The sequence below is a fragment of the Liolophura sinensis genome, chromosome 7, assembly GCF_032854445.1.
Source record: "Liolophura sinensis isolate JHLJ2023 chromosome 7, CUHK_Ljap_v2, whole genome shotgun sequence".
Lineage (NCBI taxonomy): Eukaryota > Metazoa > Mollusca > Polyplacophora > Chitonida > Chitonidae > Liolophura > Liolophura sinensis.
Window position 1 is genome coordinate 45375032 of NC_088301.1, and position 144179 is coordinate 45519210.

Genomic DNA, 144179 nt, shown 5'->3' on the forward strand with positions numbered 1-144179 from the left:
GTTGTTGTTGGCAGTGATGCTGGTCAGAAACCAGAAATAGTAATGGTGGCTTTTCAGTGAAAAGTATCACTGAAATTTATACCGAGACATAAACTTGCAAATGTAGAATAGATTGCAAAATAGAAAGAGCTCTTTGGTATCTGAGGATTATGTTAAATGAAGATGGCTCTACAGCACATGTGAAAAAAAAAATTAAAATATCCCAAGATGACCTGTGTTAGTACCCACATCACAAACATTTCAGTATTGACTCACCAGGATCCATGAAGGAATAGTTAACATGAGCAAACAGCCAAGTTTTCATAAAACAGGGTGTTGCACCATCACAGGGCTTGGAAAATGTGATTGATATATTCATGGATGGTGTTCTTTGTCGGAGGTACATTTTTGAAATGCGCAATCGTGGTAGCTGGTGACTTGTATATCGGTACATGCAAGAGAGCCCAACTTGCTACGAGGTTGCATTCTTTTATGTCATGCATATATTGATTAAAATAAACAATGAATTATTTCTGGGGTGTTTTTTTTTTGTAGTCAAGACAGAGATTGTTAGTGTGCCAAAGGAGTCGAGAGAAATTGATGCCGGGCATGTTTTTGTGATGAGATGCGACTCTAAAACTGATCCAAAGGAACAGGAAAATTTGGAGATTACATGGCTGCTTGATGACAAGCCTATCGATACAAGTGACCCGCATTATGTTGTCAGCCAGAGTAACTTTTCTCTGACAATCAAGAATATACTGACAAAGGATACGGGTCAGTACAGCTGCAATGTTAGTAATGGCTTGGACTATGACATTGCCACAAGTCGGATCATCGTTAGATGTAAGTACAACAAAGTGTGTTCATTGTTTTTCTCCTTGTTGCAGGAATTTCTGGAATCCTATTCCAAATAAACTAATCGTTTTAAGTATGTGGAAGAATACTAATGTAACATTATTATGGTTTTTATTGTCATGTAATTTGTACTATAACTAAATGGAAAAGATGGGTTGGCAGCCACTGATGAAAGTAATACAACATGAAAGTATTATTTTGAACAACTTTTGTCCATTAGATAGGTAATATTCACTGTGATTGTCATTCTTCAATTGCTGAAATATTTGAACCATTTTAAAAAAAATGCTAAATCAATTTCAGTGGGATTAAATTGATTCTTTAATGTATTTATAGCTGGCAGTTAGTTTTGTGGTGTTTAGACTGGTCAGTGCATTTATGTCATGTTCAGTGAGCTCTGTCGTTCAGCCATTCAGAGAACTGCCCCTTTAATAAGATGACTGCACCACGCAGCAGTACAAAGTTTGGTGTGTTCTGGTGCCTGGGGAAACCAGGCACACTTTACACAAATTGGTTATATAGAAGCCCGAAAAGTAACATGACATTGTGTGTCGTCCCTAGCCCAACCTGATCCACCAAGGGAAGTGACTGTGACAGTGTGTCGGCAGCGTAGTGCTCAGGTGCAGTGGAAGAATGCCAGTGACAACAACTCTCCCATTGAGAAGTACATTGTTGAGTACAACACTACCTTTGACCAAGATGATTGGCGCATTGGTTTTGAGGCTGGCCCCACAAAGAACAAGGCTAAAGTGATACTGTCACCATGGGCCAACTACACTTTCCGGGTTATTGCAAGAAATGAAAAGGGATACAGTAAACCTAGTGAACACTCTCAAGTGTAAGACATATTACCTGTTATTTATTTATTCATTTATTTATCAATTTTAACCTTGAAATATTCCAAAGGTTGTAAAGTGTTGTTTAATATGATTAATAAGGTACTTGCACATTACTGTCCTATCCTACCTGTGTTCAGTCCTAGAATAAACATGGTGTGAAACAAGTTGTCAGTACTTTCAGTAGCTCCAAACACGGATATACAAATGTAACTGTAGGTTTCTGTCCACTGTATACATGTACATGTAGGTTCCTGTCCAGTATATATCTGTCCAGTTATATGTACGTGTAACTCTAAGTCATTAGCGGCAATTGTATGAATCAGTGACCAGATATGTTGGTAACATTGTACGTTGCAAGCAACACTTACCTGGTTTGGGGATTGTCAAGGTAACCACATTGTCATTACCTCTTCGAACAGAAACTTCTTTTTAGACATATTTTGAGTTTACTTGTTTTTAATATCCTTAATGTATTCAATTTACACCTGTATTTTCTGTGTTCAGCTGTCGCACTGATGCAGATCTCCCTGACAAGAATCCGAGTAATGTCCACACCATAAGAGATGAGCCAAATAAGCTCAAAATTAGATGGGATGTAAGTGTATTCCTTTCTCACTGAAATTTTCATTTCGTCAAATGTTATTTTTCAGCAATGTGTATACAAATGCAAACTCGGAATGGCCCTGAAATTGTGCATGTTGTCTAACATGAAAGCCTCTTACTAAGTGAATAACCTGTGAGAAAAGCTGGAATGTAAAAAATCTGATCATCTGACAATTAGAGCGACTGTATGCTGTTTGTCGCTGCTAAAAATGTCTACTTTAAAAAACATGTTCCTGGTATACTTAAAGTTTGTTAACCTGTTGGTATGTTTCTGAAAGCAGTGGCTTATTTTCATCAACTATTTAATAGGAAATGCCTCAGATAGACCACAATGGCCCAGGCTTCGAGTATGTTGTGAAAGTGAAAAGGCTGAACAAGCCTGATGAAGAACCGAAAACCTACATCTTCAAGGATTACAAGAAAACATCCATGGACAACCATACAGAGTTCTTTTACGAACCTTTTGAGATTGAAGTTAGAGCAAGGAACAGTAAAGGAGAATCTTTGGCACCTGTGCAGAAGATAACTGGATATTCTGGAGAAGCAGGTAAAGCATTTTATTTTTTTTTATTTTTCCTAGAAAAGTAAACTAGTTTAACAAGGTAAAAAATGAATGCAAGTAGTTGTTTCATGTAGGTGTATTACTTAATAGTTAATTTTCTACTTTTCATTTTGTTTGTTTTTTTATTCCAGAGCCTAAACTGACATAGACTTGTGAGGTTAGCTCATTTCTTCAAGGTCATTGGGATTATATTTTTTGACAGACTCTTACAGCAATTTTTATCAGACTTGTACCATATGCACTTAGTCCTGTGAAAGAATTTTGTTTTTCATTGATCTGACCTGTTGTTTTTTTGTCAAGGTCATTTGGATGGTGCTTCCAATGCTCTTAAGACATGCTGTCTCTGGCAACTTTGCCAGTGGCCAAGGAGTTTAAAGCATTGCACGGTATTTTCTTTCTTTATTTTTTTAGCACCATTAGCAGAGATCACTGACTTTGGTCTAGAGCCGGGGAAAGCAATAACCCCAACCCAGGCCTCGTTTATGTGGACAGGTGTGCCTCGTGACCCTAGTGTCATTCGAGGAGAATTCAAAGGTTACAAGGTTTGTAGAACAGAGGAATTTATTTATTTAGACGTTACTTTTGCCAGAATACAGGATTAAAAACCAGTGCAGCAAGCTATGCTCAGGAAATCTGTGGATGTGTGAATGTGAAATTTTGAACTCATTGGGACATGTATAACGTCTCATTTCAGGTTTGTTGAAGTAATTTCAGTGCCTTCTAATGCAGTGTACACTCAGTGTAATATACTTTTGTGCAATGCAATTGTTTAACTTTAAAGTATAGCTTTTCCCTAGAGGAATTGGATCAAATTTATGTACCAAATCTTAAGTTTCTCGTCCATCAACACATTTTGAACCCTTGAACCCTTTTATTTGTAAACACTGTATCCCTTGAAGAGGTACACTTTTCTGTGGATTATGTATACTCTTCCAGACCAACACTTTGCTAAGAAATAAACCAAGATATTGTGACACACTAGAAAGTATTCTCATGTTTAATGTTTTCCAACTTCTCCTTAGATAAGATGTACACATATCTGTATTAAAACTTTGTCCTTTTTGCCAAGAAGCTTTGAATGCATTACACATTGTTTTTCTGTGTTTAGATTCAGTACTGGGCTACAGATGACCGAGAGGGGACACAGAAAGAGGTAGATGTCCCACGCGAGGAGACCACTAGGGGGCGTGCCAAGCGGCAGGACAATAAGGAGTACCACACAATCTCTGACCTTCCTCCATACACCAATCTGACAATGCAGGTTGTTGTCGCTAACACCTACTACGTCGGGCCACCCAGTAACCAAGTCTTCCTCGAAACACCCGAAGGAGGTGAGGGGTCACTAAACCAAATTGCCATCATTCTTGTAATCATTCAGACACTTGAATATCTCCCACCTCCAAATCAAAGTGAATTGAAAAAAGTAACAAGTGGAACAAAACAGTAAATTCCAAAACTGTATTATCTCAAAGCATGACCATGCCAAACAAGCAAGACGAAGCCTGCCTCTCAGATTGACTTCTAAATTTACAGGCTACTCTACAGGCCTCAACATGTTGTCCAATTATTGCATTATCAACGGAAAGGTGTTCACAACCTCCACAAATAAATGTAACAAATCTGCATGCAAATATACTTCAGACATTAAACATTTGATTACTGAGTATCTGAGAAATGCCAGGACAGTTTGTCATTCTCTGTGCATGCGTTTTATTACAATTGAACTGTCCTCCCATTGCTGGAGATCTCTATTTTCCCAGCTATCCAGTTGGGGACCTTCATTTATCACAACGTGTTCCAACCTTTTCTCCACATTGTCATGTCAGTCAATTGCCATGCCAGTCCATCGGCAAATTTGCAATGAAGATTAGTGTTAGTGAAACTGTATTACTGTACAACTTTATATTAGTGGTTTAGTAAAAACAGAGCTGAGAATTGACTTGTGTCGTTATTATGAGAAAGAAAGGTAAAGGAATCTCAGTTCAGAACTCATGGTTGCTACCCCTACATGTAATGTATGCTAAAACTGGATGAGAATAATGTTTATTGTGAATGGCATGTACCTTGTCCAAAACTTATGATCAATGTACAGTATTTTCATTAGAAGAAACTCATCTGTGAATGAAGTATTTCTGTTTATAAAATTATGGCAGAGTTTGATCTCAGAATTACTGAGAACATTATTTTAGATACGTGTACATGCATTATCATTGGGACTCAGAGCAAATGCCTAATTTACACATTCACTCAAGTTTGTACAGATTGGTGTATGCTCAGTTTCCTCTACCTTCACATCTTACTAGCTTTGTCAAACCATCATGTAAATTAAACACCTATCTGGCTTGGCTATGTTGATCAAGACAATTCTGCAAAATTCCAGGTGAATTGAGGAGGATGAGTATATCAGTGGGTTAAACCATGTAAATACTTTTTTTATTGTAACAGTTAATACGAGTCATACTGAATTTACATCAGTTCATACAGAAGATATGTGTGTTGTTGTGCATTGGACAAATGTTGCATAGCAATAATTGTACTAACTCTGTTTTAGTGCCAAGTGCTGTCTGTGACCTGAAGGCCAGTGTCAGAGGCTCCAATCATTTCTCTCTCACATGGAACCCTCCTAAGCACAGGAATGGAATTCTAATTGGATACAACATCACGTTTCAGCAAAGTAAGCATTTTTTTTTTTTTTTAAATATTTTACAGGTATGATCTTGTTATTGTTGCTTTTTTGTAGTAGATTAGATAAGTATCTTTTTGATTTAGGGGAAAATTGTTCCTTGTCACATGTGACCTTTATTTCTTCTTGTATTCAAGACAAAAAATCTGAATTCCAAGGTCGTGATAGGTAGGATAAGTCTCCCAGAATCGTAGTTTAGTATTCGTGCTTCAAGTTCTAATTTATTTTCATTTGCACCTGATGTAGTTGACGATGGAGAAGTTGGAACGAAGGTGAAGCTAGACGAGCAAATTAATGACCCAGAGCAGCGTTATTACGAGCTTACGACTCTGAAAGCAAATCAGAGTTACCGGGTGTACATTTCAGCCAGGACTCGAGCTGGACCAGGAAAGGAATATTACATTGACGTCCGGACAGCAGAAGCTGAAGGTATGCCAAAAAGTTTGATCACACCTGTAGCATATACTATATTGACTCTGCAAGTTTATGCTCTGCATTTTACCTGATTCTGAGAATTCCATTCATCTTGCAAAGGTGTTCTTAGGTTTACATGAAAGATAGGATAATATCCTACTGAAAGAGTTTCAGCACCAAGAGTAAATTTTATGACCGTGGGATTTTATGAGCTGAAGACTAGAAATTTTTTCTCACACTGCCAGGAAAGGAGAGAAAGGATTGTTTATGTAAGGTCAAGAAGAAAAAATCAGGATCAAAACAAAATTAATGTAAATGGAAACCGTAAAGTGATCACAGCAGTCTGTCATCTACAAGTCCCGGTTTGTTGGATTTAAAATGTCATTTACTCTGCCACTTTGTAGGCTGACACTCTTTGGGGATAATTTTACATGATGTTACATTGGCATGTTTTTGATTGGTTTATTTTTTCAGAGCCAGGTGTTCCAAGATTTGAGTTTGTTCAGATAACCAGTGATGGTTTCAATATCTCTTGGGGATTTCGACAAGAAAGTGACAAACCAGTTGGTTATCATCACTTTGTCAAGTATAAGAAAATGGGTAAGGAAAACACTTTACTGAAGAAAAATATTTTGACTTTCCCCATTGGAAGAACAGGAATTTGTAGTTTGTTTTCAAAGTTGACTTTAAATGCACAGACAAATGAATACAAATTTATTGATGTCCTGTGGCCGTTCATTAATAGAAACATAACCCTTAAATACTTGATGAGATGTTATGAATTTGGTGTTGATGAAAACAGCATATTATGTGTATGATATTGTAGTGATGTCTTAAGCTGATATCTGTGATGATCCAAAAGAAGAAAACAAAACCCACCAATGAAACTAAAAAGAAAAGGAAGATATTAGTGTAATAATTGATATATACTGATCAGGGATATGTATCGATTGTTGGACATCAATTTTCTTGCAGGTGATTCAGACTGGAAGGTAACCCCAAGACTGTCCGGAAGCCAAACCTGGCAGAATATCTCCGGCCTGGAACCTGGCACAATGTATGAGGTACAAGTTGTGGCGTCCAACAGCAAAGGGTTAACACCAAGCCCTATCCAGTACAAGTCAACTACATCAGAAGGACAAGCTTGTAAGTTTCCTATCCTGTAGCCTTTTCCCATATTAAAGAGCACCTTTCAGTGCAATGTATGCACACTTTTAATATAATTTTGGAGACAAAACTACATTGGTGGGATAGTCCAATTTCAGGTCTTTACAAAAAGTATAATTTTTAACAGTCTACACAGCATAATACTTTCAAAATATGCTTGAATAAACACCTAGTAAACATTTGAAAATGTTGAGGATTTCAGTACTCATTTTTCCACTGGGAGGAAAAACATGGTTATTCTTAGTCACACTCGGGGAAACAAAATTGATTTGCCTTTGATTTGATTTATGCATTTCAATTTCAGGGAGAATTTATCTCAATAAAGCAAAATATACCAACAATACATTTTGTGTTTGGCTCACAAGTGGCATGTGTGATAGTTATTTCTAATCTCTGTTTTATGTTCCATCTTCAGCTACAAGTGATGTGGCCCAAGCGGCATGGTTTATTGGCATGATGGTGACCCTAGCCATTCTGATCCTCATTCTGATCATTGTGTGCATCATCAAGAGAAACAGAGGGGACAAGTACCATGGTAAGCATATACCTTGTAGCAGACATTTATAAATTACACGTAGTATTTTAGGAGCAAAACGCTTGTAATATATTAAGGGTATCATTTTCAGAATGTTTAACATTTCAAGGTCTTTAGAATGTTGAACCTGTCATAAATTGAGATTCATCCTGTGTATGCAAGAAGTGTGAAATTTATTGCATTGCATAATGTCATTGTTAACAACCTGGAAGCCGGTAAGATAGAGCTGTACAATAAGTGTCTGAAATCGTGATTTATTTATTTATTTGATTGATGTTTGTTGCATACTCAAGAATATTTGAAATTATGAATATTTGCATGATATATGCTCAGTTGAGGTCATCTTTCTTAGTCTGAGCTCTTAAGATGAGTGAATGACCAAATACTTTGATCCCTGAAAACACTTACGTTTACTAATACTAAAAAGAACCAAATTATACAAAAAATAGATTATAGTATCAAAAGAGCATGGTACATATGACCTTACTTGCTTACACTTTATGTGTTTTTTAGTCCAGGAGAAGGAGCGACTTCGAGGTCGTGATCCAGAAAATGGGGACCAAGACCATTTCAATGAGTACAGCAGGACAGGGTTAGTATTTGCTCTGAATTCTGCTAAACTTGTTTGTATCACCTGAGCTTCAGGTAGCAGGGGAGAGGAAGTGCTTTCATCACGGATTGTGCTTTGTGTCATCTGCCAAGAAAGCCTACAAAGCTTGTATTAGTGTAGTATTATGGATTATGCCTTACGGGTTTATGAAATGTAATTTTTCTTGTAATCTTTAAATGGTTTATGGCGAGTCCTTACATGTAGGAGTACAAGTAAGCTTCTAAGTCTTGTTTTTAAGGTGCAAAAATGGTTTTAAAGGTAGGGCTTAGTCATTGTTTAGTGAGTGAGCTAGACCAGTGATATGTGCTGGGAACTATAAGCAGAGGGAGGGCTAAGCCTGTTCTTTTTGTATCGCATTGTTTCATGCTAAAAGTCGCTTTCAGGCAGTATGTTGAATAAGGTTGAATAAAATATGCCAGATGACAAGGTAGCAAATATGCCGATAAAAAGCAGGTGATCAAATTATTCATTTTTATCCCCCAGTTAAAATTGACTGATCTCTTGAATACTTACCAAACTTATATTTATACTTATATATTGCTATATATAACAGAGAACCCTACACTATGTTTTGGATGATCTTGGTGAATTTTTCAAGGTCATTGGGGTCACTTGAGTTATATTTTTGAGGCTTCATTGGGGGTCACATGAGTTATATTTTGTGAGGCTTGTAAACATCGTAAAGTCTTTAAAGTATTTGTTTCCAGATTTAGCTAAGGGTCCTAAAGATAAAGATTTCAGAAAATAGTATTGGAAGGGATCTGAGAAATGCAGCACACTATAAAAATACATTTGCTGCCATAAGCCGATCTCCAACTGGCTGCCTGATAATCAGTGGTGAGGGCTCACAGGTGACCATGGAACATGCCAGTCACCATTTAGCCGGGGAATTTGCATGAACGATCAATTTCAAGATGGATTTAGCTGTATGGAAGCAAATATACTGCAAGACTCATTTATACCAGAAGTCACTCTTATGATTGTTGATTGTTATTCTTATATAGGGGAGATGATAACAGCCTGGGTAAGAGTCATGGCTCACTGACAGGACCAGAGAAACCGCCCATGGAGAGTGACACAGACAGCATGGAAGAGTATGCTGGGGTGGACCCAAGTAAATTTAATGAAGATGGCTCCTTCATAGGGCAGTATGGAACAAAGTCAAAGTCACAGCCTGCTCAGTCCTCCATGTCAACATTTGTCTAGCAAGGAGGAAGTGGCCAGACTGGAATATAGAAATAACAGGGCAGGTTCAATGGTTTAGCAGCCCTAGGAAAGGCTTTCGGTATCCCAAACATGTGATAAGCAAGAAAGTATAGGAAACTTTAAAGTGATAACATCAATGTTTACAGGCTTTCAATAGAATTTAATTGAAGTGCACACTATTGACGACTCTGTTACATGATAGTGCTTTGTGTATTGTACCAACTTTGCAGTTATCAAACAACTTTACATAAGGTGTTAATTGGTAAAATTACACTTGCGGAATCTAGTCACCTTGGGACGGGTCCACATTGTTGTTCCAGTTACATGTATGTGATCTGGTGATAGGCCCACATTTCTTTTTCTTTTCTTTTTTTTGGAGTTTTCTTGTAGTGTAAGAACAAAACAAGAATTAGTTGTACATATGTTTTAATAGGCATTCATAGCACATAACTAACAGTTCAGAGTGTCATGCATGTAAAACTATTCTATACAGGAGATGTTGCTTAAGACATTGTAATTTGTTCCAAATACACATCCCATGTGTATATTGGCATCTGTGAAATTACAGATTGAAACTGGAGGAGATCCACACAGAAGCTGGTTATTTGTACATGTGATTAATCTACGAGTTTGTTCCATTCAGTTTAATGAATGGAGTTTTATTTAAACGTGTGCACGAAAGGCTGTTTAAACCATTTATATGTCATCACCATTCCATTACCCATTCACCAGTAGAGGATGCTGAGAGGCCTGTGTTTTACTTGTAGAATTCCAAAAGTAGATTGATCTACTTCCCACAGTACCTACAGTAGTAGTGTTTGTTTCCTCTCCTGCTTCCATGGGGTTGCCTTTATCTTGTGCTTATTTCATAAATAAGCCTATCAGTCCTAGATCTGTGTCATAAGAGGCCAGTTATATGCTAGTTTGTTGCTTTTTAATTTGTTACTCAAGGAGTATATGAACAATACCAAACCAGTTAAAATCTCATTGCTTATTCCATTATGTTCACTTGGTTCATTTTAATATACATGTAATTGTTTTTGTGACCTCATTGGATGTGGTAATATTTGGTTGAAAACAGCCTACATACTCGGCCTTTTGTGTTTCCATCAATGTCGATATTTTTTCATATTCATTTGTAAATGGGACTTCTTTTGTATTCATCATCACAAACATCACTATATTCTCAAATTGCCATGGCAACACTCATCTTTCATCACAACCATTGTGTACAATATGTAACCAGTCTCTTTAACTTGTAAGCATAATGCAATTATTTTCAATATAAGCATTTAGTTTTAAAGAAATAATATTGTTAGTGTGTGATGTTTTCTTTTATTATTTTTTTGAGACATTTATGTCAGATACTACTTTTTATAAAGCATAACTTTTCCTGCTAGTTCTAAATGTAACTGGTTAAATTTTGGTGTGTTTTTGCAATATCTTACATTTTTTGTTACCTATGTGCTACTTTGTTAGATCTGTATATTTCTGAGCTGTTTGGTTGTATGTGTGAGTTTATTTAAGAAAGAACTTTTAGAATAACCAGGTTGTGTCTATATGTTTCCTTACTGGGTACAAGACTACTTCTTTAGGACACTGTGCATACTTGGTGCGCAGTAGCTGAAAGATAAGTTGTTCTTGTTATTTTAAGTTTGTTTTCTGATATTGTTTGTGCAAAGGTATTCTCAGCAAAATTACATTACCGCAAGTGACATCTTTGGGAGCAAAGCTCATCACTGCCAGCTGAGACCTTTCAACCCCTCTCCTCCAAATGTGTCTGTATATCTCTTTTATACCCTGGGTAGAAATCGTGGTGCAACTTTCAACATTCTCCCTTGGGACAAATAGGTACATACATGTAGAACTTCTGTCATGTTGAGGTTGACATATTTGACTGAATAGTTCAATACCTTTGATGTGTATACACATGTAAATGATAAGAGCTGAAGTAGAGCGTGATCATCTGTCAAACTAACAAACTGTGAGAACTATAAAGCTACATAGTATCACTAGTCAAGGGGATACCTTGTCCCAAGAATGTAAGCACATGACTCTTTGAAAACCACTATACCGTCTTTTCATTTCATTTGAAGTTGATGAGAACCGCAATATATTGTCAGACTGGTTTTATTGATGCAATAGATCATGGATGTGCAGTTCTAGGGCATACGTTTTTATCTTTACATGGCATCGTGATATAGAATCATAGATGATGATGGCAAGTTCATCTCGGATCTATTCAGAAACAAGTGACTGGGTTATGTACAGGTAATTTGTTAGTACATTTCAGAGTTGATTTACTGTTATTTGGCAAGTGGCAAGGATATACTTTCCTGCCATAAGTACCTATTGGTGACTCACTGACACACTTGATGTGATTAATCTCAACAGACTGATGTGAGGATTGTTTGCCATCTGCTCTCTTTTACTGCACGGTGCACTATGACAACTTCACACTTTTGGTGCCAAATGCTTCGGGTAACCGCATTATTTATAATATATTTTTTCTTTTTGTACACCTTTCTAGTCATAATCTTGCTCCTATCCTGGCCTGTAAGGTTACTGGATCTACAAGAAGACAGATGAATACAGTTTCCAGAGCCTATTCAAATGATCAAAACAGATGTGCAAATAGATCATAATATATACTCTCCCTTATTTATAACTAGTGGTCCAAGTCCTTGGGGTTGGGAACCCTATTGTGATCATTCTGATTATTATTTTTTCTTATTATTATTATTATGCCTTACATTTAAATCACTATAAACTGAAAACCGTTTGATGTGTGTTTCAAAATCACACTGACTGGTAGTCTATGCTAACTTTTATATATATATATATATATATATATATAATTACCCCATATTGGATTTTGTGCAAAACCTTGCAGGACTCCACGGCTAGTCATGGTGACAAAAACAACTTATTATTTGCAGGTCGTTTTGCCACACATGCATGTATAATTAATGTTACAAGAACAAATGTCATTTTCTCATATAAATTTAGACTTGGTTTTTGGAGTTTTCCAAACATGCCATTTCACACTGTGAATCTCTTAGATAGTACACTCCCTTGCTAAACACAAAGAGTGCAGCCTAAAATGCAATAACAAACTAAACCTAAAATTTAAAGGTTCCCAAACCACTCTTTGTAATTCTTAACCTCAGTATGATAGATAAAGATAATGAAGAGAAGAATACAGTGAGAGAACTATAACAAAAAAAAAGGGGTGAAATTTGTCCCCTGACTAGCTGTTAAGTCTTTTAAATCTCTTAAAAGTCAGGAACATAACATAACTGCTTTAGTTGAAAGTTATTTTTCTCTGTGTTATGTGGGGAATAAAGGTTATAGAGTATATATCTTGTGTGAGGCCATTAACCTATAAATCATGCTTTTGTTGTCACTTCTTATCAATGATTATTATAAAATGGCGCTTTCACCCATACAATGACAGGACCAACACTTCAGAGGTGAAGGAGAGGTGGGTTTACACTGGGTAGTAGCGAGCCATATAGCATGTGGGTATTCTGGCCCGCACCATTCATGGTGTGTGGTGGAATGTTTTTTATGGTTGTTTGTCCTCCACCATGGTATGCCTTTCAAGATTTCATCAGCGTAAACTGATCACTACACATATTCCGACGGTCAAGTCAGGAATTCATGACGTGGTTCGTTTCATCTACATGTACATGTGCATTAGGAGACAAGTAGTAATGTTTCACCTTCGAGTGTGTCGTGAATTTTTGACTGGCCTGAGGATACCACGTCCGTGTAGAGCTGTAGAAGTAGGTAGAACCATTCGTGATATCAGTGTATGTGTCACAACCCATGGTTGGCTGGACAAGAGCGTTTTGTACAGTATAATATATGCGAAGATTGACAACATATTTGTATGTATATACAAGGAATTATTATTCATTTATATTAGACTTTGCAACTTCATTGTGGATATTGCTTTTGTGGTAAAAACAGTCAATATATATAAAGAGGTATGTGTAGTTCAAATGGTTTGTTTGCATTGTGTTATGAAAAATAATCTATGTCTGCAAAAGTCACTTCGGGTGAAGTATGGGTGAAAGACCCAGTGCCATATCCATATTGGCCATATTGTCCATTAAATGCAGTTTAACATGCAATGTCTTAAGACAAGACATTTTTTGTTTATATGACAAATGTCATCCTTGTACACAAGATTACCCTTGAACATCACCTTTTTTTTTCTCAATAATTATGACTAGTTCATGAACGTAGCAAGGGGCCTTTGTAGAACATGTCTGTATAGTGTATGTAGTTTAGCCTCACTAGAAAACGTTCATCTGTTTCGTATGATGTCAACCATATATGACTGACCTGAATGTAGTAAGTATATATACAGTTGTGTTAATTAGATGTGATTAGAAGTTAGTGTAGATAAAGTCTAAAAAGTCAATCAATATTGCAAAATGCTGTGAAAAATATAAGTAAAAACTGACCAAAAAAAAAATTACAAAAAAAAAAAGTGATTGCTTAATGATGACATGTTGAGTATTGCAAGGAATCTTAATTATTCCATATGTAACACTATTGAATCCGCCTATGAGTGTTGTGAATAAATGAAACCAGTATATGTATGAGTGGAGGATTTATATGTATCCTCTTCTCCCTGGAGTACAATGAAAATTTTAACCTGCAGTTGCCCTTTTGAACAAGTGTTTCATTGTCAGCTTTGAATAGATCAACTGTAACCATTCAAATCCATACAATGTAACAAAAAAAATATATGCTGATGGTCTTAGATAGTAAAGCTTCTTTTCAACGTACATGCATGTGATTGCTTCCTTTAATTACTGTGCAAGTTGCCAAAGTAAAAATTGATCAGACTGGTATAGATATTGTATTGGTAAATTTTACGTTGACTTTACTGTTGTTGTGCAGTAGAAATTTAATTTTGATTTCTCTGTTGGCAGTGTGATTGTAATTTGATTATTTCTTTTTTTTTTTTTTTCTTTTTTTTTCCATCATTTTGGTACCATGACTTCATTCTTCTTTTGACTGAATAAAGCGGTGTTTATCTTTTCATATATTTTTTTGTTGTTTATTCTACCATATTTATATTGTATGTATTAAAAATCAACATTGCATGTACTGAGTACTTTTGGAATTATTCACACGAATGTACACTTGCTAAATTGAGCAAATGTGCCTTGTGATAAGATGCTCCCAAATCCTGGGCCAGTGACATGTTATTTTCTAGATTCCCCCTCATTTCTTGTGGGGCTTTTATTTTAAGCAATCAGCAGCACTATTAATCCTGTTTGCCAAATTATGTCTGTATGTCACATGTATTATAGTTCAGCAGTAACTTACGCAAAGCTGGTTGGTGTACTCCAGTTTCCCATATCACAATGTGACTTCATCTGTATGTATAGTGATTTGCGTAATACTATGACAATTGACAGCAGCCAAACTGATAAACTTATTAAAATGGCTGGCCATGAAGCAAAATAATGTAATATGTATTTACAAAGTGACACAGATTTATGAACATTAAAACGAACTCTAGTTAACTGGTCTGACTATCCAGACGTTTTCAATGTGGAGTGGTTGTCAAAACAATGAATAAGTTCAAAGCTCTGCTTAAGACACCATTTGGTGCCTGTCAATAGTTCAAGCATTTTTTTTCCAATGTCCCCCATGTCCAGAAGTTTTCAAACTTAAACTGGATAAAGCTCTGCAAGATAGGTCCAATTATGAAGCACATCGTCGATTTTGGTTTTCTTAAACTTGTGCAACACAGAAGGGTTAAGAAAACATATCTGATACTAGTATGTTAAAACTTACAAACCATTTATGTATTCGACTGTTTGTGGTTGATGGGTGGTTATCAGGGGGCAGGGGGGGCTAAGTAAGTTTTAATACAATGTTTACAAAAGGGCAAATAAAGGTGTTTTGGTACATGATGATTGATTGATAGATTGGTGTTTAATGCTTCACCCAAGAAGTCTCCAGTGAAGAGAGAAATCATGAGACATGGGTGCAATTTCTTCCTTTAGACAATGTGTGCTCACAGCAGCCTTACCAAACCACTTTGCACACTGATCATGTGACCTAAATTGCTGCAAAAGAAGAGCATAAATTGACTTTTTGCCATTACATAATTGAGGAAAAAAAATGTCTGTACCTTACGACACAGTTATATGAATTCATTAATATACATGGCCATAGTTTGAAAAGAAAACAGGCCTATTTTGTTCTGTTACATGTAGTTGACTTGAAGCCTTAATTAGTACGTCTATACATGTTAATTCAGTCAGTGATGATTAAAATACTCTGTATAAATGTAAATGAAAAGAATGATGAGAATAAATTTAATATTCCTTTTATGCGAACATTTATAAACTATAAGTGAGAATAACAATCTTATTTTTACCTTAAAAACACTGGTATGTGGGAAGGTCTGTCAGCAACCTGCAGATGGTCGTGGGTTTCCCCCAGGCTCTGCCCGGTTTCCACCCACCATAATGCTGACCGCAGTCGTATTAGTGAAATATCATTGAGTACGGCGTAAAACACCAATCAAAAAAATAAATAAATAAATAAAAACACTATAGGAAAACGGGTCATTATTGTTAGTTCGACTCAAAGTAAAAACAGTAGACTACAAATGCAGATAATCATACTGTATATAAGCATAAGGCCTCCATAGCACGAGGCCTTCGTGTATTTCCGGTTCCACGGGCTATAAGATATAAACTTTAGTGGTTTCTATCTAGCCGTACATAAGTTACCCCTACCGATACATTATCTATACGTGATTTATATGCGTAAATCCGGGTCCGGTTTGTCAGTGATACTCGATTGGCACAAACTGTCAGCTGATGCAGAGACGCATTTACAGTGTGTTGCCTGTGCAAGCAGATTGTACAGGTGAGTTTTACCTGAAGAGGGCGCTGTCCCATGACCTGTTTTGAAAAGGCAAGTAGAGATTGTCGCCATTTTGTGTGCGGCGACTGAAAACAGGTGAGATTTTCTTCCTCCTAACAACATTTATGGTCGTCTGTTTTGCCGCCCACTGTTGTAGATTGTTCAGTTCTCTTTTCTTGAAATTATTGTTTCTTTCTGCTACTGCGAATGGCGCAATCTCACCTTGTCACTGACCTAGTCTACCTGCGCGGCGTCCTTTCATGACTCATGCTTGGTATTCAGGTTAAACATTTCGATTGAAAACTTTGGTTTCTCCAGGTGAGTTTATAACATTAGTTTGTGATGTTAAAAGTTATCTTGAGATGTGTATTGGATTAAGATATATCTGATAAATAGGAGATAATCGAGGTAGTCGCGAGCTATTCGGTGTAGTTCAAAATAGGGTATGCAGAACTAACACACAAGGTAAGCCTATGTACAGTGTATGCTGTAAAAACCTGAGCTTGTTCGTTCTGCCAGTGCAAACAATATGGAATTAACCTGAAATGTACACCATCTGTTATTGCCTCCTAACATTTTGTTTTACTTTAAAGTTTGATGCTAAGAGAGTTGATATACTCTTTTACCTTTTTGACATTTATCAAGATCATAGAAAATAGTGTGTTTGTGTATATATATATATATATATATATATATATTGTGTACTTTCTTATGCCAAATACTCGTAAACACTATCATCTCTTTGGCCAGGTGAAAGTATTCAAATATTACGTTGAACTTGTATCACTTGTATTCCGCCAGTGTGGTGGGCATATATGTATACATGTAAATTACATTTGGGAAAGTTTGTCTGTAACTTGCTAAGGTCAGTGGTTTAACCAGGATACTCTGGTGTCCTCCACCTATAAAACTCGCCTCCATTGTATCTATACTGGAAAACTTCCTAATTGTGGTGATAAACAGCAATCAGTTACATAAATAAACAAATGTCATTTCGCTAAGAAACCATCTCCCAAACCTTCCATCAAGTTTGGGTGCTGAAGTCAGGTGCAGCTTCGGCTTTAAGTTTGATTTAAATGTCAGACGCCTGGTGAAGGGTGGTGCTTTTCCAAGGTTATACATACAAATACATGTATTCATTGATACTCAATGAAAGGAATTTCCCCTGAGTTCTGCACGTAATGTTTGCAGCCGTTGCATTGGGAAATTCTTAGATGTTGAGTATGGTGTAACATTCCAATGAAATAAAACAAATGAATAAATGTATACCTACCAAGATAAAACAGATATTAGATTTAAAGCTTGAGATAGTATGATAATGCAATAGGATTTTAATGTGCAACCATTTTCACAAGTAACTTTATTTTTTACGTCAGAAGTGTTGATGGGTTTAAGTAAGTTAAAACTATCTTGTCTTAGCATTCAAGGTATTGATATACATTTTATTGATTTCAATTTTAGGAAAGGTATGTGACTGAAACAAAGACTTCATCATGCTGTTTGTGAATATTGTCACATGCCTCGTGGGCATTGCTCTACTAGCATGTCCTGCACATGCACAGTGTAAGTGTAAAATGTTTGTTGACTCTGTTATCATATCGGTCATGTGGACTGAAGCCTTTGACTTCAGTGGAATCTTCTGTGTACAATTTTTTGGATATTGACTTGTTCTCGTGAGCTAAAAATGTAGAATTGTTTATTCAAGAGAGTTTCCCTTTTTCACATATTTGTATATAATTTAATAGAGCACTACAGTTTTTGTTTCCTTTCTTTTTTTTACCACTAAATTTCTACTGAAAAGCTTGATAGATAATTATTTACAGTCATTCTTCAGATATTACTTGGAACTTGAGTTGTCACTTTGTTTATCCACAGTATCACGCCCTCCTAACATGGTCCTTATGCCAGATGAAACTATCTTTTTCAAGGACGGAGAGACTGTTGAGTTGCCCTGTAAAGCAGAAGCTGAGCCTGCACCTTTGTAAGATGAGATACTGTTTCATTGCATTTCTGGAAATTAGCAGCAGGGCAAGGAAAATGCCCCAAACCAAATAGTACTTTGTTAGGAATAACATTGCTATTTTTTTTTTTTTAATAACCATAAAAACTGGAAAATGCAATTACGTCTTGCACCAACTTAAATTTTATTTCCAGGCTTGTACTGCATGGAAATTTAATACATTTGGGATTTTCTTTAAGCTTTTCCATGAATGCAGCCATACTTCACAACTTTTGTCTTCATATAGTGTTATCATTAACACTATTCTTTATTTCATACCCTTTTAGATACACATGGAGAAGGGATGGCAGGCTTTTTGAACCATCTGGTAATGATGATCGATGGGTTCAGCTTCCTGGAGAAGGAACCCTGGTTTGTAATAGACCTGAAGCCAAGGATGTGGCCATGTACCAGTGTTTTGCCACTAACCAGCACGGAACGGCATTATCCTTGAATATCAACCTTCAGCAAGGTCGTCTTGAAACTTTCCCTGAAGCTGAAGCTCAAACCATTGAGAAATCCTTAGGGACACCAGTGACTCTGCGATGTGTTCCTCCTACCAGTCTCCCCACAGCAGATATCACCTGGATATTGCGTGACCAGAGTGGATCCTTCACTGTCATTGACTATGATAGTCATATTACCATGGATTATTTTGGTATGGCAACTTAACATTGATAATAGTCATTGTGACTCGCTTGAGACATTGATAAACCAATATGCTATTGAATGTGTGGCCAGCAGCTTTCTGTGAATTATATCAGATTGAATAGTTTGTTGTTTCTCCATGAATTGCCTTAGAACATTTATTATATTCAAGACACAGGTCTCAAGAAATGTGTGCAAAACTTGACTGGCTTTCATGAATTTTGGTGTTGTTCTCCTCTCAGGTAAGCTGCACATCACCAACCTGAAACCTGAAGATGTGAACACCAACAGAGCATATGTGTGTATGGCGATCAATGAGTTTATGAGGAAGAATGCCCTGGGATCACCCATATACCTTGTTTCCACAGGACGTGAGTGACTTGTTCGTTGCACCAGTCCCTGTTACAAATGCTTCAATTGGCAGTTAAGGCTCTAACAGAAAATGTTCTAGGCATCAGAGATTTGGTGTTGGTGATACTAGCAATACAGTTTTGGTGCCTAAAGAATAACATTTAAAGGCTGAATTCATTGAATAGGTATTCATTAAATGGTCTAAATGTATTGCTGGAACTTTGTTGAGGTTTTGGATGGTATATATTTTCTTTCAGATGATCATTTTATACTGGCAGTGGAATTGCAACATACATAACATTTACATTAATCCGTTGTGAATGAAGATAGATTGGCATACTATAATAAAAGACAGTACTGCCATGTCTGTGCTTGCATTGATAGATATGTTTTATTCAAACCTCCTTCACTTTTTAGTTAGTAAAGTGATATCTTTTTTAACATTATAGAGGAGACAACCAATACAGCTGTCGGGAATCTGTGGAGTTCACCTGTTGAAACAAAAGGTTTGCTGGGTGGGACAGCGAGAATGAAGTGTATTTTTGCTGGAAAGTAAGTTGATTGTTGATGTTTTACTATTAGCAAGCAGTTATAACTAGTATCACAGAAGCTTAAATGATATTTTGATGATCAAATTTCCATATTCATTCTAGTAACTTCAAGGTGACAAATGACTGACAGTTAAGAATTCAAACTGTTTGAGTAAATTCTTGGTTAGATGCCAGCTAGAATGTTTTTATTTGCCCTGTTGACGGACCACAGTCCTTTGTCATCATGTTAATAACATCATCTGGTCTTTTGCACAGTCCAACCCCACGTGTTGAGTGGCGAAGAGATTCTGGACCTATTCCACCTTTAAGATCTAATCTTGAGAGTTTTGGGATGGAACTGGCGATCAGTGACCTTGAATATGCAGATGAGGGAGAGTATGAGTGTCTGGCAAATAATGATTTTTCAACACGCCCTGTCAGTAAAACCTTCAGACTCACTGTTATGTGTGAGTATTTCAGCCTTCTGCTCATGAGCTGGTTTCGTCAGCTGATTTTGTACTCTTTTGACCTATTTTAATGTAAGTAAACGCCAAACAAACTCATGTGCGCTTCTTCAGTGTTGAATGTGTTTGCTATTTCAAAAAAGAGCAGCTGGATTAGTTTAGTTTTTGAGCCAAGCTGTCAACAGGTAAAATTTGTTCAGTCTTAAGCATTTTTTTTTTAGACTTAACTGGATATTATGAAACGTTACTCCTGCCTGCAATTGTTCTCCTACATTTTGCATTTGTTTCTTTTAGCCAAACCAGAGTGGCAGGTTAAACCGCAAGATGTGGAGACTAGTGTGAATGGCAGGGCGGTTTTCATGTGCAAGGGGAAAGGGAAACCGAGACCACAAGTTGATGTGACTATTGATGGAAAGCCACTAGCAAGTAAGGATCAGATTAATGCCTGCAGATTTGTCAGATACACCTAGAAGAGTTGTCCTTGAGAATTAGAGAAGGAGGTCCAGTAGGTGGTTGATTTGATAGCCATTAATTATGTCACAATTACTAAGCGGCTACAGGGACAGCAGGAGACAGTTATCTAGAGCTTGCTACTTGATCTTTTTGAACACTTTCTTTATTTTTTTTTTTTTTTTTTTTTTTTTTTGATTTCACATCTACATTGTTATGTTTGATCTCCATTGCAGGCATTCCAACAAACCCGCGAAGAATTGTGAACAGAGGTGCTGCTGATAATGAGGATAGTGTTTATATCAATGTAACCTATGTGAATCTAACAAAGAGTGACACACAAGTCATTCAGTGTAACATCTCAAATACCAATGGGTACATATTTACCAACGCTTATCTGAATATTCTGGGTAAGTAAGATGTCAGTTTACATATCAATTTATTATTTGTTCAAAGATCAAATATCAGGATTTCTTTAATTGATAAGACTGTTATTTCACCTAATTTGTTATCGGTATCACCTTTATGATTGCTATGTAACACTCAGATGTAATGTTGAAAAAAAAAATATTTAAATAATCGGGATAAAAATGTCATGATGTATGTAGAATGAACTTTTATGTAATTCCAACATATTTTTTTATTGTGGAGTTTAAATTGTCTGTTTTACTAGACCTTTAAAAAAGCCATTTAAAACACTGTTACTAAATTCCAATTTTGGTTTTGATTTTGACAGAGGATCCCCCTGAGTTTGTACGTCCACCTCGCCCACAAGTTATTGTGGCAGAGGGTCAGTCTGTGAATCTCTCCTGCCAAACTACTGGCAAGCCAGATCCAGTCATCACCTGGTTTAAGGAGGGAAGACCTATAACTGGAGGCCGCTATATAACCTTGCTCAATGGGGATTTGTTAATAATGGTATATATGCATACAGTTTCATCTTTGTTTTGTGAATGGCAAACCTTGTAAGCTGTACTTGTATCTGTTGTCATTATGGTGAAAAAGATTCTGCTTATCTTATGCAAGTAATGTAATGTACGCTAAATGACCTGAAATTTCGCCCACAAAAGAGCATTTAAATAGGCAAGTAAACTAAGGTCTCAAAATACTATTTTTGGTACTGAAACTTACTATTCTCCAGTAGAATATCATCTCATCTTCTAGGCAAACCTCAAAACACCTTTCTTAAAATCAATAGAACTTTCAGAATCATGAAAAATTGACAAGTAGTCATGAATGAAATGTCGGGTATTTTGTGAATTGTCTGTTTAAACCCATGTGTTATGCTTGTTTTCAGTCCGTTGTGTTGGCAGATGCAGGACATTTTGGATGTGAGGCTGCAAACAAGTTTGGGAGTATATCTGCCAATGGAACCTTAGCAGTGAGACGTAAGTTTACATCGTTAATTTATTCTTATTAGAATAAAAGTATTATACCTTAGTGATCTTCTGTCTTTGTGGCATGGAGAAGTTCCTTCAAAGCATTATTATTATATCTCAGCTGACTTGTATTCATTCCTTCTCAGGGCGAACAAGGATTGAACAGCGACCTCTAGACTTGGAGGTCATTGCTGGAAATGATGCCAAGTTCACATGTTCTGCAACGACGGACACAGATGAAGTAAAACAGCTGGAGATTTTGTGGGAGAAGGATGATAAACCAATCACACCGGATAATCAGAGAATGACCAGCAACTATCAGGATAATTCCTTAACCGTGACTGGAACAATAGCTAGGGATTCTGGTCGGTACACCTGTGTGGCGACCAATGGTTTGGACAATGCCACAGCTTCAGCTATGTTGACTGTCAAAGGTAGGCCTTCAACACTTAATATTTAGAATTCTTCTGTATAAAAGGGAAAATAAGATATGTGCATACCATTTTAGTGCACACTTGCTCACTGCCAAGTGGTGAAATTTTTGTTTGCTTCTTTTTCCAGGAAGGCCTGATCCACCCACAGGTGTGACAGTGATAGACTGCTTTCAGGACAAAGCAATTTTGGAGTGGAGCCCTGGAAGCAATAACAATGCTCCAATCCTGCACTTTATTGTTCAGTATAACACCACCTTTACACCAGATATCTGGACTTTTGCCCAACAAGTGAGGAAAACACAGAACAATGCTGAAATACCGCTGACACCTTGGGCAAATTACACCTTCAGAGTGCTGTCTTCAAATAAGATAGGTGACAGCGAACCCAGCGAGCCAACACTGAGAGTCTGCAACACCAAACCAGATGTTCCATACACTAATCCAGCCAATGTCCGCACCATTGGAGAAAAGCAGCGGTCGCTCATTGTAGAGTGGACAGTAAGTTCTTTTTGGAATGTCCTGCATTGAAAGTTCAACGCTATATGCAACCTTGAAAAAAATACATACTGGTACTGTAAATCCTCAACCTTTTAAACCATTAAAAGCATCAAATTATCTAATTTGACCCTTTTTTTTTTCACCATGTGATATTAATTGGTTTCTCCATAGTACAGTTCATATGTGCTCAGTATGGTTATTAGGTGATGAAAAATTCCATGAAATTGTAAAGGTGATTTTAGTATAGGTTAAATCGTTCTTTATGTTGGTCATGTGAATGTTCTGGTGGAATATTTCTTTTCAAAGTGCTCGTCTCTGATTTACAGGAAATGCCACAGATTCAGCATAATGGACAAGGATTCCAGTACCTGATGTCTTACAGACGTCTGGGAGATTCTTCCTCAAACTGGGAGAAGAGGACAGTATCAGATTATAAGGAAACTCGTGTTGTGATAGACAATGTAGTGACTGAGCCATACCAGCCTTTCGAGATTAAGGTTGTTGCCCATAACTCTGTGGGAGATGCACGAGCAGACGCACCGGTTATTATTGGCTACACTGGAGAAGATGGTAAGAAGACCAGTGATATGCATTTGCAGTTAAAATCCATCCATCTCTATTTTTTTGTAATCTTGTATAATATGAAGATGAAAAGTCTTCGCATTTCACAGTCAGGCAAATTGTGATGTCACAATGTTGATGTCCCTTTGTGACATGACGTCATCAGTTTACAGCAAGGTAGGTCATTTTGTAAATTATAACATGGAGTGGTAAACAGAATATAGAAAACTAATTAAACAAGATTATATTATCCTCTGAATTATGTCTTTGGTGGTTTGGGTTTCTTTATATTGCAGAAATATTGATATTCTGCCAGTAGTTTGATTCAAACATGAATACTGCCATGTTAAAACATATACATGTTGACTAGCAGCCCTATGGTGTTATAAAGTGCTATGACTTCGTTGTTGTAAAGATGTAACTTAAAAACTAGGTAACTCGAAAATCTGTACTTTTTGAAATAACGCTTTGGATATTTGAGCTTTAAATTTTGAGTGACCATCTTTGTAGCTACTGTGACTGACCTATAATGGTAATTCATCTTTCAGAGCCTGCGTTCATTCCTACTGGGTTGGAACTAAATGACAAAGATTATGATCTCACTGCCACCACAGCCACACTAGAGTGGGATCCTTTACCTGATTCAGAGAGCAGTCGACGTAACATGAAGGGCGAGTTTATGGGATACAGGGTTGGTATTTTGTATGCTAAAATAACCGGGTTTGGTTTGATATACCTCTTTTTTCCAACCACTCGTCTACAGTTTTAGTGTCAAGAAACATCAAAAAGACCATTGCCCCGCTTTAATGATGATAATCTGTGACTCTCTCATTTATAATGTCTTGTGTCATAGAGAGCAGAGAAAATGCATGCTCCATTTAATACCCTGACTAATATGCCCTAGGCTTATTTTTCTTAATAATTTTGACAGATTACAGCTGCAACATTCATAAAACCAACAACGAAGTCAGATGCCCTCCCACTTAAAAGAATGAAACAGTCAATGTAATCAGCCCACCCATTCCATTTATCCTAACCACATTCTATTTAGGTCAGTCACATTTCATTTAGCCCACCCACATGATATTTAACACATCTGCATTCCATTCAGCCCACCCATCCACATTCCATTTTGCCCACCCATCCACATTCCATTTTGCCTAACCATGTTCGATTTTGCTCAACCACATTATATTAAGCCGACCCACATCCCATTTAGCCCAACCACAGACCTGCCTATACCCTTGACCTCATGCCTGTCATTGGAATAACCATTGGTATTACTATTGAATGGTTCTTGTAGATTCAGTATTGGAAGCAGAATGAGAAGATGGTGACATTTCGTGAACAGCCAGTGCCACACAGCTCATGGAATAGCAGTAGGGATTTCTGTCGCCCAGGCAAAGCCTGTGTTGAGCTAACCAATCTTTTCCCATATTCCTTCATAGAGGCACAGGTTGTTGTCATGAACAACTTTTACATTGGTCCACCTTCACCTGCAATTGTATTTCAAACATCGGAAGGTGGTGAGTTGAAACATGCATTTAACTTTTTTTAAGTAACAAGAATTTTTTTATTCCAATCTTTAAGTCCATATACAGAATACATTTAAATTCATAATAATTCCACTCTTTTCAAAGTAACAGTTTCTTACTCTTACTATTGCATCTGTTGTGAGCACCGTTCAAGGATTAAGGATTGCACTTTGTGTTTTTCGCCATTGTGGTTATTATTCAGTTAGCATGATGATGCATGGGTTCAGCATAACCCCTTATGAAATATGGTAGAAATTGCGCAGAGAGTTCAATGTTACCTATGAAAATAATGCACATTTCTTGCTCAAAGAAAAGCACATAATTGCATAATAAAGTCTATTTCTCTTTGTGTTTTCAGTTCCTGGCCCAGTAAAAGAATTCCGTGCTATTGTAGCAGGACCAAATCATTTCCTGTTGAGCTGGGAAAAACCAGAGATAACTGATCAAAATGGTGTAATTCGTGGATATGATATTGGATTCCAAACAGGTGATCATCTAATGACACTTTAATCTTTAGACAAATTTTTCAGAATTCCATAAATATTAATGAAAACATTTCGCCAAAGAGTCAGAATTACATCGTATAGTGGCAGTGTAATTAAAAAGCTAGAAGTAGCTGTAAATCCACTCATCATTTTGGTGATTGTTAAATTAGTTGCATCATTATGCTTGGTAGTTAAATGATATGAAATGAAGACCTTTCATTTAACAGTTGGTAACAAATGTTTCAGTTGATGGCCTTGACCTTGGAAAGATGCAGGATCGTGAACCTCAGATTAATGATCTAAATGTTGTGCGGACAACTCTTAGTGGTTTACGCCCCATACAGAAGTACAGGGTTCACATCTGGGCACGTACAATCAAGGGACGTGGAGAGGACTACTTCATTGAAGTCACCACAACCAGACCTGGAGGTACATTTTCAAACAGTCAAAAGCTATGATGTTATGTTGTCCTGATTGTGGCAAATCTATTGGTATCAGTTGATTTCTATATAGTAAACAAATGTCAAGGTAAGACAGACATTTGGGGAAATTTTTTTTCTATGAAGAACAACTGTTAATTGCATCATTAAAGCAAAACATATTGTTCAGTCAGTATCTCAGATTTGTATGTTTCCATTTCAGCTCCTGATGCTCCTAAGTTTACTTTCTCCTTTATTGGTGAGCACATGCTTAATGTGACCTGGCAACGACCAATTGAGGCTGGAGAGAAAGCAGGCAGTATTTATTATGTGGAATACAAGAAACTTGGTAAGAACCAGGTTCATAATGTGTTAACTATCGGAAAAAAAAAAAACATGTTTTTTGTTTGCTTTTGTGTTGCCGTTTTGGGAAAGATATTTTGTTAAGTCTCTGCACTCATGATTTAGTTGTGTAGTACAGTTTGCAACATTTAGCCCAACCATTTGATACTTAACCCATTTGCATTCCATTTAGCCCACCCACCCACCTACATTCTGTTTAGCCCATCCACATTCCATTTAGCCCAACCACAGACCTGCCTATACCCTTGACTTTATGCTTGTCATTGGAATAACTATTGGGATAACTGTTGAATGGTTCTTGTAGATTCACTATTGAAAGCAGAATGATAAGCTGGTGACATTTCATGAACAAGCCAGTCCCACACAGTTCATGGATTAACAGCTTGGATTGGGGAAAGATATTTTGTTAAATTTCTGCAATCATAATTCAATTGTGTAGCATAGTTTGCAACACAAATGTCTATTGTTTATTCCACTTAATTCCATATATGATCTTGTTTGAATTTGTGTTTGTCTGTCAAATACTATACTAATGTAATCCCTCAAGTTAACATGTTTAGAGAGCTCCTTTCTTATTCCCTGCATGTTTGCGATGTTACTGATTTGCAGGTGCGTCAGAATGGATGCAGACACCTGAGGAATCGGTCAATCAGTGGTCAAATGTAACAGGCCTTGAGTCTGGCACTGTGTACCAAGTGAGAGTTGTGGCCACCACAGGTACCCTCCTCACTACCAGTGCCATACAACAGGTCACTACAGTAGGAGTGGGTAAGTGCATGGGTGTCACAAATATATGCAACAACTAATGCGAACTTATGGATGTACAGATCTCTCTCTCTCAGGCTAAGTGAAGTATAGGTTTCTGCAGGAATATGCAGTTGCTCTTGACCAATCTGGTTGCCAGATTTAGCTTGAAAGGTTTGCCTTGTGGTTGGTGAAGTTGTTTCGTGAACAGATAGACCTGGCAAAAATATAAGTATATACAGCATTTTGGGGCATGCAAAACATGTTAACGTTTTCTCGTTTTTTATGGAAATGATATGGATTTTCTTTTTCACTCTAGCCATATTTCTATGAAGATCAGACTCACAAGACTTCCAGGAAAATAAGCTTGCTGTCTGACATTTATTATCAGTTCAAACCACATGTACTTGGTCTGACTTGATTTAATTTAGATGAGCTTTGATATACACAATAAGGAAAATTTTGTTTTCTGTTACAGGAGCTATCCAGATTGCAGGAGCCGGATGGTTGGTGGGAATGATGCTGGCCATTGTCTTGGTTATCATCATCATAATCCTGATCTGTGTTGTTGTCGTCTTCCTCCGCAAAAACTGTGAAAACGTCATAGGTAAGTTATTTACCCAGGTCTTTCTTTTTCAGTTGTCCCTCATTGCATTACTACCTAAAATAGGGTTTCATTTACATGCTCTATATTGAGAGCATTCAGCTGTCTACACAGAACAATTTATGTCAAGTCATTACCCTTGTATAAATGAAAACACCTAGACGCAGGAGCCTGTCACCAATGTGGTTGCTGTAAGGTCAAGTTCAGCTCATACTAGCTTCCTGTACGGCAGTACATGGGAAGGTACCTGCAGATAGCTGTGGGTTTCTCCCGGGCTCTGTAGGGTTTCCTCCCACCATAACACTGGCCGCCGTCAATAAATGGTGTATATCACCAATCAGATAAATAAATGTAATTTACTTAGGATTAAGGCACTTAACTTTCAGTCACAATATCTTGACAAAGGCCTGTGATTTATCTCTGGCACTCTGGTTTCCTCCACCCCGAAAACGACAGCCATCCTAGAAAATTCTGAATTCTGGCATTCGGCAACAATTAGATAATATAAAAAAACAACTTCTGATTGTCAGGTAAAAACAGGCATGAAGAGGACTATGAAGAACCCAGGGGCGCTCCCCCCATGAGAGAGACGCATTCGCAGTACCCATCGAGATTGTACCCATCATCCTATCCCAGCGAATCCGACTACCCCAAGGGGCCTGCTAAGGGGTACTATGATAACCAGCAGTTCCAGTATGACGATCCTCCAGGGTTAATAGATACTTCTTCACCTACTGCATTGTCATTTTGGCTGTGGTGTTAGATTTCATCCTGCACTTGTGTTTATATATCCCTTGGTTACATCAAGTTGCATGTTTTTTTTTGTTTTGTTTTTTTTTCAAATTAGGAAAAATTACGTGTCTTAATTCTTGTAGTGTTGGTGTTACTAGTCAGTTTTAAGATTCAACACTGGTATACTATGTAATTCCTTCATGTGTAATACCATAATGTATGAATTAGATATCCTTACAGGCTGGGGATCATGAAGCAGTGTTACACCTGTTGGGAAAAATGGTTTTACCTCCATAGAGTTATACATTAACTAAATGCAATTAAATCCCAATAACATAAGAAGTGAAAATTTCGTTTTAATCTGTTTATTCCTAATTTTTTGACAAATACCCTTATTCTTCAATTCTTTCGCCCACCACAGCAACCAATATTTCGAAAAATTCTGGGAGAACTGTGGCATGTGGAGAAAAAATTCGCCCAGTTTTATGGAGCTTACATCTTCAGTGACACAAATTTTTAGGTGTCATTTTCATAATAATTGTATGCATAAATTTCACTGAAGAAAGTTTTAGAGGTCAAAAAGGTTGAAGACAATAAGATTGCAACTTAACACTGTATAGTAAATATGTGTCATCTAAAAGAATGAAACATCCAGCTGTGTGACTGGCTAATTACATGTATTTTATCGGGTAACATTTTAGATTGATTTCTGTAGATTGAGATTGGCATATTGGTATTCCTTCAACCTGTGGCGACTGCTCCTCACATCTTTCTTTGTAACCTATGTTGTGTCAAGCACAGGTACAGATCACAAAGCGATCTTAGACTTAAGTCAAAATTTCAAATCACCTTTAAATTGTTATTTCTGATGTAACATGATCTAAATATTGTTTGTAAATTTCGGGTAAGTTATTATACAACAAATTTCAGCTAAAATAACAGAAAGGAAAATACCAATTTAAGTGTTAAAAAATTGACTAGTCTAAGATTGCTTTGTTATCCCTGGGCCAAACGTATATAATCACTCTTTTCCTGTTAATACGAATTTAAAGTTTTATGTGTTATCAATCAGCTTTGCCGCTTGCTTTTTCTTTGTATTATGTGGAAGGAAGCATTCTTTTAGCAGAAATAATATATTTCAGTCATATTTTAAAAAATAAGTGAAAAGATATATAAAGGATAATATCTAATATAAATAACTTTTATTAATAGACTTTTAGAGGAATTCTGTAAATTTGAGTTACTGGTAACTTTTACCTATCAGTTGTGTCCTATAATATTTATTGAAGTTTAAATTACTGAGTGAACAGTTCTAAATGTTTTATTGTAATGAAGATGATACATGTCAAAATTCATGTTGTGGAGGTTTACTATGCTGGGCAGAGTGGAGTGGGGTGAGGAGGGGAGTCTTCATAATGAACATTGCCACGATATGGCTGAAATATTGCTGATGTGGCGTTAAGCCATAATCATTCATTCATAATGAACATGTTGTAGAGGTTTGCTAGGCTCGGCGGAACAGGGTTGGGAGGGGAGTCTTCATAATGAACATATTGTGGAGTTTTGCTAGGCTGGGCGGGATGGGGAGGGGAGCCTTCATAATGAACATGTTGAGATAACTTAAATTTGCTTAAATTGAAACAACTGGTTTACTCAAAGTAGCAGGCTATAAGTATCTGGTTTTCAGATGTATTCTGCAGTCTCTAGAGTAATAGGTGCCAGTTATTAACAGCTGTTAACAAATCTCACGAGCATTGCTTCAATTGTATAAATAACCCAAAAAAAAAAAAAAAAAAAAATATCACTAATGTCAATGTCTTGCTTACAGGCCATATTGACATTTTAATTTTCTAACATTTATTTGCTTTCATTTATCTTTAACACCTATTTTTGTTATATTCTAGACTGCATTATAATACTACATGTATATACATTATTATATAAAATGCAGGATGTTTCAGCATAAAGCTACCTTCACCATTCACTCAGCTTCTTTCTCTGTATATATCTTTTTCTAATTTAAGTCTGTGTGCCTGGCTTAGCTTTGCGGGATATGGAGTTTCAGTGGTTGTATAGGAACAACCTTGCTTAATGGACTGTAATTTCCAAAGTGTCCGTCCTGAAAGCTTGTCAAATTAACACATCTCTGAACCAAGAAATCAATATTTCTGATTCAGTGGGAACCCATGTCCACGTCATTCTGCTTTGGTGCTTCTGTCCCTAAAACAACAGTGCAGGATGATGACCTAATATTGCAGTATTTCATTTTCACATAAACAACAAAATAGCCCTCTATATTTTGGAGTATTCTCCAGAAAGAAAAAGTTCCCAAAGTATCTTAATTGTTACTTTGTTTGGCTCTTTTGGTCTAACAAATGCTGCATGAATGTATCAATTTGACCAAGGCTTAGCAATATATTTTCAGGTGGCATATAACATAGTTTGTCTTGATTACTTTGTTTCTCACATATGATAGTTGGATTTTTTCTTTGCATGACAAGTGTATTTTGTCACATGTTTTTAGATTTCCTGGCGTAGTTACAGTCAGATGTCTGGATGTATGCATGATATTTATGAAAGATTTAATGAACAGTTACAGAATATTCCCATCTTGAAGACAGTAAATATTAATTTCAGTAAAAAACATAGAAAAAAAGTGAAAATCATTCCTATTATTCTCATTTAGTTCTCTGTAAGTCATCCCTAAAAATGTTGTAAAAACTTTACTAGGAGGTACAAATTATGTTTTGTGAATTTTATTTTCTGATATGGCTCCTTGTAAGTCCTTGAAATTTCCTTGATGGTTTATAGTAGATCTTGTAAGTGTATGACAATATTAGTCCATCTTATGTAATAGTGTTGATACAAAAACATTATTATTTTATTAATTGGTTTCTTTTTGCAGGGAGCGTTCACCCAGCATGAGCAGGAGCCCTTATATGAGTGATGGTATGGACAAGGGGCCACCATCCTACAGCGATGTGGACAACTATGAAGAGTTTGAAGACCCAGAGGGTCAAGAGGCTGGAAAGTTTGACCAGGACGGCTTCATCCATTCCCCGGCCAGTAACCATGCCCCTTCACCCTCGTACGCCCCTTCATCCCAGGCTCAAGAACCAGCTACACCCTCAGCCATGTCAACCTTTGTATGATCCACTGTATGATGGTCTTAGTGGATGATTTCTTGTTTTGAGATCTGCTACAAAAGTTATGTTATATTTTATTCAAACCAGAGTGTCACTTTTTTTAACAAACGTGCTTGACTTTGTAAGATGCGTGGTTGTGTTGCATGAGAATTTGGCTTTCAAACTCATGCCAGATGTTAAATAGCATAATGACCAAATTCATCAGCTTCATCATACAGAGTGTCCTGAACTAGGGTTGGCAGCAAAACTTGTACATATATACATGTGAGACTGAATGCAATCTGCTACTACATTTTATAACACTGAGAATAGATGGTTTTTTATCCCTCAAATTGTCACTTGCCATTGTAGAATGCTCTTCTTTGACTTTTTTTGTTCATTCTGTTAATTTTAATTCAGCTTTTTAACATCTATCTAACCTATATCAATCCCCTGGGATATAGTGTGTTGTTGTGTATGTTTATAATTCCGTATCCCATATTAAAGGATTATCTTAAGTACGCAAATGTAACCAATACCTAAGGCTGATTCCATTTATCCATTATTGACTCATGTCAACATTTTATCCATTGTAACAATGCTTATTTTATGGTAGAGGAAGATGACATTTTGGCACATCTGTCTTTACATTTCTGAGGTGATAAATAAATTTAACTTATAGCACTAAGAAATAAGCTCTAAAATTGAATTACAGATTTTAGCAGGAGTCAAAAATAGCTTTGTGGAATTAGCCACTAAGATTTGCTATCAATGCTAAGTCTTTATACATTATTTTAATTCCCTATGGTTTTTTTTTTTTTCAATTTAAAGATATATTGTTGTGAATAATACACTGATTGTTACATTTCTGATGATTCATTCAATTTTGTAATAAATCACAACATTGTATACATAGGTTTCACTTTGTTACATTATGAGTATACATGTTGATTACATTATGTATATAAATAACAACATGCTTCCTCTTCATATTAAAGAAAGCATTTTTATCATCTAATTCAATTAACATTGTGAATAACTCCAGGTCTGCATATGGCAACATTAATTACTTTAAGGTTTTGCATAAAGTTGTAAATGTGCACTGTTCCAATAGATTTTTAGCTGTGGTATGGTATAGATAAAATTTCTAAATATCTGTACCAGGGCATGTTTATAGAAGAAGTAAAATATTGTTCAGAGAACTTTTAAATTGTAAATTAAATTGTATGGTTGCCATATTGAGAAAGACTGTCTTGTTACATTGTTTGTATAGATCAAATATAACCATGATGCATATATTGATTAGTAGCCTGTGCTATTTTTCGGATGATTTATTTTACTGTATATCTCATTTTAAGTGTAAAATGCATCAATTGCTATATCAATCACAACATAGTTTACCGAAATAGGATATTTAATCGATACATATACATGTAATATCACATTAAGAACTTTTGTACATAAACTGATTTTATACAATGTAATAAATAATTTTATACATAACTGTTGTCAAGATTGTTTTATTTTGATTCTGAAACATCGATCAAGGTCTCCCAAATACTAACCTATACAACAGTTAACCGGAGCAACCTTCCCCAGCAAATATAATTCGGGGCCATTATCAAGCTCTGTTAAGGGTGTTGTTCATCCCTGCCTTTGCGATGACCTGCCTTAGAAAAAATGATCTGTTGAATTTAACAAAGTCCGAGTGATGCTAGAATGTATTCTGTTATTATAACACAATATTGTCATATTTAACTTAATGGCTTGTTAATCTAATAGAATCGCAATGTTGAATAAGTAGAATGTTTGCTATATTAACCAATATTCTGTGGCAATAACTTAATACATTCTAGCTTCACGCGGACAAATACTGTCAGTTAAAGTTAGATTATTTTTTCGAGAGTGGGCTAATTGGTGATGTATTATTCCTTGTATGCAAGAGAACATTTATGAGTTTAGCTTGGATCCGATTATACCCTTGTGTTCAAAATGAATCACTGATGAAAAATTTACATTTTGACGTTGACGAGTAGTGCATTAGTTAACATATCTGTACGTCGGATAAAGGTTACATCTCATCTAAGTGGTTTCTGAGTTGGAAGGTACATGCAATTATAGCAATCCGTCAGTCTATACGTCATTTCAAGAAGGTTTTGCGCGGGTTATATAAATAGTGTCAACATTCCTTGTTTGACAAATCAGGGAACAGACTACATGTATATCATCAAATAACTTCCCATTTAATAAAACTGTCGGTGCCTGTCACCATACATCCATGTTGTTCACTGTATATTCAGTGGCCACTGTTGACCATTAATTGGAAATGCATCAGGATAACTTTAAAATTGGAGATCTCGATGAGGGGAGCACAATGTACAAAGTCCGGTTAACACAATGGTTCCGGTATATGATGGCACTGTGCACACAAAACTGATGTATGTACAAAAGTCTTGTGTCACATTTGAACAACTCTACCTTATGATGAATTAACACAACGCCTTGTGTTGAAAGAAATGAACACAAGATGTGTTGGATGTTAGATCCTATACAGAATACTTGTTGCAAAATAAACAAGTTTACGTAAATTACCTCTTTTTCGTTCAACACAATTAAGTTTGTGTGTTCTTATTTTGTAACACTAACTGGAAGTTCACATACATTTAACACATGTTTGTGGTGGGTTAACTCATGTCTGTGTTAAATGAAAACCACACACAAGTTGTGTTAGTCTTCGCCAGTGTTTGTGTGTGTGTGTGCGTGTGTGTGTGTGTGCCTTCAAATGGCTACAGTCCTGTCTCACTACTATACTATAATGCAGACCCTTGACTAATTAAATGAGGACGTATGTTCACGTCCATCTCTGTTCAGGTTGTTCCAGGTTTAGCCACGAACTTTTTTGTTCGTTGGACAGGGCTGTCCGAGTACTAAACTAGCAGAATGACTATAAAAGAATGACTGACAAAAACTACCACGCAAAGAAACGAAGAAAGTATATATAAAATAGAACGGAATCACGGAAAGAGAAGCAGTGAACATTTTCAGTGATGTTTTGAAAGACACAAGGTATGTTCTAGGAGAATACGTAAAATCAGTATTCAAACTGAGTACCATGCATACATGCTAGTGTGTAAGTTATCAATAATAAAATATGCATTTTAGTTGCAGGCATGGCAGGGATGACAAATTATCTTAGAAGATTCCCCGTGCACTGATTGTCGTTCCGGGATACGGACAAAAGTCCCGAAGGACAAAAACCCCGCAGTCAAAAGCCCGCCAACAAAAGACCCGCCAACGAAAATCCCGGCGGACATAAGCCCCTCGATCAGCATTAAGAGTATATGGTAAATGACATGCGTTGTTTCCTTGTTTCAGAAAACATTCTCCCTGAAGAAGTTTCAGATTTGAATACACCTTTGTAAGTCAGTAGAGCCCCGTCTAAATCGAAAATTCAAAAAGTCTATATACAAGTATGGTATACAATTGCTCTTTAGCAGCTTGTGTAAGACTTTCTTTATTTTCCCTATTCTAAGAACGAATCCAGGACAAAAGCCCAGGCGGAACAAAGCCCGTTATGTGCTCACTTGCAGCTTGTGTAAGATTTTTTTTCTATTCTAAAAACAAAAGTCTGATATATATGTCAATGTTTTCTATCCCGGAAATGTAATTTATCTTACTCTGTAAGATATGTCTCGATCTTACAGAGTGGAGATGTTAAAAAATATGTAGCCAATATTTATTTTTTCCGGATATCGGAGAAATTAATGATATATAATTTTTTATTTACGCAATTAATATATAAGGGTTCGGATTTAACGTTTAGATCACTGATTCGTTTTATTTATCATCCACGTAGGGCATATAAAATAGAAACAAATACAGAGTAACCTATATAGTAGCAAATTTGTTAGGCCTATATTTTATTCTTATTATTATTTTAAGGAGTATTCAAAAGATATTTTTCTTGTGAACTATAATATGATTTACCTTAAATTTCTAATCTAAATTTCTAAAGACATCTGTTAAAGGAAACAGGCTCAAAAAGGTTACGTCACGGCAGTCAGTAGCTTTATTTGTCAGGTACCTGGCCCAGGTTCGCTGGTAAACTCTATGATAGTCACTACATGCAGGTTCCTCCTCCCATAAATCCGAGCGTCGTCGAATAAGTGAGAAACAACACAAAATTGCAATGACATAAAAATGATACAAGTGAGCATGAACGCATGTGGTAGCAGTAATCAATGCGTGGCAATTTTTTTCTGCGTGCATCGTGTGTACAGATTTGCGTATTAGTGCGTGTCGACTATGGCTGGCTGTTCGTGCATTTATTCTCTAATCACACAAATTTTACGTAGGCCCTATGTCCATTTCTTTTGCAAATATCTGTTTTATATGTCTGAAAATTTTAGTTTATAGAAAGAAAGGTAAGGAATTTATGTACACATACTAGACTAGCTGAAGATAAATACATATATACAAAAGATTTCCCACAAGTATACAACAGATTTCCACACGTATGTAAACGAATTTTACTTAAATACAGAAAGAATATATTTTACGTACGTACAAAAGAATTTCATGTACAATTTTTTTAATTTTGTGTATACCCTGTATATATAGATAATTTAAGAACAAATACTACTTCGGCCTGCCATAAAAGCCCATAGACAGTACTGAAATAATTCATGTGCATCAATATTAAGTGGTGGTTATGAATAAGCCATAATCCTTCATTTTCATTAACATTAACATTATTATTAACAGTTTAATTATGTCAAAGCATTGTATAATGTTTGTAAATTAATGTATTTCATTATTTAAATGTTCGTATATCACTCTTTTGATAAATATATACAATTATACTTTCTTATATATTAACAGGATGGTTGAGATATTTCTTGGCTTATATGGGATAGATTGTGTGTGTTTGTGTGTGTGTGTGTGAAGGGTGGGGGGGGGGGGGGAATCGTGGCCGAAGTGGTTAACACGCCAGCGCGGCGGAATGACCCAGGAGCCTGTCACCAATGCGGTCGCTGTGAGTTCAAGTCCAGCTCATTGTGACTTCTTCTCCTGCCGTACGTGAGAAGGTCTGGCAGCAACCTGCGGATGGTGGTGGGTTCCCCCAAGCTCTCTCCGATTTCCTCCCACCATAATTTATTTTGTGAAGTATATACCAGCTGAATAACTGAGGTTTACATCCGATTCGTCATCTATAAAACTAATTACAGATGTATTAGTGAAACATTCCGAATTCATAATGACGATAAACGCCATGCATGCGATCAAATCACATGGATAAACCAATCAATCAATCAGTCGAAGATGTGGATGATAATACCTGTTATTTAGCGTACAAGAAAATGGTATAGGAGTCTGCATAAGTCCTTGTATATTATAACCTTGGCTCAAATCCAGGTAAATGAGGCACTTCACCCTTGTGTTGAAGGTATATCAGCAAGATTCGGATGGACGAGAGTTTTTACCCCACCATAATGCACACGTGTATTCAATATGAGGTGGTCAGACTGTCAGACTATAATAAATCTAACTTTACTACATTGATTGAATATACATTTTATCGACAGTTTAGGTGTAATACCATTACAACATGTGAAGTAAAAAAAAAAAAAATCCCTTACCCGCTTCCCTTCATCGTTATCACAGGTCTATACGTAAAGTTTTCGTTCGGGACATGGACAAACAAACTAAGACCGATAACTTACAATTGAATTTTATATTGGCCTACATAGTTTTATGTACATAGATGTTTATGTACATCTTACTGAGTTTTACATATATATTATAAAAATTATAATATTTAATGGCCTAACGGTTAGAGCGTGCGCCTCGAAGTCGGGACACCCGGTCGGACCAATCACAGGTACCGGTAATGTAATACCAAAGATCTTAAAAATGGCACTTGTTGCTACCTGGCACTCAGCACCCAGAGGTTAAAGCATGGAAAACAAGACTGGTTGACCCAGTGTCAGTAAATGTGGCTGAGGGAGGGTGTCATGCCTGATGCCTTCAGCATGACACTTCAGTGGCGGCAGCAATTTGGCGGCATGGACTCACCCTGCCACAAAAAGACACACTATAAGTGCATACAAGCATCTAATGACTTCTCGTCGTCATATGACTGGAAAATTGTTAAGTACGAAAACCCAAAGCATGCATGTACAATATTTAGTATAAAGGCTGACAAATGTTTTACATGTGCATGTTTTGTACGCTTTACTTTGCAGGAGTTCTGTCCCACTGACTAGCCTGCTGACATACATACGGCAGAGGTGACGCAAATTACCTGTCAGGAGTTTACTGTCACAGCGACAGGGGCGGTAATCAGTGACAGGAAGAAAGGCCATTGCGCATCACCTGAAAGGTATGCTGAAGCTAGCGTCCTCACCCGCCAGGTGTCGCATACCTGGGATGACCTCATTCGAATGTGTATTTAATTACAACAGGAAAGCACCGCCATTTTGCGAGTAGGGGAGGCAAGAGGAATTTTTCTCAGGTGCGTAGTAGCTTGTATGGACTCCTTTGGTGTCGATTAATATAGGCCTACACGTGGTGGTGAAAATAATATTATTTATTTAGTTTTCAGACAAGACGAGTTAATTGTTTACTCCTAAAGATCGTAAAGGTAGGCCTGTGTCCACCTGTATGTCAACTTGTGAGTGCTCAATCACTTGTCCGGTTGTTGTTGTTATAGCCGAAAGTTTTACACTCATGATGTTACGACAGTATGAGTTAGTTAGACAGTTTGACTTTCCCCGCATAGCGGATTCAGCTGTAGGTGTACGTCTGTAAGAAATCACATGTCACCTACTTTATTTGAACAAGCGTTTTGCTAATTAAGACACACATTAGGCCTATTGTCACAATTGTATTAAATTTCTTACGCCTAAGATATTAATTTTCCTCACCGTATATATCCCAGAACTCAGTGGGTCTACTTTGCTTGTAGCTTGTTCTAGAAAGATGCTCAATAATTACATGTAAAGCCTAATAAAGTGGTCAATGGATGTGATCTGCCATCGTCTAGCTGCTGAAAGGCCCAAGTCTGAAAGTCTGATCGTGAGAGCACAGTTGGGATGCTTGTATTTCAGTTGCTTAGACACATACAGTGTTGGATCGGGAATTGTAATTTCCGGAATTAGTAATATACACATATTTGACTGTCAGTTATCAGATTGTCAAATATCACCATCATTGATGTTCAGTTTAACTGACCCAATTTTAGTCCACCAGAACCTTCATTGTATTTGAAGGAAGTCACAAAGTAGAGGATTTGACAGCAGTTGAAGAATTTGCTTTTCACAGTAAACATCAAAGAAGCATGTCTACCATGCATGTGACTTAGGAACTGCAGTCTGTCATGTAGAAAATTCCCATACTGGACTGCTAAATTTTGGTGGTTTCATTTGGTTTTTTCTTTGCCTTGATAATGTATGATGGTGCAACTCTGCTGGGGTTAGAATGAGTCATTGTTTCTTTTGACCTTTGCAACATGCTTTTACCATAAGCCTAAAGGCCTGGGAATCCCTTTAGTTTCGATGTAGAGAGGTGGACAGTGCATGATTCTACCGGGACTTGTTGAGATTCAGGTGTCACTTGACTGTGTGTGTTGTTGAGCTGCTTAGTTCTCCATCAGATGTTCATTCTAAGAAGCAGACTCTTCATAATGAATCAGTGTCACTACTGCATGACAGCAACCAATTCTTTTTAACTAAATCTTCCCATCCCACATACATTCACCCTCTGCTAATTAAAGGCTGCACCTGCCGGAGTGACAGAATGTTGTAAACTTTGGGGCAGAGTGGGCGAGGGGATACAGCAGAAGTAGTATCCCAACCCATTAGGCAAGGGTCCAGGGGACACCTAGGGCCTGCAAGCTCTTGTCATTTATATCACAGGAGATACAATTTTAAAAACAATTGTGATAAATCCAGGATAAATTTTACATTGTCCTTTATTTATTAAGTATTTGTATTCAAACTGCTCACTTGATTTCATTTGGTCTATAGACAAAAAACATTATTCCTTGGGAAGGGGCGAGGGGTGTTTAGTTTCCCCACTTTAATTTCAGTAGGGGACTCCAGCATCCCAAGCAAACCCCAACCTCTACACCACACCACCACCACCCACATTCGTGTTCAGCCACATATGACTTAGCCAGTATTAATATCATGCGTGTGTCACCAAGTATGGCATGGGTGGCCTGGGGATTTAATGCTAGACCTAGTGGAAATTTACATAAATTTGTTTGGATGAAGATAGTATATTCTTCCCTTTTACAAACAACCACACATTTTCCATGATTCAGTTGCTTTCAAATGGGACTACTGTTCTCAGAGTCTAGAACTTAGTACTGTATTTAGTTTAAATGGATTAAATAAACAGGAATTTTATCAGATTTTAAAATACATTTTTCACCTGTTTTCAGGTGATGACATACTTAACCTGGCAAGGATGATTGCAGTTCGTTCGGTGGTTGTGTGCTTGGCATATTTGGCTGGGACCGTCTCCTCTCAATATGGTCAGATTTAAAAATTAATTTTCTTTATTTACCTTGTTCAGCAAAGACTGATCTGATATACAGTAACTATCTTGTAATTCTTGAAGCTCATTTTTTTTTTTTTTTGCAAGAATTTATGTTGATAGCATTATATTATATTGGAAGGCATAGTAGTCCTTTGAACGTCAGTGCTGTCATTCAACGGGCAATTGATGTTTCTGTATTGACTTTTTAGAGATAATGATTTGTTTTCTTTATGTGTAAATAAGGAAATGTCAAATTATCTTGCTAATCCTGAGTACTAATTAAGATTGGAATATTGCTTTCAAAGTCCTGTAACTATATTTTAGGAGAAGTGTATTACTTGTAAATATTCAAGGAAGACATCTAAATTTACATGTATAATTTCTCCATTATAGTTTGCCCAATGGAATGGGAGTCTTTTGAACAGAGTTGCTATAAGTTCGTTGTCTACCCTGAGCGAAATTTCAATGAAGCAACATCAGACTGTGTGGTAAGGTCTCAAGACACTAAAGTTATTTACATTTCTGACATCCGTGACTGAATTTCATGTGATTTGTTTGCAAAAGCTTCTCTGATTGTCAGTCTTAATGGGTAAATTGTGGTGAAGCAAAAAGAAAAGTTTAATTGTACCATAACCGTGTCCAGTATAATGAAAAAACAGACATGAAAGAACATCTTCTTTTTCTCAGAATCCAGAAGGAAATATCTTTCACAGTTGTTTAAATTGACATTGCAGCAAATAATAATTTTTGTTTATATGTTAAAAAAATATATACATATATCATTATAATAAAAAAGCAAATGAGCCTTTTCAGTTTTTCTTATGTCTTGACGACTGCAGTTACAACATCTTTAAGGATTGATAAGAACAGGAGATTCGAAACTGCACTCAAAATACAAAGATGTAGCAGGCTCATTTGTTTTTTATTCCATCATTCCTCCACGTGTGTGTGTGTGTGTGCGTGTGCACGCGCGCACACACACCGACACATAGGTTAAGAGTTAAATTTAGACTTGATTCCCTATATAGTGGTGATGTAATCCTCAGCCTGTGTTTTCCTTCCAGCGCTCTCACTCCGCTTTAGTTAGTGTGAATTCCTTCTCAGAACATAACTTTATTGAACAGAAGATTTCACAGATGAGCCTTCTCAGGTAAGCAGTTTCTTCCAGTCATCAGTACCAGAGTGTTATGATTTATTTCTTTGATTGGTGTTTTATGCCGTACTCTAGAATATTTCATTTATTTGACGGCGGCCAGCATTGTGGTGGGAGGAAAACAAGTAAAGCCCAGTAGAAACCCACGACCATCACACGTATGACTGGAGGCAAACCCAACATCAGCGCTCTAACCTTGCCTGTCTGAATATTGTATGGTGGAGGACAGAAGGAAGTTAGTTCTCAAAGCCTCACCCATTAATATTGTGTGGTATTGTGTACTGGTAGTATGCTGCCAGTACACATAATGATAAAACATAATGTTTCTTGTCATCTTTTCTTAGTGCATAAGATATATGTGCTAAAATGTGAGAGGGCAAACAAATTTAATTTGAAAAAAAAAAAAAGATGCTGACAAAAAATAATGCTGACTTATTTATTTGATTTGTGTTTGAGAATTTTTTACTCATACAACAGGGGCCTGCATTATGGTGCCAGGAAACTGGACAGGGACTACTGGGAACCCATGCATGACCAACAGAGAATGTGAACAAATGGGCATCTTAATGGCAAAGTAACAAATTCATCCTGAATTACTGAATCTTTCAATCTTTCACTGTTGCATTTTACAAATCCTTTCATTTGTTATTTGTTCCCAGGGCCAACTGGTATACCAGTGGTGTTTTGCAGCCAGGTGATAAGTTTCGCTGGGGTGGAGATGGTTCAGATGTTGACATGACACCTGGGAACAATTTCTGGATTGACGATGAAGCACCTCTAGATAAGCTTTCTGGCCGATACATTATCTATACGTATGAAAATGGACGTTATGGCTGGAAGCGGAGTGATCCAACACTGAAGATGGGATATATCTGTGAAACCCCATTGGCTGAGGTTTATAAAACGCTGCAAGATGAACGCGGCATAGGTGTGTTTCATACATATCCTCCCCAGATATTGCTTGCATAGTTTCACTCACCTTAACATTAAAAGTCTGTGACATGTAGTTTGCAGTTGAAAAGAAATCAAAACTGGGTGCAGTTTGTGAGTACTTCATATATTTGTCTTTCAATCTCTAGGACAGATGAAGAGGGGGTGCAATATTGGCTTTGTAAAGGGAATTTTTGGAAAGATTCCCTGTCTTTCACTGTTTACAAATGACAATAGGTATCGACGAAACTAGTGTGGTACAGTGTAATATTTATAGAAAAAAACTTGAATTCTGCCAATATATGGTATGCAGAGCTTGCCAGAGATCAGTTGTTTTTGCTGGCTTACCTCAGGCACCCCTTTTTCCATCCATAACACTGACTGCCTTAGAATAATGGAAAAATCCTTAATAATGGCATAAAACAACAATCTAACAAATAAATCAAAATGATCATGCAATTTAAATTTGGCTCTGATTGGATGGGTCATATTTTGGGCATGCTTAAATGGATTCTGGCTTGGTTAATCTTTCAGACTACGGTTTGGATTTTGTTCCACACTTGGCTGACATAGAAAGAGGTCCTTCTTTTCTCTTGGATGCCCAGGACACTGTTATTGTTGGTAGGCCAAAGAGAGCTTACATTGAATGTGTTGCTACTGGTAAACCTGCACCAACTTATACCTGGAGGAATGGAACTATTGGTAGCACTGTAATCAGTGGCAAAGGAATGGAGCTGACATCTGCTGTAAATCAACGCTACACACAGACAAATGGGAGGCTCACCTTTGAAAAGCCCTCTAGTCAGACAGAGGCAGCATACTACCAATGCCGAGCAAGCAACAAGTTTGGGACAATTATAAGTCCTCCTGTGCAAGTCTCCTTTGGAAGTAAGTGACTGTTGTTTAATGGAAGAGTTTTCATTGGTTTACTTGCACTCAGCAGGTTGAATTATTTCATTTTAGATAATTGTTTCATCTGCCATTGGATGTTCATCGTATACATGTAATTTGTTAAGAATGTCTGTAAAAAAAGTTATAGACAATGAATTTCTTTGTTTGGCGTGTAGTTGCCGCCTACCTTAATTGTGATATTCCTTGCCTGATATTTTGTCTAGTGTTCCAAACACATGACAAAAAATGATAAAACATTCTGACAGGCCAGTTCTCCTGCCGTATTACCTCTTATTTCTCAGCACGACCATAGATGGTTCATTTAGCCACAGGGTTTATTTCCCTGCAGCTTTCCTGATCTTGACCACTCAATATGAGTCAATATGAGTTCAAGTCCAGCTCATGCTGTCTTCCTCTCCAGTCGTACATGACAAGGTCTGCCAGCAACCTGTGGTGTAAACTCCAGGCAAATAAATAAATCTGCCAGTGAGGCTGCAGACGCTGGCAAATGCCAGTGGGTTAAACGCAATCCTCTAATTTCTGTAAGCCATAAAACTAACCATCATTCAGGTAATGAATATAGTTTTAGTCATCAATCATGTAAATAAATATTATTCAGCATGGTGATATTGTTTTGGAGGGTGTTTTTTGATTGGTTAAATATCTTGCATCCATTTGGACCTATGATATAAGGTATATTTATTGTTTTCCCCTCTAACAGAACTTGGAGAATTCCCAAACGTAGGTGTCTCTGCTGTATTAGCCTATGCTTACAATGGTGCACAGCTTGAATGTCCGAGCATCACGGCTGAACCAGGTATGTGGATTATTAGCTGGAATCCAGTAATCTCAGATAAAAGTTTCATCTACCATTATAGTGGTACAGATGTATTTCATGTTGCCTAATAAATTGGTCCATCAGGAGTGCAGAAGTACCAGAATGCTGGGTGTTTTCCTATTCTACCTGATATTTTCTGAATCAGCAAAGCTTAGCGCATGTTACCACACTTTTATTGGACCGCAATCCACTCTGGTTATGATCATATCAAGCATTTCTAGTCCACAACCCAGTAAAACCTGTGAAAGGCAACTGTGTTCGCATGAGCATGACTATGACTATTCTCCATGATGTGGATTATTCGTTTATCATCAGTCATCAGCAAGGCAAAAGTCTGTTGTGGAGAATACTTGGCAGAAACATTGAGAAGGCTGCCTGCTCAAAATCTGCCAGTTTTTGGTCTAAAAATATCTGATTTGAGAAGAACAGAAGCTGATTTTGGTCCAACAAAAGTGCGATTCCTTTGGCTAGGGATTGCTAATTCAGAAGATGTCGGGTAGAAAACACTTCAGAGGTTTAAAGTGCGGATAGGTAAATACACAGTGTTTTTGGAAAGAACCTCCGTCCATTAGACGTGTTGTTAACATGCAATGTCTAATTCATTAGGCTATATTCTTTGCAGGTATTTCTTGTGGTGACATGTGTACTCATTGTGCATGAAAATGTTGAAGTCCTTACTTTTGTTAGCCTTCACAATTTCCTTTTTAGCTACCAGAAATGGAAGGCCAATAAACCATACATTTGTCTTTTTTCTTTTTTTTTTCTCAGCAAAACGATACCAATGGGCAAAGGAAAGACCCACTGCATTCGTGCGGCCAGAGTATCTCCATTATATATTCATTTCCAGCAATGGCAAGCTGTATTTCTCAGAAGTAACAGAGCCAGATCATGGATATTACTACTGTGTGGTAACACTGACCAGACCAGCCTCTTCTGAAGCCTACATTGGTTCTTCTCAGACTCCTAGTGCGACTGCCATCAAAATCCAACTCAATGTCGCTGATCCAGGTATAACATGTCATTAGCTGATGGAATTGAGTCGGACTTGAAAATGTCTTTCTGATTACTTGATGGTTCATTAATTATCCAATTTGGTGTAGGAAAGAAGATTAATGCTGAAAATATAGCCATAATCATATAAAGGAAGTGCTCATATGTGCCTATATGTGTGTGTGTGCGTATATATACACATAAATGTTCAGGTCTAATTTCTCCACAAATGTTCATGAATGATTTTATTAAAATTGGGTGACAGTTTGGGTTGCTACAACATCCTGTGAGAAATAATTGATAACCATATTGATGCATTTTAACTGACATCGTATCCAGATGAAACGTTTGATTTGTTTACCTTGTTTGTAGTTGGTGGTCAAAATAAGCCTGAAATTTTGGATGAGTTCATCAGCGTCTTTCCAACAAACCCGAAGAGAGGGGACACCATTAGGCTAGAGTGCTTTGCGTATGGAACGTAAGTACAAGTGTGAACCATTATCCGTCATTGTTCAAAGATAATCAGAGAATAATTCAAACAAGCAGTTATTAGTTTTGCTGACTTAATCACCCTACATAACCTTAAATTTCGTCCATGATTAACTTGCTCATTTTTCCTGATTCTGAGATTCCTATTGAGTTTAGACAGGTGTTTTGAGCATGGGATGATATTCTACTGGAAAATTGTAAGTTTTAGCACCAAAAACAGCATTTTGTGACATTTATTTGCTCCTAAAAATGCACTTTTGTGGGCAAAATTTGAGGTCATTTAGGGTATGTGATTTAGGACCTCAGGCCCATTTCGTATCACCGCTCCAGTGGTATATTGGTTAGAGTGTCTAGAAACCTGGGATCAAACCGGGATCAGGTCCTACCAAAGACTTGGCATCAGTATAATATGACTGGATGAAGTGTCATGTCTGGTGTCTCCGACATGAGATTAGAATGGGGGCAGCACTTTGGTGGCAAGGACATATTCTGCCATGAAAAGACACAAAATATGTGTACACACCTAATGACTCATCGTAATCGTCCATATTTTCCACATGGTGGCTTTGAGTCGATCGAGTAACTTTCGTCATGTTTTAGTGATTCACCAAGTACACACAGCGTTTCAGGCGTGCTATAAATATGCTCCTGCATGCATGGCCAACATGTATAGTTAGGAGCACCTGGTAAAATTAATGCCATTGAATGAGGTATGAGTAGATGCCTGGGTCTATTTTTGATTGAAAAAATGTAGAGGAATCCATTCTTGGTTTACCTTATGTAGTGTGCCCACCTTACCCCGATATTTGATTATTAGGTTAAATGACACTTAAAGTTGCACCCTCAGTCCTACTAAGCATATCCCATGATTTATTGCCATGGTTGTGGATCTTACTCACTTGGTGCCACAGGAGAGCATCAGGGGTGGTCATGGGACTATATTGGTAATGCATGCAGAACATACACTTCATTTTGGAAGAGTTCAACATATTTGTATATCTGTTTTAGTTTGCCACTGCAGTACAGTTGGCTGCGTCTGGGTAGGAAGTCGATGCCAGTGAAGTCTCGATTACGGGACCACAACCGAGTGCTAGAGATTGAAGACGTTTCTGAAGACGATGCAGGGCAGTACCAATGCAATGTTTTCAGTTCAAAAACAAGGCAATCAGACAGCAAACAGTTTACTCTCAGCATCCAGTGTAAGTTGGCGGACTCATTCTGTATGTCTTGTTTCCAAAGGCCAAGGGTGGGGTTCCTCCTATAAGACTGTTTGACTTAATTGTTGTACTCCTGCACATGACAAGGACCTTTAAAGATACACACTCGACAAGGTCTTTATCAGAAGCTATCGGACTGAGCACATATCGCTGAATGTTTTTCATTTAAATTTGTGACACTATTGTTTCTTTTGCTTCAACTGTTTGTATATGAGGAGAATTAAATTTAAACTTTAAAATGGTAAATCATGAAACCAAATTATTTCTACATTTACTACTATTTAACAACCTCAGGTGTGTAGTAACCGGTTTTAGCTTGCCGTGGAAAGTGCAAATGTAGCTAATATCATACCTTGAGCATTGGCATTAGTGTCTAATAACAGGGAAAACAGTGATATAAAGGAAAATGTTAGCAGTGGTATCTTGAAATATATTGCATGTATTGAAATCTGGTTTTGCATACGTGGGATGTGGTAAGGGTGGTATCTGTAATTGTACTGCATGTATTGAGCTGAGGTGTGCATATTAATTACTGTGAAGTACAAAATTGGGAAAGAAGGGCATCTTCTGTTGTTGATGCCCTGAATGCGTGTTGATAATACAATGATTTTTTCTGTATTAGAATCTATGTTAAGATAAATTTTTCAGTATTTCAAGTATATAGCTCAAGTTTTGGATTTATTTGTCACCTGCAGATGGACAGACAGATATGAAACCTGCAAACAGAATAACTTGTTCATTTTGTGTGATTTTAAAAGTTCTAGTGATCTCAGAAAGGAGTTTTGAAGTTTGTTTGGGATGTACAAATGTTTCAGCAGCAAAAATGAGAATTAAATTTATTTATTTGTCTCTAAAAATGAACTGTTCAGGAGAATTTTTGAGGTAAATTATGTGTCTTGTGAGTGTTCTAGAGTAATTAACTGAATTTGATTACTCACTTGCTGTGTGTGAAATTATTTCATTCTCATCTTTAGCCAAACCGTATTTCCGTGAGCCACTTAAGGACCAGCTTGTTGACAAAGGATCACAGTTGACGTGGCGCTGCTATGCTGCAGCTACTCCCCCAGAAACCTATGTATGGTTCAAAAATGGACAGCCCCTCGCGGGAGTACCAGGAGAAATTGAAATCCAAAAAAACACTCTGGTGATCAGAAATCTGCAGAAAGAAAAGCATGATGGAATGTATCAGTGTGCAGCCAAGAATGAGTATGGAATCGCTTTCAGCAGTGCTCAGCTCCGAGTCTTAGGTAACTATAGAGTTCAGCAGTGGAATATTTTGATCCAAAGAAATGAAATTTTTTTTGACAATTGTCATACCATACTTCAAGTTGTGGCATGAAGCTTATACAAAGAAGATGCATTAAATACTTTTCCTGGCAAGCTGTATTTCACCTTTTCATGTCACATCCATGTGACACATCCATGTTAAAGGGCAACTTAACACTTTTTGGTGCAGTTTGATTCATTTCTTATCTGAAATACTTATATGTATGGATTGACATCAAATTTTATGGACTTATGGACATGAGCTTCAAAAAGTGCACTTTTGCTACATCATGTAGCGTATATACCAATATGCATATAGTGTAATTTGGGTTAGGCTAAAGTGTGACTAACACTCATGAAATATAATAACATTAATTATTATTTGCTCTGTTTTAGAATTTGCTCCAACTTTCCGTAAACAAGCAGATCCTGGGACAAATTACGCCACACTTGGTGGAAATGCAACATTGGAGTGCAATCCAGAAGCTGCACCATTTCCCACATTCAAGTGGTTCAAGGATGGAGGAGACCTTGGTCTAAATCTAGGGGACACAACATCCCGTGTGAGGATGATACCTGGCGGGGATCTGATGATCACCAATATCCAGTACTCTGACTCTGGGCAGTATAAATGTGAAGCTACCAACACACTTGGATCAGATTCAATCAATAGCATGCTCGTCATTCTTCGTAAGTTGAAGCGTAACTTACTCCAGTGTATGTGTGTCATAACCCATAACTAAAAAATTAAATTCATTTATGGTTGCAAGAAGTGTTCTTAAAATGAGTCACTTAGTCATATTCCCTAAATTTTAGATCAGATATAGTAACTCAGTAAAACAAAATAAAAAACAGCAGTTCCGGGCATCGGCTCTGTTTACTCTACATGATTTACAGTAACAATAATGACAACTAAAGTAAATATGAGAAAAAAAAAAAGGGAGGGGGAAATCAGATGAAAAGGAATATGCTGGATTTGAACCCGAGACTGTCAGGTATCCCGTACAGTTGGACTAGTACTTTTGGACAGCATAGAGATTGGGTGGCTTTGATCTTCTGATCAGTGGCAAGTTTCATGCTGTCAAATAAGAGTTAAGAGACTTTCAAACAGTTTCGAAAACTTTTGTTGCTAATTTCATGGAAGCTACACAACACAGGAAAAAACTAAGAGCTTAAAGGAAATGAGCGACTTGAAATACATCAGAATACGTCAAAAAGTTGTGAACAAATTTTGACACCTTTCTTAAACTTTATGTGTCTTGCGGTGAGTCCACAAGAATATAAAATCTTAGAACAGTGGGTTCATCAGTTAAAGAGAAGAAAATGGTTAAAAAAATTTCTAAATTTCAGAAATTCCAAAATGGCTGCCAAACCATGCCTCATATTTTCATGACACTGTTCCTACATACCCTAAAACATACCTGTTTCATTAAAATTGGATGGAATTTTTTTGTAAATGTCTGGCAGTCTTACACAGAGTGTTTTTGCGACCTGAACAGGAATAATTCTTTGACATTCATAATCTTAACATTGAGGAGGTCTCAGAAATGTGCAGTCCAATTGTACATTTTTTACAGTTGACCTACTTTTGTGTTATTTTCATTGGCCAGCCCAAGCTTAACTTCCATACAGAAAGGATTTATATCAAGAAATTTGATTGCCTCCTAATCATAGTTGTGTGCAAAGTTTGAAGTCAGTCAGTTTGGTGGTTCTGGAGAAGATTCTTAAAGGGTTTTCATATAAATTCAATATGGCCACCCAGTCATATGCACATTTTCAGACCATAGACAAGCACCATGTAAAGTTTAGGCAGATTTGTTCTGTCTTTTTTTTCTCTGTAGCCATCCCACAAAATTATGCGAACTAATCCTGAAAATAAGAATTGGATTTCTGCCTAGAGGGCTGATACCCAAAACACACATGTACTTGCATCAGGCTTGAAGCAGTGGAATTAAAATACATCTACCACTACGTAAGTAAATTTATTTTTATAGAATGATGTCAGTATATTGTTATCCATCATATTGATTCCAGAGTCAACTACAATAAACAGACCACCATTTTCCGATGATGTGCTTGTGAATGAAACATCCTTCCTGACATGCCAAGCCTCATATAGCCCTGGCCTGGATATGATCTATATTTGGAAGTTTAATGGTGTGCCCATTGATGTAGACAAAAACCCATTCTACAGCTGGGTAAGTTCCAATTTCATCTATTATATTTCACAACCAGACCTCCATAAGCCTGCTGTTGTAATTGGCCACGTTTTAACTTCCTTTCTTAACAAAAATGTATTTTGTCAAGTAACAAGCATAAAACTATGGTAACGCAACAGTGTACATCATTGTATTGAATTTAGAGATGCTACAGTAAATTACTTGGTGTTTTGACTTTGCATTTTAGTGGATATTTTAGTAAATATCCAGACAGTTAAATTTTTGGTTGTTGATTTTCTCAAACAGTTGAAGATCAAGTTAAGATTCCATTATATTTGTTAATCATACATGTTATGGCTTTGAGTTCTACTCACGTGTTTTGTTTGGCATTCAGGGCACTGGAGTAAATCAGGGTGGATTGTACATCAGGAATGCTCAATTTGAACATGAAGGGAGGTACACCTGTGTGGCTAGAACACAGACAGATGAGGTCACTGCCTCCGCTTATGTCACTGTGAAAGGTATAAGCAATTCTGGGTGTTCTCTGCTTGCCTGCTTGCTCACTCAGATGAGTTGCTGGCAAAGTTTAACTTAGTGTTCAGCTGATTGTAACACTTTCATTCATCCATTTACATCTGTCTTCATCATTAGATATGATCGCTGTGAGTTCAAGTCCAGCTGAAGCTGGCTTCCTCTCCGGCTGTACGTGGGAAGGTCTGTCAGCAACCTGAGGATGGTCGTGGGTTTCCCCGGGTTCTGCCCAGTCTCCTCCCACCATAATGCTGGCCGCCGTAGTATAAGTGAAATATTCTTGAGTACAGCGTAAAACACCAAACAAATCAAATCAAAATCATTATTAGATATTAGCTAGGCACCTGTACGCCAGTCAGCCATTCAGTCAGTTCATATTTTAGGAACAATGTGATACATTTTATATTTGCAGCATTTATTGATTAGTTCATGTGGAATTTATTATCTTCACTTTGGTCTGTTTCCAGTTGTACGTAAATACTCCCTTGGTCAAATAAACTTTAGCTGGCATGAATCAATGTTGCCATCTTGTGCACTTGCACTACAATCAGTTGATATTTCAGGGACTATTTAAGACATTTCAAATGGCAGCATTAATTAAGTACATCTTGAAGCTATGATCTTCCATTTCATCTGTTTCCATTTGCAAATATATAGTTACTCCCATGGCCTTAGATTGCTTTAGCCCTATTTAATTTCATCGTGTTTTATTTAATTGGTAGTACATGTATTGCACCAGCCTAACACAGATGTGTGTACATGTACATTAATGTTGAGCAGGGCCACCTGGACAGCCAGCAGGAGTATTTGGGGTGACTACAAGCATTACCTCTACGAGCATCCAACTCAAATGGACCCCAGGAGATGATCATGGTGACCCAGTCAGTACCTATGTCGTGGAAGCCGCAACAGTCTTTGAAAATTACACTGTCTGGAGAGTTGTCAAAGATAGTAAGTATAGCAGCTTCTTTGAAGCATTCACAGTGTTAGTCTGAGTGACTGTATTGCCTAACTTCTCCTTCCTTTCAATGTGGACATACATTTCTTTTTGTATGTTGTGATATGTTTTTTCATGTCTAGTGACTCTTAATACAGACATTTTAACTGCTTTCTCTGTGGAACAGCAAATTATGGTTGTCCCAAGTTTTTTTGATCATTCCCTGTACCTGTTCAGATTTGTAAGCAATCAGAACCTTTCTGGTAGAAATTTGGTTTCTTTGTGACTCCTTCTTAACTCATTATTACTTCTTTCAAGAAGCTTGATTCATCTGTGTCTAGTCAAGACATTATGTTGTGTGATAATAAATGCTGCTTTTGTTCCTTTCTTAGATATTTACGACAGTAATGCTAACGACAACTCGGACACAGGTTCTACTCGAAAAACAACAGTATTGACCACTTTAACACCAGGGACACCTTACAAATTTAGGGTGCGGGCTCGTAACACTTTTGGATTGGGAGTACATAGCCAGCCTTCAGGTAGGCAGTCCTTTGAGAACACCTGTGTGAAGGAATTGATGTCTTTATTGTTGTACACCTACATGAAGCAGAATCGTGCTGGTGTACTGTTCTCCTCCAAGGCCTGAATTGTTTTCCTGTAAATGTGTATTAAATGTATGTAATGTTATTCAAAACAGCATTTGAGTAATTCTAGACAATGTGTTATAATTGCATTTAATATGATTGCATTTTTCTTTACCTAATCTATTTATGCCAGAGTGCAAGTGGGTACGTACATTGCTACTTGTTATGTATTTAAATGAACAGTTAAAATACTTCTGACCCTTTGCCGGCTGTCACGCTCTTGTTGGTGATCTAGCATTGCCCTCCATGCAGTGAATTTTGTCGTTAGCAATTAACAGAACTCAGAAGAATTAATTTTGTTTGAAATTAAGTTTGTTGGAGGATCCTGCCTTCCTCCAGTATGGCATATTAAACTATGTCTTTTGGGGCAAATCTGCATTTAACATTGGCAGGGGATTGGTTGGTGACTTACTAGGCTGGTGGTTTACTGTGGGCAATCTTTTTTCCACTACCCATGAAACTGCCGCCACTGATATTTTGTAAGGGAAATATTCTTGAGTATGCATTAGATAGAAATGAATCCGTTGAATCCATTGATATCCCAGACCTACTAAATGTATTAAGCCATTCAGTGAAGTCCATAGGACTTTTCCACAAATAATGTAAGATCAGTTCAAGAGTTAAGCAATATTAAAGCCACTGGCAGTAGATCATGAAAAGCAGAGCAATCTGTGCAATTGATCCAAGCCTTTTATACTGTAGATCTAATACAGTTAAAGAGTTTAGTTCTGCATGGTGTTCTCTGTACTATATGCTTGTTGATGTTGCTTTTTGAAGTTAATCAGGTTGCTGGTTTCGTCGAAAGCGCAAGCTTTGCCAGTTATACTATGTTTCATAACAACTTCATTATTTTGACAGTTATATACCCAACACTGGGAGACAAGCCAACAAAGATTGTGGAGGAGGTTGGAGGGGGAGGTGGGAAAGTGGGTGACCTTACTATTACATGGAAGGTGTGTATGTTGATGTATTATAGCTTTTCTCATTACATTTTATTGTATTGAAAAAAAAAAAAAAATACATCACTATGTCAAATAGTGGCCTTATTTCATGTAGGCAAGGAGTGTTCTTGAAATAAAATAGGAAATTTCAGTTTTGGTGAAGGACTCATGTTCATCTTTGTCTTTTAGGCACCATCGTTTTGGCAGAATTACTGCACTTGCGTATAAAATGAATTGACTTTCACATGTTTCTTTTTTTGTCCACAGCCCTTGGATCCTGTGGATCATCACGGAGAAAAGATAGGCTATGCAGTTTACTGGAGGAGGAAGGGTTTGAGGGTCACCGATGTGGATTGGGAAAAGGTGAGGATTACATTCTGCAACATTAAATTTATTGACCAACATAAAGTGCTTTGTTCACATCTAATTGTGGAGTAAGACTGAGGTGGGAGCAATTTATAGCTTTTCTAAGGATTTATCCCTTGTCACCATCCCTGCCATATTTTAATTTGAGAATTACTCTCTTACCTCAAGGATTCTGAATATGATATTTCAAATGTCATAAGAAGATGAAACATGTAGGGTTTGTGTTATTGTGTAAGTGAATCACAAACTTTTTTTTTAGTTTTGAAAGATACATATATACAGGATCCATTTCTGCATGCATTAGATGGAGGTTACATCTGCCTAATATGTTATATTAACAGGCTTGATGTCTGTTATTTAAATTTATAGCTTGTCAAACATAAAAATTGATTTACATGACACTGTTGTTTCATTTGTCAGGGTGTGGTCTATGGGAATGCCAGTCGCTATGTGCATACAGTTGGGCAAGCATACTTCTACACCGAGTATGAGGTAAAGGTTCAAGCACTGAACATACATGGAGCAGGACCCAATTCTTCCATCCAGATCATCTATTCAGCCGAGGACTGTGAGTAATGTATACTTAGTTTGCATTCATAAATTAATATACCTTACATTAGGGTGAATTATAGATGTACCCCAAATGTATAGAAGGGTGTATTGTTTTCATGGTTTAAGTAACAGAATAGGTTTGTCACAATGTGTCCATTCATTTACCAGAGATGTTACAAGACATATTTAATGGCTTATATTTATTTTGTCCACTCAAATAATTTCCGCCCATGTGTCAAAGTGACTGGCTGACTGACTGCTGGTTTCGTCTTATCGATCGACTAACTGACCAGTGGATCAACAGATTAACCTACCCACTGACTGATGGAGTGATCACAATGATGGAGTGATCACTGATGGAGTGATCACAGTGATGGAGTGATCACTGATGGAGTGATCACTGATGGAGTGATCACTGATGGAGTGATCACTGATGGAGTGATCTACTGATGGAGTGATCACAGTGATGGAGTGATCACAGTGATGGAGTGATCACAGTGATGGAGTGATCACTGATGGAGTGATCACTGATGGAGTGATCACTGATGGAGTGACCTACTGATGGAGTGATCACAGTGATGGAGTGATCACTGATGGAGTGATCACAGTGATGGAGTGATCACTGATGGAGTGATCACTGATGGAGTGATCACTGATGGAGTGACCTACTGATGGAGTGATCACAGTGATGGAGTGATCACAGTGATGGAGTGATCACTGATGGAGTGATCACAGTGATGGAGTGATCACAGTGATGGAGTGATCACAGTGATGGAGTGGCCTACTGATGGAGTGATCACAGTGATGGAGTGATCACAGTGATGGAGTGAATCACTGCTATGTAAGCTGGACTGATCAAACCGCCTTAAAATTGAAAGAAAACCTGCAAATAAACCAGGACTTTGTTACTCAGCAATCCAGTGTGGTCACCCTAAGTACAAACTAAGTGGTGCATGACAGCTTTAAATGTAAATTAAATAACAAAGGGAATCTTCAAAACACTATGTGGATTGAATGCGTTTTGTCAGCTATGCCTCAGAAAGTGATTTGTAAGTAAGCAGCCCATGTTTGAGTTGTTCATTGCAATCGCTAGGACCCATCGAGTGTGGGGTTTCAACGCGGACTTGGGCAGAGAATTTGCAGATTCCCTCATTTGTACTGCTTCTGGGCCTTGGTAACAGCAAGCTGTCAACGATGCTTGTGTTGCGCAGTGTATATGCAACATCCATTTGACCACATATCTGTACGCCATTTCCCAAAGGTCGTTGGTTTTCCCAAGCATACCAGTTTCTGCCACAAAATTATTTTACATGCTACTACACAGGAGTCAAATAAACAGTCAGTCGATTTCTCTCACAGGAAGTTTGATTTCTATCACAAGAAGTTTGATTTCTCGTAATTTTATAGTGACATTTCTTCAGTACTTTATTATATGTGAAACTTAGTGATGTACAGCATGTGTGACTCACTCCCCTGGATAGATTGTCATGATCCAGGTCATGTTAAGTCAACATTCTGATTTATGATGACCTGATATATTATCTTGATAACAAGCTTGGCTCTGACATTTGTAAATAACCAAAAACTTTTCATGTGTGCTGTCCTTATTGTAACAGTTTGCCCTTTGTACACACACACACACACACACACACACACATTCTGTTCTTCATACTTCAGTGATTTATAGGGCTGGAGATCAAAGCATTTAGATCAAGATATTACACTTTTCATCATATTTGTACATTTTAAATAATAATTTCTGAACATTTCATTTGTTCCTAAATGATGCTACCCTCAAATAACTCGTTGTTTGTTAAATTAGAAGTGATTTTACCCCTTTTTTCTATAAAATGCCCAAATTTATATGCTCCTTTTTCACTTGCATTCAGATTTAGATTCCCATGCTTGCACTGTTCACACTGACCTGAATCTTCCACCACTTGCCACATTGTTAATATATCCCTTACACATACAGAATATAACCTCATATTATTTCACTGAAGTTGTTACTTGTCCCCACTCGGTAGAAAAGGGGACGATAGGTTTACATCTCATCTTGCTGTCTCCCTGGAATCAGTTTTCAGATTTTGTTCCAAAATGATGCCCCTCAACAACATACAGATCATGGTTTAGTGCAAGATTTGTTACTTATTCATCATTTTGATAAAGTTACAGACATTTTTGTCCTAATTTCGTTTTCAACAGGTTTGAACAAGTTACAGATTACATTTGAGTTTTAGACCTTTTTTTCCATTTTTAATCAAAATGAAATTATGATTTTTTTTCTGCTGATGACATTCACATAGATATTTTATTTAATAGTGATTGTGAAAGCTTGTTGTGCTATGTAAGCTCAAAATTGCCACCTTTACTAGCTCCCTCATTATAAGTAACCATATTGGGAATTTTAAAATAAGTTCATGCAGTTACATCCCATCCATAAAGCCTGTGTGTACAGATTCTATTGTTTGTGTGACCGCTTTGGTGGCCTAATGGTTAGAGCATCCGCCTCGAAGTCAAGAGACCAGATAACAAACCTGGGTTGGGGCATATCAAAGACTTTAAAAATGGTACTTGTTGCTGCCTTGCATGGCACTCAGCACTGAGAGATTAGGGTAAGGAAACTGGACTGGTTGGCCTGGTGTCAGTATAATGTGACCGGGTAGGGGTGTCATGATGTCATTGTCATATGACTGAAAAATTGCTAAGTATGACGTTAAACCTCAAGCATGGCTTTATTCATTTTATTAGTCATGGTTATATTTGTTATTCTATTAGCTCCATTAGAATAGTTTGTTCTATTGGCTTCTGTTTGACAGTACCTGTTGCAACACCTGGGACTCCTTATGGAGAAGGCTTTAATGCCACCTGTCTGAGGATCTACTGGAATCCAGTCAGTGACAATAGACAACAGGTTAAGGGAAAACTACTTGGCTACAAGGTATGGCTTCAATTAATTTCATTTGTTCAGTTATTGCTCTCTAATGGTTTTGGATATTAGGATAAAAATGCAGGTAGAGCAGGAGGAGACCTGTCATGTGTTTTATGGACATATGTAATGTTGACAGAATGTATGACCAGTAAGAGTGAAGTATCCAACTTACTAAAGCTAAATACACTGTAGTATTGTTACATTGGTTAAAATTAAAAACATGTTGTTCAAATGAAGGGAATGGTAACTGAAGTTGCGCACTTCAACATCCTGAACATCTGAAGGTTGGAGTAATTTTTTCACAAGAACAACTAATATTTCTCATTTTCCAATTGTGTCGCCAGATCAATTATTGGAAGTTGGATGTTCAGAAGGAACTTGAAGCAACGCAGGCTATTCTTCATGGGCAAAGAGACCGTGGGCTTATTATAGGCCTGGAACATGACACCTTCTATGAGTTCAATATACAGGCTTACAATTCTGCCGGAAATGGACCAAAGAGTGAAACTTTTCGACAGACAACTTTCCATCTCCGTATGTCTGTTTCTTTTCATTTTATGACCAGCCTTTTCAGCATTTACATCATCCACTAATATTCAAAAAGGTATCATGTTGCATAAAATTGGTCAAAAATTTTTTGATTCTTGTATAAAACACAATAAAATTCTTGCCTGGATTTACGTACATCAAAGGTATGAACAAATTTTTCTTTAAACTTGTGTTTAAAGAAATGTGTTTTGGTCTTGTATATATTTTATTTCATTTGATTCAACATATATATATATATATATATATATATATATATATATATAACAGGTGTATACAGACACACATATAGTTTTGAAATGAGTAAAGTTCCGAAGAACTTGTTTTACTCCGTAATGGGGAAACATTGATAATGACATGCATACAACAGGGTGAATAATCCTGAAGTGCCACAATTAAGTATTGTAAAACACATGAATCAAACTGTTAGTAAACAAGTTATGTTTGAGTATACTCAAAAGTTAGTTTAGTTTTAAAGAGTGATGTACAATTGATAGACTTTAGAGCCAAGGATAATTTGTTCCACTCTTGTGGACATTTGTATGAAATCATTCTTGAACAAACTTGATATAAACCCTTTGGGCCACAACTTACTGGATATTTTCATATTGTGTTTTAGCACCTATGCACTACCCTACTGAGGTGAGCATCCACTCTGTGTCAGAAGACACTGTGGAGGTGAAGTGGAGAGGGGTGAGCACAAACCATGGAGAAGAACCACTACAGGGGTACAAGGTGAGCAGTCAACCACAGAAACATGGGTGATGGGCCAGAAAGTCTTTCAGATCAGCTAGAATATAGCAATGTGGCATGTCCTCTACAGATATCAGAACTAAAACTAATCAGATAAGCTGTTCATCAATGACAGTGAGACATGTGGTGAAGGAAATTATTTATGGATAAGGTTTTATTATGATTTCATCAGTTTTATCTCAGTTTTGGACCCTTGTCCACAGTCTGCCAAAATCAGAGTGCAATAATTAGCCAAAGGCATTTCCACAATCTAAACTAAAATGGTTTTACCAGTGTTGGTGCAACCAGTATGGATGTGGCAATGGTAGTCAGGGTCCATGCATATGATTTTCAACTGAAGTAACTTGAGGAAATATGTGTGGACTGAGCCTCTCAACTTCACAAATTTGAGTTTACTTGTGCAACAAAAGTATTTATTTATTTCCTTATGTGCTTAATGGTTGAATGGTTGGTTAGTATATGGCTGCACCAAGTCACAGACCAAGTTCTGCTTAGTTTTTGTCCAAAATCATGATGTGCAAAAAATTCTGTTATGGATATTGACATAAGGATATTATTCCGACAGCGCAGACCATTAGAGGACATTTATTTATTCCAGAATACTTGTTGCTTTAAGGAGGAATAGTTGTTTTAACGAGGTATTACATGGTTATGTGTTGATTTGTTTCAGATAAGATATTGGGTGTTTGGCACTGACATCAGGAATGCCAGTGATGTTGACACAGGGAGAACACCAAAGGGACGGATAATTGGTCTGCAGAAGAACACTTTGTACAACTTGAGAGTTCTAGCTTACAGCCGAGGTGGTGATGGAAAAATGAGCATGCCTCCACTCTACTTCTCCATGGGTATGTTTCATTAATTATTCAATTTCCGATCTTGAACCCCAGAACACAACTACATCTATCTAAAGCTAGAGATATGTGCTTAATTTCTTACTCGAGTTGTGCTCAAGGCAAAATTGGTAATTTTGGTACTTCCTCCCTTTGTGGTCTGCACGATGATATACCAGCTGTAGCTGTTGGAGGTGTCCTATTTGTGTTTGTATGGTTCTACAGCGAGGCAGCATTATGCATATACTGGCATCAGTACCAGTGGCTGATTTCTTAGAGTACTTGTTGAAAGAATCGTCAAGGTAATATGTTTCGGAAGTGAGGTGGAAACAGACCCACACTGCCATGGCCATGTGAATGCCTGATGTCAAAGAAACTGGAAACACCATGACACATAATTTGGGTCTGATTGGTTAAAATTGATCTGGCAGCACTTTTTATTTCCTCAGTAGGCAGTCCCATGAGATTTACACTGTTGTGAACTGACCAAACTGAAGTTGAAGAGGATGTTAATTAGATCTCAAGCAAAGAAATTAAACACATCAAGTTTATAGCTGTCATAAGAAAGAACTGTCTTGCTGCTGTTTCAGTAATCATGCCAAATGAAATTATCCTGGGTAATGTGTAAAAGAGCAAAATATATTGGTAGATCTTTAAATTTATCCAGTGATCAATTTGTTTTTTTCACATAAACTGCATTATTTTCTTTTTATTGGAAATTTCAGAAAACAGCCAGATCCGGTATGATCCCAGTCAAACAGAGTTACTAGCCACCAGTTCCCAGTTGCTCCCGTCTTTCTTTATAACATCTGTCAGCCTTTTGCTCATTGCGTTCTATCTCCATTGACCAGATTCAAAATTCATTTTTGCCCCTAGAAACATTTTAATTATACCTTAAAACATTTTTGATTCAAACGTTTTAATTGTGCGTATTAACCCGGGTGTAAGTCTTGAGATCATAAACACCTGGGTCCAACCCAAGACGGTCAACCAGTGAATAATACATTTGTTGAAAAACGTGCATTTACTAAGACTGTGAGCACAGGTGTTGTACCGAAAGTACTGGTATGGCTATCAAGTGGCCTGTATCATCTGATGCACCATGGTGACCAGTTATGACTACTTGAGTTCAAAAACAGATAGATTGACAAATAGGGAGACAACTGAATGCAAGAGTGACACAAAATTAGAACATGCTCATCCATGGTGAGTAGTTGTTGGTAATCACCAGTCTGCATAGATCAACTAAAAACCCAGTTGGATGATCTGAGATTCTTCCAGATTTCTCAAACTTCAGTTGCTCAGAGTAGCAAGGTCATTTCACACCTGGTTTTACATGTATCATTGCATATTTTAATCCACATCTCCAATCTGAACTTCATGGTTGAATACCTCTTTTGTTTGACTAAATCAGGATGTAGTAGATGGATTTTTAAAACATGATTGTAAATAGTCGCCACTTACAAACATTCCTTAGCAGCTGTTATTGATATATGTACATTTGTAATTGTAAAATAAGATGGGTAAATTTCTGGAAAATGTTTATATGTGTTGAATAGTTCATTTTCACAGACTTTGTTTCAAAGTTTTAATCTCCAGTGCGGTGCAGGTGTACATATCAGGGTACGTGCCATTGTTCTGAACTAAAATCTCTGAGGTGCTGTTTGCTGTGGATTACTGGACACTCATGGATACCATATATTTCTTTCTAGTACTGTTGGTTGAATTATTAGTTGCGTGCAAATAGAGATTACTTTTAGGCAGAAAATTTTGAACGCAAGCTTGAGATTCTTTCACCACTTTCAGAGTATTTTTATACTAAGATGTGACTCATAGATTAGCATGATATCCTGTAACTTTCTTTGTCTACCCACATTTGGTGCCATGTAAACTACATTTACTACAAGAATCTCGGTAGTTCTTCTCTGCAAGTTTAAGGTGATATAAATTCCTTCATGCGTTCCAACAAAATATATTGGTGCATATTAAGCAGTTTATTTTACATCACCGTGCTGTATAATTGTCAAGATCTCATGGCAGCTCCATGCATCTCTGTTTTTCATATTTTCTTTCCTTCCTATTTGGGTAAAGTTTTGTTATTCTAAATCTAGGCTATACAAGTATATATTTAATACTTTAGCCTACATGTATGTATACCTGTTGCTTATATTTATACACTCCACAAATCTATGATAAATATTTTAAATGTGTTAAGCCTATGCCCTTTACGTACATGATAGAATTTTTGTTTTTTTATCGAATAGACCTCTTGTATCTTATACTATTACATGTACAAGGCAGAACTGTTTATGCCAATTTTGGTCACATTCCCACTCAATAAGTTATACTAGGCTTTATTTAGACATGAACTTTGAACAAAATCTATCTACTCATTTTATTTCGAGATTTCTTTCCATCTATGTAACTTTTTTGTTATGAGAATTTGTTAATGTTTACGCAAACTTTTCTGTGGTAACTATTGTAGTGAGAGGTATCCATATTAACCTACATGTATTACATAAAGTATGCCCATTTACTCATATACATGTGTTTATTGAGAGAAACTGCAATTTTTCATAGAAAACACTCCAATAGTATAAGTTCTGGCATTCCCACTGTGAGATTGCAAATGTAAATACAATTTACTTAGTTAAATTTTTTATATATAAATACATGTATGTATTTTTTACTGAACATTTTCATAAAATAAAGATTTGATATTTGTATTCTGTTTTATTGTCAGGAAGGTGATCTTTGTTTAACTCAAATGGTTGGTGTTCATAATTCCTTGTCCAACCGAACTATTTGAAAACGATTTTAAATAATCCAGATATTTCAGGAAGATAATGTACATTATACTTTCTCTCTTCACCAAATTAATTGGAGAAATTAATGTACATGTACTTTAACATCTGTGATGTATGAGCTTCTTGTTTGATGGACAGTTATCGTAATTTTGGGGTTTAAGCAATTCAAATGGAACATTATGTAATGGTGGACTTGTGCACGTTAAAAAATGACACCCTTGGAATTGATTTTCTAATCATTGAACCATAATTTCTAAAGTTATACTAGATATATGCAAATCAACTAATACTCCATTCTCCTAGACCAGTCTGGTATACATGTCACGCGATACGACGACTACCCAATCTTGCTTCTCAATGAGCATTTTCTTCAAAATAATAGGATGGACAGGTATGTGAATATGCCAGTCTTACTCTGTGACTTTACATCAGTAATACATTTTGCGGCAGCAATTTTAATCCACTAGCTGTCGTCGTCAAACTTTTTGCAAACACAACCAAGGAGGGGGAATACGATGGAATTTGCAGATTTTGCCCTAATTTACACATTAGAAACTGTAGAATTGCCATCATATCCAACAATCATAAACCAAACCCACTTTTCAAATGTATTTATATGGATCATTATGGTGGGAGGAAACAGGGCGGAGTCCACTACCATCCGCAAGGTTGCAAGTCATTTTGGAATGACCATGATAATGCACCTTAAAGCTCCACAGAAGACTTCTCATGACAATAACTATATCTTAAAAATATTAATTTTAAATAATAATAATAATAAAAAAAATTCTCATGTAAAGTTTCTTTAATATCACATAAAATATTTCACATTAAATCAATCATATTGAAAATAAATGTCTTATTCAACAGAAGAGCTACAGAATGGCTTCATCCCACCCGGAATATTCTCTATTCATAAGGAAATAAATAACACAGTGTCTGGGCATTGCGTTCCTGTTGCAGTAATACTGCACAACAATGGTAAAAAGTCTCACATATTCCGGAATGAATAGACCTGGATTTACTTTAAGAAACCTTTGTACTGGAATTTGGACTAGTAGACCACTGCACATTAAAGGCCCCCCCGACGCCGGCTGCATGTTTAAATGGAAAAAAGTGCTTGTACGGTGTGGCCTAAGGTTCCCAATGAACATGCTTAGTATTCTAGCTTAAGCCATACTGAAGCTCTTCTATTGCCAATGCTCAACAATAAATATGGCAAGACACATCAACATTGATTTACCCTATGCAGAAGCACATGCAGAATGAGTACATGCATAAATTGGCATTTTATTACAAGAATGCTGTCGTAGTGACATTCATAACAATATTGAGTCGCACACACTGCTCACAGCTGCATAAAGGCAAAAGTGTTTAACACACTAATTCTGTACATATTTCCAACAATAACACCTTTCACAGTGAAAAGGAGTGGTTTCAAGGCAGGTGTAGTAGAGTCTAGTATTATGGATCGGCTAGCCAAAGCACAATCCAGTTCACCTATATGTAATGCTTCCTCACAGCAGTAATCACTTATGCACCTTCAGACTACAACAGTTTTAATCAGCAGCATTAAAATCAGCATTACTCAGCAGCCTGTCATCAGTAAACAGTGCAAATATACATATATTATTAAATAGTAGATAAATAAAGTACACCTCAGCAATGAACTTTTGCAATTCATGAAATTAACACATCTCTTTCACCAACAAACAAAAATGTATTACCACTACATTGCATCATTTAACTACATTCTTATATAAATATGACTTAAAATAGCTTTTACAATAAGAGTGATGATGTCTGCCATTGATTTCACACAGTACTCAAGCATCTGAGCACAGTTGTTCAAGTGTATTAATATTTATGCAACTTTATTAACTTCTGTCTGGGTCAAAATCCTATAGATTGTGTAATAAAATGAGACTGGTACTGAGAATACAACCAGACTTTTAATATTTGTTTATTTAAAACCCTTTGAACAACTGGCCATCACATTGCATCCAGCTCAGGTCATTGATTTCCACTGTGGAAGACAGCCACAGGAAATAGGCTTCATTAACATTTTTTATTTACTTCTAGTTTGTTAATAATATCATGGTACATGTAAAATACAAACATTTTTATTTAAATGTGTCCGCAGCGGTGTAACAAATGTGATTTGTCTCTGAACAACTCCTGGCACAACATGCCAGTTCCCCTTGGCTATAAACCCTCGCCATCACGTGACATCAATAACAGCAAGCATGTTTAACATAGGTGTTACACATGGCTGTTTTACATCTGCAGTACAAGCAATTTGCAGCTACACCCAATTGGTCACAAGCAGTTTATGTAAATATGTGGTTTACTTTAGCAATGAATGCTTCTGCGCACACATAACATTTTATCAGTAGCCATTCTGGGTTACATCATCAGTGAAATTTTTATGAAATAAGCACTAAATATACTTTAGTGGAACAAAAAACAAATAGTATATGTAATACGTATCAGCAGCATGAGTAAACAATATATATGTGTATATAAGAGTGGAAAGCCTTTAAACCTAGCAAAATAGACATATTTCTTAAATTGTATGATACATGTATAAACATGTATTCTTACAAGCATATTGTCTTGACTGGCATTTAAATATTCTTATGTCATAAGTATATGCTGCACTATATGAAACGCAGTTATAACAAAATGTATGCAACAGCAGTCAAGTACATGTACATACAGCTCATATTGTGCCTTAGTAAATCTAAGTGTGAGAATACTTGCAATACTGGCACATGCACACTCCTTTTCTCAAGCAAAGATAATGAGAGAATATTTATGCAAGGCACATGGAGAAAATTATATTTCAATTGGCATACAAATGTCTAAAATGTAATCAAAACTTCCCTACTTCTCTAATTTCAGAACTTAGTCATTATGAAATACGAAATATATACTTTGTTTCCCATTTAACATTTACAAAATATCTGCTGAAAATTATGCATACATCAAGTGTGAAGAAAATAAGGCAGAATCATTGTTTACCAATAAATTACCTTAAAGAGCCCGCTGAGGACATTGCTGGCAACCTGATAAATCCTTTCCTATACATGGTGACTGTGCAACAGTGAATTTTGAAACATATGGTTAGCATCTTATTACCTTAAACAAAATAATATTATGGTATGTATCAGTTAGCTTTACCTGCAATTCAACAATGCAATAATCAGAACAGCTCACAAACATGAACAGGGCTCACAATTTTGACAACAGGAAATTCTGGAACCACACACTTGATATAAGGTGCGTCCTGACACTTCTAGTATTAGTCCACCCAGTCTTATCCAATGACCCCGCAGCTTTGAGTGTGCATGCTAAACACAGGTTTTGTGGTAGACAAACAATAGCACATGGAAATTTAAGCTTCTGCTATAACATTTCAGATTTTGGCAACACATCAGTCTTTAGTGCTGTTCTAGTTTGGTGTCTTCTAAATTGAAACTGTTTACTGGAGTCAAAGTAAACTTTAAAGTTTCATAAAAACCTCAAGAAATTTGCTTAATTATGCATTAATATTGAAGGCTCCACGGCCTTAACACAGGAAGACATGCTTTGGCTTCCCCCACTAAGATCTAGATCTGTCATGCACACTTAAATTGCTATATGGGCTTATACTGTACCTTCAGAAAGACACGGGTGATAATTTTTTGGCAATATGTAGGTAATGATAGAAGTTGCTATAATAATAAAGGACAATAAGTGTATCATAAAAGCACCCTACAACAAGGCAGTCTCCGACTTGACAATTACAAGTTTAAAAGCCTGCCACAACCACGAGAAGTCATCAACTACAATAACCATGCACACATTGCACAACACTGAGAAAGACAATGAGGCAAGTTGAATTTACCACCACATTAAGATCAACAGTCCAAGTATTATCTACTTGACGCAGACTACACAGCAAAGGTAACACAAATGTGTAAGACTTTCAACCCAACATTGGGAAATCTCCACCACATGATCTGTTTGCTAAACCTGTACACCTTAGGTGTTGATTCTCTCTGCTGAGTGGGCCATGCTTGCACTCTGAGACTCCAGCTGGGAATGAGTTCTCAAATCGCCTGCTTGGGATGGATTAGTACCAATACTGACTGGCTGCTTGTTTTCAGTTACTTCCACACCTCTGTAAATAGTGAAGTAGTATAAGCCATCAGAATAGGTGGTCAAGATAAGCAAACTTTTGTTTTTTTCCCACTAATTGGAAGGATGAAACTCAACATTTCTCAACAAAACATTCCATGCAATCTTTAATAGTGCAGCCTTATATGCATTGACTACAATTTTCATATTACCGCAAAGTACTTATTATTCGCTGGAATTTATTTTCACAGATTGTTTCCAAAAATATGTCCGCGGGAATTAATTTTCGTCGATTTAAGAGAATAGTTAAAAATAATCTTAAAATTTTCCAAGATATAATATGGCTTAAATTATCATCATGCATAGCTTTAATCCTCCTTTGTTTCCTGCGGCGTCGCTAATCATTGCGATCTGGATCAGAGTTTAAAACATTGGGGGATGGATTATCACTACGTAAGAAGATAACTTCGCGCCTACCGTGAGCAGTACTCAAACAGGTGTCACTTCTTTTCGAATCACTGATGAGTACTTTTAAGCAATTGGCACAGTGACCTGTCACCTTTTGAGCAGTTCAATGCAAAACATATGAATATGCATTGTTTTCAGTTTTAGTTGTCCTCTGTAGCAGGTCAGAAAGCGCAAACATTGCCGTAGCTGTCTAACAGCCATTTTGTTTTTGCACACACTTCACACTTTGTTAGAAGCTCACCCATTGGACCACAGGAGAGACAATGGGATAGCGTGTATCAGAGCGACATTCATCAGAAGCCAGCATGTGCTGGTATCTATTTTTCTTTCCCTTTATGGGCATAGCAAAGTTTGAACAAACTAAAGACAAATAAACTCCCACTTTGTTTTATACCCACCAAGCCTTAGCTCCAGAGTTTGTATATATTTAAACCATAATTTCCCTTCCTTGCTGTTAAAAAATTTAGCTGGCTTGTGGGGCTTTCTTTGTGCAGCTCCCAGCACCCTGGCAAAGATTTCACTTCTTCATTACCACTACCGGTTTTTCACTGGAATTATGTTTCACGATAACATATTGACTGCAAAATCTGTGAAAATTAGTTCCACGTGAAAATTAAGTACTTCACAGTATATGAATTAACATCAGGACTATGTTGAAACACCTGTATCAAGACAAGCCTGCTGATGTAAATCAGAAGTATTCTGATAACGAAGCCCACTTTATCACTCACCTGGTAATGGCTGAGGGTACTGACTGGAGGTAGTGCTCCGTGCTGGACGTGGAGGCAGAGACTGGTCTGGGAGCTGAACTTGGCAGATCCCGACTCATTCCTGGGTTTCCATGGTGATCCACGCCAGCTCCTCCCATTTGCCCTCCCCATGCTGATCTGGGGCCCACACGACCATGGCTGGGACTGAAAGTACCCATAAACTGGCTTTATTTAAACTAGGGGAGAACTCAAGGATGGTCTTACTACATGTAGCTCTTCACACCCTTTGGCTATGTCCATGCAGTATGCACTTTATAGGAAACAAGTATTTGCTTAAGAGGAAAATTTTTGTACCATTTTAAAGGCAACATATTCATTGTCTTTTCATAGTTAAGAAGATTAAAAATTCAGACTACAGTAATTAAAACTGAAGAATAAAGGTAACATTATGTTGGTGACAGGCACTGACACAGATGTTAAGTGGAAATCACATACCTGAAGTGGAAATCTTTTGGCAAGAAGCGATGATGAATAGCGTCTGCTCTACACTTCATGATCTGCTTCCGGAAATCCTTTTTGGCATTACCATATCCATTGAAAATATGATCACAAAACACCAAGTTTCCATTGTGATATATCTAAAGGAAAGGTAAGAATGGTAAAATTTAAACTAACATCATTTAGACATTTTGATACTACTTAAAATGTATAACTGGTACCAACCAGAGGCTATGTGTATATAGTATGCTGATGCATCTACAAGTATTAAGTTTTGGCTTCATTACATGTGTTGGAACATTCTTTCCTATCTTTGTATTTGTCAACATGTATGAATATTAATTGATGACTATTGGAATTTTCTTCATCAGTTTAGTACATTACAATAAAATCAAAGAGGTAACAACTGCATGTGACTTTATCAAATTAATTAACACGCTCACCAGAAACATGCCTGGAACAACATTGTGACGGGCTAAGAGCATAGGTTGGGTATGGTCAGACTCAAATGCAGCAGTTGCAACATCGTATCGCAATATTCTGAATGCATCAAAACGGGCTGCCGCACAGGGTCTGGTTCTATTTTTGTTTTGATTTGCGTGGATTTTTTCTATCATTGCCTCAGCTGGTGTAGCATCCGGATAACTGCGGAATGAAAAGTTTGAAATTATACCATAATAGAAGAAAGTCAAACATAAATAAACAGGAAGACAATCATAAATAAAGAATTGATATTAGGGTGAAAATGAAACAATATTTGTAAAGAAGGACAGATAGCAAAATTAATTTATGCAAGAGAGCGTCATAAGAAATCTATTTGAAAAGGTGAATAACTTTTTAATCTTTTGCATTTTAACTGGATTAAAGATTCTGCCACCAACAAAGTGATATCTGAGTAGGCAGAATAACTTACAGAGTGGATACAATAGCCACAATGATCATTTGGTTCATGGATGCTTCATTCTTGAGGAAGTTGTCGAACTCAAGATCTGAGATGTAGGGAATATGATGACGACTACAGCGGCAGGGGGGGCCTCTCATAGCCGAGCATCTCTGCGCGAAGAGAAATAGGGCACTGTGCCGGACCGCTATACATACTGGCCACAGCACCACCCCGGGGAGACAACGGTGCTGTGTGGCTGACAATGGACTGCAATCCTCCAGAAAGAGGGCGCTGCTTTCCTCTAGAATTAAGAAAGGGTGGAAGATCCATCAAACTAAAAGTTATTAATTCCATTTCTTCACACAGAATTCGGATGACTTTAATGGAAACAGAGGAAGACCAAGCATCTGGTTGGTTTTGGTTTATAAAATTCTTTATCAATTATATTAATAATATTTTTATATATTTTGGCACATTATATAGATAATTGTGATGGTTTGTTCATATTTAAAGATCCCATAAGTGCAAATTTTTATTTTGAAATCAGAAGATGCACTGCCATTTCATTTGTAAGAAGACTAAAAATTCCCATTACAGAAATCAAGGCTGAAGACTATCTTATTAAAATCACCACTTCATATGAATAATTTAAAAGATGTTTCATGTTTATAAACTTGTAGTAAACTTGGTTTGTGGAATTGGACCCACTACTCGTGAAAGTACTGTGTTACATTGACAATGAAAAGGACAATAACAACTGTGCTACAAACATCAATGTATATTGTACAGTATTCGCATCTTCCTGGTAACAACGCTCAAAAACAATTTTGAAGAACACATCTTTCATCTTTCAGGTATATTATTGTCATGTATCTGACTACAAGAAAGGTATTTTACTAAACTGGGAGTAAAAGGAATGACAAGTTATAAGGGTCGTGATTCACAAAGCCAATATGGGCTAAAATCTCTTCACAAAACAAAACACATAGAGCCCAAATTTGGATAAGTTTGTACTAACACAGCATGGGATCTACCAAGAGTCAAAATTTTATCAATTTCATGCTTATATTAAAAAGAGGTAAACCCTGATTACAAGGCTAAAGCCCAATACTGCTTTATGAAATAGGTCTAATCCACTTGACCCAAACCATCGTTCTTCCCATAAAACAATCTTATTCTTCACACTTACGCGCTATGTACTGGACTCCGTTTGGCACTTCCATGCGTGGTTTCTTTCTTGATTTTGCTGTCTGTCTCATCAATGTCCTTATCATCAGCAGACAAGCGGTGGCTACTAGCTGTGCGTGCCCGGTTCAACAGGCGATCTGTCACTTCAGAACCTGATTAAGAACAAGTTGGAAAATCATTGCCTTTCTATTCAGTGTCACTGTATGATACCCCCTGCTTACTGCGATAGTAGGCGTATCCACCGCCCAGGAAGTTAGCACACAACAGTGTGGCACCTACAACTAATGTAGTCGCTGAAAGTTTATGTCCAGCTCATGCTTTCTTCCTCTCTGGCTGCACGTGGGAAGGTCTTCCAGCATCCTGCAGATGGCCACGGGTGAAATATTTTTGTGAACGGTGTAAAACACCAATGAAATAAATAAATAAATACTGTGAAAGTACATCAATGAACATAAAGAGTACACTGACTCCCAGGAAAATGACAGAAAGAGGACAATGATAGTGCCAAACAATTTGTACATGATGGTTTTATACATATGTAAGTTATTTTTTTTACAGACTGCAGAATTAAGGACATTGCACATTCCTTTGATAGAACCCACGGGCATGGAGAACAAGACAGACAGACAGAAAAACAGAATTCGTGAAACATGAGAAAAATTAATCGAGTATATCACTAGATGCCAACATCTAAACTATTTATGAAAACACATTTCATACCATTACCCACAGCCATTTTGGAACCCAGAGTATGGAAAAACAAACAAATGTAACGAAAAACATCCTGACAGAATTAGTAAAATATGAGAAAAAGGAGACTATGACAGTGCACAATGTCTACAATAACTAAAAGCGATTTCTTTCTACAAATGTGCTATTTTAGAGTGAACATACACAAATTTAATTTCACTCAGAGCTTGTTAGGTTGTAGCTATGTGTGCACTCACCAGCTGGAGCTGATGGTGCCCGGAGTTTGGCTAGAGGGTCTGGAGATTCAATATCTACTTCTGTAGTTTCACTTTCCTCGGGTACCACTTTAGTCTTGGAAGGCTTGGCTGACTGGATGTCGCGTAAGCGGATATATATCATATCCTTCATGTATTTTAGGCTACCAGTACTAAGGCCTACATATATTCGGTAGTGCTCCATCCAATTGTCAACCAGCAACCTGAAATAAGCAATATAAACATAATTGTATTACTTGAAAAACTTCATCGTTCTCAACAAACATGTCTCTTCTACAAAGCTATTTTAGTCATAATAATATTGACTATAATGGCCAGGTAGACATTAAAATCTTGGATAAGATCTTCCTGTTAAACTTGCTTTAAACAAAAAGGCTAAAATGTTTCAAAATGGTTGCTTTTCACAAATATATGCATCATCGTATTTTTATACATGTCTTAATTTAACATAATCGTTATCCCCCTAACCAACATTATGCTATTCTGCCATTCGTTCCCTCATCTTATAGCAGTCATTCTTAATCATAGTGACAAAATGTCACTACCTAGCTTTACGCTGAAGTCGCCCGAGGTCTCTTTCCCCATCAGGATCGGACTCATCTCGATCATCTAACAGCTTTTGAGCTTCAGCAATGTACGCTTTCATTTTATCCTAGAAAAGACAAAAACAAAAACCAAAAAAAAAGAACAATCAGGTATGAATACATTTTTCTGAAACCATAGCTTCAAGTTACGAGCATAATCCACTTTAAGTAGTGTCCTATAAATAGTAACACAGCAACCAATTCCAATGTACATGATGAAAAACCTAAAAGTGGAAACAAAACTTTTCTTTCAATCAGTTTACCTTTTTCTTCTTTGACTTATTGAGTTGTTTCTTTGAAGTAAAGGACTGGTTCAGCTCGTTTGCAGAGTTTGAACTGAATGAAAAACTTGTCAGGAGTTCTTCCTGGAAAAAAAAAGTAATAATTTAAATATCTCCACACCATATGTTTAGCAAATACTTAGCTTTGCTCTTTTATTCATAAATGACAGCCTGAACTTCAAAGTGAAACTGAAGCTAAATTAATATGCACTCACCTCGTCACCAGGCTTGAGCGGTACAGCTCCAGGAACAGGGCCTAGCATAAATTTAATTGTCTCCTTGTTGCAGACAAATAACAGGAAAATTTGAGACTGACTTTGAACACGCAAGTTCAGACAAGACGACATCTAAAAAAAGAAAATAAATAAAAAATTATTTTTTTGCTAAAAAAAAAGCACCACTGCTTACAGCAGCATATTAGAGACTATTTTTCAAATGGCACCACGAATAGACTATTTATACTGTTTCCTGACCCAAAGGAGTTGTGCATATGAAAACAACATGTAGCCTTTTGAAGATTAAAACTCTTGGCAAATGACAATTGATAATGGAATACTAATACAGACACATGTACACTGAAACTGTATTTATTTTACAGGTGTATTGCAGGTTATTTCAGCTATGTGAAGGTGATCAGTTAGTCAAGGACAAGGCTTTATAGTTCGCTTTGTTCACCCTTGAACTTAAGTTTTGAAGGTGAACACATGCCTACCTGAAGAGAAATTGTGGATGGTAACTTCATCCCACTCACTGGCCATTTCCATTTCTTCAAGATTTTGCCAGAAGGATCAGCAGTGAGTCCTCCCTTTTTGGTGATTTGTAATCTGAATTATAAACAAAGCTTTCCACAGACAGATTTCTCAAAACTAATATAATAAGCAAAAGGTTAAGATTGCAGAAAATTATCCTGGCAAGTTTTAATACGTCATGATATCAACATTGAAAACAAGTGCTCTCCAGTGGGAATTCTAGAAAACTCCTGTCTGAGAATGGTATAAGTACTTGTGCAGTACACTCAGTCAGCAAAGGGCAAAGGGCAATAGTAATGAAATGTATGCGGTTTGATCCTGTGGAACAGGTGAAGAACATGCAATACCTTACGTTTCCGTTGTTATGCATGCAAACACCTATTCCTGAAGGAGTGAAACAGGCCATGAGCTTCCCACCAGGAACATCTCCATACACAAGGGTGTAATATCCAGGTTTTCCAGGCCCTGCCTGAGAACTCAGTATTGCTGGATGACCAGAAGGATAGCTAAACACTGTCAAGGAATTCTTCTCTCCGCAAAAAGCTTAATAGGGTTTAGTGTTTTTAGTGCACCCCAAATTTGCTAAAAATATGTCTAGCTCTTTAATGTGATATCGTTGAGAATTCGTTTTGTACTTTTATACAGAACATATCCTGTTAAGAATACAAATACTGTTCAAGAGATGAATTGCAGGCACAGGCAAAACCACCTTGAACAAAATAAGTCAAGGTCATTAAAAAAAAAAGGTCCTGCTACATGGCTAGGTGCACATGTGATATAAGATTCATGGAAATTGCTTACACAGTTGAAGAGATATTGTTACAAGTGTGTTAAAAGCATGTCACTTCAATGATCCACAGGTCAAGGTCTGTGAAAAACTAGAGTTCTTCTGAAGGTCTAGGTGATTATGTGACATAGGTTTCATGAAAATTCATGAAAGACTTCAAGAGGTATTGTCTTTACAATTCTGTCACAAAATGTAGCTTACATGTAAATAAGGCCCAAGGTCAAAGAAAATATATCCGCCCCTCACCTATATATAAATGTTTAAAAACTATTGGGTCATGATAGACACCACTTGCTACAAAAATATTCCAAGGCCAATTTTAGCTGGTAAAATGAATATATGTTTCATGTATCCTTTAATATCCTGTTTCCTTTCCACATGTCACCATCACAGGTTTCAGGCAACTGCATAATAAACGAATGGTTTATTTGAAAAGTTTAGCATTTAAATACATGTATATTGCAGCATGCAGATCACAGAATATTCTTCAAAACAAAAGATTTGTTATTACTTGTTGAAGGTTGTGACTGGGCAATGTGTACTTTAGCTTGTTACTTTTTTTTTAATAGCACAGATGCAGTAACAATCTTAAAATATGCCATAGAGACAAAACGTAAACAAATGAAAAAAAAAAAAAAAAAAACTTATTACAATTATCCTGACTGAGTATGTTTTACTTCACATCTACCTATATTTTTGCATGCAGACAGTGCTAATTTACGCTCATAAGGTAAAACATCTGTCTAGAATCCATACAATAAACAGTTAGATATTCTTTGTCAAGGATACAATATTGTTGTGGTCCCATCATTTACTGTTACTTGCATGAGTTTCCTCCCTGCATCATTCCATGCCTCTGGTATTACAGGCTTCAGACTTTGTCCTTGACTAAGAGATCTGAATCTGTTGAACTTAGTCAGATGGCCTTGATTAGTATCCTTATAGTACTTCACTTTATGGGGGTGCTCTAATTTGGGATCTACATTTTCAGCTTCCTGCTTCCTGTCAAATTAATAAACAGTCTGTCAATGTAGTAAACATTTAAATATGTACATGTATAGGAACACACACGAACACACATTTATTTATTTATTTGATTGGTGTACATGCCGTACACAAGAATGTTTCACTTACATGACGGCTGCCAGCACTATGGTGGGAGGAAACCGGGAGACCAGGGAAAACCCACAACCATCTGCAGCTTGCTAGCACCCTAATTCCTCAACCTTTTCACATATGAAAGAACAACTTTCAGTGAAATTTACACCCATTTCAAATCTGATTTTGGAGACAAAACTACATTGGTTGGCTTCACCAGTGTCAGAGCTTCAGAAAAAGTATAATAATCAGTCAACACAAAATAATCATGAGATACTACATCCCTGCAATAAGCTGTTTGTATTGCAGATGGACAACAAGTCCATAGTTATAAGACGAAAATCATTGCATGTTCAAAAAATAGCTAGGGCTACTTTCACTCCAAAAGTCATATTTCTCATTACTTTTTTTGTAAATGACATTGCCTAGGTTATAGCGCCATCAGGCGATGTCATTACAAGAAGAGTTACACAAAACTGATTTACAAACTGTTGTGAAAGAAGACCCTGTATTCTCAATGACTATTACATGTATACATCTACATATATTGCATTATACAGATGATTTTCAAGAAACTTCTTGTAAACATTTAGCATCAATCTAAACTTTGATGTACATAATTTACAACATGCTAATCAATTAAGTGATGGTTCTTACGCTCTTCTCATGGCTGATTGTAAAATCTGAACAGCCAATTCCAGAAATGGCTCTGGTTCATCAAAAGTTTTTTCCTTGCTAGAATGACGAACAATCCAACCTAAGACAAAAAAAAAAAAAAAATGACTTGTAAATCACAAATCCTACATTTTGACTAAACTTTGGCATATAAAAATGCACTTTCAGAAACACATGATCATCACAATCATATTCCAGAGTTATGTCATCACACAGATATATAAAGTACATGTATTTTATATGTTTAAATATTTTAAATGTAAACTTATATATATCCGTCGGTACACAATGTACACATATTTATTCACTATTTCGTTTCAGCTAACTCAAACCCTCAGTAAGCAGGACAGGCAAAAATAGAATGGCAGGTGATGCTTGTCAGGTTTAACTAATAAAAATGTGATTTTTCTTTTGAGTACTAATAAAGATCTTGCACTACTGAATGGTTAGCATTAAATTACAGAAATGTATATTTACATGAAACTATTATGGGTTATCAAGGTGGGCTAAAGAACAAGACAAAAATATTTTGACTGGTTTTCAGTAGATTCTAGATCCTTTTTGATAAACATAAGACCGACACCAACGCACATAAGTTTTAATGTAAGCAATTAATTCAATAATTTCTAAAACAGAAGTCACGCATCTGGTCCATGTAGGCAGTGCAACAACGGCATAATACTAGTATCAACAGACAGTTTGGCGTGGAGGCAGAGCTCTGTTATAGGTATTTGCCTAAATATATACATGTACATGTGTGCATCGTTCCTACCACAGAATATTTCTTAACACTCACCTTACATACAATATGGAGGTGTATACTGTCTATTGACAGTTGCTTAATCATGTTCATTGTTGTTTTAATAATCCAGCATAACTTCACATCTTGCTCACAATGGACTCTGTACATAGGCCTACAGCCTGGGTCTAGAGTGTAATGTTTTGATAGCTGATTGTTTTGCGGAAATCCCTTACAGTGTTCAATATTCCTTGATTTATATTGATTACACCATTAATATGTAACTTATTTTTATTAATTAACACATTTACATTGATATAGATTACATTTTGCTCAAGAACATTTCTTTTGTATGTCGTGAAAGGGCTTACCATTCCTATACGACTCAAGGGGACAAATCTTGCTTCACGCAAATGTAAGTCTATACATGAATTATGACTCGTGTGCCTATAGCAAACATTTATTAATAATGGCTAAACCTTCCCGTACTTCGGTACAGGTATGTAGGTCTATATATTTATCCTATGATGACATTTCTTTTTTCTGTTTCTGTGCTTGTGAATTTTATATTTGCTGGCAATATTAAGCAGAGTCTAACTGAGCATGTACTAGACTTATAATCTCATCATTTATCTCCATAAATGGTGTTTTGTCAATGTTTTATTGTTGCTTTTTATTTCTCAATGTTGACCAAAACCTGATCCATAAAAGAAGCATTCCTATAATGGGTTTATCACTTTACCAAGATACTTTATATTTAAACTACATGTTTGCCATCTTTTGTTTTATGGACATACCTTATGATCAAAAAAAAAAAACACAAAAATCAAATACAAAACGACAGGGCGCATTGGAGGTGAGATTTCCCAAAAATGGTGGATAATCTATAAAAACATTTATATCTAACGGACAAATAAAGTTATATTTTCTGAGTCAAATATCACATAACATTTCTTACCATATCTTCTTGTACCTGAAAAAATTATGCTTAACGTATTGGCATATATTTTTGACTTGATACATATACTCTTGATCACCATGAAGTGCATGAAAAACATAAATATTATGTTGTTGCTGAACTGCCTACATGCCTCACTTCAGTTTTAGAAATTAGTGAAGTAATTAGATGCTACACATGCTGAACAGGTAAGAATCACATACACGTAAAAAAGCAAAGTTATTCTATTCTGTTTAGTCACCCCATTTCTCACCTTTTTCCTTACAAGCTTGTGAAGACAACTGGAACTGAATTGTTGCAGAATACGTATTATGGACACCTGTAACAAGAACAAGATGTTATGAGTACATGTATCAAAGTTCATTGCGAGTACATCTATCAACGTTCACCTCCCTCTCTCCCCGCTCATCCTAAACCATGTGTTTGATCGTGCAGTACATGTGTATCAAACTTACTTGAAAATACATGTACTGAAGTATATTCAGAAGGTAATATACGCAATTCTAAACATTCAATAGACTAAAAGATATGCACCATCCCTAAGTGTCCAACATACTACTAATCATGTATTACTATGTGACCTTTATGATATGCCTCCTCTTGGTTTTCAAAATATGAGCAATTTACAAAAGAAAATAACATACCTGCAATAGGAATACATGTAAACATGATCCACCTCTTATCGAGTAGGAGCGGGGCATAACAAGCCAATTTTTACATTTCACACTAAATAGACAAAACTTATGCATGGAGTAAGCTAGCATGATAAAGCTCTCTGAAAAAAGTCTGGAAAACTGGTAAAAAAAGTCCAAAACTGCTATAATTTGTCCAACTTAGACTTCGTAGTCCAAAATTCTAACTTATGGTTTACGGTGACACAATGTAACAAGTTGTATGATGAACCACTAAAATTGAAAAAAAAAAAAGAAAGTTTTTTAGCTGAAGTCCAATTTGGATGATGAATCACTGTGAAAAACAAAAACTGCTGAAGTCTAAATTTGGAAAACGAGGCCATAAATTTGTCCAAAGCAGACACAAATCTTGTGCTTGATCTGTACTTTCTCCACATTTTTAAAGCATTTTCACTAAAGAAAAGGTGTGGAAAACTGGGCAATTCTATACTTCTGTCCAAATTTTCCATTTACATATATATATATATATATCCAGTTCAAGTGTATCTATAAACATGATTAAAAAACATGTGATGCATTTTTCCAGAGTATTTAGAGAAACACTGTAAAAGTACATGTATCTTGTGAGTTTTCAGGAACACATAAATAAACTGAATCCAATCTTCTAGAAATGAACAACATCAACTTGTCTCAAAAGTTTGTTTTCAGATAAAGTGTGCCATGGCCAGTAGCAAACGCTTCTAAACGTTTCTCTGAACTTTCTCTAGCAAACACTTCTATCTTCTAGAAATTAACAACATCAACTTGTCTCAAAAGTTCGGCATCTTTGTTTTCAGATAAAGTGTCCCATGGCCGGTAGCATTCGCCAAGGGATGTTCTCCCATCTAGAACTTTCACTGTGATGAATGACACGCTTAATGGCTATTCCAAGCTTACACGAATCAGAAGAAATCAAAAAACATTATTGTATACATGCATACATGTACAACGAAATATAAAATCGACAGATACATATAGCATAGTTTTACAACAGGTAAACTTACCTTTATCTGCTGGGGTTTGTTCGCCAGCTATGGATGTTACAGATCCTCTTTGTGATCCTGGTGACTTAGAAACAGCAGATCCAGCTAAAAAGTAAAATACTAAAATTTAGATCGCTAGGTATATGTACCATAGTTAAGAAAAAATGTAGAAAGTTTGATGTAAATTCTGTTATAAATAATTTTCTGTTCTGAGTTTAGAACAGTGGTTTAATTGATACTAAATCATGTTTAAAGTAGCGTCACAAAAATGTTTAATACATGTATAACAATTAGGCAAAGGCCCTGATTTCAGAGATCACAATCTGTTGAGATCAAACCATTGTGGTACACCTTGAAATGGGTATATTTTATAGTGTGAAGCCTTGAGCCATTGCTACATCAAAAATGGACTGTAGTGCAAGGTCTTCAATGATACAATGTATCAGTTTTTATTCTAATATCTTTCTATCTTTTACATGTATGTGGCATCATCATAAGGAGCTGGGAAATGAACATTTGATGTCAAGGTCCTGCTGTCTAGAGTTTGACCAATTCCCATTAATAATTATCGTCCCGATGAGGTGTCAGGAAATGATTACACTTGCACTATACATCAGCATTCTGCATGTACATATACAATTACATATACCTATTTAAAGGGTTACATTACGCTGATTGGCTGATGTCAAGAGATAGGAATTCAAGGTTATGCTTACCCTCTGCTGAATTTTAGGTACATGTATGGCTGATTTATTCAAACATTTATTCAAAGGTTTAATACAGGAAATCCTATCATTATGTCAGTTTATCAGTGTCAAATCTGTATCCCTTTAATCTTCTAATGTATAGATCTGTAACTGAATGCTAATTTGAAAAAAAAAGACAATCAACTGATCTTAATGTACAAATAGAATTCATAAAGTTTTTTCCCCAGAAATGTAAGTACGTAAAAGAAGAAAATGAGAACATATGTCCCAGCTTTATAAAACTTGACTTCAGATATTTAACAATAATATTTTCCTAAACAGTGCTTGACAAAGATCCCGGCAGGAGGACAGAAAGTTTGTAAAACTTTTTACATTTATGCGGTGATGCCTCAAATTTTTGATGATATGAGAAATACTGCACGCGAAGAAGATGAAAAACTTTATTTTCCAGTATGAAGATATGATACCCTAAGTATAACTGTGTTCAGAAAATTTGTAATTGATTTCCATATGTTTAAGTTAAAAAATGAGTTTGATGCAAAAATCTACCAAATAGTTCACCAGTACTTGGGATATTCATGTTACTGTGCTTTACATGTACATGTACACGTATGTAAAACCAATATAAGCAGTACTTTTTGAGATGCCACCATTCACGTTGATTCTAATACACACAAAAGCCTGTCATGAATTTTGCAATGTATAAGTACCATAATAAACAAGGATGAAGAGCATCAGTAATATGATATCCTCCTCTTAGGTCATTAAACTTTACATCTGTCCAAAACTTGAGCTCAAAATGAATGATATTTCAAGCTATTCAAAGTGAAGACCTTGACAAAATTGAGGTCTGTAATTCAGTATGATTTTAAGGTGTGAAGTTATTAGATTCTTTAGAAACATTACAGCATTACAACATGGAACATGGAAGTTGGTAAATTACAACAAACAATTATATATCTGAAAAATTCTGAATATTTCAATGATTCAGTGTCATCTTTTTGATGGCCTGTGTTGAAGTTGTGGACATCAGTAGTTTATTTTGATCACTTAAAAATGAGTGAATGACCAAACATTGAGACTCAGGTCCCAGTTGTTCAAAACTTTGAAGACTTAATACCTTTAATAACTTTAAACCAAGTCCTCAATTTTGTACTCAGCCCAAAAATAATTGCATAACAGCATATTAAATATAAACTAAGCCTGCTGCTGTTATACTTTAGACTCTGGCCAGCTGTATTGGCTGCCGAATTTGTCTAAAAATCTTATTATAAGATGGACTTAATACAAGTTTTAGCTACTACACTTTCAAACACTGGGCCCTGGAGTTCAAAACAGATGGTACATGTAGTTATATGGTGAAAAGTATGAGAAAAAGTTAAACAATTTAACTGCTACACTTAGTTATCCAGCATCAGACAAAATGCTCCGCTTTTCATTGGACAACAACTGTCACGTGTGGTACAGATATATATGTATTCTCCAATCCTGTAGATGATGCCAAATGTGTCTGCTGAGCAGGTCATCTCCCTTTGCTGGGTTGTGAATACACTTATATTCACCTATACATCAGTCTTCTGCACTGAATTAATGGGTCTTTGCAGGATAAGTTCATTACATGGTTACTCAGTGATAGGATATGGAAATATATTGTGTTAGTAACCTTCATATTAGTCTTGGCTGATGCCTCACCCAACATAAGAATTACTGACACCATATACCCACGTATCCTTTCACTAAGTAACCATGTAACTAATATTATACAACATAAACTTAAGACTTAGGATGTGCATGTTTAACCCCCAACAGACGAGTAAATAAACATTACTTACAACGAGATTCATCACATATGGACTTCAAGCGACTGTGCCTTGCCATTTTTTGTCTTATGTGCGTAGGACACTTATCTGATCTACGGTGAGAACTAGAACTTTTGGGATCATCATCTTCATGAAATAATCTGTTGAACTTTGCATTTGATTTGGCAGAATCAGGATTGAGTTTCATAGACGATTTCATTTTCACAAAGTCAGAATCTGAGGTCTGTCTCGATCTGTCAGCTGTTGGCTCCTCCTCGTTGCTTCCAGCATGCTCCTCACTGGAATGGGTTGGAGGATACGTCTCTCTCATTGTTGCTGTCTGCCATTCTCTTGGCACTGGGGTTATATCAGCAGTCATTTCTTTCCAGCCCATCATCAGCAAATATTCTAAACTCTTTGGAATGCATGAACTAATTTCTTGAAGAGTGTAGATGTATTTTGCCAACTGGGATAGAACACTGGCTGCTGAAAGTCGTGCTTCCTCATAGAGATAGCGCTGGGAATCTTCATCATTTTCAAGAAGACTGTCAATTCTTCCCCTAACATGATGAAAAGATTGTGTAATTTCTGGTAAGAGGCTTGTCTTGACAAGTCCGTCTGCTTCATCTGTCTGACGTTGTACTTTTTCTTTATTTGCTAAAAAAGCTGCTACTTTTGGATTCAGATGTGCAAATCGTAGACTTTGAGGAAGTTCTTCTGGAAGTTTTCTGTACCTCTTGGGCGGCTGACGAAATCGCTTTTGCTTGAAGAAAAATAACTTTACCCCAACTGGTGCTGCCATAATCAAGCCTGTTGTCTCTCAAAACAACTTCTCTGAGTGTCACAAGTGACATTTCAAACTTGAAAAAGACCTGGAAAAATGAAACAGTACATTGTACAAGTCTATTAATTCTATGAGTGGAATGAGATGCCAGTACCACCTAATGACCATCTGGGAATGATCCTCAATGAAATGTTCGTCTTGTTCCATGAACTCAACATTTACCAAGCACACATACTGTACATCTGAGTCATATATTACAATACAATGTATATTTACATGACTACATGTATGTAAAGATATAACAATTCATCATGTTCACATAATGGACTAACATACATGTGTTTAAGTTTTCCTTTCAATCAAAGTGTGTTGCTTTTTCAAACAGGTCTGTTTCAAAGTTTTACCACTCCTAGCCTGCTGATGTTTCAGTGTACATCTTCAGATATAGTGTATATCGTACGTGTAGGATGACTGAACATGATGTGAAGGAGGCTACACAAGGATTACCCAGATACATGTACATAATGGTACTTTTTATGAAATCCCAAGCAATATACTGCTAAAAGGAAAAACCAAAACACCTGATTCCTTGTAACTGTCTAAATATTTTGGAAAACTGGTGTGTGCGACAAAAATTATTTTCATTGAATCATTACTTTATCATAATTTCATTTTTTGGGTAAATTGCTGTCGAAAAAAATTAAATAATGATGGGTGAGGGGGAGAAATGCATTCTCGGCTATTCGGAGCTATTCTTGTGCACATTATACAATGCATTCAGAGAACAGTAGCTCACACGATCAAGGCTGTAGCTGTTCGTAAAACTGCATAATGTTCAAGTCAGGTGATACATTGAAATACTTACCTCTAAACCAAAATAAAGTACAAGGACATGGTCACACATGTCAGACATTATTCTCAGATATTCACAGATATTATCCATGTGAAATATAGAACTCTGAGTACGTAGATTTAGCCAGAGTTTGATATCAGGGCCCTTCATTTCCAATTTTTTCCCATTTTTACTATCTAACCCAAGTGAATTTTGTCAGAATAGGGTCCTGTGGCTAAACCTATGTTTGAGTACAACATCACGATAATGAAATGTATCTTCCGCTTGCCCATTTAGCTGTGTGCATGAAAAAGCAGTATTATGCTATGTACTTGAATGAGGGTAACGACTATGAAAATAAAAATAATATTAATCAGACTGACATTAAGCATGCACAGGCTCAGATGATAAGCAAGATGATTATATGGTAAGTTTCATCAAAATCAGTGCAGTCACTAGTTTGAGAGGAGATGCAGGGACAAAATCGTGTCACAGACAGACAAATGGTCGAAGATGTTCACGAAAGATGTTCTTAACAGTAGGCCCACCAATTTTGTGTCTACTTAACCAAATATTCTTAACAGTACTAATAAGGTTATGATGTGTCTTAAATGTACATGTAATTAACATGACATTTTACACATTTGAAAAGTGCCACGATAATTATTTAGTAGAAAAAATATAATACATGTAAACGCTAAGATTCATGGAATCAGATGTCAGATACACCGCAAGACTGTAAGATAATAAACTTCGAAACACTTAACCATTATCGTGTATACATCTGCTGAAAAATGACCAGTCACGCATTACTAATTTCTAAAACTGGATGGACAACAATAAACTCCTGTTAAATATTAAATTCTCTCTTTGCCCATACAATATACTGCTTCATGACACACAATCCGAAATTAACTTTACCACCTGTTAATTTAAACACATTTGCAGTGAAAGTACCTGATACGTCCCATGTTGACTGCAAACGTTTTGGAACCGCCAGCCGCCATGTTTCACTTGAAACTTGAGGGGAAGTGCGTGCAGTGCCTAGCAACGAGACGCTACACCGCATGTGGCCGATTTGTTTACATTTTGAGTCGTGAACGTAAATTTTGAGATCGGAGTCACTGTAACGTGCTAGTTCGTGATTACTCAACCATTATTTATCTAATTATACTATTTCATACTTATCATCAGTATTAATTATAACCTGTACATTGTATGATTGTCCAAGATTTTTCAACTTACCTAATCAGAATCAGAGTAATCTGGTGATGAGCTAAGTTACGACACGCAGCTCTATAGTTTTTATTGTTCATTCTAAATATATATTTTCATAATGTTAATATGTTTATAATGTTAATATAATTTTAATAATCTTCAGAATTAATACATGACAAATATTTCTGAGCTCATACATTTTCAACGCTAATAAGACACTCAAATTATATTTTTATTCAATTTCATTTTCTTATGGTGATTTCTTACTAGTTATCTCCCTTGAATACATCACTCTCTAGTGTGTTTCGAAGCCCCGTTTCCATGGGCTTCTGTCAACCTGCCATCATGGCCGAAGAAGTAGGAAAGCATTTAGTGCCCCGGAGATGGAGCGTATGAACACGCCTTATGTCGCGATGGGTGGAGAATTTATGGCTGCAAATGATCAGTTTGACTACATGGATACGGATACGAATGTTCTGAATCTGGACGATGGTAGAGAGGGTCGTTCACCCCTGGGTGACCCGACCGCTCAAGACGGCAAGTACCCGAACATTGACGGTGATGGCAGCGACGAGGACGATGGACCAGAGGTAAATAAACATTATCCCAATACAATTTTTTAAAAAATTGATATCATTAATGGGAGATAAAGATATAATTGAAAATAGTTGAGTAATTTAAATAGAATGAAGTTACTATATAGAATGTAATGAAAGTACAAGCTTGCACGCATACAGCGTACTGTCACGTCGCCAGTCCCGTTACGCTCACTGGCCTTTAATCATTACAACGCAGCAAGGGTGGTTATTGAATGGTTTTTATACCTCAGTCGATGTGAAATTTATATAGGACAATATACCAAAATCAGTATATACTAAGTGGAGTAAGATGTTTGTAAAATACGCATAAACCGAACACCTACAGCAATGCCAGTTCCGACGCTGTGATGCTAGTTCCGGCGCTATAAATAAAATGAGTCAATGACGTAGAAAAAGCAGGCCATGTTTACCGTAAATATTCTAAACACGAACTGTTAGTAGTACTCCACCAGTAGACATCAGCATGATAAAGCCAACTGTTCTAATGGCGATACTACATATGGTTTTGCGACTGTGTGAAATGCGTTCCTCAAGGAGATTTCTTTTTGTGGAAATGATTTCCGGCGTCATTGTGTCACACAAGTCAAACTTGTGAAATGCAGTGAATGCAGATTGTCGTTGGTTTCTCTGGGCAGATTTCATCCCACCATAATGCTGCCCACCGTCGTATAAATGAAATATTCTTGAGTACTGCTTAAAACACAAAACAAATAAATAATAATAATAAAAAATTAACATCCTGATATAGACTGTATGCTTAGGAAAGTAAATCACCATGGTGTCATCATTTGTGAGTATAATATTATATAGCCTCATAGCACAAATATATTCCCGCAAGTTGTCATTTAATAAACAGAGTTAGTAGATAGCATTTACAGGTACATGAAATAAAACAAAGATGGTATTAAAATACAGACTGTAAAATGTATACATTATTATTATGGCTGAGAATATCTCTTTTGTTAGTCCCAGAGTGACATAATGGTCATATACACGAGGCCTATATTTCAGTAATATTTCCAGTTTGTTTTACTAAGTATTTGTGCACAAATATGTTTGGATATATTATACACCATGTATTTACAATTACATCATTCCTATTTTAGTTATCTCCGGGTGGTATACTTGATGAAGAAACTGTAGCAAGAGGGCTGTCAAATGTGGGTCGCTCAGCTAGTGGTCAGCATCAAGTCTATTTACATTTGGCACTGCCTGTAAGTATATAAATTCTGAAGTCAATTTTACTAGGTAGGAGCCATGGTTAGGTGTTTAAATCTGCTTTGGTGGTGTTTGTTGTTGAATGCAATACCTCTGAATCTTGTTTTCTACCGAGTCTGCCTGTCTTATTGCTGTGAGACATAATGTAGTTTACTATGCATGTTTTATAACATTCTAAACTCAGAATGGAATGTTATAAATCAACACATTTCTTTTATCATGACATGGCATATGGGTATGAATACCAAAACTCACTGTAATAGCAAAAGTTATATCAATGACTGTGTGATATAGCACTTTTATCACTGAGGCACCCAGCCTGCTGTTAACAACGGGCTACACTGAGTTTGATCTGTACTGATATGTTATAAATTAATGTACATGTACACATACATGTACCATTAGTGTTGGTAAAAGACATGTTTTTATTAATCAGTGACAAATATATATCATTTACTTTCAGGGGTATGCCTTGAAAGACATTAGCATTTTATCAGAATTTGTCCACCTCCAGAAAGTAGAGCTGCCTTACAATGAAATAACAGGTGAGTAACAATTAAGACACAAGAGATATATTCACAATAAGACTTTCATTGTCTGTAACTGATAGCTCATAAAGAAAAGTGACACCGTTAGTCCATGAACAGCTAGAGGAATTTTTTTGTCAAAATCTACAATTTTCCCATTATGTCTCTTTCTCACAGGTTGAGTGGGAGTTGTTTTCCTTTACCAATGTCCTGGCAAATATACACATTTATGTACTTTATGTAATTTTGTTGTTGCAGATTTATCACCACTTGACAGCCTGGAACACCTGTTAATCCTAGATGTGTCCAATAACAAGCTTACTAAGCTGCTTAACTTTTTGCCGCCCAAAAACTTGAAAGAAGTGGATATGTCATTTAACATGATAGAGGAGATGTCTGATCTCTCTGCTCATAGTTGTCTTTGCAAGCTAATACTCGACAGTATCCTTTGTTTATGGAAAATAATAATCATTCCATAATTGTAATGTCAATTTCTTGAAACCTAATATGGCTATTTAGTGTATGACTGTAAAAACAATTAAGCATTTGCCTGAGATAGCATGCACAAGTAATGTGAAAAAAATGTTGTTCATGTCCAATTGTTTGGCCATTTTTTGTGAACAAAAGCATTTCCTTGAATTTTTGAAAGATAATAAAATCACAACTATAAAGGGAATAGAGGCCTGTCAGAGATTAAGCCACCTGAGTTTGGCTCACAATAATTTGGAACAAATACAAGGACTCGAAAATTTACCAATAAAAATTCTTAATCTTGTAAGTATAATTGTATTACTTGCATTTCCCACCAACTGTAAATGAGTTAAGTTTGATGAAAATGAACTGTTTAATAAAGTGCATGAAAAGAGTAACTGTCCCATTTCTACAAATCATTTTATTGGTACATCTGTGATAATGATGAGTATGTTTTAAACTCAGTCATTAGTATATGCACAGTAGACAAACGGTGTAACTCATTTACGTGAGATCTGCTTCATTTATTTCTAGCGTGGCAATAAAATCAAGAAGATAGAAAACATCGAGACACTGAGATATTTACAGGTAAAATATGCCATTGAATATATAAATTTAAAAAGTTTCTTATACTTTTAACCTTTTTCTATATCATTTAAACATACAGTAAGTATTTCTAAAAAAATGTCAACATTTTCTCTTGATCGTCTACAAGCATTGCTACTATGTTGCAAGTGCATATCGCACAGAGTGTTAAGTTAAGCCGTGATCATTCATTTATTCATTTAAAGAACAACATAAAGTACTGAGAAAAAAACAGGTCGCTTTCTCTTAACAGCCTGCCCATTCAGAAATAATGTGTAAATATGATTTGGGCGCCTTCATATTTTAACTTTTCTGTGCGTACTTAACACTAGATTATGTATATATGTCTTCACAGCATGTAAACCTTTCTGGCAACAGCATAAGAAGCATGGAGGGTCTGAAGGAGCATCGTCTCTTGGAATCCATTGATATAGAGGATAATGAGGTGAACTTATTAAAGTAAAAGAAAGCTAAAATATGACGTAAGGTTTATCGAACAAACAGCTGAAAACTATGCAAGAGTGTTGAAAGGCATTCAAATATTTGAATAGTAAGGTGGGCTTTATGAGCCATATTGCCAGTATATAGGAGCTCTGACGTCACATCACTCACCAGAAGGAAGGAATTTTGGGGAATCTTTTAACAGTAATCTTTCACTCGTGGGTAAAAAGGGTTATTCGAACAATCAGTGTTGAGATTAGAGTTGGAAAAACTTTGTGTGATGTCAGAGTTCCTAAACTCTGATAGTATGGTCCATAAAGCCCACCTTAGAATGCAAGTGTTTGACCGCCTTTAACTCTCTTCACAAAAATCTGAAAAATAAATGAAAGTATATTTGTGCATTGTTTTAAGTCGTCAGTTTAGTGACACCTTCTTCACTTTTTAGACGTCTTTTACTTTAAGTAGATGCTGTATCATATGAATCATAAATTCATGATCGGCTTCTTGCTGTTTAAGAGGATATCCAATCATCGTTCTGAACATTACTGTTTTATTTATATTTTGCAATGTAAAAGTTGAAAGGTGTTTTCATTTGAACCAGATAATTATGTTTCTTAAGTTAATTTTTACCAGAGACTAGTGTAATCTATATTAGAAAGAATGTTAGGTTTGAGTGTTACATTTGTTATGTTTCACCACATTTTTTATTCTTTGTTTCAGATAATAGATATTTCAGAACTGAAGTACATTTGTGACCTGCCGATGTTGCGTAACTTAAATTTGCTGAGAAATCCTCTTCAGGAGTTACCAGACTACAGACTCTCCATCCTTTTTCGCATCCAAAGACTAGTGGAGCTAGATAGACGCAAAGTGGAAGTTGATGAAAAGGTGAGTAGACTAGATCAGAACTGGCTAATTTTTTCTATGGCTGTGTCTGGATATTTATTTATTTATTTATTTGATTCGTGTTTTACGCCATACTCATACCTAGGCCTGTGTTATCTGAAAAATGTCAATTAAGAGAATTAGATTGAGAAATCCTTCACTGATTTAAAGTGTGTTCCCGATGTGATAACTTGCAAATGAGGCAGCACAGAATGCAACGTTCATTTGTGGATTGCACGTGTAAATAATATGGCAGATTGGAAGTGGATTGACGTCTGCTCTTGAAAGTCTTCTGCAGTAAACCAAATACGATGTTCCTTTCTATTGACCATGTATTTTAAAGTATTCGTAATTCCCAGTGATCTATATGGCAAAACTGAAGTTACATTGGAGGGTGTATAATTTCAACACAGTATCATGTCTGACATTTGAAGTTGTCACACTACAAAGAAAGGTAAACCGGTCAAAAAGTTAATCTGTGGACATATTTTCAAAGTATAGAAAGGCAAGTGAGTGGATGGTCGATTGGAAACCCGGGATAAAACTCAATGTTTGATTGTCCACTTAAAGTCGGAAAGTCTTAACGTCATGTAGATAACATTTAAAATAGCAGTAGAATTTTTTGGCGTCAGCAATATGTCTCATTAAGGGTCTCAGAATTACACAAGAGCTTCTGTGTTGAATGAAGTGTATTTCAGTTAAACTTTAATTTGAATTGAAGAAAAAAATAAAAATAGAACTATATAATTTACTATAGCCATATCATTCATATTCATATTAGTATTAGTAATATAATATATTCATATTAGTGACACACTCTTGCATTTTCACATTTTTCAGGTGGCTGCTGTTAACATGTTTAACTCACCATTAGAGGTAGTAGCTGCAAAAGACCACATTTTGCATGTGGTTTACAATTTTCTTCAGCCTTGTAAAGTCTGGGACAGGTAAGTTTGAATCTAAATCATAAGATCTTTGACTGTACAAATGTGTGTGTATCACAGAGTACAAACATAAAGTGGGAAATTTCAGAGACAATCTTATCCTGAGAAAGTCATTGTTTTGCATGTATCTGATTAACCAAGTGTATTGTTTTCAATTGTATTTCAATGTATTTAAGTGAATTACAAGATTGGTGATTAAAAATTTGTGCATGTGTAATGAATTTTTCGGGCTGTACTTTCAGCACATTGCCTAGCACTGAGACGCCATATCCTATGTTGGTGTTGGTTGGCCCTGAGGGCTCAGGCAAAAAAGAACTGGCCATGAAGTTGGTTGAGGAATTTCCAGATTATTTTGGATATGGGTGAGTGTGGGATGTGTATTAAAGGAAAAGACAACACTAGACCAAATGCATGCATATTTGCATTGATACCTCACATAAAGTTTAAAAAGCATACCTTTTTATTTCTGTGTTGTTGCATAATCAAGATAGTTCAAGGTGAGATAAAATTGGCAAATTGAGAAAATCAACATGCCATGATATCAATTTTAACTGATCAGACACAAGTTATTTCTATAACCTGAGAATGCATCTGTTTCTGGTGACATCTCACAAACCCTTTTATGTGTGTAGGGTAAGAGTGACGGATTCTCTGATTTATTGAGTTACCAAGCACGTGAGAGAAAAAGTCTGGCCATTTAGATCATTTTGCAACCATGTTCCAAAATGGTCATGTTATTTGTTGTCTCTTCTTTTAAACATCTTTTTTTTTTATTGCTAAGCACATTGCTATGTTTTCGGGAACAAATCTTTAGGTTCACTAGATATAGAAGTCAGAAAATGTCAAATTGGATGTATATGTGCAGGCCACCTTTTACTAGTAGACATAAGTTTATGTTTCATGTAATAATGAATCTTTTGAGTTTGAAATAGAATCATTCATGTGATGAAAGTATTTGGATATTTATTACAGGTGATATAAAACTTTCTGTTTTGCAGTATTTCACACACGACTAGGAAACCATATCCAAATGAAGAGGCAGGAAAAGACTACCACTTTGTGTCTTTGGAAATGTTTGAGCAAGAAGTGAAAATGGTACCAGTATAGTATTTTGCACTCTTTAAAACCTTACAATCTTTCCTTGTCACATGTCAGAGGTCTCAGAACAGGATACAAATGGTTTGGGTATCATTTGACCTTTTTGCATTTAAAGCAGCCATAGCCAGGTAACTGAAACAGTATGATCACAAAGGTAGTGCCCATACAGTATCTTTAGCTTACAGCAGTCATATTGAAGAGTGCTACATGTATGTTGAAACTGAAGTGAAGAGGCTGTTTTAAATCTATTGTAGGAATAGTAGAACGTGAACTATTTTGAAAGATTTATATTTGGATAAGAGATCTGGCTTCCTTACATTATTAAATAAATGTTAATTATAATTTTGGTATTAATAATTACAAATGTACTTTTAATTGTAGCCATTTTTAGAATTTGAATTGTTTAATTGATGTTAGCATCACTGTTATTCCAGGGCCAGTTCATCCAAACTTATGAGCTCAGTGGAAATTGGTATGGCCTTCAGATGGAATCTATTGAGAGCATAGCCCGAGAAGGGTTGGCCAGTGTTGTGCATATGGAGCTGGAGGTAAGAAAATTAAATTATGCTTTATTTTAGCACAGGCAGCAATTAACAATTTGATTGGAATGATATTAAATCCAATTAACACGAAAATTGCCCTTTTGTCCAGAAACACTGTGGAGTAGCTCTTGTTGCTTGTGCGGCCTCGGTGACAGTAAACGGTTGCATTTTAAGGCTCATTGAAGACCACATGCCTCCCACCGTAGTTTGCATATCTGTATATTACACGTGGGAAAGGCCAGATGATCCCATGTGTCATGTATGCTTTTCCATATACACTGAGAAAACATACTTCTAAATCTTGCAAATAGTTTACATTTCATACTTGCTTATTTTAATTATCACATGGTCTGGTCTGTGGCAGGTTTGAAATAGTATTTGTTGACATTCTAAATGGTTTGTTTACAGGGGATGTTGTCTCTCAAAAACACTTACTTTGAGCCCCGTTATGTGCTAATTATGCCTCTGACCAGGGAAAACCATGAACGCCGTCTGAGGGAATCCGGGCTATATTCGGAATCTCAGGTTGAAAACATCATCAAGAGAGCAAAACTCTGTGCTGAACACAATCAGAATAACCCTGGCTTCTTTGATACAACGATAAACAGTGGTATGTGAATTGCATGATGTATTTGTGATAAATTTACTCTGAAGGTAGCTCTTATTGTTGACAATTTCTACATTGAGTTGTGTGAAGTGCTATAAAGTCTAATATATTCAAGGTTCACTGATATGTTTTCATTTTAGTAACTTTTATTGGCATGACTATTACAGATGATATTCAGGAGGCATACAGACGTTTAAGGCGCTTGGTCATGGACTACCTGGGTATTAACATCCCCACACCGCCAATGTCAGAACATGGGGAGACAACAGAGTCACATGGCACTACAGAGCCTACAGTGGCAGGTCAGAATGGAGGTTCAGCAGCTATGGGAAGAGCATGGTCTAAAGCGAGCATAGCAGACAGCCTTACTCTCTCCCAAGCTCATACCTGGACAATCAAGGCACAATCACCAATACTTTCTGGGCGAGGAATTGTGGTAAGCTCTAAGAGAGCATGAAGGAAATGATTTTTTGTTCCCAGAAATGTATGTTGCATCATGAAGACTAACTGTGGTCTATGGACTTCATTTGTTAATGATGCTCTAATCACCCCCTTTGTGAAATTGTATGCCCATGTGCCCCCCACCCCCACTCCCATGTGTCAGAATGTAGTACCTAAGCTTCCTATTTAACTGGGAGCAATGTGATAAAATTTGGATGCTGACTTGGGCAGCAACTTGTGTTTGATTGCTGAGACTATAATGAAATTTACTGCCCTAGGTGGATAATTGGTGTAATAATCTGTGCTTGTTCATGTATGAAATCTTGAACATCTTTCCTCATGTCTAAAGGCATTAAGTCTTTCTTCACTTCTGTACCTGATTTTCAGGAAGAGGAGTCCCTGAAGAGGCGTCAAAGTGCTGCAAAAGAGGCAGTAGCTGGTTATGTACCTCCTCTATATGAACAACTTCTCAGCCAGTAAGTCATTATGTTCAGAGCTGTCCCATGTGAAACATATTTTCTGATTTTCTGCATTTATAGGAGTACAAGTATGAAAGAAATTAGAATGGTATAATCCGTACACACCAAAGTGGTTGTCGTCCATAGGCATTTTAACATGCATGACTTAAATATGGTTAGTGCGGCAAGTTTTGTATGTACTATTCATCAGAGATATATGGTACCTGGTTTCACAAATGTTCATTGTGTAATCCACCAGGTATGACAAGAAGGGCATGGTCCCCTGTTTCAAGCCATATTATATTATAAAAAAAATCTATATTTCAGATGTCCTCGCACTGCTCCCCACACTGCCGCTGGTCAGCATGGGTTGGAGGGCAATGCTGAAGGTCTGAGGTCAGTATCTGCTCCGGCTGACCATGTGGGTAACATGGACACACTTCCACCTGACTCACCAGACTCCAGTTCAGCCAGCTCCAAAAAGAGTGACCACCTCTCTAACCTCACTTCAGCCAGCCCACCTCCTAGGGAAAACTCACCTGAAGGCTCCGAGGCACAGATCAATGAGAATCATTCACTGCCAATGGAAACTGTTGACCCCATGGACTTGTTTTCTGGGGGCCAGACGTTCAGCCACAAGTCTGGGTCACGTCCTCAGTCAGCTGCTAAAATGTCAATGGATCTACCTCCCCCTAGGCCTGCATCTCATTGCTCACAAAATGACAGTCACCAATGTAACCGTCCTGGTTCAGACAGACATGCCGTGTTGCCCCCAATATCTCCGTCCCCTAAACCACTGAAAGCTACAGCTACTTTCTAAAATCAGTCTCTGAAAACCTGAAAGCCAAGCAAGACTGTGATATGAAACAGTTATCTGTTTCATTACAATTTTAATCTTATGCTCAACTATGGTGATATTTATGATTTTGGGAAACCAGTGTGTACTTAAAAATCAGCATTATGCAAAAGGTCGTGCACAATTCTACAGATACTTTTTCTTATTAACTGCTACACCCAAAACAAGTGAAGATCTGTAGCATAGCAATAGTAACATTATTGTCCTGCTTTCATGTTATTACTGTTTCACCAAGTATACAGCAATTGTTATAAATACATCTGAGTGGTAACGCATCTGAATAAAGGTATAGATTTACTGTATATATTACCATGAATATTTATGCCCTAGTTTACACACTTTTGAATGTAAATTGTAAATAAAATTGTACTGTGTGTAAGAAACATTAAATAAAGTGAAATGAAAAACTATTGTTTTCTTTTTTGTACCAGTATGCTTAGCTTGCTTTCTGGGTTTACATGAAGCCGGAAATTATTCACTTCATTGTCTCATAAATAAATCTCTTAGTCAAATTCTCAAATTTATCTCAAAGTCAAATTCATCAAATTCAGTAACACCTTAAGGGCCGTTCATAAAGTATGTAAGCTGATGGGCGGGGGATGTATGCTTCATGAACAAGGGGTGTACAGTGGGGATTGTAGGGGTGTGTGGATGCATCTATCGTACGTACAAAATGTACACACGTAAAAAAAAAAAAGTTAAAAGTGATAAATGAAGTATGTGCTGTTGTACTGATTAGTAATATTCGCCATGCATTGTACAACGGCATCACAAACAAGACAGGGGTCGTTGCTGCGTGTCAGTTAATTATAGCACATGGTCTGTGTGGCTAAACTTTTCAGTCATTGCTGATCAGAACTGGAAATGGTACCAAATGTGAAAAAGCAGACGTGCCATGATGATTGCCAGAAGCTTTGGAATGAAGTATAACCAGTGACATCAGAAAAGTAGCTGTCGCCGAAATTTTGGCAGTGCTTTTGTATTGATTGTATGGCTTTAGCCCCGTACAACTTCACAAAGATGATTAAATACAAAGTCCTCCATAAATCTGCTAGAAACCGGTCCAAACTATCGTTTACTATTTTAGGCATTGAAATGTCCTGTTAGCTCATTAGAACATGTAAATCAAGGGCATGTAATCGTTCTTGTACACCTTGATATAATATTATTGACTGCATCCATCATTTGGTCGCTTTATGCATTTTATAAACCTATATGCATCAACGTACTACGTACATGGGGTGTGGGCAGTTTTGTACATGATGCATACAGTGGGGATTAGCTGTCATAGCGTTCGCAATTTGAGCCTACATAATTTATGGACAGCCCCTTCTAAGACTAGTATCCTGTGCCAAGTAATTTTTTTTTCTTTTTTAGCCCTGTACATGCCACTGGGCCTTTATTCGGCTCTTGACCACGATTTTACATTAGTAGCCCTTACAATGCCCAGGTGGTCTGGGGCAACAGGGTACCAAGAAAGTTCAGACCAATATGGTTTTAAACAGGGTAGTTACCTCCCCTTGGGTGTTCCATAAATTCTTCTTTGCACATTTTTTTTTTAGAAAGAAATGTACCTTGCGGTCTTCGGTTCCATGTGGATTTATTACATAAAAACGAAATTTACCCTTGTCCTATTTTTACACTCAATGGTGAATTTTAATTAACAATTTTGTACCTAGCATGAAGTCTAAGGGGTGGTAACCTATACCAACCATCCATCCCAATGGATAAATGCTTGCTCAGCAGCAGTTTCTGACTTGTGTACATTTCCTGTTGTCGAAGTATTACATTCGTCATTCTTTGGGTTACAATATTGTCAGTAGACCTTTTGTTTGCCTTACCAGTGGAAAACCTGGATCCAGTGATGGCTGGCAGTGTTTGGATCAATACTTGTTCACATAAGTTATTATAGCCTACTGTGCATTTTGATTGATATAGGACATTGCAGTGGTGCAACTCTATTAACGTCAGCATCAAGAGATGCAAGTTCATTAAAAGCGAAAAGCCACATCTCGGCATGAATTTTCAAGATTATCATAGAACTGACAGGTGACCACAAGTCCATCTTACGTATAACATGCAAATCTCGCTCTGGGGTGTCATTTGGCCTTACATGAATTTCACACAAGCTACAAGAAGACACAGTGGAGATTAAACGAACATATCAGCTTTGCATTGATGGTTACTGATAACAATCACCACCAAACTTCTTAAGTTATGACACTGTGTAGATTATAACAACATGATGTGATATATGTAAAAAAAAAGTGATTTACAAAGTTTAGTGAAAGTTTTCCTATGTTATTTTCAGAGCATCAAAGTAGTCTTGAATTGGACACACTTCACTTGTATATTCCAGCAAGATCTTGTACTTCTTGTACTTGACAGTCTTCTAGACGAACAGTAGTGAGAGTAAGTGGCTAAGCTGATTAGCATGACACCATGGCACAGGAGCCTCTCATCAATGCAGTCACTTTCAGCCCAGATCATGCTGGCTTCCTCTATGGTCATACATGTGAAGATCTGCCACTAACCTGTAGATTGCTGGTTTCTCTCGAGCTCTGTCTGTTTTCCTCCCACCATAATGCAGGCTACCGTTAAATATTCTGACTACAGTGAAATATTCTTGAGTACCTCATAAAACACCAATGAAATAAATAAATTGTTTGTGTGTGGTTTTCCTTTTTTGGTTTGTGTTTTTCTCTATCCAAATTCTTTTTCAATGATAGACTGGATTATTTAAAGTGCTAAAGAATATTTCACGCATATACAATGGTGGGAGGAAACTGGGCACAGGTTGCTGCAAGACCTTCCCACAAATGGCCGGAAAGGAAGCCAGCATGGAAATGTGAAGATACACACAATCCTGTACTTGAGAAGCACTATTTTATTAGTTTTATCTACAAAAGGGGGAAAACCACTTCAGTCAATCCACATTGTCTCATTAGTGGTACATATACCATTGGTTATGTCACTCATTCCTACACATCAAGAAAAAAAAGCATTAAATTTTGATCCTCGTCATGACTGCTTTAACACTGCTCGTTTTCCTTCTCCTTTCTTGGGTTTTCCTTTTCCTCGAAGCTTCTTTAGTCTAGCCATTTCTTCTTTAAAATCAAGATGTTCATCTCTGAAATCCCACAAAAACAAAACTTTCTCAATAAAAAGACAAGACAATAGCAGAATCTGATCATTTATCTTTTGATCAATTCATGCCCAGTTCTGGGCTTGTTTCTGCACAGATCAGTTTCACCTGTTAAGAATGGTTGAAACTATCAATAGCAGCACAGCTATATTGATATTTTCAAAATATAGCCTTTAAAGTGTTATAAGTGACATCCATAGATGAGTTTTATAGTCACATTCTACAACTTCTTCATACATACACTGTTACTAGGAACATTATTTTTAATCGCCCTTGCAAGAACAACAGGCTTCCAGCTTGGAAGTCTCAAAATTTATGGCAGATTTTAAAATTTATAAGGTTAATATATTTCATTACCATATAATAGTGTATCTTTGCTGTGACATGGTCATGTGCAATATATGCTCACTCAGGTCCATTTGTTTCACAAAAACTTAAGAACTGAAGTAATAGGAAATAAGGTGCATTTTATAATTAGAAAAAATGCATAGGCATATGTTACCTGAACAGCCCATGGTATCGTAGACGGCGCATAAACAAGTCTGTTTCATGATGCTTAGGGTAGTAGTCCATCAATTCTTGATTTGAGCTTATGGGTTCCTTTTCAAATAGTTTCACAACTTTCAATGATTTGGAGTTTGTAGGCCTTGGAACCTCAGCAAATATTCTTGCTGCAAGTCGTGCCATTCTTTTTGCATAATTTGACATTCCTGAAGCAGCCATATTGGCCCAGTGTGTAACTAAGTGCCTTTAAATCTGTATTGCAGTTTCTGTATCTGTTGATCCAATTATGTACCCAAGGCAGAGATTTCATCCATGGACATTATCTATAAATTAAAAAAACAAACCCTTCAATAAACATGCAGTCTGATCTATAGCTATATTAAACTGGGCTTGATTATTGACTACTGGGCTTAAACTTTACATTCTTAAGTTATGGTCACCCAGCAACTTTTGCTTATGGTCTACTGGTAGCCCGTAATTTAACAAGTCCACCGTAGTCTCTTTATTTATATTTATCAACAAACAAGGTAGATAATAAGCCATCTAGATGGACTTTAAACATTCTACTATTCACCATGGCACTGAGTCCATCCCTATCTCTCATAAAACAGATTTCCAACTACCATCTCCTTCCCACTCTAGGCTCCTCTCTCTGGTTGAATCTCTTGTTGATTCACTACCCTTTCCTGTATAACTAATTAACTTGATGTCTTGTGGTTTCATTCACCGCAAGAACTTCAAAGGTACCAAACTGCATGCTGTTGAGAGCCATTTTGAAAAGTCATGTAACCTGCATGGCTTCCTGAAATGTAATTGAGCTCTGGTATTAAAAACATCTTGAAAACAATATTTTCAATACCATCTGTAGGCACAACTTCAATCTTCATAATTCAACCGACAGAAGAAAAAAAAAGGATTTGATTCTTTAATGCTGGAGAGTTTGTTTGCCACAAGCGTGGACATCACTGAAATCAGTTCCATCAAGTCACAGATCAGAAATGTATGGCGATTTCTTTGAGAGGCTGGGATAGAATAAGTGTTACGATGCATGGATCTCAATGAGGTTTGCACTGATGGCGCCCAACCCAACTGTGCTAAAAAGCTCTTTTTTATGCTCCTCGTTTCAGACAACTGAAGTTGTGCTTACAGATGGTAATGGAAATATAACAGAATTTCAAAGCCACAGTTACACTTCAAAACCGCTCATAGGTCACATTAAACTGACACCGGGCCAAACAGTGTGCATGAGCAATAAGCGCGGGAGCAGGAAGTACCATTTAGAAATTCTTTGGTATGACTCAACCCAGGTTTGATCCTTGTACTTCCCAATTTTGAGACGAATGCTCTATCCAACTGCACCGAAGTGGTCCAAAATAGCTGTGGACGACGAGGTACTCAGTATTGCCAAGGCTCTAGAAGACATTAGGGCCTTAAGCCAGTGAGTTAATTAGTTCATCGGTGAGTGAGGGCAGAAAATTAAGTGGATAGTATTTGAGATTCCACCAGAAAATTACCTGTACATAGAAATAAGCAGATGAGTTGAGTTTGATTACAGTAAGTGGGAGGAAGTTGTGTTTGAAATTCTGTGCAATGTGTTTTAAGAGATAGAGATCGACTAAGTGTTACAATGAATGTCAGAATATAGCATAAGAGGGAGTATGAGCCTACATGCATCTATTTACTTATTTATTTCATTGGTGTTTTACGCCGTACTCAAGAATATTTCACATATACCATGGCAGCAGGCATTATGGTGGGAGGAAACCGGGCAGAGCCCGGGTGAAACCCACGACCATCCGCAGGTTGCTGCAGACCTTTCCATATACGGCCGGAGAGGGCGCCAGCATTAGCTGGACTTGAACTCCCAGCAACCGCATTAGTGAGAGGCATTGATGACTCGGGAGTCATTACACTGCGCTAATGCGCTAACCAACTGAGCCACGTAGGCCCCCTCTACATGCATCTGGATGGACTATGTAGATGCCAGATGTTGAATAAGGAGGTTGATCATTTAGGTGCAGCGATTATTTCGCACTACAATAGAATCATTCAGCAGATTAATTCAGACAGCTAAATGATGCCCCTGCTTATTCAACATCCGACTTCTAAGTGTGGGGGTGGTGGATGGGATTTTAAAATTGAGGGTGGTGTCACATGGTAAATTGACGCAGCTTTTCACAATTAACTCCTGAGAAGGAACTCATTGACTAACAATAGTCACCCTAGTCTTTACAAATGCCAAAACATTTCTTCTGATGGAGAAATCGCTTCAAATTTGAGTTGTGGTTTCACGAAGGTAACGAACACTGGACACTCTGTGATATAGTATTACAGGGCACACAGCGCCGAATTCCCATACGAACTTATTCTTGAATATTAGACTACCATAGGCCAGAGCGTGTCACCTTTAAAAACATACAAATTTATTAGATGCCGGTAAAATAAGACTCTCTTAAAGTATATCTTACCACAGCGAGTTACAGCCGAGCTGCTCATGTTTGTGGAGATCGTAAACTTGGAACTCTCCTGTTGCTGAAGGAATGTTGAGTCTACTTTTGAGATGAAAGGTCAATTTGATTGGTAAAGCCGCGAAAGGAAAACTTTTCGTGTTTAGGCGCCAGAGTTCCGTCTGTGTCACGCGAAAGTATGAAATCTAAGCAATGCTGTATTCTTAAGATAGAATGGCTTTTACGTACTTGTATTGCACTTGGTTTTGATAAGAGAATGTACGTAATGTAGTGTACCCCTGCCTTCCAGATTCCAGTTCGTGGATTTTTTAAAATATAGACTCTGGGTATGTTTGTGTCTGATTAAATCTTCATAGGCCATAATGTGTCAAGAAAAAATAATATACATTTGTTTCATGAATGGTTGTATACATACATGTTAATTCGAAATATTGATTGAATGTCGATACATTTCCCCAAATCATGTTTATGATGGACACAGCCCCTTGTATCAAGCAGATCGCCATTACAGGCTTATGCAATACCCTATGTCATATTCCAACCTTTCCATTTTATAAGGCCTGGGGTATAGGGTATAGCATGGTATTAGCATGTATGTTTGATCTTCTGATTTGATACCAGGGCATGTGATGATGGGGAAATTGACATTGGTAGATTCTGTATAATATCCATTACAAAATTATAAACCACTGCTTATCTTTTTATACATCCTTACATAGCACAATTCAGTAATTTGCCTAATACAACATCTGTTTGCTGCATCTGTATGTGCATGTTCATTCCTTTATTGCAGTGTATATGTTCAAGTAGATGTATAGGCCTATATATTAGTATACAATGTTAGTTCAAACTTAGACAGGTTTTTTTTCTGGTGATGTTTGCCCTGTCTTGTGTAGTGTGAATGTGTAAACATTTTAGTTAATTTTATTTTGTATTTTCAGAATAATTGATGAACCAGCATGGTGAATGGACATGTGATTCCCTTTACACCCATAGCTGTTGATTTCTGGAAGATTCGAAAGTCTCCCAGGGCAAAAGGTGTTTTTCCTGTCACACTGTCATGCCGACCACACCGAGGGCCTCTCTTCAACCTGGAAAAAACCCATCTATTGCTCAGAGGTAACAGCAAAAATTGTGCAGCTGAAGTTAAATGTGGATGAAAAAATACTACGTCCTCTTGAACTGAATCGCGGCCATATCATAGGTCTGGATAGTGAAAGCTCTGAAACCATGAGTGTAATGCTCATAGATGCAAACCATTGTCCTGGGCAACTATGTTTGTTTTTCAAGGATACTTTGGAAATATTCTCTACACTGGGGATTTTCGTTTCCATGTAGATATGCTAACGAAAACCCCACTTCTTGAATTAGGCATTGATACACTGTATTTGGATAATACTTACTGTTCTCCATCGTGTGAGTTCCCACCTAGGGAACAATGTGTAGAAAAAGTCTTAAATATTGTGAGAGAAAGTGCAGATGCTGACAGCATAGTCATAGGCATTAGGTCTTTGGGTAAAGAAGAGCTCCTAGTTCAGATCGCACACTCAGTCAATGAATGGATTGGAGTGTCTCAAACTTTTTATGAAACTGCTGAAGTTTTGAATCTCCCGGATGTTTTTAACACTAACATTTCAAATTGTCGTATAAAAACTCAACCCCTTCATATGATTTCAAGTAAGAATGTGAAACAGTGGAATGAAACACACCAAACAGTGGTCATCCTACCGACAGCTCTTTATCATGGTATCCAAGGTATGCCCTTTTCCAACCTAGAGAATGTGCATATTGTGCCATATTCTGACCACAGCTCTTATACTGAACTAGTTGAGTTTGTTTCCAAGATAACTCCTAAAAGAATAATCCCCATTGTAAGTGGTAGATCAAGAGGTCTCATGGGAATGTCTGGTCAAGATCGTTCAGATATGAGTTGCTTTTCTCAGTACATGAAATCGGCCAAAATGCATTCTTTCTACATTCCTGCAAGTGTGAAATCTTTTATGTCCAGTGGTGGCTCTGCTCTCAAAACCTGTCGACAAAAAAGTGCGTTGCGCTTTCTGCGGTCGGCAAGGAAACAGGCTATGAAATCCAAGTTGGGAGTAAATTACATTGACTCTCCAGAGAAAACCAAGCCAGACCTAAACTCAGGTGTGGCACGACCATTAATTACCAGCGGTCATCAGGAAGTATTGGTGAACAAAAGAAAATGTGATGATTTGTCAGACAGTAAATGCAGGAACGAAATGGAAAATTGTCCCTCTTGTGATGGTCTTGAAGAGTTTGCACATGTATCCCGAAAATGTAAAAAATGTGCTTTGGAGACAGATTTTGGTTATCCTAGAACTTTTGTCGAACAGATGGAAGAGCCTAACTTGGCATGTAATGATGAAAAAGGCCAAGTCACAGTGATTACATTAACAGTAGAAGACAGTGAGTCTGACCCAGAATGTGATCAAAGCAATGGTGTAGAAACCCGTGGAAAACAGGCAAACACCTCTCAACTCCATGGTGACTCCACCGATGGAGAATCTTTTAACAACAGTGAGCAACTGGAACAGTTCTTTGAGAGTGTAGATAATCCATCTCCTGTTTCTTCAGCAATATCAAATGAATTAAATTATTCTGTAGAACCTGATTCTCTGCATTGTGGAAATAAGGCAGTAATGGGAAAACATTTATGTGAGGAATTCAATGTAATACCATTACATAAAAAAAGACGACGGAAGTTGATGCATACTTATTAGAAGAACGTAAGGCATGAATTGGTCCTTCATAAGTAATGTGGTCATATTTATTTCAATGCTAATTAGCATAAGATTTTGAATTTTGATAAAGAATTTCATTAATGTAATACTTTGAAAAAAATGTGGAACAACATGTTGAGAGCCTGAAAGCTTTTTAAATTGTATGATGAACTGTAAGCTATGAAATCTCAGATACATGTACAACAAGTTTTCTGATATATTTGATTTTATGTAAAATGTGATTTTTATGTAAAAGTTAATAAATACAATACAGGTATGTTGAAAGTGTGAAAGATTTTTTAAAATTGTGTGATAAACAATAAGTTATCAAATACAAGTATTCTAATTTGACTTCTTAGGTTAAAACATTCTTTATAAAGAACAGTACCGGTATATTCCTGTGTTCTTAAATAATGTGTTTATATATTTATGTTGTATATATTTGTGCAGACAAACCACACTTCATCTGCTCAAACTATGCACCTGTTTACTTTATTTATTTTATATTTATTTGATTGGAGTTTACTCTGTGCTCAAGAATATTTCACTGAAACGATGGCGGTCAGCATGACAGTGAAAGGAAACCGGGCAAAGTCCAGGATAAATCTATATTGTCAACGATTCACAGGTTGCTAGCAGACCTTCCCACACACGACTAATGCACCAGAAAGCCCAGGATACAGGTTGTGTTTAGTGTCATTTCGGCAGAGTGTCCCTGTTTAGACACTATGCCGAAACAAAAAGATTTGAACCAGTCTCGATATAAGCAAAATGCAATATTATATGCAATAAAACAATACATTTACGGTCTTCAAAATGACGTAGGTTCAGCCCCATTCTCTGGTAAGGATTTCCCTGCTTTCGTTAAAGTTGATTAGGTGGCAATAAGCGGTTGACAATGGTCTTATATGTATAAGGGGTTGACCCTGGTCTCCTATATATAAATGGCTGACAGTAGCCTCCTATGTATAAGTGGTTGACAATGGCCTCCTATACATAAGTGGTTGATGATGGCCTCCTGTATATAAGTGGTTGACAATGGCCGCCTGTATTTAAGTGGTTGACAATGGTCTCCTATATATAAGTTGTTGACAGTGGCCTATATATAAGGGGTTGACAATGATCTAAATATATAAGTGGTTGACAATTGCCTCATATATATGTGGTTGACAATGGTCTCCTTTATATAAGTGGTTGATAATGGCCTAAATATAAGTGGTAGACAATGGCCTCCTATACATAAGTGGTTGACAATGGTCTCCTATATATAAGTAGTTGACAATGGTCTCCTATACATAAGTGGTTGACAATGGCCTATATATAAGGGGTTGACAATGGTCTATATATAAGTGGTTGACAATGGCATGATATATATGTGGTTGACAATGGCCTCATATATAAGTGGTTGGCAATGGTCTCCTATATATAAGTGGTTGACAATGGTCTCCTATATGTAAGTGGTTGACAATGGCCTTCTATATATAAGTGATTGACAATGGCCTATATATGTGGTTGGCCATGGTCTCCTTATATATAAGTGCATCACACTTGTATCCTATATAGAAGTGGTTGACAAAGGTCTCCTATATATAAGTGGATGACAATGGTCTCCTACATATAAAAAGTTGACAGTGGTCTCCTATATATATGTGGTTGACAGTGACCTCCTATATATAAGTGATTGACAATGGCGTATATATGTGGTTGACAATGGTCTCCCTATATATAAGTGCATGACAGTTGTATCCTATATAGAAGTGGTTGACAATGGTCTCCTATATATAAGTGGTTGACAGTGGTCTCCTACATATAAAATGTTGACAGAGGTCTCCTATATATATGTGGTTGACAATGGCCTCCTATATATGTGCTTGAAAATGGTCTTTTATATATTTGGTCTTACATGGAATTCCAGTCCCGATGAAAGCAGTTGAGATGTTGTGACTTCACAGAAAGAATGAACATTTTTAACCAGTATGTGTGACATCCGGTTGACATATTTACAACAATACTGCTTATGATTGGTCAATTTTGTATTCTTGATTTACAGTTCGGAAAGATCTATGTCACATTATATTCAAGTGGTAGGCATGTTGATTTCACTTAGTGCTGCGCAATGCACTTAATGGGCCAGGTAACCTTGAAGGTATACAGTGATTAAATGTGTGGCCTATATCCCAAGTAGGTCCACCAGTTCAACTAAACCACACGGAACAATTACATGTATCACTAAAACAACAGCTTCGACGGCAAACGCCATAAAGCCTCCTTTGAATAAAATGTCTGATAGACAAAAACCTTTCAGTGAACGACAAAGGTAGGGATTGCACGTCTGTAATTATACTGTGTAAATTTACCAGTCCTTGACTGGTGGGATCCTAATTACATCAGTGTGGAATGACCAATGAATGATAATGGAATGGTGTGAGGATTTTGCCGATTATACGGCATAGATTAACAGAAGAGTGGATGTCAGAGATGAAGGTAAATGTTCTAGCTCTCATATCTAGTATAGGTACATTAAAGCTGTTCGCTAAATCTTTAGAATTGCGTGTATCATGACATGATATCAGACCTAGGACAACGATACGAGAAGTACAGCACACAAATGAGACTAGAAATTATCGCCTAGAAGTGAAATATAAATATTTTTTTAAAATTCTTCAAAATTATTCTATCAACTCTCCTTTAAAATATAAGCAGTTCTCAATAAAAAGACTAAGGAAAGAGTGTCTTGATCATTTGTTCGGGAAAAACAAACTTCTGAAGCTTTATTAAATAATTATTGAAAATCCTACATTTTGTTTTTTAGAGAAATAAAAGCATTTAAGACCCAAACAAGTTAGTTTTGTCATTCGAATCACCTTATTTTTCTGGATACAAGCACTGAGGATTAGTAGTGCGTAACTATTAAGTTTATTAGTTTTCGTATTCATCACGATTTAAATTAATAAATAATCCCCAGTAGTTGCTAGTTTTACTTACACGTGATGTTGTACTGAACTTTTATTATTCTTTTGCTGTGATCGCTTTTTTTTGATGACGCGTCAAAAATTTATTCATTGTCCAATCCATATATTGATACGTATGTATGCTTGGGGCTATATAATTACGACGACGAGACATTTTATGTAGGTGTGTGTATATATACTCTGTCAGTGAAGTATAATGCTGAAGACATCAACAAGACACCCTACCCAGTCACATACTGACACCGGTCTAACATTTCAGTGCTGGCGGCCAATTAAGCGGCGCAGCAATATAGGCCCACCATTTTAAAAGTCATCCGTATTACCCGACCCGTGTTTGATCATCATCCAGTGGTCATAAATTGAATACATTTTAGCCCATACTTTCGAATACGTTTCCATGCAATAGTTAACAGTTGTGGAGAAAATCTTAATAATAAAAAAGTAATAGTACTTGTACATGAATGGATCTGAATGAGTCTGACTTTTATTCACACTATCACAAGTCTGCATTAATTCCCACGCTGTCATTTTCAGGCTAGGTCGACAGCTGCAAGATGCAGGCCTCCTTTAATTATTGTTTTTGTAATTTTTTGAGACGGACCCAGCACGACCTTCCTTCACCCATAAACGCCGTAAGAAGGGAATGCTCTCATGATGATGCTCTCAAGAAGTCTGAATTCGCGTTTCCGACTGGATAAAAAAATTTATAATCGTGGAATAGATATTTCCCGCAATGTTACCTGCCCAGCCGTGGAGAGATTCTTAAAAGGGTGCTTTGTAGTAGTGAAGCTATCACCAATTATGTTAATGCAAATGACGGAAGGATTTGCATATCTATATATCTGTACAGCCAAGTAATACTGTGACATATTCAGTCATTTGAAAGTGGTCGACTACATACCGTGTAGATATATGGACATATATGAAAAAACGTTCATGAATTCACTGGTCAGTTGCGCATGTGTATACATAATGTACAAGATAAGTCTAGCGTTAATGGCATACAGCTAGTATTTTGAGAGGAAATAACTGAGTAGCGCGTAGTTCGTTCATTCACATATACATATTGTACAATATACACAGTTTAAGACATACAGTATTTGAGAGGAAAATACATGTAATTGTGTCATACACACTAAGGTTGTAATTTTGGAAAGACTACATCCGTCCGAAATACTTAATTAGCTGTAAAGATACAGGCCACAATTTGTCTGTTGAGCGCTATATGGCCGGCGAACAACAGGATATAGATATGTAGCTCCAATGAAGCTCACCGAATAAGTGCCAAGTGTATATATGACTGTGTCTTTAGTATTTTAATGAATGAATAAATGTGGATGTATTGTTTCAATTATTTTGTGATGATGGCTATTATGGGAATGTTAATTTCTTTGTACACGTGTTTTCAGTAGGTCTAATATGCATATGAGAAAATTATATCGCGCGTCTGTGGCTTTAAACCATTAATAGAAAGCTGTTGTAAATAAGCTTAAGGTGGTAAATCCGCATGAAAATATTATAACGCTTTTGTCGTTATGAGAAACAGTGTATGATATATAGTTTTGTAGCTATTCCATGTGAAATCTGATATTTATTTTTCATCCAGTGATGGAACAAGATAATATTAATTTCTGTAGTTCTTCTTTAATTAGCCAATGGTTATGAACACCTCGGTTTCCTACACCAATTGTAGGCCCTATAAGTGGAAATACTTCTCTAGGTTATTAAGCAACAGTTGTCTGTTTTAAATAATGATGAGAATACCAAAGTTTTCAGCGATATTTTTTGTTTTCTTGTGATGTCACCAGTTTTACGGCTTCTGGCCATTTGGCAAGATGATATCTGCATGCATATTATCAATCTATGATAAAATCATACAAGATCATGTCTCTATTTTCAGTGACACGAATGCTCCACAAGGATTGTTTTGGGTTTTTTTCAGTGTGATTTCATGGCAGAAAATTTTTAGTGTTTGATTTTTCATTTTATATTCAAGCGTACGGTAAGCAAGTTTAAAAATGAAACATGGTCCTCGGTTTACCCCGGGCTGTGTCCGTTTTCCTCCCTCCGTAATACCTGCCGCCGTCGAATGTAACTGAAATATTCCTGAGTACGGCTCACACCACCAATCAAATAAATAAATAAAATGGAATAGCCTGTATACCAAGCAACAACATATGCAGATTGCTTCTAAATACCTTGTGCACCCTTAACATAACTGTAATGTATACAAACATGAATAATTCGGGCAAATAGTAGGTTTAATTAAGAGCATACGCGTTAGAGCAAGAGAGCAAAACTAGCAGTGCGTGACTGTTGTCCCATTCGTGACATCAGAATCCTTCAAGTATGTAGGCCTATATACCATGCATTTTTGGCAGGTGTATGTTGCTTGCCTTTTTTCTCTCATTCGTACTTCTCGATGCACCGACTGATAGTAAACCTTTCCTACCCATTGTAATTCTTACCTCTAAATTATGAAATCTACTGATCATTCCTGACTTTGCAATGTCATAATTTAAACAAAATGGCAACATAATAATCGTGTTTTGCCAAGAAACTGGTTAAAAAGGGTAGGTATAAAACCGTGCTGCTCATATATATGATTTATTTACTTGATTTGTGTTTTGTCGTATTCAAGAATATTTCACTTATAAGAAGGTGGGAGGAAAATGGGCGGTGCTCATTTAGACGCAAGCAGGTGCTGGTTGGCACATATAATTTAATGCCATCATCTTTACTCGAGCATAAGCAAAGACGTGTGGCAGTTAATTCCAAAGTCAACGTAATTATTTTTGGAGTGAATGGCTAGCTGAATCTCTTTCACTGCTGATCGGAAGCTGTATGAATGAATATTGACATATTTTGAAAATGGCCGTTTGTTATGGCAATTGTGGTGGTTTTTGCATAGTTTATTATTTACTGTCACTTCTTCAGAGCCACCGAGTTAATAAGACATTCCCTAACATTAGTACCCACATACGCCATCATCAACAACAACGCAGTGTTTCCCTATAGATAAATATAGACAAATAGGTCGTCTCTCTGTGAATTCCGGAGACTTACATGTGTACAGTTAATGCACTTTCTTTCAATGGTTTGATTGTCAGGCCATGTGCTTTAACACTTAGACGGATCATTGGTTCATTTTTTTTTCTAATCGTGACTGTATACTGGCTACATTTCTATTTAAGTCTGTATACAGGATACACTGTAAAAGTGATCTCTGAATGGAGAACTATACAGGTTCAGTACACAAACATTAACTAGCTCTTCCAATTCTTCCTAAAGGTAGGCCTATGCGTAACATGCTCTATACATGTATGCCAATGTACCATACACAGAACTGAAGCACATCTGGTAGATTAGGTTGTAGGCCTATAAGGATGTCTACGAGGAATTCTTACCGTTCTGTTTACGATACCACAAAGAGATGGTGGGGCTTCTGATATGTACATGTAACAAGCGTCATAGCGAACGACCTGTGGCAATATAAGCGACAGCTTTTACCGAAGCTCTATATATCGCAATCCAGCAAGCGGATGTAGTTAACTGGAGATCCACGTTTAAATCCAGACTGCCGCCATGCACATTGACTATATATTCATATTGTTCATGTTGGTATACATTCATGCATGCATGCATAGATTTAAAAAATAAAATGGTTATTTACCGCATAGGATAAGTCGACAATGCGTGTTAGTAATCAAATATCACGCTTTTAAACCAGGCAATATCGCGGTATCGTGCAAGCAGTTTGAAATAAAAGTTCACAAATCCAGAAAACATTTGACCTGCTTCAGTGTTGTATGTTCGCAACAAGTGTATACCATAAAACTTTTTTCAAAAAAGAAAAAAAATCAGTTAATGAAAAATAAACACATGCTTTACTTTGGATTACTGTGATATTGAGAAATGTTGTATTGTCAAATTTTACATTAAAACCTGCTCTGATCATCTTTAGACTATTATCCCATGCAAGTAGACTGCAAAATTTGTACCATTCCAGGATCTTCTATGATGACAATCTTCATGTTGACATTAAACGGTTGTATTAATTTTTTGTTCATTGTCTCGTAAGTAAAAAAGAAGCAGTCCTTTTGTTTAAAAACTGACAGATGCGTGTGTGATCAGCGAAGCATGTCGAACGATCGTGTGCATGATACCTGACGTCATACAGTGATATGTTCAGATGTAAATCACAAAGTAAGTGTGTGTCTGAAATTTTGCACGTTTTTAAACGTTGTATGGATTCTAATAGCACACAATACTGTTTTGAAATACTAGATAGCTGTGTTCAGTTTTTACAATGGCGTTATATACAATGTAGTAAGACATCAAGCACATCTTGCAAACAGATGATAGCATTTACAGGTGTACTGGTAAAAATCTTTAAGTTAACTTTCAAACAAAGACTTGACTGATTCCGTCGGAGAAAAATTTCAACAATGTAACTATTTTTAGAAATTGCTGAAAAAGCGGTGAGCAAATTCTCTACCGTTTTATCTGAGTTACAAAAGAGAGTTTTTAGGTACGATACACTGACAGTATCTATAATGAAAAGCATTCACCTGGGGAGCCAGGAGGGACCATTTCCTCTCTAAAAGTCGATATCATCTGACTAGATCATTTTGTCCAACAGAAGGGAATAATTGATAATTTATTCCGAAAACCGAGCAATAATTATCCCAGGTGTGGACTTCTGATGCGCATGCGCATGTGAAAGATAAGAGCATAAACACAGTGATTTTTGTGCGTTAGGCCAGCGCGCTTTGAGTCGTGTTCGGTGAAAGGTGTGAGTGTATATATAGGAACAATATGTACTGTTTTACCTACTGGTATGAAGTGAATGCTTAGTACAGGTTAATAACTTCTTCGTTTTGACTGGACTTGTACAACTCAAAGGAAAAGTGACTTTTGTGAGTTTGGAGATTCGTGCTCCACCTGTTGAGTTCGAACCCTGAACTGGATCTCTGTTGGATTATGGTTACAACAGACAAAATGATGCCACGGCGATGGGTCACAGAGGTCGTCTTCATCGGTGTTTGTTTGAGTGCCATGGCACTGTGGGACACAGGTGAGATATTTTGTAAATTACGTTATAAATTATAAGTATCCTAAACATTAAGGTAGGCTGTGCAATACTAAAACGGCCAAACATCAAATAGTTTATTAAGATGAGCCATACAGACTGAGATTTTCTCACCTTTTATGCATAAGAGGAGAAACAGACGTCATCTATATACCCTCTTGATATTGTCAGAATTGTCGAGTTTATTGCTGCATTGTACATGTATATAAACGCACAAGAACAGATGTTGACCCTTTACTGCATGTTTGCTGTTAAGAAATATAGCAGCTGTAATTAAGATGTATCAGGTCAACCATAGTAGTAGACTGCTCAATGCCCGCTGTGTTATCTTGAAATAGCTTGCAGAGAGATACTGACATAGATGTAATTATTCGCTGACCGAACAGAACTGTTGATCTATTATATAGTGTATTCCTAAAGCCCAGTAAGAAAGCATGAGTATCACCGTGTGTATCTTGACTGCATGGGCTTCGTTACTGTGTTGAATATCTTATCTTGCTGTATCTTTCATTACATCAGCATGATGGCATGTATACTTTTGACTACTTAGCTGACATAGTGAATCAAAAATCGGCAAATAAGCCAAACCATTCTCTGATCATTGTCACGTTTGGAATGTATATATTTGGCAATGTAATGTAATGCAGTTTTTGAAGGTGAGTCAGATGTTTTTGTTTTATTTCGTTCATCACACGGTTCCCAGTCTCCATTATATCACAAATATATTGACGTATGGGGTGAAGTCATTTATGCAGATAGAAATTGCCTGATTAGAGACCTTGTGTATTTTTATGAAAGAAAAAAAAATCAAGGGCATGCTAACTTGATTGATTTGATGATATCTCGAAAATTTGCTTTACCCTAAACCATCATATGCTATATCCTAATCTGCACTAAGGATTTATCATTCATTAAGCAATCGCGTACGTGACTCTGCACTGATAAATTTTATTAACTCATGAAAAAAGAGCTCCAGTACAGGCCTTCGAATTTCTCCGGTAAATGTATATCTTTTAGCACGGATCTAGCTGATATTCAAACCGAGGTGTCTCCAGGTTTTTGCGCCTCACAAAGATGTATATTTATATATCATTTCCGGTATTGACATGCAATCCAGATGTTATAGATGACATAAGCTGATCTGGCATGAACACAGCAATGTGATCAGATCTGACATAGGATTTACGCCACATGCAGTATACGACATGTGAACCATGTAGGGACGATACGTTATTTTAAACATGCGTGGCTTCCAGAAATTAGAAGAAATCTTGAGTTATCAAAATGTATTGGCTGTTTAATGTCAGGTTGTTACCACACACAGATGCACGAAACAAAAGTAAAAAAAGAAAAGAAAAAAAAAACGTTTTCTTTATATGCACACGTGCAATTTACACAAGATGCACCTGTCTGTTCTGAATGCATTACTGTATATAATTATCGTCTAAGGCACCAAATTTAAGACGAAAACAGGCATAGTATAGTACCATATATGATGAGCAGAATTCTAAAAACGCTGTAGCTACACGTTCTATTAATATACACACGTCAAGTACAACTAAAGCAGCCACTCACGTGACTTCTGTCACATCGTAGTGTGACCAGTAATTCGATTTGGCAATCATGATATGGTTGCTTCAATTTGCATGACTCCGTCCAAATTTCTGACTTTATCTATATCTATTTTCTCACTTCTTTGGACGTTTGTGTTGAACGTTGTTTTGGAAATTAATGCTGTAATTATTGTCCAGGAACGCCCATGATGTTAACTATCTTAAATAAACGACGCCTAGATTTCAAGACCACATTAGGTTTTTCCCTCCGATGCCTCTCCAGTATTTCCGTATTTATGTCATAAGAAGAATAGCACACACCACTGAACAGCACTGTACGAAAACCACATCGCATGCTAAGTGCGCTAATGGCTTATGCGACAACAACAAGTATATGTGATGAACTATTAACTGAATGCCGAGTATTACGTATAGACACCATGCGCAAATATTATCAATACCTCTCTCATGTCATGGCAAGAGTGCTTAACACTACAGTGCACAAGTTGCAATTAGTTCGTATAAAGCGCATTTAAAATGGTGACTGGCGTCTTGGCTATGTGTTTCCATTGGAGTTCTGCCACCGGTATAAAAAGTAGAATTCCATTTCAAAACCATAATTCTAGGCCAGTGACGTCTAATAAATTGCATCGTTTACCAGTTCTGCTGAAGTCATATAGTACTATAATGGAGTGTAGGCCTATAAGTTTTTATTATCTATGCACTTTAAACATTTACAAAGATACACTTACCAAGAGAAATTGAAAAAATACCGGATTTTCCCGGATACGTGTGATCATCTACCAAATATAATGTAGTTGTTGTTGCTATGGTTTTACTCTCTATCTTAATTGTAGTCTGTTACATTGCTGATATTTTTTCCATGGCGTTTCCTGCAGCATATATTGTACAATAAACCTGTTGCGGTATCTACAATCCCAGGCTATCCCACGGCTAGTCATCCACACCGGATGGTGTTCCCATATCGCGTTCCTCGATCTGTTCAATCCGCATAATTTCTGCATGAGGCAAATTAGTATTTGGATGTAGCTCAAACCGGCATGCCTAAACCGCTGAAGCACTTGCGAAACGCGACAACTGACAGTTTCCAGCTACATAAATGTAATCCATGGGGTAATTATACACTGAAAATGAGTGTTCCGTTTGAGTGACTGAATGCAAACACTCTGGGCTATATATACAGTAGTTGAATTGCAATTATTTATCAACTTGAAATGGACATGTGAAGCAACTGTCCTAAAGTTTCTTTCCTGCCTTTAACGTTACTCCGAAGTGGTAACATATCTTTTCTGAGTTTTGACGTTTCGGCGTCAGAGTGCTTTCCCTTTCTTGAGTTTGACGATGCAACGTCAGACTGATGTTCTTTCCTTGAGTTGTGTGACATTACGGCGTCGGAGTGACATAATCCTTACGATTTTGACATAATCCTTGAATAATACGCATGTCTGTTTCGGCCTTTACTGAGTTTATTCATGGATATAAATGTTATATTTGCGACTGATACGCGCACGTAGTTCCCATCATAATCCATGTCAGACTTTACAGGCGATAGTATTTAACGCTTATTTATCGCCTAAGGCCATACGGTGGATTGGTATTCGAAGGCAAAAAATCTTAACCACGCCTATCACGACCTGGTCCACAAAAAATGGATTTGGAAATAATTCATAAAATAATTTTATGCAGATTTAAATAAAAAATTACATGTAGATTGGACTGCGTACATTTTATAGAAGATCTGCTAGATTATCAACACATCTGTTACTGGCACAGTAGGAACAATCAATAGGAAATGACATTTTTGCTGCTTTCTGATGTTAGATAAAGACTTAATTGTAAATTTGTAAAAGATTGCACGTAAAAGGTTTTAACAAAGTCGAGCCGCATTATATTTAGTTATATTCATATATATTCTGAGTGATACGATGGTGGCTATAGAGCAAATCTGTTCTTGGATCCATGCAAGTATTCAGAGCTAACTCGGCTATACACGTACATGCCAATGTACCCCTCTCCCATTGGTGTATAAATATGACTGGAATACATTAATAAACACAAGGAATAATCTTGCTAACTTAGTTTTTATGGCGAATTATAAATGTATTGCAGTTAAACAATAATGTTAAATCTTCGGCAAACAACTAATGTACCGGTAGTTTACACACATTTGTACATTTTAACACTTCCAAAAGAACGTGCTTATGGACAAAATGGACTTACAACTATACTTCCACGTGTTTCTGAAATATTTGCTGATGTAACCACATATATATGTGTGACAACAATGGAACACGTTCGTGCATCGTAAACGCGGTCTCTTTGATCTCAGCCTGTTTAAGCTCACTAAATCTGATCCACGGCGCACATGACCGAACAGTTTACAAAAGACACGATGTAGCCTTAACCGGCTCTGAGACGTATGCAAAGGGCAGACAGATAAACTTTAAAATAAACCTTGAGTGCAACTTATATATATACTGATGCTAAAAGCGAGCAACCTTTTAACAAACCTGATGACCATAATAGTTCTCGATACAGATTTTAGGGTTACAGTGCCATTTGCTTCAGCTGAATGAAGTCACGTGAGAGATCTACATATAAATACAGATTTCGTATAAAGACATTTGCTTGGGCAATATTATTCCTGTGCACACTCAGCATTTACACGTGCACACACATAAATTCCCTCCACGGATTAGTATAGCAAATACAGACTGGTATTAATTTTAGAAAACAGTATTTGAACAACGCTGTTCTTTGCCCTCGTGGCTAATGCAGTCTGTATTAAATAAGGCCACGAATATTTGTTTTGCATTGTCCGATTATCTCTAAATATGATAAGCTGCACTGCTTCGTCTGTCATTATGCTTTAACAAAGCTAAATATGAACGAACTCGACAATTTGCTAATTAGTAGCATTCAAAATATCTTGCTACGGCTTTTATCTCAACAATGAATAAATTAACACGACCGCGTTTATTTTGAACTCCTCAGTGACATGACCATTTGGGCCGTAATGGCCTGGCAAAGGCTAACAATCCTTCGTTTGTTACTTTTACTAAATCGTGCAGAATGTGGTATAGGTTGTAATATACAGCGCTGCGGAACACCATTGTATTGGTTCAAAATAACCTTATCTGGCACCATCTGGATTACTGTGTGGTGAAACAAACCACGTGGGAGGGCCATGCATAAACATGCATGTGGTTTTAGGCGCGGCTACAGCATTTCTTTCTCTCTCTCTCTCTCTATATATAAAAATGTTCGTGTTAAGGAGCATATGTGTTACTCAAGGACAACATTTTCGTGACAATACATGTGAGAAATAAATGTTTTTTTCAGTGAGGTATAAGAGATTTATAAAATCACGCGGCATCCGTTTTATAACGTCACCGCAACAGCGATAAAAGTCTTTAGAATTGTCATGTTTCTTTCCCTGTTGACCAGAGCACTGGCATACATAACGATAATCACTGAACAAATCAATATAAATTCTTACTATGCACTTCGAGTTATTCCTTTATTGAATATCCACTCAAAAAATTAACCTTTTATTTTAAACAGAAAGTCTGTTATTTGAGTGATATTAGAATGTTTCTGTTATTAAACTGTCGTATTCAACATAATATCCTGTTAATGCCACAGAATATTTATGTTGGATTAGCAGAATATATGTGTTATATTTAACAGAATAATATGCTGCAATAGCAGAATGCATTCTAGCATCACTCAAACAACAGACTTCTTTTTTAGTGTATTCAAATTTAATACAGGTTTCTTAACGTAACTGTTCTTTTGATCAGAGTTAACAAATTGAATTGGCGAAATTGTATGTTTTTTGCGCTTAAAACAGAAACATAACCAATATTATGTAAACCCCAGATATTGCACTTAAAACAGAAACATAACCAACATTATGTAAATCCCAGAGATTGCACATAAAAAAGAGGAACATAACCAACATTATGTAAACCCCAGATATTGCACATAAAAAAGAGAAACATAACCAACATTATGTAAACCCCAGATATTGCACTTAAACCGGAAACATAACCAACATTATGTAAACCCCAGATATTGCACTTAAAAAAGAGAAACATAACTAACATTATGTAAACCCCAGATATTGCACATAAAAAAGAGAAACATAACTAACATTATGTAAACCCCAGATATTGCACTTAAAACAGAAACATAACCAACATTGTTTAAAGCCCAGATATTGCACTTAAAACAGAAACATAACCAACATTATGTAAACTCCAGATATTGCACTTAAAGCAGAAACTTAACCACATTACTGTTAGTTCATTACAGAATGTGTATAAACATTTCTTTTTCATTGTCCAACTATAGGCTTGTCACAGTTGGTCCATAGCATACGATAAAAGACTTGCAGCACAGAGGGTAAAACAAAAGGAAACACGACAGTGTGATAACTGGCAAATGTCTCTTCACTGCAAAGTCAAGGTTTTTTGTACACAGGCTACAATTCATGACACCTGAAAAGTGTTGTTTTTTTTTTTGTTAAATATTTTATTGCTAATAAGGAGGAATTACATGAATTCTGGTGGTTAGCTGGTGTTTCGGATGAAGAACACTTCTCACAGTGTATGAAAGTCGTGTTATTGTATTATTATTAAAATCATATTGATAGTCAGTGCACAATCTTGTCCATCAAACTCCCGCGGTTTTCAATTCAGATTGCACAGTGAAATCCACTGTCTATTTTTAATTAGGTGTAATGGATGTTGTTGACCTCAAGAGTTTATCAGTTTGCCCTAATTGCAATGTCTCATATGAAGCCTGATACTAATGCCACTGAAATGATGGCCTGTTAGGCTATGTACCATACCATATACACTCGCGAACAACCATCTAATTTAATTTACAATCTGCAGCCATTGCCGGGAGTTTGGTGTATTTAATCATTTCAGAACATACCATTATTGATACATGTCCTTAGACACCGTGATTCTTTTGTATTACATATGTTATTGCTATCGTAATTATCTTCAAAAATGCTTGTATCTGCATTGGGAGTTTTCCTCGTACGATTCTTGTAAAACATGTTGGCCGTCACATTTTTAACCATCTGCGCTTACTGTACTTCAGAAGTGTAATCATGCATTTTCTAAGACAGATGTAATCTTGAAATAAGTTAAATCTTTCATATTTCTTTTATGCCATTCTCAAGAAGAAGCGGTCAGTTTTATATTGGTAGAGCAAACCGGATTACTGGGGTTAAACACTAGCTTATGTTTGGCTAATATTTAATAAAAACGTATAATGAACCATCTTAAAAGAGAATAAATACACTCTGAATTTGTAACTCAAAACACACAGTGTATATATCAAGGAATCTGTAGTATCTGCAGGATTTATATGTAACCCAGTGATAGTTTTATATGTTACCAGAAGATTTCCTGTAGTGGCAAGTAATAAAGCAGGCATGTTGTGAGTTCAATCAGCATGGCATTTGGTACTTCAATAATCAGGTTTAATTCGACTACTACCAGTAGTGAAAAACTGGCAATGAGGATGCTAACGAACTACTAGGTAACAGTTTTCACAGCAAGATGGTAGTGGCCTTGTCTGATATTTCAAGTTTTTCATCCTTTGATTGTACTGGGGATGCAACCAGCATCGGTCCACGATGGAATCGGTGGAAACTTGCATTCGCGTTATATGGCCACAGACCCCCATTAGTTTTCCATAAGCGACAACATTAACGTTTAGCGCTGTAGCTCAGTCCCAAACATTCCGAGGCCAATAAGCTTTGGTGCATACCTGGCCCAGCCTGTGAGAAAGAAGCTGTAAAAATCTTGACATAGGTTGACCGTCAAAATCTGGACCTTTACGTGTCGGCAGCTGGGAGGGGTGCCTAGCAACGCCAAGGGGATGTCACTCGCGGCCTCATCACCACCTGTCTCCTTGTGTCCTCTCGCCCAGAATTTCAAACTTTCACCATTAAAACTCATACCTGCCCAAAGCTTAGACAATTTCCATCATTTTGATACCAAGAATGCACCTGTACACCAAAAACGGCAGGCTGGCAGCAAAAAAAGACTTTACACCCTAAAATACACAGAACTACAATTGTCCCTACCGAAAAACGGAAGCTGTAATGGGGTCTGTGTCCTATCACACCAGCCAACTTTTTTCAAAATCAATAATTTTTGCACCACATAATGCTTACTACCTCTAAACCTCACACATAAAGTTACAGCTTGATACATGCAAAAACTTTTGAGTAGGAGGAATTTAACTTGGGGTACCCCTATCTTGGAAATGTGTCTGTTTGTCCGTCCTCAAGCACGAAGTTCAAAGCTCTGTAGTGCACATACCGTTCAAAATATCTTAACCAGGTCAAATGTTTTGGAAAGCTGGTATGTATATCTGCAAGAAAAATGAAAAAATTCCAATGACAAAGTATTTTACATTTTCCATTGACAAACATTTAGAAAATTATGGATTTTCAAGTAGATTTTCTTGTTTACAGCAGTGTTAAGAAAATACTTAAAAGCCAAAAGTGTCAAAATATATATCAAAAGACAGGTAATTTATCTGACAATTCACTTACAAAATATAGGACATACCTTTTAGCAACTTTGTGCAAAATTTGACTTAAAGTGATACAGGTGGGTAGCAAAGCGGAGTTTCAAAATTCCAGAAAAGTACATTTTGATCGCCATCAAAGTAAACATATGCATCCAAATTGATATAGAAATGCTCATAGGCACAGTTTCCATGGATAGGGCTAAAGAAAAGACTAGTATCCCTTTTACATAGTGATTCACATGATAAAACCCTTTAAAAGATCACCCACTACCCCCCCCTCCCCCCCACTTTCCCGTCTCCCCCATTGCTGCTTGGTTGGCTGGCTTACCTCAACTCACAGTGCAAAAGAATCCCACCACCTGTGTTGTTGCCTCAGACTAAATTAGTACTTTCCACATAACAAACACCAAAGTGTGACACTGGCATCTACAAGAGATAAGTAGAGGGGAGAAATATGAATTTGCCACTTACAAAAATAAAGCCACACAGTACATGCACATTGGTCATTCAGACAGTCAGCAAGGCAACCCTCCCAAGACATGTTGAAGGGACCCAAGAAGAGGGGAAAAGCTATACTTTTTAACCTGTAACAACACAGAAATCCTCAAATAATCAGTGAGAAATTACATCCGTAATCAGGTTCCACACTGGGTGTTCCTGGGTGGGCATGAGGAATGGACATTCAAACTGTCCATACATATATGAGAAACCTGTGACGTTTCCCCGGTTGGTGGGGGGGGGGGGGGGGGCTGGAGGGGTATGTGTCATGGTGTAGTACCGGACCAATGACGGGGATTCTAGGTCGGCCAAGGGAGTGGAAGACTGCATCCGAATGGTCAGGCCTTTGAGGAAGCTGAACGGCTAGCAGACCCCACTCATCTAGGTAGATCCCAGTTCAATATATGCATAAACCAGGCAAAGTTCACTGACGCCATGTTTGGGAGACAAGATCTAAAGAGGGAAACCAAGACAAAAGCTCAATAGGTATTAAACTAGGATGTGAAAGCCATATGTAGCTGTCTAATTTCTAACTTGTGTGTGAGGACATTGGAAACATAAAAAAAATCCCAGTTTCCCAGGGAGGTGGATGCCACACTGGGCCAGATACTAAAACAAAAACTCCTTGAGATGTCGCAGGAACAGCGTACTATGTTCTGGTGGAGAAACAGACACCTGGTGGGGCAGAGACTCATTTTCACAAGGGCAATATTCCAACAGATCACACTCACATGTATGCTAGAAACTTGAAATTGATCATTTTTGTTCCAACGCCACACATACTGTGTGAGTGCACATGTAACTTGTCAGAGGAATGAATATACACATGCAATGAAAACTACATGCCTACAGTGGTTTATTTTTAAGTTTAAAGAGGAAAATTTACCTTGTCCACTTCAAGTCTATGCCCAAAACAGCAGACAGTGTTGCAGCAGAGATGCCTGTTTTTAATGTTTTGTGACCTGCAAGATGATTTGAAGCACATTTACCTAGTGTGTGATGGCACACATGGGAGGAACCTGACTTGGTTTGTAAATTAAATGCACACTGGCCCTCTCTACTACTCTAGCCAAGTAAATTAATCTGCTGATGTGTTTTTATCCACCTGTGTGAGGCTGGGCCCTTATATGTGATGCAAGGCCTTATTGACCATCCTTAATCACACCACCCTATCTATCAGCCACATACTCCAATTTCACTCGCAGCACTCAAATTTTGCTTTATTTATCAAATGTCAGCACCAAAAGAGACATTTTAAAAACCAGGAACAATGAAACATTGTCTGTGTTTGTTCCAGTCTGTTTATATTCCTGTACTACCCTTGACCACAGAGCGTTTTAGCCGATTTTTAGACAAAATGGATATGTGGGGAAAATATAGAATTAAAAAGCTTTAAAACTGCTCAATCAAGTTCCATGTCAATGCAAACCACATCGCAGATGTACCCACCAAATATTATCAGGCTGCTGCGAAATCTGAGCACACAGTGACATATTACATGTTTTGGCACAAGTGGACAGATCAGGCCACAGACCCCCATTAGTTTTCCATAAGCGACAATGTTAACGTTTAGCGCTGTAGCTCAGTCCCAAACATTCCGAGGCCAATAAGCTTTGGTGCATACCTGGCCCAGCCTGTGAGAAAGAAGCTGTAAAAATCTTGACATAGGTTGACCATCAAAATCTGGACCTTTACATGCCGGCACCTGGGAGGGGTGCCTAGCAACGCCAAGGGGACGTCACTTGCGGCCTCATCACCACCTGTCTCCTTGTGTCCTCTCGCCCAGAATTTCAAACTTTCACCATTAAAACTCATACCTGCCCAAAGCTTAGACAATTTCCATCATTTTGATACCAAGAATGCACCTGTACACCAAAAACGGCAGGCTGGCAGCAAAAAAAGACTTTACACCCTAAAATACACAGAACTACAATCGTCCCTACTGAAAAACGGAAGTTGTAATGGGGGTCTGTGTCCATATCTAACACGCAGAGGGATAAGAGATGATGGACAGAAGCAAGCTTTGTTCTTACATACTCCAGGTATGGATGTTCAGGATGTATTTGAAACACTGATCGACCCAGGTGTGGCGGACGGTGAAGATGTGGCGGGCGAGTACCAGAAAGCACTGCGTACACTTGATCCTCATTTCCTACCACAAGTCAATGTACCATACGAACGGCACATTTTTCGTCAAATGAAACAAAAGGATACTGAAACAGTAGACCAGTTTGTTTCCCGATTGACCCAAAAAGCAGCTAACTGTGAATTTCAGGAGTAAAATACGGGATCAGATAATTGATTATTACAGGAGCACACAACTTCGCAGAAAACTGGATTGGCACTAGCTAATGTACAGAAAATAGCAAGGGCTATGGAAGAGGTAGATCTACAGGTTGACCATGGAAAAAAGACGTGAGGGGGATGTCAACTTTGTAAAAACAAAACAAGGAAAAGGCAAGGAAACAGAAAAAAAGGGAAACTGTTTTAGATACGGGAAATATGGTCATTTTGCAAGTTCCAGCAATTGCCCAGCCCTTAGTGCAACCTGTGAAAGATGTGGTCATAAAGGCCACTATACTACACTGTGCAAAACTAAGCAACCCTCTGTTGGTAAGAACCCCCAGAAGTCAAAAGTCAAAGGTCAGTGAGTGAATGCCGTAGAAAGTGACGATAATTTCGCTTTCACAATCAGTCATGGTCAACATTCAAGTCATATCGATGTTATCATAGGTGGTGCTGAACTCAACATGTTAAATTATTCATGAGCTTCTTGCATCGTAATTGATAAATCTACATGGAAAAACCTGAAATGTAAGAAGATCAAAGGTAAAGCTGGAAAGACACCACACAAACTCTATGGTTACGATAGTAAAAATCATCTGACAGCGTTAGGGAAATTCTACACCTCAGTAAGCATTGGCGACAACACAGAACAAGCAGAATTTGTTGTAGTCGATGGGAAAGGTTACCCTCTCTTAGGCCGGAAAACAGCTGAGCAGTTAAATGTACTCAAGCTTGGACTACAAGTTAATTCTGTTAAATCTGGGATAGCCTCTAAATATCTGGAATGTTTTCAAGGGTTTGGAAAGCGAAAGGGATTTCAAGTCAAAATTCATGTAGACCCAGAGGTTTCCCAAGTTGCACAACGACCTCGCCGAACACCTTACAGCTTGAGGTCAGAAGTTGAGTCTAAGCAATACTAAAGCCAAATGGCGACATAAGGTTATGCGTAGATATGAGGCAGGCTAATCAGGCAATTATACGTGAACGCTGTCCGATACCTACCGTAGACGAGGTGCTACACTCCATGAATCAAAGTCCAGTCTTCACAAAATTTGACCCTAAATGGGGATTTCACCAAACAGAGTTCGCACAGGACTCCCGTTTCATTACAACATTTGCAACACACACAGGCCTTTACAGGTACAAACGGCTATTGTTCGGAGTTTCTTCAGCACCAGAAATGTACCAGCACATACTGCAACAGGTATTTGCTGATTGTGAAGGTGTGTGGAACCTATCAGATGATATTATCGTCCATGGAAAAATCAAGAGGTTCACGACAGACATCTTGAGAAGACTTTAGCTCGTGTGAAAGAACTGAACTTAACATTGACTGAAGAGAAATGTGTATTTGGAATGGATAAATTGGAATTCGTGGGACACATTCTGTCAAGTAGAGGTACTGGGATAATAGAAGAGAAGGTTAAACCTTTGCTAGAGCGACTGAGAGTACATCTGAAGTAAGGAGTTTCCTTGGACTGGTGAACTCTTCAGCTAGATTCATTAGAGACCTTGCAAGCAGAGCTGAACCACTGAGAAAACTGACACGTAAAAGTGAACCTTTCGTATGGGGACCGGAACTGAAGGAAACTGACTTGAAGTTAGCCATATCAACCTCTAAGACATTAGGGTACTTTGACAAAAATGCAACAACGCAGATTATAACAGATGCTAGTCCAGTAGGTCTTGGAGCCGTACTAGTACAACTGCAAAACGGTGAGAGGCGAATAATCAGCTCTGCCAACAGAAGTTTGACTGAGGTAGGACGTCAATATAGCCAGACGGAGAAGGAGGCATTGGGAATAGTTGGGCTTCTGAAAAGTTTCACATCTACCTGTATGGAAATAAGTTTGAAGTTGTAACAGATTACAAACCACTACAGTACATTTATTCAGCACGCCTAGAACGATGGGTTCTCAGATTACTACAGTACGCTTTCTCAGTGAGGTACATTCCAGGATCCCAGAACATAGCTGATGCTCTCTCCAGATTGACACACACAGAAAAAAAACACATCTAAAAATGATGCGGAGTCCTACATATACTTTGTAGCAGAACAGGCTGTACCAAAAGCTCTGTCTATCACTGATACTGAAGTAGAGTCAGAAAGCGACCCAGACTTATGTGAGGTTAGGAACTGTATCATCAAGGATCTGGACAAATGTCCCAAAGCATTTAAAATGGCACAGCATGCACTAATAGTACTTGGGAAACTTGTACTCTGAGGAACACGCCTTGTGATCCCGACTACACTAAGGAAGCGGGTAAATGACCTAGCCCATGGGGGACACCAAGGGATTATCAAAACCGAACAGCGGTAAAGATCTGAAGTATGGTGGCCGGGAATCCACGTACAAGTGGAGAACAAATGTAAAGAATGTCAACTGGTAACTGTAGCATCAAACAGTGAGCCAGTGTACTCCACAGAACTGCCGAATGCACCCTGGCAGCATTTAGCCGCAGATTTACTGGGACCCCTTCCGGATGGAAAACACATATTGGTTGTAGCAGACTACTTCAGCAGATATTTTGAAGTCGACATATTGTCTACAACAACAACAGAGAAGGTCACAACAGCCTTGGAACGGGTGTGCTGTTCACATGGATACCCACTTTCACTGAAAAGACACAACGGTTCTCAATTCATCTCTCAGGAATTTGGAGCTTTCCTAGCAGAAAACTGAACTGAACACAGGCGGATGACACCATTGTGGCCTCAGGCCAATCGTGAGGTTGAAAGACAAAATCAAAGTCTCTTGAAAATCCTTCGGTCCAACATCCTTCGGTCCAACATCTTGACCGACAGAGGGAATTGAACAAGTTCTTGTTGGCTTACAGGTCTGCGCCACTCTGTACAACTGGGGTTAGCCCAGCAGAACTACTATATGGAAGGAAAATCCGCACCAACTTACCGGAACTACAGAACCAAGCAATATCTGATGCTTCACTTCGAGACTGGGACAATGAATTCAAATAGCGTAATAAGGACTATGCAGACACCAGGCGCGATGCGAGAAACAGTGACGTTGAGGTGGGCGATAAAGTGTTGTTACGGCAACGGAAGGAAAACAAACCGACAACTCAATACGAGATAAACTCTTTTGACGTAGTGGAAAAGTTTGGTAGTCAAGTAACCATACAGTCACCCTCAACTGAAGCTCAGTACACGCGTAACACATCATATCGGAAGAAGATGCATTGTGAGAGCGACTCCATTTGTGACATCCTTGTGAGTGATTGTGACATTGGTCGTGACAACCTGAACCAGATGGCAACATGTCTGAATCCAACAACACTGACAGCTCTGCTCTACACCGATCGACCAGAGAGTCTTGTGCACCTAAATATATGCAGGACTTTGTCAAGTGATCAGTATAGACACAATGGGCAGAATAATCCCAATTACCTGATGAGGTTTTGGAGCAATCTACTCCTACCTCCATGTGTATTTAGTTTACTTCACTGTTTTAACTTTGCCTGATGGACTGTTAACTTTCAGTACAGACGCAAAAGGGCAGAATAATCCCTACTGATGAGAGCAGTTTGGAGCAGTCTACTCCCTCTCTCTATAAGTGTTACAATAATTAATTTCAATGTTTTATTAAGTAACAGTACTATTTCAACACTTTGATGAAAAGTGAAATTAATGTTCATTTGATATAGTTCTAGTATAGTACGGTCTCAACTTTAGTGATGTCACACCTTTTACCAGCTGAATCATCACATGATCTAAGACCTGTGTTTACTTCTTGTTACAGCAAAGCATTAATTTTGCCACATTCAGAAACGGACGCAATTTGCCATCACAAACTGTTTTTAGACAGTATATAGGCATGTCCGCCATACTGTTATTCAAACAGAGCAGACGTCTTCGCCTTTAAAACTAAGATGTAACCTTCTCGTAATAATGCCAGTCTTTCAGTTTATTTCACGACACATGAATAACACAATTTTCTTATCGTGTCAAATCTGGACAGAAAATGCATTATTGATGATATACATGGATATTTGCTAGTAACGCTCATTGAAAATACGGTACCGAGAGGTGAAATACGCTAAGCGCCACTGGTTAGTATGTATAATAAATGCATATACAGTGTATAAGCATACTGACTCCCCTTTTTTGTAATGATCAAATCTCATGAACTGAGAATCACTCAGGCATGACCATGCAACAGTAGATACTATTTATTCCAGAAACAGTTTTATGACCTCTATCATAAGTGCAATGAGCACAGTTATCCCGCTCTTATACCGGTATATTCGGACTGTGTACACAGGCTGACTTGTAGTGTGTATGTAAAGTGTAATTGGAAATCAAGTGAATAACAACATATTTGACCTGAAAAACGTGTTATTTTGTAATTTTTATTAGAATATAATTGCTTTTTCATTCAGGGTTCAGCTAAGGTTACTGCAGTCTGTTTATTACAGACTGCACGTTCAACTGAAGATATAGCTCGTGGCATATATGTATACACGTCATGTACATGTACTTAATGATACTTTTTGTTGGTTAAACCGAATGAATTAATGTATTCTGACGTAATATTTCGAAAACAAAAATGATGTTAAATAAATATAACTATAACTTCATATCTTCATGATGCATACTCGATGCCAGAAATGTGGGTTTAAGCACCCGCCGTTAGAGAAACGTTAATCTTCTGGAGTTGAAGAGTGGTCAGAATATGACATAGTGAAAATCAGAGTAATATGTTCACTTGTTTTGTGGATGGGACGTGAAAACGCAGACTCCAGCCAGCTTCGATCTCAACTTAGCCTAGTAACAACTTAGATCGCAACAACATGTATATACAGGGTTGAGCCTCCACCTCTTTAGTTATTCCTGACTATGCTTCTTATGTATACCGCTTCTACAAACAGCTGAGGGGTTGTATATACTGTCATCATCTTCAAGAACATCTTCATGACGAGATATACTGTGTGAATATGCTATTAATACCATGGGCTATGATTAAGAAACTGAAGTTTGATTGTATACATAAAGCATCATTTGTGTCTCTCTGTCATCATTGAAAACTTCCTCTTTTTTAACGTGGTTTATGGCCCAATGTTCTGCTTTATTTAGTTTGTCACCTCTTTGCATTACGTATTTTTTTGGAAAAATTGCCCTCCGCGGTAGTTGACCTGCGTGGTATGTCCATTTCACGGCTGAATGGACTTGCTGATGTATGTTACGTTTTGTCCTACTGAAATTAGTTTTATTCACGCGATTTGTTTAAACTTCATCGAAATCAGGAAAGTAAACAAAGGACATGTAGTGTTCACACCGAACATATATATGAGACTTGTATATTATAAACAAATTAGACATAGGACATGGGATGACCTCCTTACATAAGTAAAACCCCGAAGGATTAATTGGGTCTTCAATGCCACCAAATCAATTTGATGCAGAACACTGTATCTTAGATCATAAAACACGTCAGCACATAATCAAGAACCTGACGTAATCAGATTTCTTTAACAGAAATAAAAAATGGAAGAGGTAGAGAGTGTGAACAGCTGACATTAATCCTACTATCAAATGTATAACCCCACATGGTCGCGAAACTATCATATACTAAGTGATATAATGGTGTTATAAGATATGAGCCGTAAACCATTACCAAATTTAACCGATACAATCACTCATCGACCGACAGAAGGAGTAAATGCGACAATCGGAAGGGATATTTTGAACATTATCATTAACACAAGTTCACGGTTGTTAATCCTGTGTACGTAGCATAGAATGCGTTATCCACACACAAAAAACACAAAAAAATGTTACCCCAACAGAAACATTTGTTAAATAAATGTGAAGTACACATTTTTTGTGTTACAAAAATAACAAAATACAAATTTGTGTTGAGCCAAAATGTGATAATTTATGCATATCATGCGCAGTTTACTTGTCTTGGTTCAACTAAAACTTGTGTATTTTAACTTAAGTATTATGTATTACATCCGACACATCTTGTGTTCATTTTTTTCAACACAAGATCTTGTGGTAATTCAACACAAGATAGAGTTGTTCATGTATGATGGAAAGAACACAAATTTGTGGCCATACTGCACAAGTGTGTTTGTGTGCATAAAGTTACTCTCTTGTTTTATAACGATCTACTTATCAGAACATTATATTAGCCAACTCCGTGACCTGTACGAAGCCATTAAGACTTCCCACCGTAGTGGCTACATCAACGTTCGTGCTAATAAATAAATAATTATATATGCTTGTCCCTTAACTAAATAACCAAGTTAACAATCAGATGTATTGAAGAGAATAGACCACGGATTTTATTACTAAAAGTATATTATTATCTCTTGATCACTGAATCCCCTTGGGCACTGATCACCAGCACACTGGCAGATCGACTAAGGATAGTTACGCACACTCGAGGACACCCAGGCGTATAACACCAATCCTGTGGAAACACAGGTGTGGCTTGATCAAGATTTTAAACGCTGTCCGGGGAACACCACATGCGAGTTTCCACCCTGTGGAAACACGAAAACGGCTCAGCCGTAATTTTTCATCACTCGCTAGGGAACACTGTAGGGGAGACAACTCCTAGGCGGTGTCAAACCCATATACTATATACATTGTACACATATGTCAGAGCTGTATTCAAATTACGAGACATTTGCCGACAGAGATCCAGCCACCAAGCGAGACCTATGTCGGTCGTGTATGCTCGTTCGCCGACTCTGAGAAAACACAAAAAGTGACAAAATGAAGGTGGCCTTAAATAGCTTGGATTTGTATTCTGACAAACACACATGATCTAAAGCATAGGGGAGTTTACTCAAAATATCAAGCGTAACAGGAGTCCTCGCGTCTTTAGATTGTCTATTCTTACGCATGACTTCCGGACAATGAAACTTTCAGTTAGGTCTGTCCAGCCTGCGCTTTTATGTCAGTAAGACAGATTTGATAAATAAGTGGATGCTGTACTGGGCACAAGTCTTTGCAGCGACATGTGAGCCACAAGCAATGAAACATGGTCAGTGGGGACAGGCAATTTCTCCGGAAGATACGTGGGAATTTGGAGTCCTACAATTTTGTATTGTCAGATCTTACAATTAGCTTGTAGATAACTATGGACAAAACAATCGGAGAAAACTCAAGAAACGTGATTCCCGAGTCTCAAGTGGTTGTGGTTGTGATTTGAAGGATGCTAATCGGTGGATCCGTAAATAGGCCAGCAATTCATCTCATTTCTATTTCTTTATATATATTTTTCATAACTAGATCTGGATTCTCCCTTGCTGACTTTCTAGGCCCCGTCTAACACAAACTGAAACCAAATCTGAAGCCTTGAATTCACACTTGTTTAATGCCTAAAAGTAGGTAGTTTCTTAGGTGAAGGAAACAGTGAAGATGTTATATTAACAGGATTTGTCTTTCGAAACTCACCTGTGCCAGGTACGGCCGAAGTTTACCCCGGTATTTGGAGGTCCTGGACAGGGAAGGTTACGGGAACCTGGCGAGGGACCGTGACCCAGACGACTGCGTCGAGTCGAGGAGGCTGAGGGGCGTGACGTGGCTGTACCACTCGTGTACAGAACAGCCGCTACACGTTTCCCGCGACCTACGTCCAGTTATACTAGCATATTTCCAGTCAGTGAGAACTGACGAAGAGAGCAACAATTAATTTGACCACAAAGTCACCTTTGTGTGAAAAAAAAAGCCAAAAACAAAAAAAAAACCCAAGGCTGTCCAACTGAATAACACAACTTTTTACAAACTAATTTCTCGCTGAACTGAACGGCTTGAATGAATTTTATGAAAGAGGCCGTTTGACCTATATTGCATCGCCACGTAGTGGGTGTGCAGATTTAAGGGTGATAACTCTAGTGAGCGTGAGTAAATAAAAAAACACCATGCTGCCACACAATATATTACTCGTGTTTCGAAAACTCACCTGTATTAAGGGATAAACATCTTAATACCGGTCGGCAAGAGTGACAGAAATATCAACATATGTAAGCTGTACGGTGTTGTTTCTATATGTAAGGTGTACCTGTGTGTTTGTGTTCTTTTTATTCGGCAAACTGATACCTTATTAATAAGTGTAAATGATAATTTTACAGATCTGAAATGGACTCTGTGTAGGCTAGTGACCTTTTCAATACAAATAACACGGGGTGTTTATTAAAAATCAGAAACACCCGGGCTCAAAGAGCTTTACGCCCTAGCTAATATTATAGACAGATAATGTACGCGCAATTACCATTTGTAGTGAGTGTCATCTGGTCCGTATCAACCTGCGGCTGGTGACGTGAAAACATATTTTATTGGATCGATTTGTTGTAATCACAGTATTTTCAATACAGTGGACTCCATGGCTCAATGGCACATGCTAGAAGTCCACTATAGCCTATGCAATTTCAGCTCTCTCTAGTACGGATGGAACTTTTTCAAAAACCCGTTTCGTCCATATATAAACCTTAGAACCCCCCAGTAAAATAAATAAAAAAATAAATGATGTCTTTGTAACTGGTTTGGATTTCATAGCCGTAAAGTCTCTGAGGGTGATAGCCCTGAGAAAGTATGAGTAAGTCTCTATTACTCCATACTGGTATGTATTCATTGCTGTATTTTAAACATTGTATTGGGGCCCCCTTGGGTCAGAGGGCTGGCGAAGTACATTCTTTTTCTCCAATGCGATCGATGTGTGTCAACATCCAGCTCATGCTGGCTTCCCCTCTCGTCCGGCCATACACGGGAAGGTATGCCACCAACGCGCGGGTGGTCGTCGGTTTCCAATGTGCCTTGTCCGGTTTCCTTCCACCAGAATGCTGGCCGCCGTGGCATGAGTAAACTATTCATGAGTGCGGCGTGAAACACCAGTCAAGTAAATCAAGTAAACATTATCTCGGAGCACTGATGACAATGAGCGCTCGAACACGTGCCCGTTTGTATAGTCTAAAGTTTGTCGAAAACCACTCGTCTTCCAGGAATATGGCGTTTGCCCCGTGTGGGAAGTCCCCGAAAGGTCGGTAGTTTAACTCGGTTTCTTCTACCCCTAAAAGCACCAGGTTCTTGCAAAATTCTTAACTATGGCGCTAGAGAACAGTCAAGCGGTACTTGGCTAGTTATGTGATATTAGATACCAACTGTTTCATTGTCTCATCAAGAACGAGAATGGTTAGATGGTTAGATATGCGATCTTTTATAATCATTGCAAATAACTGCAATATATTTACACCATCACTACGCTTCACGGAAAAGCCGGGCGGATGAACATAATTTCCGTTTCATGGAGGAAGCGTTAAAACTAAGTTGACATGAAATATTACAATCATTTTACAGTCTTTTTACAGTCTTTCATCTTTTATAGCTAAGCGAAATGAATAAGGCTTGTGAAGCTTCCTGTATCAAGCTTGTATGGGTCAGTAACGAAACCTATAACAGTTTTATGTCTTCGATAAAGTCTAACCGTTGTGCACCATGTGGAATCATATTTTTAGCTCTTATATTATTTCCAGCTTTTTGGGAATTCTTTCAATGCAATTTTCAACAGCTGCTTTTAGCTATCAAATTGGAATTTTTTTTGGCAATAGATAAAAATCTAGACAAAAGTCACACTTATGTTTCGGTTGCTGTTCAATCTGCCATGCTTACATATGTCTTAAACATATGTTTGTTATCGGTTTGCTATACAGACACCTTGTATAATATTTTCATATTTACGAAGTTTTTCTGTTTCGTAGCGAATGATTGTTGCTTTTAGATGACTGTTATCCTCCACCACAAACCTGATCGACCACATTTAAGTGAAGTATGTTTAAGTAAGGCCTTAATCTCATTTTTCGTGGGAAGGTCTGTCAACAACCTGCGGATGGTCGTGGGTTTCCTCCGGGCTTTGCCCGGTTTTCCTCCCACCATAATTCTGGCCGCCGTCGTATAAGTGAAGTACTCTTGACTCCTGAACACCAATCAAATAAATAAATAAATAAATAAATAAATAATCCCCATTTTAAAAAAATAACCAAATACATAAAAATGCGAATGTTTTTGGAAACTTATCCCATACCTGAAAAGTTATGCTAGTGATATAAATTTTAAAATGACTCCAATGAGACCATGGTTACTTTACCTTACCGTATTTGAAGTCATAAAACTTTCGCGGCTTTCTTCCATTTCAGGGCAATATGGATATGAAAGTGCATTCTTCTGATATAGTACATGGCAAACCTACACTTATGTTATATACTTCGCTTAAACACTACTTCGATTTTACTGTATACATCAGAAGATTGATGCTATTGTAACCTGTTGTTCTTGTTTATTTACAGATGCCACTTCCGTGGAATTCAACAGTTACCAAGGTGATCTCCGAAGCGGATCATATATTTCTGTGGACACAGCAAATCTAGACATGAACAATTTGGAAATAAGTTTTGAATTTCGCGCAGTGTCTCGAGACTCACCTTTATTGTACATAGCAGGAGAGGGTCACTTCGTTGTCTTGGAGCTGATCAGCAACATTACCACTGGGCGGATGTACTTCCAGATAAAGCTTATCAGAGGTAAGCGCACATACATATGTACCCTATATCCGGGCTGACACGTGACTCCTCTGAGTTACATGTAAAGGCTGAGATAAAGTTAAATAGTACCGAAATCTTTTGTCTTCATCCCGTTGACTGAAAATCTATGAGAAAGCCTGGGGGCTGTATATAAGCTGTACTTGTATATCTGAATAAAACATTATGTCTAAAGCTTATGGACATCCTGTAGATAAAAAAGGATAATCACATGTGTGGGCCCATACTGTCTTCAAGATCCTGTGAACAAAAGGACGATATCGATAAGCCTATATTTTCCCTACTATGTCCCTTACCCTAGTACATGGAGTTTCCCAGATTGCAGGAAAAGAAACAATAAGAAGCCGGGTTCACTGGAAGTTATCTGAATTAAATCTCTTTACAACATATGTTATAAGTGGTTAAACAGCCTCAGGTCTAAGCCCATCAAGAAAACTTGGGACACTCACCCTAAGTTGTGAAACTGGTATTCAGTGCTTGAAGTTTAAGCATGTTTGACAGTGTCTTAATCGAACAACAATTTTTTATTTATTTCATTGGTGTTTTACGCCGTACTAGAGAATGTTTCACTTATATGACGGCAGCCAGCATTATGGTGAGATGAAACCGCTCAGAGCTCGGGGTAAACACACGACCCACATAGGCTGTTGCCAGACCTTCCCACCTCCCAACTGAAGAGAAAGCCAGCATGGTCTGGGCTTAAACTCGCAGCGACAACATAATTTGCATCAAGAATAGGTAGTAAGGTTGAATCGCTCGGTCGTTCAGAATTATATAAAAAGTGGTGTTAAGATGGCCATGTCACCAGACACTGGCAAGATGATCGTTTATATATTTAGTCTGTAAACTCTTTCATCACTATTGAAATAAATAATTATTATTACAGAAATAATTAAGAAGTACTGTATAAATTATATGTTCAATAAATGCATTTGCGGTTATTCCCTTAGAACCTACGAGTTTACAAAAACCAAACAAAATAATTAAAGCGGCTCGTTACACCGAAAATAATGTATATGTACCGTTTGTAAATTTCCTATTTTTACACGCTAAATGATTCATCCAGTCTATCCCCAGGAGCCTCACCAAGGCGATTGCTGTGAGCTTAAGTCCAGCTCATGCTGGCTTCCTGTTCGGCCAGGTCTGACAGCAAAATGCTGTTGGTCGTGGGTATCCACAGGGCTCTGCCCGGATTCCTCCCACCATAATGCCGGCCGCCGTCGTGAGTACGACGTAAAACACCAATCAAATCAATCTATCCCCCATGAATTAACTTGTACGGGTAAAACTTGCAACTTCCAGGTCGAGCAGGATCGGGTTACACTACAGTCGAACGAGATCCCGACAACGAGTGGAATAATGTCACGTTGTCAATCAACAGAACCAACTTTGCTGTCACTTTCAATAAAGAAGAAATCCAGGAAACTTTATGGACACCAGTTCGTCTTGGTGGAAAGGTAATCAAGAGTTTCTTTTATCATCGCAACAATACGGGCTTTGAGAGAAACAATAAAGGCAACCAATGTCATAATTTACAAAGATTGTCTCATTGTCAAATATGTTTAATAGTGTAATTAAATAGAAAGCAACTCCATACATTTTCCTGACCTTTTCTAAAAAGCCAGAAGCCAGTATTTTAGTTACTCTATGAATTACGATCCAAAGTCTTTATGATACCGATGGATTAGCCAAGTCGTCCTATTCACGGTTATCTCCCATTACTTTTTTTGACCGTGTCCCGTGCAAACGAACAATGACATAACATACTAGTAAATTAGATTTCGTTTACAATTGAACGCTGCCTGTTACCAATCAGACAAAGATAGCCAGACAGTTATCCAGATTTATAGTTATCTTCAGCTGTTACATGAACTGGGTATTCTTTTACTCGGCAGATATATTTCGGCTCACCGCGACTACTGGATCTTGAACATATCAAGAAGACCATATTCTCGGGATGTTTTCGAGATATTGTGGTCAACAACAGATTGGTTTTGGATGAATTCCTTGTGGATAGTACAACATACCGCTATGAAGGAAATATCCGGCGAGGATGTTCGGTGAGCATAGACTTATTGAAACCGACGTGTGTTTTATTATGATGGCATATTCTTCTGTTCCTATACTACCCTGTGTATATAACTGTAACTATATTAAACATGATCTGGTTGTACGTGAGAAATGGAAAACATAGTTTATGTTTGTGTACTCCCAATGTTTTTCTGCTTGTAAAACAAATAAACTTTGTATTTGTATATCGTATAACTGTGTGTAATATTGTAACAAGGCTTCAACAGTTTTGTTATAATTTACATCACATGCATGTATTCAAAAGCATGTCAATGAGCGTGGAGTTGACCACAAGCGATGTTTTACTTTTGTGCTTTTCTGTCCTTTTCGATCAGTTGCCCACGGAAACGGTAACATTTTCGGGACAAGACTCTTACGTGTGGTACAATTTGTCTGCACCAGCCAACAACAGGTCAAGGGTTAATATCGACTTCAAAACCTTCGACACAGATTTTAGTTTATTTTCGTTAGACTTTGGAGAAACCGGAAATATTTCGGTAAGTATAGAATATCACCCTTACGCTCTTGTGCTTTCATCCAGCCTATTAGTTGTGAATCTATTGTTGCATTTATTATTAATATCCTGAAGAACTTAGACTGGGACGGTTGGCTGATGTCATTTTCTCACATCCATAGTTTCTACAAATTGCTCGCATTTTTTTTTCAGGTGTCGGTGCGGCGTAGCAGAATTCTTCGCGTCCAACAATGGAGATACGGAATCTCCCAGCAACAGCAGTTTGATACTGGTATGCCTCCTTAAAAACAATAAATGTCCATCTGATCGATGGGTGAAGAGACTCCATTTAGTTTACAAGTTAAGTGACTGAAGAAGTCATAGTCTATCTTCCCCCTGGAAGATCATCTATTCCAGAATAATTTCATGCTTTGCTGGTTAGCGGTACCCTTTTACTTCTTGCTCCTTTTAGTTGTCTTGCCAATCCAAGAATGTGTTGCTGTTCATACTTTTGGGGGATGTTACTCCTTTCGCTTCACTCTATTTATTCCGATATTATGTGTCTTTTCCTTGGTTTGTCAGCTTCACAAACGTTTTCATAAGTTGCACGTTATGCCTATATGACATACATAGTCTTCCTTCTACTTGCTTGGTCAGTTCCGTGAATTTTCTAACTTTATGCCATATGGTGAAAATAGATTATGGCATAGACAAACAGATGGCGTTTTGACAGCTGTTGTATTTGGTGCTCATTTGAAGTGTCAATGTAATTATTTCAGGTGTGGATCAAGGTGATGGAAATTTGCGATCAATAGAATTTTCCCTGAACGAAACAAACCTGGAGCTGAGGATGGGTAATTTCGTTGCTGGCAGGATGCTGTTCACTGGTCCTACGTGGAGAGATGTTAATCAAAAGTATTACTTATATCTTGGTAAGAAAAATGTTCGATTTCTATCTCGTTTCATAATGACTGTTTCTGTTGAGTTTATCATCTTGTATCACCTGAGTGATGGAATGCGGTCAGGTAATTAAATCTCTATTTTGAGTCACTAGTCACAATGCATTTGAATATTCTTAGTTGAAAAATGTGCACGTCACATCAAAATATCTACACTCAAGGCTACACTGTTAATCTCATCCTGGGACGGTTACCTTGGAACAACGATCTTGATATTTCTTTTAGAAATCATTTCTTTGATAACTTGATAAAACATTATATGCTCATTGTCCTTATATGCAAAGGCGAAATTAATAGTACATTTTATAGTAATAATTTTACAGTTTTATTAAAATAAAATCGATGTTTTTAAAAAGCCTGAGACATTTTTTGTAGTGGGTCATTCCAACACACGCGTAATTTTACGTTGTGTACAGGAATAATTTTTTCCCATTTTTTAGGTGGATATCCGTATTCGGAAGGGTTTGAAGGTTGTATGAAAGGTGTGTCCTTCACATCTGGATTCAAAAGCGTCACTGACCTTCGAGAACAAGATCATGTTATCAGCGGGGCAAAGTTTGGCCAGTGCAAAGTATTTGATAGGTAGTTCTTTTAAACGACAAACTCATTCTAAATAATGTAAACGAGATTGTTTAAAATCATACAACACTTATACTCATTTGACAAAGGTGTTTGCCCATTACAAAAGATCAGTCTCTGACCAGTGAGGTTGCAGGCTCGAATCCAGCTCTGGATTTAATCCAGAAGTTTCGCCAGGTATCAGGAAAATGCAACAGGCAGACAGGTTTCTCCATCCATAAACGAGATTGCCGTCTTAATGAAATTTCGCTGTTAAGCGACAATCAAATAAATAAATATATAACATCATAAGCTTATAAAAGTTTATTTTAAGATATTTGAGAGGATGTTTTAATAATTCCATTGTAAAGGATACATTTCTGAAGTTATTTGACCAAAAATATTTCGTCCTGTTTTAGATGTGACCCAAATCCCTGCAGGAGTGGACGCTGCACACGGATTAGGGGAAACTTCATCTGTAACTGTACAAATACTGGCTACATGGGGGCCGTATGCCATACACGTAAGCCAGTGTCAGTCGCAATGTCTGACGTCATTTAATTCCATTTACACGAGGGACCTTGCAAGCTATGCTGTAAATGTGTAAATATGTAGTCTATATTCTATTTGTCTTTATGGATTTTATATTAATTTCTCGATAAAATGTTTCCTGAAATTTCCAATACAACTGTCAAGACATGTCCAAAATAAACTTCTCATACCGGTTCCTTTTTCAGCTTTGTACCCCCAATCTTGTTCTTTTGTGAACTTTCCTCTGGGAGCCAATGCTGTGGAGGCCACTATTGATGTAGATGGATCTGGACCCCTGCTTCCAACAGACGTGTATTGCTGTAAGTTTAGGCAACATTTATGTTAACATATTATGTTAACATATTATGTAAGTGTATAGCCAAAGAACTGAATGACAGTGGGATGACAGTGACGCTGTCACCAGTTGTATTCGTTGTCATATTTCCGTTATAAGAGCAAGAGCATTATTCTAAACACTTTTTCTTGCTTACTGAACGGTAGTGTGTAATACATGTATCTATGGTATGCTAAATTGACGATATGTTGTTGTATTCATAATCGCTTGGTATTAGGGTTAACGGTTTGGTGAAACTGAGCAACGCTCCTCGATAGGAAGTATCTCTCATTGTCATTGATCTCTCCAAAAATTTGGCGGACTTCATATACTTAAGTCGCATACGACCCACCGAGAGCCGAATACTAACACGCGGCCCACATGGCCAATAACTACACTGTAGGCAACTCAAAGACGGCTGGACAATCTAATTCCTTTTAGACTTCGTATCACTACAATGACCATAGTCACAAACTCCATGGACAATAATCCTGTGACTTCGAAATCTATCTTCAGCTTGATAGTATTTATTGTATAAATTACTGCACGGTAGTGACTTAACAAATTTCGTCGGGTAAAATATATCTTTATTTGCTTGTAGTTTTATATGAAAGAAGGGCCGTACTCTTTAGATGTTAAAAAGCGTGTAACAAGAGTTAGGCATCAAAGACATTGCTTAGGTTTACATTTGTTGCATCTTTGTGTATTTTTCTTTTCTGACTATACTTGGCAAATGACATTCTAACAAATTGCAGTTAAAATCACAGCATTTTTTTACCTATTATTTTACTTAAGCCATGGTGCTGTAGTAGGCATGTAATTTGCTACTAAAAGTCACAGGAAGAATAAATATAGTGTTCCATCTTTTCAGCCAATCAGGACGGTTTTACCGTGTCAGTGCCGAGCGGCATGAACAACAGTTTTGCCATAGTAGATGGCTTTCAGGCTCCCGGATCATTCAGAGGGACTGTCAGTTACTTTGGTATTGCTGAGAAGGAACTCGTAGGAATAATTGACAGAAGCACAAGCTGTAGACAGTTTATTGAGTACAAATGTCGAAATTCCAGGCTTCTTCTTACGCCAGGTGAGTGTAGCGAAAGTCCACATGCACCCTGAAAACGAAACAATCACCAAAGATCTAAATATTAAAATTTCAGCATGTTATTTCTTTTATTTAAAATAATTATGATTGTTCTACAAACTATTGAAAATCAAACATGCTTTTCAAACGAATATGTTTCGTTTCGTTTCAAATTTGTTTTCTTTTCAGCCAACTCTCAGACTCCTTATGGATTCTGGGTGGGTAGAAACAACCAGGAGCACTATTACTGGGGCGGGGCCGACGCAGAAACAGGCGGGTGTTTGTGTAAACAGACGGAAGGGTGTATTAATGGAGGAACATGTAACTGTAACTCTGGACAGACTACCTCAGACAAGGGATATGTGACACAGATGGAAGATCTACCTATCCGTCATGTCCGCTTTGGGGACACGGGGACAGTAGCTGACGACAAGACAGGCCAATATTACATTGGTCCACTGACGTGTAGTGGTGACTGTGAGTAATCACCTTCTGAAGGGGTGTATTATAATTTGTATTTGAATTTATCATTATTGTGGGATAATTTCTTTCTGCCGTTCCGAAAGTTTATTCGAAATGTATAAATCATATATGATATTTTCCACATTTAAGCGCATTTATTCTTCGAAAAGCTTTTTTCATCGATAGAAATAAGAATTTCGTTGAAGGAAGTGCTGTCAGAATTGCACAACTGATAAATAAACACCTAAAAGCTATGGAAGATTGGCATTCTGTCTTACTTTTTCTTTAACCTAGCCGGCATTACGAACGTGGTAACTTTCTCACGGCTGAACTCTACCATCAGGCTGGACAGGCGCCTGTACTCTGCGCCAATCACGATCTGGTTCCAATTCAAAACTCTCAAAAGCCGAAGTACTTTATTATATGCATCAGGAGCCCGGAATAAAAACTACCTGGTCATAAGGATTGAAGGTATGAAAAGTGCAATGGAATTTATCAGGTTGCTAAGTTTGTGCAAATTTTAGATAAATGTTACATTTGTCTACAAGAGTTCAACATCAGGAGGTTTGTTCTTGTGATTTAGCGTTTCTTAGTTGTGAAAATAAAGTTTAAGAAGGTGAGAAGACGACACCTTAAAATACATCTCACTCTACCTTTGATACAGGCGTTAATGCCAGAATCATTAAAGTTGATGTTCTGGGCCCGCTTTTACAAAACTTCGTATATAAATGTTTAGTAACTCTCCTCGTAAATCGCGCCGCGAAAAATTTAAGAGGAATATGACATATGCGAAATTTTGTGAAAATGGCACATGATCTCCAATATCTTAATGATGTAAAACGGAGACTGTTTTTGTTATACAGCTTAGAGTTGTCTCTGAATGTGATTATACATGTTATATTTTAATGATCCACGAATTTCAGGACCAACACAGCTGTACGTACAACTGATGCATGATGTACCTGCGAGGAGCCTGCTATGGGCGTTACCATTCCGGCTGAATGACAACAAATGGCACTCCGTGTACTTCGAGTTCAATTCCAAAGAGGCAGTGATCCACATCGACAACAGGACCACCAAGGTCGTGGCGTTTGACCAATGGGTAGAGGAGAGGGAGCTCATGACTGATTCCCCCATGATTTTAGGTAACTCAACACAGACATCACACTTATGAGCTAAAATGGAGTTTCCAATTACCACAGCTTGTGAATGACAGGGAAGCCTTTGGCAAACTTCGTAAAGATTATATGATAAATGGATACCAAATACGCATGGTCCGTTAGATTGTTTCCTCAACAGAGTTTCTTGAAACAAAGCTTTGTTATTGTCATTTCGTCCAGTTTAACGAACATATAGGTGTAAATTATTCAGTAAGAAATTATTTTAGAACTCCTAGTATAACGTTACAGCTTAATCACCAAATCTGTTCCCTTATTGGCAATACTAGGAGGAAACGAAGACGGTTCCAATCAATTTCTGGGGTGTTTCCGAGGACTCAGAATCAACGGAGACATGGTTAATTTGAGAAAACTGGTCGAGGATAAACTCACAGACAACGGAATACTGGAAGGTAACTATAAACTTTATTTAAAATAAAATTTAAAAATGCAATAAAACCAAGCAGTGTAAATTGGGAGACTGCTTAAAGCCTTATCTCAATGGCATAAGTATAAAAGAAACTAGTACATGCTTTAAGTCCTTAGCTTTGAATCGTTGCAACTTTCGGATATATTTATTCCTGATTACAAAAGAAAGATATGGTAAAAGGAACCAGTGATAAAAATTCAGAATTTGACGACTGTCTAAAAAAACTGATGTAAAGGATATATATTATCAAATGTCGTTTACCAATCGTTAAGAGACGCCAGTGCATGAGTTCATTGTACCATTTTAAGCCGTCTTTTCTCTTCAGGGTGTATTTCTCCATGCTACAGCAATCCATGTTTGAACAGCGGCTCTTGCACGAACAAATTTTATGCTACGTTTATGTGTGACTGTGAGGCCTCTGCCTTCAGTGGATGTTATTGTGGCAAAGGTGAGGTAATTTGTGCAAATAAATACAAAAAATGCTCCAAGCATTATTTTACAACTTTCGTCGTTAATCTACTACCATGTTAACCAGCAATTCACAATACTACATAAGAGATCTTCGACTGTTTTCGAATTCTTCAAAAATGCAAATGCACGAGACCTTTATTGTAAGAAATTTAAACCTCTTGATGGTCGTGGGTTTCCCCGGGAAGTGCCCGGTTTCCACCCACCATAATGCTGGCTGCCATCGTATAAGTTAAATATTCTTGTCTACGGCGTAAAACACCAATCAAATAAATAAATAAGTAAGAAATTTAACTCAAACATAACGAAGTCATTGTGTTTTTATAATGAACATTTTGACAGTTTTAGTTGCTAACCCCTTATACTCTTTGTTAACCTATAGCTGTTGGTGCCAGTATGGCATCAAACTCGAGTGTGGCGTTTTACACAAGGCGGGAATTTCAACCGGACACGCCAAAGGAAATCGAATTCAGCTTCCGAACCAATGATTACAATAGCAGAAGATACCTTTTCCAAGTTATATCTCAGCTGAATGAGTTTCTCTCCATCCTAATTGTTTCAGGTGATATTTTTTTCTTTCACATTTTTGAACGTTTACAATAATAAGCAAAAAATACAAAGTTCAGACACTTATGCAGTGAAACAGATTCCAAAACCATATGCCCAATGACCAGTTTCGTTAATGAAACTAGCAACACAGTCTCTTAAAGTTATATATCCGTAATAACCGGTGAGTCAAATCCAGTAGGTAGTTCATACACACTGAAAACGTCCATATATGTATTAAAATATCATACTGTGAAGCAAGAAAAAGTATGAAGGTATGTCAAGTCATTGGACGAAATCTTATTTTTTCTGTGGATATCACCTCTTTTTTATAACCAGCAGAAACGTGTGTACAATTACACTGTGGGCGATCAGTCTCAAACATCTGTGGGATTTGACATCAGATTTGAAATATTCTGTCGTCTTTCCAGGAAAAGTGAACATCGAGCTAAATTATGGTTCCGGGTATAGGAATGTTACGAGTCCGGTTGTCGTTGGAGATGGAGAACCTCATTCGGTCAAGGTTACCGTAGATACCGTCAACAGTCAGCTCCTCCTCATGGTAAGACAAGGATTAAAATCCATTCCACCTTTGTGGAACCAACTTTCAGGACATGCAGCAAATGATCTTTCCAGATTTTGACACTTAAAGCGCTGTATTTATTTATTTATTCTTCTTCTATCTTGTATCTATCTTCCATCTTCTATCTTTATTATTTTTCAGTCACATTACGGCAATGAGTCATTAAGTGTATGTACATATACTGTGTCTTCTTGTGGCAGGGCGAATACATGTCGCCAAAGTGCTGCATTTAGTCTTTTGATCACAGGTCTTCCGAACTTCGAGACGGATACTTTAAACATTATAGTCCACCCAAGCGGTCCTGGATATTCTACCGGTATTCTTGGTGCACATACGGTAGATATGATGCTTTTTATGGCGGTGGAAATTTTGACCCCAGAAAAAGAACAACTGGCGAGTGGAATCTCCCTGTTAAGTTGCGACTTTAAGTCAGGAAGTTTGTCAGGAGAATGTTGAGGGCGATGTTTACTCCAGACACTGCATATTCCTCAAGCCATAAATCAGAGAGGTTAAAATTCTTGAGTACAGAGCAAAACAATACGTAAATGAATCAATAGGGTCATTTTACTCTATTCGTAAATACTTTATATTTATTTCTTTATTTCATTGGTGTTTTACGCCCCACTCAAGAATATTTTACTTATGCCACTGCGGCCAGCATTATGATTAGACGAAACCGGGCAAAGCCCGTTAGAACCCACGATCACCTGCCGCTTGCTGCTGTACCTTTACGCGTACAGCTGGAGTGGAAACCAGCATGAGCTGGACTTTAACTCACAGCGATAAAAACTCGCACACAATCTTTGTTATTTTGTAACAAACGATTCTTCTAAACTGGCTCTTTATAGGTTGACGAGACGGAAAGCAGCTTAATATTCCCTGTTAGGGACACATCATTTGATCGGGTGATGTCAATGACCATAGGATCCATAGGTATGTGCAAAGATATCAGTGGGAAGAGGATTCTCCTACCAAGAATGGAGAATGCTAACAAAGATTTGAATTTAGAGTACAGAGGGTGACCAGCTTTGTATACACTCATTACTGCATCACATTCATATAGTTAAAGTACAGTACTTACATTTAAGATTACCTGTCAAATTTCACAACTCACATATAGTCAGATAAGGCTGTAGATCGTGTATTGCATGAAAGTTTATATATTTTTTTCATGTTTTTTTAGATTTTAACAATCCTGGTATTGATGGATGTGTGTTTGGAATCCGGTACAATGAAATCCCGTTACTGAAATATGCACTTGGTCAACCTCAACCAAACTACGTCGTCAAGAAAGGTACCGCAACCACAAGGCTGAACATTTATGGAATAAGAGGATGGCATGACCGCATGACCACTTTTGGCGGAACGACGGGGATGTAGAAGTTTAGACATTGTCATCTTCTTTGTCGTTTAGACAGAATGTGGCATGTCGATGCAAAGTGATGAAAATTTGACTTTTTAAGACTTATGCTTGTTCTTGTGAAGCACATGCATGTATGGATTGCGCGATTATGCAGTTGACAGGCATATGTTATTCCAAATACACCTATATTTCTCCATAAGTATTACATAACGTTTGTTTTCTTTATCTCTGTCATTCACAGGAAGAATTTCAGCCAATAGCTGTATGATACCGGAGGCTATGCCAGCAATAGCACTGACGCAAAATGCTCCAACATCGTCCAACTTCGGTTTTGAATGTAGGTCCTATAAACATTAAGTATCAAGATTTCATTCGTAAGATTCATCCATATAAGGCTACAAAATTACCGACTTTTTAGAAAATTGCTGTGAAAGTTATGAAATGGCCTGGTTAGTGTCATGTCAAGTCAAATTATCATATAGTATCATTGTATGCACGGAAGACATAAGGGTTGTTTTTTGCTCTGTAAAGTTTTCAATTTTCCACATTTTCTCACATTTTTTCAATTATACATTAGATACAGGGTTGCCCAATTTACCTGGCGTATAGGTGAGCTGATTAAAGTCTGACCTAAATTTGTGCCTTCGCCATTGTAGCCAGAATGCCTGCCTTCATCGAGAGTGTGACGACAATTAACGAAGCCGATGGGCAGGTTAAAGTGGCTTCCGAAGTGTACCCAGGTGAAATTACCCAGCTGAGTTGTAACGGAAAGGGCTTCCCTAATCCAAGGTTTGACATCTTTCTGCTTTAATTTCAATATGTCTTGATAGCATAACGTATTATATGTTGATTGCATGTGGAGTTATGTTTGAGGCTTTATTCTACGTAAAAGATGATGTAAAGGTTTTCGTGATCTTGCAAATATTAATTAGATAGTATATACCTGACAAAGTAATCGGTTTTCAATATCTTCAGGTATGACTGGACTTTGAATGATGGTGAAGTTCCCTGTCCTCATTTAGTAGAAGACAACCAGGTTCTGCTGTTACCTGAAGAATTAATGGAGGGAAGTTACCAGTGCTTCGCCAGTAACAAGTGGGGATTATCGAAATCCGACTTTATCAGGGTGGATTCTGCAGGTATGGACGGATAAGTGTTTTAGGTAGTAGTGAAACATATCTCAGGTTTTATGAGGTAATTGCTCATAGCACCAAGAAAACCTTTCTACCTCGGCATAAAGGTACGCAACAAACCTTACATGACTTAAGCTCTCTACCACGCAACTTAAATGTTAAATGATCAGTCTTAATTAAGTCGACTGCGCGACCAGTGAGGCTCTTCTTTGTGTAATTATGGTAACTAATGCAACTTACTGTATAAAATGTTTGTGTTTCATGTTA

The 144179-nt window shown here is 37.3% G+C and overlaps 7 protein-coding genes across 10 annotated transcripts in view; 5 read left to right on the top strand and 2 right to left on the bottom strand.

Moving 5' to 3' along the window:
* The window catches only part of LOC135470179 (neuroglian-like), a 52339-nt gene extending 41724 nt beyond the window's left edge, over positions 1–10615 (top strand). For both annotated transcript variants that reach the window (XM_064748979.1, XM_064748980.1), the window contains exons 12-24: positions 535–825; positions 1399–1675; positions 2181–2271; positions 2589–2826; positions 3253–3383; positions 3950–4172; positions 5393–5515; positions 5771–5953; positions 6413–6538; positions 6914–7084; positions 7521–7640; positions 8154–8232; positions 9255–10615. In XM_064748979.1, coding sequence (XP_064605049.1) covers positions 535–825; positions 1399–1675; positions 2181–2271; positions 2589–2826; positions 3253–3383; positions 3950–4172; positions 5393–5515; positions 5771–5953; positions 6413–6538; positions 6914–7084; positions 7521–7640; positions 8154–8232; positions 9255–9456 — 2255 coding nt within the window. In that variant the 3' untranslated portion in view covers positions 9457–10615. The remainder of the gene's footprint in view (positions 1–534; positions 826–1398; positions 1676–2180; positions 2272–2588; positions 2827–3252; positions 3384–3949; positions 4173–5392; positions 5516–5770; positions 5954–6412; positions 6539–6913; positions 7085–7520; positions 7641–8153; positions 8233–9254) is intronic.
* A 5744-nt stretch (positions 10616–16359) lies between these two features.
* Positions 16360–33892, top strand: LOC135470178 (neuroglian-like). 3 transcript variants are annotated; one of them, XM_064748976.1, is made up of 23 exons: positions 16360–16458; positions 17824–17925; positions 18238–18343; positions 18649–19019; positions 19252–19380; positions 19810–19912; positions 20167–20357; positions 20649–20780; positions 21041–21214; positions 21541–21722; positions 22102–22192; positions 22330–22617; positions 22745–23115; positions 23442–23685; positions 24225–24367; positions 24980–25202; positions 25570–25698; positions 25943–26125; positions 26339–26464; positions 27088–27246; positions 27701–27829; positions 28357–28495; positions 31464–33892. In XM_064748976.1, the coding sequence occupies exons 2-23, from the start codon at positions 17856–17858 to the stop codon at positions 31708–31710; spliced, it is 3930 nt and encodes a 1309-aa protein (XP_064605046.1). In that variant the 5' UTR covers positions 16360–16458; positions 17824–17855; the 3' UTR covers positions 31711–33892. The 3 variants fall into 3 exon arrangements, with proteins under 3 accessions (XP_064605046.1, XP_064605044.1, XP_064605045.1); XM_064748974.1 differs by having other exon boundaries at positions 28357–28537; positions 31464–33891; XM_064748975.1 differs by lacking the exon at positions 16360–16458 and adding an exon at positions 16661–16680 and having other exon boundaries at positions 28357–28537; positions 31464–33891.
* Positions 33893–38140: 4248 nt separating this feature from the next.
* Positions 38141–61924, top strand: LOC135470180 (contactin-like). The gene is made up of 24 exons (XM_064748981.1): positions 38141–38197; positions 40130–40222; positions 40621–40715; positions 41292–41377; positions 42040–42308; positions 42845–43198; positions 43923–44018; positions 44808–45047; positions 45402–45507; positions 46527–46717; positions 47710–47982; positions 48398–48691; positions 50036–50199; positions 50555–50681; positions 51472–51642; positions 52021–52170; positions 53134–53228; positions 53484–53579; positions 54003–54150; positions 56954–57075; positions 57411–57600; positions 58232–58347; positions 59036–59213; positions 59924–61924. Exons 2-24 carry the CDS (start codon positions 40156–40158, stop codon positions 60043–60045), a joined length of 3750 nt encoding a protein of 1249 aa, XP_064605051.1. The 5' UTR covers positions 38141–38197; positions 40130–40155; the 3' UTR covers positions 60046–61924.
* Positions 61925–62905: 981 nt separating this feature from the next.
* LOC135470023 (uncharacterized protein C3orf20 homolog) lies at positions 62906–83507 on the bottom strand. The gene is given in 19 exon segments (XM_064748717.1): positions 62906–66170; positions 67327–67509; positions 67801–67943; positions 68247–68448; positions 68717–68835; positions 68837–68987; positions 69876–70026; positions 70822–71042; positions 71385–71491; positions 71687–71788; positions 71920–72051; positions 72417–72528; positions 72801–72959; positions 74030–74242; positions 74996–75095; positions 76964–77029; positions 78386–78469; positions 80904–81742; positions 83444–83507. Coding segments are annotated over 18 exon segments (3153 nt in total). The 5' UTR covers positions 81673–81742; positions 83444–83507; the 3' UTR covers positions 62906–66031.
* Positions 83508–84057: 550 nt separating this feature from the next.
* LOC135471151 (leucine-rich repeat and guanylate kinase domain-containing protein-like) lies at positions 84058–93694 on the top strand. The gene is made up of 16 exons (XM_064750238.1): positions 84058–84294; positions 85410–85517; positions 85985–86066; positions 86307–86489; positions 86698–86822; positions 87054–87107; positions 87460–87549; positions 88266–88433; positions 89271–89377; positions 89617–89736; positions 90373–90469; positions 90907–91020; positions 91423–91624; positions 91789–92057; positions 92450–92538; positions 92848–93694. Exons 1-16 carry the CDS (start codon positions 84088–84090, stop codon positions 93338–93340), a joined length of 2508 nt encoding a protein of 835 aa, XP_064606308.1. The 5' UTR covers positions 84058–84087; the 3' UTR covers positions 93341–93694.
* A 2559-nt stretch (positions 93695–96253) lies between these two features.
* On the bottom strand, positions 96254–99568 carry LOC135471769 (small ribosomal subunit protein mS33-like). Its single transcript, XM_064751099.1, has 3 exons — positions 99494–99568; positions 97024–97348; positions 96254–96506 (listed from the first exon to the last, which is right to left on the bottom strand). Exons 2-3 carry the CDS (start codon positions 97242–97244, stop codon positions 96398–96400), a joined length of 330 nt encoding a protein of 109 aa, XP_064607169.1. The 5' UTR covers positions 97245–97348; positions 99494–99568; the 3' UTR covers positions 96254–96397.
* A 51-nt stretch (positions 99569–99619) lies between these two features.
* On the top strand, positions 99620–102498 carry LOC135471498 (5' exonuclease Apollo-like). The gene is given in 4 exon segments (XM_064750758.1): positions 99620–99669; positions 100435–100527; positions 100529–100760; positions 100763–102498. Coding segments are annotated over 3 exon segments (1782 nt in total). The 5' UTR covers positions 99620–99669; positions 100435–100452; the 3' UTR covers positions 102238–102498.
* Positions 102499–144179: the final 41681 nt, after the last annotated feature.

What these genes read in the sequence shown, in the direction of transcription:
- LOC135470178 (XM_064748974.1), top strand. Translation starts at nt 17,856, where the DNA reads ATGCTGTTTGTGAATATTGTCACATGCCTCGTGGGCATTGCTCTACTA. An exon ending in AAGTGTATTTTTGCTGGAAA is followed by an intron (nt 19,913 to 20,166) that starts GTAAGTTGATTG and finishes TCTTTTGCACAG; the next exon opens with TCCAACCCCACGTGTTGAGT. An exon ending in CACCACAACCAGACCTGGAG is followed by an intron (nt 26,126 to 26,338) that starts GTACATTTTCAA and finishes TTTCCATTTCAG; the next exon opens with CTCCTGATGCTCCTAAGTTT.
- LOC135471151 (XM_064750238.1), top strand. Translation starts at nt 84,088, where the DNA reads ATGGAGCGTATGAACACGCCTTATGTCGCGATGGGTGGAGAATTTATG. An exon ending in CAATAAAAATTCTTAATCTT is followed by an intron (nt 86,823 to 87,053) that starts GTAAGTATAATT and finishes ATTTATTTCTAG; the next exon opens with CGTGGCAATAAAATCAAGAA. An exon ending in TTGAGCAAGAAGTGAAAATG is followed by an intron (nt 90,470 to 90,906) that starts GTACCAGTATAG and finishes CTGTTATTCCAG; the next exon opens with GGCCAGTTCATCCAAACTTA.
- LOC135470180 (XM_064748981.1), top strand. Translation starts at nt 40,156, where the DNA reads ATGATTGCAGTTCGTTCGGTGGTTGTGTGCTTGGCATATTTGGCTGGG. An exon ending in GAGCATCACGGCTGAACCAG is followed by an intron (nt 44,019 to 44,807) that starts GTATGTGGATTA and finishes TTTTTTTCTCAG; the next exon opens with CAAAACGATACCAATGGGCA. An exon ending in TGCTCAGCTCCGAGTCTTAG is followed by an intron (nt 47,983 to 48,397) that starts GTAACTATAGAG and finishes GCTCTGTTTTAG; the next exon opens with AATTTGCTCCAACTTTCCGT.
- LOC135471769 (XM_064751099.1), bottom strand. Translation starts at nt 97,244, where the DNA reads ATGGCTGCTTCAGGAATGTCAAATTATGCAAAAAGAATGGCACGACTT. An exon ending in CGATACCATGGGCTGTTCAG is followed by an intron (nt 96,507 to 97,023) that starts GTAACATATGCC and finishes GTGGGATTTCAG; the next exon opens with AGATGAACATCTTGATTTTA.